Source organism: Pygocentrus nattereri, chromosome 5 (assembly GCF_015220715.1).
Source record: "Pygocentrus nattereri isolate fPygNat1 chromosome 5, fPygNat1.pri, whole genome shotgun sequence".
NCBI lineage: Eukaryota > Metazoa > Chordata > Actinopteri > Characiformes > Serrasalmidae > Pygocentrus > Pygocentrus nattereri.
Window position 1 is genome coordinate 8,482,342 of NC_051215.1, and position 144,179 is coordinate 8,626,520.

At 39.4% G+C, this 144,179-nt stretch overlaps 3 protein-coding genes across 5 annotated transcripts; 2 read left to right on the forward strand and 1 right to left on the reverse strand.

The window, feature by feature from the left end:
- Positions 1 to 25,708: 25,708 nt before the first annotated feature.
- On the reverse strand, positions 25,709 to 96,341 carry smoc2 (SPARC related modular calcium binding 2). Of its 2 annotated transcripts, none has more exons than XM_017695368.2 (13): positions 95,825 to 96,341; positions 80,490 to 80,652; positions 71,225 to 71,331; positions 69,024 to 69,123; positions 64,082 to 64,126; positions 56,578 to 56,661; positions 54,797 to 54,868; positions 49,220 to 49,406; positions 45,583 to 45,665; positions 30,668 to 30,767; positions 27,870 to 28,117; positions 27,701 to 27,741; positions 25,709 to 26,352 (listed from the first exon to the last, which is right to left on the reverse strand). In XM_017695368.2, the coding sequence occupies exons 1-13, from the start codon at positions 95,903 to 95,905 to the stop codon at positions 26,329 to 26,331; spliced, it is 1,335 nt and encodes a 444-aa protein (XP_017550857.1). In that variant the 5' UTR covers positions 95,906 to 96,341; the 3' UTR covers positions 25,709 to 26,328. The 2 variants fall into 2 exon arrangements, with proteins under 2 accessions (XP_017550857.1, XP_017550858.1); XM_017695369.2 differs by having other exon boundaries at positions 56,578 to 56,628; positions 95,825 to 96,334.
- Positions 96,342 to 99,929: 3,588 nt separating this feature from the next.
- On the forward strand, positions 99,930 to 106,333 carry eif3s6ip (eukaryotic translation initiation factor 3, subunit 6 interacting protein). 2 transcript variants are annotated; one of them, XM_017695452.2, is made up of 15 exons: positions 99,930 to 100,081; positions 100,945 to 100,987; positions 101,137 to 101,350; positions 101,469 to 101,548; positions 101,842 to 101,903; positions 102,025 to 102,094; positions 102,222 to 102,295; positions 102,487 to 102,658; positions 103,281 to 103,435; positions 103,566 to 103,736; positions 104,051 to 104,184; positions 104,325 to 104,498; positions 104,768 to 104,957; positions 105,111 to 105,191; positions 105,858 to 106,333. In XM_017695452.2, exons 1-15 carry the CDS (start codon positions 100,055 to 100,057, stop codon positions 105,930 to 105,932), a joined length of 1,722 nt encoding a protein of 573 aa, XP_017550941.1. In that variant the 5' UTR covers positions 99,930 to 100,054; the 3' UTR covers positions 105,933 to 106,333. The 2 variants fall into 2 exon arrangements, with proteins under 2 accessions (XP_017550941.1, XP_037394840.1); XM_037538943.1 differs by lacking the exons at positions 99,930 to 100,081; positions 100,945 to 100,987; positions 101,469 to 101,548 and having other exon boundaries at positions 101,272 to 101,350.
- A 1,712-nt stretch (positions 106,334 to 108,045) lies between these two features.
- On the forward strand, positions 108,046 to 116,165 carry dact2 (dishevelled-binding antagonist of beta-catenin 2). The gene is made up of 4 exons (XM_017695451.2): positions 108,046 to 108,435; positions 111,609 to 111,741; positions 111,973 to 112,269; positions 113,318 to 116,165. The coding sequence occupies exons 1-4, from the start codon at positions 108,172 to 108,174 to the stop codon at positions 115,168 to 115,170; spliced, it is 2,547 nt and encodes an 848-aa protein (XP_017550940.1). The 5' UTR covers positions 108,046 to 108,171; the 3' UTR covers positions 115,171 to 116,165.
- Positions 116,166 to 144,179: the final 28,014 nt, after the last annotated feature.

The following is a 144,179-nucleotide window of genomic DNA, read 5'->3' on the forward strand; positions in this document are numbered from 1 at the left end:
TGTAGAGGATGGAGAACTTGCCGTGTGTGTGAAGTGTAATAGGTGGAGTGGATGGGTGGAGCTGGGTGGGATTCGTGAGGTGTAATTTTGCACACTGTTGACATTAAAAGCAAGTAAAAGTATCTCTCTCTCTCTCTCTCTCTCTCTCTCTCTCTCTCTCTCTCTCTTTCTCGCTTTCCTTTTTTTTCTCTCTTTTTCTCACTCAATATCTATCTATCTATCTATCTATCTATCTATCTATCTATCTATCTATCTATCTATCTATCTATCTGTATCTCACCATTTTCTCTCTACTCTTTCTACTCTTTATCTCTGTCTCTCATTCTCTGCTCTTTCTTTCTTCTCTCTCTCTCTGACTGTCTGTCTTAGCTTTAGCTTTCTCTTTCCGCTTTCTTTTTTGCTCTTACTCTGTGCTGTCTCTTTTCTTTCAACTCTCTCATTCCATCTCTCTATCTACCTCTCTCTCTCTCTCTCTCTCTCTCTCTCTCTCTCTCTCTCTCTCTCTCTCTCTCTCTCTCTCTCTCTCTGTATGTATGTTTATGGTTTAAAGGCAGTGAAAGCTCCTCCTCAGGGAGAGTGTGGCTCGTGTTGCTTTTTAACATCTGAAGAGAGGCCTAATGGGTAAGCAAACACACTCATTACCCACACTGCCCAGAGGAGGACAGCACGTGTGTGTGTGTGTGTATATATATATATATATATATATATGTGTGTATATGTGTGTGACTGTTTACATGCTTATGTCTACATGTAGGACATTAAGCTGTCTGTTTAAGGCCTGTGGTGTTCGGGGTTACACGCTGGCCTCATGCTCTAGGCTGGTCATAGAGCTGAGTTTCCAGGATTGCTAGCTCATGGTTTTAGTGTGAGACCCATGATTTTGGGTCTGTTCTCCAGTTCTCACACTGTGCAATGAAATCTCAAGCCAGCCTCACATTTTACTATTTTACATTTGTCCTCCGTGAGAACATCTGATTGGCTCATACTGAGAAGACACTGGCTGTTTCTTTTACGGCCCTTTTAATGTCACTATCGCATTCAGAGTACTTCACGTGCATCATGGAGAGAAGCTGAGTGGTGCTTTTTTTTCCCCAGAGCGAGGGGCAGCTTTAGTTCCCCAGCTCAGTGACTGACAATCAAATTCAAGTGCTTGTTTAACTTTGTTCTCTTTATCTGCTGCCAATAGTTTTGGGGATAGATATTCAGAAAAAAAATATCCTTTACAAATAACTTATTCTGTCAAACTCTTAGAACGTCCAGTGAGCTGTATGATAAAAGGCCCCTATTAATAGCAACATTAACATTACATAATGTTTTGCAATTATAATGAATGATTATGTAATTGTTAGTTGTGCATTAATAAGTAATACATTATTAATCATGTACATAGTAATGTTCAAATAATGAAATGCTTTTCATATAATATAATCTCTCTCTCTCTCTCTCTCTCTCTCTCTCTCTCTCTCTCTCATATATATATATATATATATATATATATATATATATATATATATATATATAATATACCATACTTGATTCTAAACTGTGATGGGACTGGGGCTGGAATTTGGATCAGGTTGAGAGTTGGGTTTAGGTTTTATGTTGAGGTTAAGGCGAGGAAGAAAATTATGGTCAATTTAGCAAATATTTTGTTGAATGTAACTTGAAAGTGGACTATCCAAATAGGGCCACTTTAAGTCAGTTGCTGCCATTCAAATAAATTTGCATGACAGAGCATTCATTAAAGCCTGAGCAAGTGCAAGTGGAAAATATGAGATCATGCACACCTAACTGTTTTACATCAGACAGCACTGACCTGAATGAAAGTAGGCAATCACTGCACACATCAGTGTCTAAAGAGATAAACAAAAAGCACATGGTGAAAATGTTTTGCTTTAAAATTAATAATAAAAAAAGCTTTTAGAAAACCATATATAACCTCATATTTCCAAAACAATAACTTCATGGGAAAAAGAAAAAAAAAGCATTATAAAGTTTCATTGTAAGGCCAAAGTGAAACATTCTATTCTAATTGATTCTTTGACATTTCTGATGTCCGAAGTGTCATGAAATTTCACAGTGTAAGTGGCACCTGATATTCAACAGTTATGGTAAAAAATATAGTGATATGCTGGGCAGACAAATCAGACACTTGTGGGTATAAAATAGTCCAGGAGGTTTATTGAAAAAAGGATTGATATGAAAAACAGGGTCACCACAAGACCAGTAGAGCCACACACAATATGGGAGCAGGCAAAACCATAGGTGTTAAACAAGTGAGGGTTGAAACCAAGAGATCTAACTAACAGGTTAACAAAGCCAACAGGGGAGAATCCAAATCCAAAATTCAGGTGACTCAGATCTGCTGGTTGACTGGTAAACATGACAAGCTGAGGGATCTTGGGAGTTGGAGTTTATAATGAAGTGAGAGTTAGACTGAGAACCAGGAAGCATGACATATTCATGTACATACGTTTTACAATGATATATAAAAAGAGCAAAGAATGAGGTCTGTGTGTGAAAAAATGCCCATAAAAAACATGAAATAAGAGCTTCTTCAATCAGAGAGGAGGCTTTCAGTGCCTGCTCTTTTGTTTTTCCTTTAAAGTATTTATTATTTATTTAAAAAGATCCAATACACGCCATTCTAGACCAGCCAATTCATCAACAGAACAAGGCAAGTTCTAATGTTCATTGTCAAGATTTCTTTATTTTATTTATTTTTATTTTGCATTTATTTTGCAATGTTATAAATTATTTTATTCATTCATTCATGAAATATCAAGCCCACTGTGGTCCTGGTGGCACAGTGTTTTGATTTGCTGGTCTAACTCACCAAGTAAAACCTAGTAGCTCAAAAAGCTGACTGAATAATAAGCTGACTCAGCCATCAGAGCATGAAACGTCATGTGACTTTTTACAACAGTCACTGTCTCAAAGCTGCATTCCAGAACTGAGGAACCAAGGCTCAGAAGAAAAGATATTAGGAAGAACCACTGAGAAGAACCGAGACTCAGAAGAAAAAAAACACAAGGAACCAGACATTTAGAGGAACAGAGGCTTCCTTGGGAACCTGAGGAAGAAGAGAGGAACTAAGACTCAAAATAAAAAACATAAGAAAGCTGAGAGGAACCGTGAATCAAAAGAGGAACCCATTCTTCTCTGGGCTGCAGTGCATAGTGGAGTTATGACTTCAGATGGGAGATTAAACAGAGATGCTCCATTGGACACATTGGAACACAGTGGAAAGATTCCTGAGATAAGCCAGTGACTAATATAACAAGTCTATCACAAAACTCTCAAAAGAAGATCTATTGGACTGACTGTGTTAGACATATACAGATCACCAAACTACACTACACTCTGTATCTGGGCTGCTCTTTCATTCTGACCTCAGTGTCTGAAAAGCTGTTGACTGATCTGTATGTTGGAGGTTTCCCACAAGCAAGCCTGGATAATCTTTCTTTCACTTACAATGTAATATAATTACACTAATAAATAATGTGAATAATTAGTCACAAATCAGTCACTTAATATTGAGGGCAAACATTTAAAAACACTCATGGAAACACACCTGTCATTTACCACTGGATGTTCAGCTCCAAATTTGACTAACACGGTGAGCACTGCAGTGGTTTTCTCTGGGTTCCTTATCAACCTCAACATTACATCTTTCTACAGTTCATCATTTTATATAACAGTGTTTTCCCTTGAGCACTGGTTGAAAACATCAAAGTAACTCAAAACAAAACCTGCCCCAATCTGACCTTTTCTCTTTTTTTTTAGTTCATTTCATTATACGCATTGCTGTAGACTTATAAGGGAATCCTGAATGGATTATTTGATCTCCTGCCCAGTGCCTGTCAAGGCATGCAGGTTTAAACTTGTGCAGAAAAGTGTTTGTTGGCCATTTATCTTCCATTTATCTCACTCCAACTGCTCGCTTGTTTATACAAAATGCTTCCAAATGCATAATTCCAAAATGTCATCAGAATTCCTGCCAGGCTTCCACTACAAAAGCAATACACTATGTTGTCCACCTCCTTAACTTCTAGCTTTATTTTAACTTCAGCTCTAATAGCCAATAGGTCAGATCATAAGAACCTCTGTATTATTTTAAGATGAATGTATGAATGGTATAAAATCGTTCCTTTCTGTCTTGCAATGCATTCAAGATACATAAATACACCTATGAGCACTGTATGAAACCTCAAAATTAAGAAAATTAAAATGAAGAACTAGAAGTGGGAAGTTTGTAAGCAAACTATGTTGGCTTGACAAAACTGTTGCTATGAAATCCCAGGTGGTTACTAATGTATTTCTTTATTATTTAAGGTGGTTGCTAAGACATTGATTTATTATTTTAAGTAGTCACTAAGGTATTGTTTAATAATTTAAAGTGATTTGCTAATGAATTGCTGGGCCACTGCTATAGAATCTCAGGTGGCTGGTAAGGAATTGTTATATTATTTAAGGTAGTTGCTAAAGTATTACTGATGTTCACAGACCTTTGCTATGGTATCCCAGGTTTTTGCTAAGGTGGTGCTGGGCCTTTGCTATGGTCTCAAGTTGCTGGTTGCTGAGATGTTGCTAGTACATTCTATGATGTCCCAGGTGGTTTCTAAGGTGTTGCTAGAGCTTGACTATGGTATCCTAGTTGGTTGCTTTGTCAAGCCAACATAATGATTTTCTTCATACTTTTTTGAACTCACCTTATTTGATCCAGAGCAATGGACAGTGCAAAAAAGAGGTGAAGAAGAGGGTGCAGGCAAGATGGAGTGGGTGGAGATGGATGTCAGGGCTGATGTGTGACAGAAGGATAGCAGCAAGAGTGAAAGGGAAGGTTTACAAGACAGTAGTGTGTCCTGCTATGATGTATGGTTTGGAGACTGTGGCTCTGTCTAAAAGACAGGAGGCTGAGCTGGAGGTGGCGGAGATGAAGATGCTGAGATTTTCGTTGGGAGAGACAAGGATGGACAAGATTAGAAATGAGCAGATCAGAGGGACAGTGAAGGTGGAGCAGTTTGGAGATAAAGCCAGAGAGGCCAGGTTGAGATGGTTTGGACATGTGTTGAGGAGGAATAGTGGATATATTGGGCAAAGAATGTTGGAGATGGAGCTGCCGGGTAGAAGGAGAAAAGGTAGACCTCAGAGAAGGTTTATGGATGTAGTGAAGGTGGACATGGAGATGGTTGGTGTAAAAGTAGAGGAGGCAGTGGATAGGGCAAGATGGAGGCAGATGATCCGCTGTGGTGACCCCTAAAGGGAGCAGCCGAAAGAAGAAGAAGAAGAAGGAGAAGAAGCCCTTATTTGATTATGAATTCAATGTGAATATATGACAAATTGAGCATTTAAGTTCACACATTTGCTGTTGAGTATGTTAGGAGTATCAGATAAGCCTTTGCCAGGGCACTGTGAGACTTTTGATGTCTCTTTAAGGCCTCCAGTACACAGAACATTCCAACAGGTGGGATTAAGATGAGTCAGAGAAAAAAGAGGGTGGAAAAAAATGTTGAAAGTGGCTGCTGAAACAAATACTGTATGATTTCTATTCAAAGAAACTTTTCCTCCCTCTCATATATTACTTTCAGCAGAGAGGGGAAGGTGCCGAGAGCAAAACTAGATGTGTTTAGACTGCAAAATTTCCCAGGGGAATGTTTTGTGAGTCGTTTTAAGAAGACAGAATGACAGAACTGAAGTTTCACACTGTAACAGTGATATGGGCAAATAACGCAGTCAAGAAAAATGCTGTTGGGAAGACTCTGACATTGAGTGATAGATGTACTAATGATTATAGCATGGCTGAATATTTGAAAAAGCGTCATCTATTTTATTTTTAGCAATTTACTTTTTTTTTATTTGGTAGAGAAGTGTTTCTGTGTGTATCATCTAGTGACCACCTTTTATATTTTTGCCACGTTTGTGATTTTACAGGATACTGACAGAAACCGAAATGGTTAGCAGTGAAGATTCAAACCTGACAATACAGAATGTATGTTGAAAGCAAATGTCATTCTTAATTAATTATGTCACTTATGTAATGTAATTATGTAATTACATTGAAAGAACAATGCAAACAATGCAATCATAACCAGACTTCTAAGAGTTTCTAAAAAAATCATTGCAAGATCAGAAGACAGAGGAACAGTGAATGCAAACAGCTTCACTCAGCCAATGAACTGACCAGTCATAATATGGAATTATTAAAGCTTTCATATTTGAGAGAACGGAGAACATCAAGCTCTGCACTTGCTTCAGATCTGGAAAAAATCCATGTGTTTCTGTCCATCCTTCCACTGTAACAAGACTCAAGCTATGAGTCTAAAAGGATGTGTAGCTATCAAGAATCCCTCACTGAGAAAAGGAAATATGCAAAAAAAAAATTGCAAATCAAACAAAGAATTTGACGGTGTTTTCAGAACAATGGACTGACCAGCCTAGAGTCCAGACCTCAAAATCATTGAATGTGTCTGTTTTGTGATAAGCATAAAATCCAACTAACTTCTAAGACTAAACTTGGAAAGTGTGGGAAAAAAAACAAAAACAAGTTTTTTAAAACAGAAGCTATAGTAACAGTGAAGAGAGGGCACAGTAGTTCTATTTAATGGCAATTTTGTTTGGAAATGATAAAAAGTGGTCTTTGATTTATGCACAGTACTCTATACACTGACTACACTATTTGAATTTGTCTTAGAAACAAATTTCAGCAGTTAAGCTTAAGCCTGTATATTAAAATGTCTTTAAGTTTTATGAAACATTCAGCCAATTCATGTCCAAACATTTGGCTGGCTCTGTACCACGAAACAAGTGCTGTCTTTGAAATGTTTTCTCACTTCTATCTGTTTTTCTCTCCTTTCACTCTCTGAGTGCTGAGTTTGCTCCCCATTCCTGCAGACTATCCCACTCCCGAGCTCTCACTCAGGCCTGACCCCTCTGAGCTGGAATGAACAATATTTGCTTTCATTGGGGAATTTTTGTGAGGATTAAAATTTTCAGACTTTTTTTTTGGAGAGGAAAATGGGGAGGTGTGTGGGGGGGTACCCTTTAATCTGGTTCACACAATGTCTACCTTTGGTGTAGCTGTAGACCATTAGAGGCTGCTCTGAGTGGAAGAGACCAGGGGACAGATGGCTGGACGGATGGAGAGAATGGGAGAGTGCGAGTGAGAGAGAGATTGGAGGGGTGCTTGCAAGGCATTCTACCCTTCAGGGATTAACAGGGTGACTTCTCTTCTGGAATGTTCTGACAGGAGCAACAGCCCGCCCCTCAGTAGCTGCCCATCGTACACAGGTGCAAACCGAATGGGAGAGAAGGAAAGAGAAAGAAAGAGAAGAAAGAAATGGTGACGCACAAACAACAGATCCAACCATGATGCTGCTCCTTGTTGTAAGGCTCACTGGCTACTTTATCAATGAAATCTACATCTTGTCCATCATGCTGAAGTAGAAGGGTTTGACAGAATTCAAGATTTTATGTTGTCTTCATCAATTTTTTTGCACTACATTAGTTAGAATGCATCACCCAGTCATTTGGAATCCCTGTGGTGTCAACCAGTCCTGACCAAGAGCCTAACCACTCAGCTAAAGGCAATTGCACTGTTTGCTATCTGGTGTCGACCAGAGGAGGATGGGTTCCCCTTCTGAGTCTTGGTTCCTCTCAAGGTTTCTTCCTCCTGTTCTTAGGGAGTTTTTCCTTGCAACTTTCACCATTGGTGACTCTCATGGGGGCTTGGATTTTTCTGATAAGCTGCTTTGTCACAACACCTGTGGTAAAAAGTGCCATATAAATAAACTTTGTTTGCTTGATAATTATTACAACCAATCTGACGTTAGAGTAAAAACACCCTTTAATTTATTCATGTCTCCATATGACAGGTCTCACAAGAACATTTTTGACCATATATGTAGCATGAAATTCAAAATCTATTCAGTGTAACAGTCTGCAGTGGAGAGAAGTCCAAACCCAACCCATACCCGCAACTTTGCAATGCAACCTCAACAGGCCTGACTGGTGCTGCAAAATTTTTAACCCAAACACAACCCTAACTTTCTCACACGCATTAACAGAGATGGATTATTATAGACACAGTTTTACAGTGCTTTGCTTTGTTACAAAGCTCTGCAGCTGATCAACAGAAATGTCATAGTAGGACAAACTGGCATTTTACTCACCTGTAATACACTAAAAGCTTTAATATGCCGTATATTTTTGTTGAATTTCCAGTTGTACTGGAGAAATGCTTAATGCAAGGGAGAGTGCATGAAATTATGTGGCATTTTGTCTTAAATGAGAAATCTTTCATTAAAACACACCCTATCCCAATCCAATGTTGTATGAGAAGAATTTGAATTCATCGCAAAACAGGTTATTTTGTTCTGCCTGAGTGAAGTAGCATAGATCTTTGGCACACTGCTCAAAAACTGAAAGTTTGACCAAGGTAATGGTGGATAGCGATGGTTGTTAAGGAGTGACTGAGCTAAGAAAACAAGGCAGAGTTTGGATGTGATGCGGGAGCATCAAGATTTGGATTGGCCAATGACAAATCCCAAAGAATACAAATGTGTACATCTTAAATGATCAGCCTTAGTGATTAAAAATGTTAAACTTGAAAGTTTTGTTCATATTGTAAGCAATTAATTGTCTTCTCTTTTCTCTATACAGCAGGCCTGGATGTGTGGGGGTGTGGGACTTGGAGACCGTGTAGAACTACAGTCAGCTTCTTGTGACCGTGGCAAATATGGTTAGATTTGGCCTCAAAAAACTGCCAAAATCCAAGTTTCACTTGCATAAGTTTACTGAAGGCTTTATTGCTTTTCCTTTGCTGGGAAATATTTTTCATTTTGTCCAGTTGGAGATCAATTTATTTTTATGGCATATGTTTAATCCACATGGTGTTTTTTTAGGATACCTATTGCTGTAGAAATCACTCTATAAATCTCCAACTATGCTCAGAACAGACACTGATGTAGTTCAGTGAGGACACGGCCGTTATATTAACAGACCCCTAGAGAAGAGGGCATTTGTCTGACCGTAATTTATGAGGGGGAATGTACTAGAGCTTGTCTCTACTTGTGAGCGACGTTCATGCGTTACTCGGCAAATGGATTGGGTTCTAATGTCTCGGCTCTGAACAAGTGGCCTAATGATATTTTCACAGATGTTTCCAAAGCCATTTAAATGAACCAAAAAGTATTTAAATGTAGAACTGAAGTTCTTTTCTTTTGAAGCTAGTGGTGCTCCTCTTAAGTAAGATATCAGATTGTTTTCCTGAGATGTCTGATTGATAAAGGACTTGCAAAATGGGACCCTTTTCACTTCTTTTCTTTCATGTGAACAGTGCTGTTACCCCTTCGCTTGGGAAAGGGGAGGGGTCCTGATGGATATTGACTTCTATTAGCTTGATGCTATCATATTCGCTGGAAGGCCATGGTATTGAAGTCAGGCAGAGAGCAATGCGATTGCAAACACTGGATTACAATGAAAGGACAGATTTTAGAGTAGATCAGGTAAAGATGCCCCCAGGCACTATTTTGTAGTGGGCGAACAGCCAGAGGCTGTATCTCAGCATCTCTCAGAGAGCTCTGTTATCTATTCCAGTGTGATCTTGATCTGATCAATGTTTTCATTCAGAGCCTTGAGGCACAGCCCATCCTCATCAATCACCTTGTTGTGCTCTGCATAGGCTGGTGAATAGAACAGTCGCCTTGAGCTATTTGGTTTTCAAATTGAAGGTTAGTAATGAACATTCCCACCTCTTTTTTCATGCTAATTGATGTACACAGGATCTCTGGTTGGATGTGATCTAAAACCTTTTTGCTCAAGGTTCCTAAGTTAGTGGCTTCAACATACAATTTGAAGGAAACTCTGAGTGAAATGTGCCTTTCTAGAAAAACCTACCTAGTCAAAATTGTTTGGTTTGACAGGAACTAGATGTCCAAAGAGTGTAATGGCTTTGAAAGCTACCATAAGGTTATAACATGAAACGGTATAAATACACCATGCAATGCCTGAGACATCGTTTTACGACAGCTTTGAGAAGATTTTGGTCTAATTATTTTGATTGATTTTCTGATTTACCACTATTTTGCCATTATCAGGATTATACATTGAAAGTCTGAAGCCACACATGATGAATTCACTGGTAGTTTTGGATAGTAAATAAAATGACTTAGTTCTACACAAGTTTCATTTACAGGCATCATTTTTGAAGGAACTATCCATTAAGAACACAGAAAGGTGCTTCTTGTGTTTGATCACTTCAAAAAACACTTCTTAGTTTTAAGCTTCTAATCCATCTTCACTCTCATAATGAACTCCGTATTCACCATGTTCTCACATTTAACGTTCTGAACCCTCATTTACCTGCTCTGTGAATGTGTCGTACTTATGCCACAACCTCTTCATACGGTGTGGCCCAGAGGAGGATGGGTTCTCCTTTCAGTTTTGGTTCTCCCTCATGCTCCTGGGATTTTTACATTCTAAGGCTTATTATCAGTAACTACAGGCACGTCAATGCAAACTGGTTGAGCTGTTCGTAAGTTATAGAAGTGTGTTATAAAATTTGGGGCCTGCTTGTGGGCCCTGGTCATTTAAGAGGTTAAGGTTTTTCCTGATACTCTCCTTTGCTCAAAAGGGATGTTTACCTTAATTTCGGTAGTCTGTTCTGGGTCAAAATCTGTAGGAATACAAATGTGGTTGAATAATTTAAGCAATAGAACATGATTCTTCACAATAATACATTAACTTGAGTGTTCTATTGCTTTTATACAACAGCTCTGCAAAAATAAAGAAAACAAATTGAAGGAAAAAAGCACAAAAAATTGTACCAAATGTGCTTAATATTGGCTATTCCTTTTTGTGTTGTGGACAAAGCCATAAAACTATTGCAGTGTTTTCAGGTTTAGAGGTTTATTTTGCAATATTTGCAAGATTAATCCCTTAGCAAGCTGTAGGCCTGCCGGCAGGCCAATGTTTAATTACACACCTCTAGAACCAAAGAATAGCTCCAGTAGTTTGCACTGAAGTCTGTGTAGTTATTACATAATAAGTCTTTGTATAAAATGAACCTGGAATGTCAAGGGGTTCATGTAAATCTGTTTGCTGAATTGTTTTCTGGCTTATTGCAGTTTGTTAATTTGTTTCGCTAACAGAGTGACCAAATGAAGAGCTTGCTCAGGGGCACCAACAGGCTTGGAATTTGTAGTCCTGTGGTCACACTCTTCTCCAGAGTCTGACCAAATGACCTGCAGATCAAATATTATGTCCCCATTTTATGTTTTTGTATGCGCTACAGTAGAAAATTAGTAACAGTCAGCTGCAGCGTAGAGCGAACAGCTATTTAACAACCCATGCTCAGCAGAATGATACAGTTATTGTGAAAAAAACCTCACAAATAATCACAAACAGCACGGCCAGAACACTTCTTAGCAAGTCATATTGAGCAGAACTAACTTTTGAATAATAAAATAATAAGACCAAACACAATATTTTGGGATGGTTCTATGTGAGCTGATTGGTTCCTATGAGATTAAAAAAAAAAGTTAATGATGGGAAAATTGTTTAAAAAATAAAAAGGCATCATTCACCATAAGCTTGGCATGGCATCCCGTTGAAGGACCAAGTTAAAGTTGAATCATCATACTTTGTGCCAACCCTTTACTCCTGTACCACGGTGGACTACAGGCAGGTGTGTGTTATTGGAGATCCCATGCATTCTGGGATTGCTGTGTTTTGGGTGGGATCAGGCCACATGCCTTAGGACCACCATGCTTGACTTTGTTCCTTCCCTGGAAACGCTTCTCTCCTCTAATTACTCTGCATCACTATCCTGCAGCTCCAAAACAGGGGCAAAGAGATACGTCTGTCTGACAAATTCTTCTTGAGAAATGCATTGTCTGTAACCATGAATGAATGAATGCTTGGGAGGTGGGTGATTTCAAAGGGTTAGCTGTGCACTGCTGGATCATTTGATTACCAAAACAGTTCTCTGTTTACATGACTCATGGCCACACAGAGCTTTTATGTTATTTCATTCTATAATTGATCCTAACACCAGCTCAGTCTTTCCCAATGTCATGCATCTCCTGACCCAGAGAACCAGTGAGTTCCTGGCCTTCCTGTTGTTAGGCCAATGGAATATCTGTTTGTAGGCTGCTAAGTCAATGTAACGAATTGAATGATAAATTATTAATAACTTGATTTGGAAAAAAAAGACAAAACACTACATCTCACAGAACGGAATAAACCCAATTGAATGGAAATGAATTCCATCCTGTTCTGGGCTGGTTCATGCTGCTGATTTAGCTAGTAACCCACCATGGTAATGCTGGTTGACCAGCATCCAAAATGCAGCACATGCTGGTTTTAGTAGTCATCAGCAATGCTGATCTATACCGTTGTCATATCACTTTTTCATTTGATCACATTTTTTCAGAGTGATAACACATTTTTAATATATAAAGTGCACAGAAACTACATGTAAAGCTCAGCTGACTTCACTGTAAGGGTCTAGCACAGCCTGAGTCACCAAATTGTTATGCTAGTACAGCGCTGACAAAATGTTAGGCCAGCACAGCCAAGTAGCTACCTAAGTGTTATACTAGCAGAGTACATCTTTCTTAACCGTTATGCTAGCAACTAGATATCTATCTGTCACAGATTTAACAGTGTAAGAGTGACCACACACACCCCCGCATGGATTTGACTTTGCTTTCATGTTGACATGTACATTCTACACTCTGCCTATGTCACTTTCTTGCTTCCACTAATCTTTCATTTTGAAATATATAGAAATATCACCACCCTACATAAGGGTTACACTAGCACAGCACTGGCTACCTACATATTGCACTAGCAATGCAGTAGCTACCTAACTGTAATGCTAGCACAGTACTAGATATCTGAGTATTTTGCTAGTACAGGAGCTATCTAAATGTTATGCTAACACAGCATCAGTTACCAATACGTTATGCTAGCACATTAGCCATCTAAGTGGTATGCTAGCAAAGTAGCTACCTAAATGTTACGCTAGTACAGTGCTAACTACTTGGGTGTTGTTTGTTAATCTCTCAACATCCAGCATACAAGTGAAATTTTATAGGATTAGTTTCCCATCTTGCAAGTTACTGAGATTTTTAAGGAATATTTTTAAGAAAATGTAACTTGCAATTACAGACAACAACAGTGTGGTTAGGTAGTTAACCATGGAATGTAGGTGGAAGGAAGGCCAGGGGGAAAGACTACACAAGGAAGGTAAAATAATTAGGAACCAAAGGAAAAGTTGAGCTTTCCCCAAAAATATTACATTGACCACCAAATACTTATGAAATAAATCTGACATCTCACTTAATTTTATTGGAACAACACAGCATATTTTTTCACTTGCATGCATGCAGTAGTGAATATCAATGAGAGAAATGAAGCAATTTCATTATTTTGAGTTTGGAAAATACAGTCACTGGCTTACAAACCTCGGTTTACTTCATGGGATTAATGGGTTTGGATAAACTTCAAGTTGGAATCTTTTACTCCAAGGTGCAATGAAAATCAAACATTTCTCCTCTATACCTCCCTCTGATCGTTGCTCTCAAGCCTCTATTATGTGCCCTTCTTTCTTTCATTGTCAAATTAGATGATTGGATGGATTATGATATCAGACAATGTGAATTACAGAGGAATTACAGTGGCACTGCTGAGCCGAGGGGCGCAGTGGCCACCCTAATCCCTGCTGAAAGACGCTGAAAGGCCTTCTTGTTATGGCCTCCTGTCCCGTGTCCTTACAAACCTTAGAAGTTAGCATCTGGCTGTGTCTCTCTCTCTCTGTCTCTTGGTCTGCTTGAATGGTATTAGGTTTGAATATCTGCATTAAAGGTGACTGATCTGGTGAAAAGTGCCGCATTGCAGCCACAAGCCTTTGATTCTCTGGCAGCTGGTGCACTGTTTTACAAACATAGGAGAACAGAAGTCTGATAGGTCCAACTTGGAAAACGTGTGGTTGAGGAAGACCATCAAACCAAGAATCACAACCAAAAACTACAGATTTCTTCTCCAAAGGCCTTAGAATCTGTCCTAAGCTTTGACCCCTTAAGTGGCAGCTCCAGACTTACATTACACACTTTTATAACTGAACTTATTTTCACAGTAACCATAAAATAGAATTTCTACCTAAGTTGGTCTTTCAGTTTTTGCCCAATGCATTTTTAAATAAAAAAAAATGATAAAAAAACTTTAATAATATTGATGGACAGTATTTCCATGGAACATTTATTGTGTTTATTCCTTTAAAATCTCAGGCTTATTAGAGTCTAAGGCTTATTATCCAGTAACTACAGGCACTTCAATGCAAACTGGCTGAGCTATTCCTAGGATATAGAAGTGTATAATAAAACTTAGGGCCTCCCTGGCCATTAAACTAGAGATTGAGTGTTTTATGTCAACATGTTCATCTTTGTGGGGAGGTGTGAACTATTTTCACAGCTGGAGGTTCTCACCCCCCCACCACTTTCTGCCCTCATTGCTCACTAGCAGTTCAACACTGAGCTGCAACATTTCACACACAGACAGCCAAAGCGTTATGGAGAAAATATTTTATCACTAAACATGTGGAATGACCACTAGGGGTCCTGTAGAAAAAACGTTAATGACCAGTTTGCATTGTTGTCAATGTAGGTACTAAATATTAAGCCTTAGGTTGTAATAAAACTGAGATTTTAAGGAGGTGCCCCGATGAACTGTAGGCCTGTTATTCAGTTACATATCTTAAAACATATCAGCATTGTGTCACAAGAGCAAAGAGCTTACTTTCGTTTTTGCTGCACTGCTACAACAGGACTTTCTACCAATCCTGAGAATGAACTGACCAATAAGTTGGGAAAACTGAAAGCTTTTAAAATTGTTCTTCCCATGTATAAAACAGCAGGACTTTGATTATTTTTTCATATAATCATGAGCTCCGACCAGCTACACGTTTGATTGCATGGTTTTTAATAAAGAAGCATTCACATGATAGTGGTTTCCCGCTGCTCGTTCAAAAACAAGAACTAATAATAAATAAATAAATAAATAAAAACAACCAATCTTATGATTCTTATTCTAGTTCTAGTCCACTGTAACTGCTTATAATAACCACAATTAATGATTTAATGGACTTTTTGGTCATTTTGTATCAGCTCAAAGCATCAAATTGAACAAATTATCTTGCTTCCCAGTTAGTTTACCTTATTGGAGAAGATCGATATGAAACAACGTACTGCCCTGTTCTGCATATGCACTCACACAAAGGTGTACATTTGCACAGAATCATGTGTAGAATCCAGCAATGCTTCAATTCTTTTATGTCATGGGTGAACCTATGAGCAATAAACATTCATTCTGTGGCTGCTAGCATTAATTCTAATAGCTTATTATGGCTCATTTCGCCTTATGTTAAACTACTACAAAGTAATAGTTTTAAAAGCAGCAATCAACACATCAACATTCTATTTTATTAGTGTACATTCTAATGCACTTATTGGTTGTGTGGTAGGTAGTGCTTTGCAATACCACACAACCAATAAGTGCATGATCTGGAAGTGTAAAGGATTTGCTAAATTGTTATTGGCCTTAGTTGCAAGTACTACCAAAGGCAGAGGATCCCACAGAGGATAATACTACTTATAGCAGCTCTACCTGCTTTTGAAAGCTGGAAAATAGGGAAAAAATGATCCATTACATGCTTAAGAATTTTTTCCCATTGCATTCTTTTTTTCACGATTTTACCACTACTGGCAATGTCTTGTTTGTTATGTTTGTTTAGTGTCTCATTTATGAGAGCGAGAAAGTGAAGTATGGCCCCTTCATTTCACTTCACTATGTCCCACATACAGGCCCTAACAATTTAAGAAGTCAAAAGCAGCTGCTGATTTGCTCTGCTGCCTCAGAAAAACCCCTTCAAACACCCACCGCACCCCCCATCTATTCTTATCAAAGGCTTGGCTCGAAGTGCAGTCAAAGAGAACAGAAGTGCGAATTGAAAAGAAAGAAATGAAAAGGATAAAAACATGGACAGTCAGTGAAGTGTAAGGGGACAAAGAATAGCAATGAGGGGAGTACTGGGCAGCTGCGTCCAGTTCACAGAGAGCACGGATAAAGGAAAAAGATGTAGAAATGGGGTGTAAAATGAATCTAAAAGTTTTGATTCAACTATGTCAATGTTAGATGGAATTGAATGCAATTCAGAATCAATTATCATCAATAATAATTATAATAATAATATTCTATATAACATTTGCTCTTTTAAGTCCCCAGAGAGATGTTCATACTATATAGCACTGGATATCAGATAATTGTCATTACAGTTATCTTTGTAGAAATTGTTATACTAATAGTGTCTGGGGCTGAAAACACAAGTAATGTGATGGCGATTTATTCTATGGCTTAATATTATGTATGCATGCTGAATGCTAAAGCCCTGAGTGCACTAAGCACACTAAATAATCTGATCATAATCAGATTTCTGCAGTTATCTGATTATTCAAAAGGACATTTAACAGCATGCTCGAATTTATTAGATCGCAGTAAGGTCTAGAAATCTGATTAAGAAATCTGATAAAGAGGCTGGATTTTAGCTCCATAGCTCAGTCCATATATACTCCATATAAATTTCTTAGTCTGCACATGTGCGAAAACACATGGTGGTACCGGAAATCAGCAAGCAGTGTCGTCACAAGACGCAGCAAAACACTTTTGGAGCAATGCTGAAACTAACGACATGCTTTACTTTACCTTTATGTCACATCTTCTTCTGTGAGTTTATTGGCCGGTTGTATAGCAGAAATCTGATTACTGCCTGATTCATGTAGACCCGGAGTTTCCCCATTATCTGATTACTCAAGGACATGTAAACCCATTGATCAGATTACTAACATTTCTGCAGTTATCGGATTATTACCTGCATGTACTCACTGATAGCCAGGACAACAGGCCTTGGAATGCTTTGGTTAATATTTATGTTTTGAATAAAGTTTTTGAACTGAATTTTTGTTAACATGGATATTTCCTATTAGCTATTTACAACACGGGCAGCATGGTGGTGCGGTGGTAGCGCTGTCGCCTCACAGAAAGAAAGGCCTGGGTTTGATTCACTGGCCGGGTAACCAGGGTCCTTTCTGTGTAGAGTTTGTATGTTCTTCCCGTGTCTGTGTGGGTGTCCTCTGGGTACTCCAGTTTCCTCCTACAGTCTAAAGACCTGCATTTAGGCTAATTGGACATGCTAAATTGCCCCTTGGTGTGAGTGTGGGTGAATGTGTATGTCTGTCTGTCTGCCCTGTGATGGACTGGCAACCTGTCCAGGATGTATCCTGCCTTCCAGCAACCCTGAGGGCGAAATGGCATGGAAAATGTGTATGTGTGTATTTACAACACTTAAATTGTTGGGGATTTGGAGACCTCTCTGGTGGAGAAGTGTAACATTCCGTGACATGCTTGTGACCTCTTCCCTGAGTGGATGAATCTTACGATTTGTGAGTGTGTTGAAAGAGACTTCAAAGACACCTGAGTCAAAACTTGGTGAATGATGTGAGAGAATTAATTACATTTTTTGGACACCTAAATATCAAAAATAATCTTGAATGACATGGTCTAAAAGGTTCAAGGAGAATCAGACTCCATGCATCTGACTCATATTTCAGGCTTTACAGGATAACTCGCAGCAGCACATGCACACTATATTTTAGCAGGTTTTTTTTCCTGACTCAGTCATGCTACTTCTTTTTAATTTTAAAGAAAAAAATCTTACGTAGTACAGCTTTAAAATAAAAAAATAAATAAGAATGAATAAACCTTCCTATTATTTATTATTGTGTGAAATATTATTATTCATTATTTGTTTATATGATCTCTCTGAGCATATTGGCTTGGGTCACTCGCCACACTCGCCCAGATATACGATGCAAAGTACTGGACCACAATTTATGCAAGATGTGATGTGTGTGTGAGAGAGAAAGAGAAAGAGAGAGAGAGCAGAAGAATTTTGGTGATGACCAGGTGATGCACCTGAGAGTAACCCGATCCTGCAGTGATGACAGCCTGGTTGCCACTGGTGATGACACAGTGGCGTCATGATGCTGGCTGATGACGGAGGCTGTACACTGGTGATACAGCGTGTCACAACAAACAGTGGAGCTGTGGAGTGGACACAGGTGTGTGTAAGCCCCCACCCCCCATCTCCGTTTCCACCGCTCACCTATCTACACAACTCACATGCCTGCCATGCCAGAGACGTCCTGCAACCAACAGCCACAGCTCTACAGCCAACAGTCAATCGCTGTTTATCTGATGGGGTTTTGGTGATCTACCAGGTCTTGCATGGTTGTTAGGTGTCCCATTTACCCCGATTTTCAACTGGAAATTAAACAAATGAAAGGTGATCTGTAATGCTTGCACAACTCTATAGGTTTATAGCAACGCTTTGGTCAGGAATTGACCATTGATGAAGGGCTAGGGGATGGCTGACACTTTTATAAAGTTGGTGCTACTAATAAAGTGGAGGGTGATGGTAAATCTTTATATTTTTTCTTTAGACTTTAGAAAGGTACTTTATCTCAAACCTTCACAGTAGAGCAAAATTCTAACGGATCTCTGTTTAATGTTTACTGATTAATATCCATCCATATGGCTAAACACTATAAGATCTTTATCAGAATCAAGCCAAGTTTCCTCACTGTACTTTAGCCATGCATGGAGAAGCACAGTGCACCAAAAGCTCCATCAATAGGAGCTTTGTAAGAGTCAGGCTTCACACTTAACGCCGTGTGTTTGCTTTCCTGTCCCTCTCTGGGCTCTCTCGCACCTCTTAACCCCGTTAATCTGCTCCAGAAGCATCCTGAGCTGTTCACATATCTGACCTGAAGCCTCGACATCCAGTTGCATATCTGTTTCTACACAGTTTATTCAGTTGCTGTACATTCATTTAAATCTGTCTTGTTATAATGCAGACTGTTCTACAAGTATTTACAATACCATGATATACTGGGGAATTTCTTAATAAAGAGTAAAGAGTAAATTTCTTATAAAAGAGTAAAGGACTGTCAAGTGATTAATTGTTCCTTCAAATCAAAGCAAGTCAAAGAAATGACTGACAACAAACACTGAGTAACAAATTATTTGACATTTTATAAAATCAGCAGAAATGCTAAAGGTCAAAAAAGATGATGAAAAATCGACAACAAGAAAAAGAAAAAAATGTAGACACTAAGAAGAATTAATGAAGAGGAATATATATTCTGAATTAAAACAAGACAAGCATAAGAATAAAGGAGAGGGAGGAAGAAGAGATGAGGATAAAGGAAAAATAAGGAGTAGGAGGAGAAGAAGATAATGATGATGATGATGAATAAGGAGATGAAAAAGCAAAAAGAACACTTAAATGATGGAGCAGGAGAAGAAGAATTAGATGATGAAGAAGAAGAAGAAGATGAATTAGTTGAAGATGAGTAAGAATAATGAGGAGAAGAATTATAAGAAGAATTATATGATGACGAAGAACAAGAAGAAGAAGAAGATCACTAAGAGGAACAACAAGAAGAAGAGGAGCAAGAAGAAGAAGGAGGAGAAGGAGAAGAAGAAGTCCCCAGGTCCCTGGTGTCCTCCTAGCAGTATTTACTCAGGGTGCACTGCTTCCAGTAGCCAAGCCAGCAGTCATTAAAATGCATGATGGACTTTGACAGCAATTTCTCCACACAGCATGCCAGAACTGAGATCATTAAACACACACACACACACACACACACACACACACACACACATGCATACACACACACACACACACACACACACACACATGCATACATACCTAAACACACACACACATAAACACCCACACAAACTCCCACACACGCATACACACACACACACACACGCACACACACCTAAACACACACACATATAGCTAAACATACACACACACATACAGATACACATACAGATACACACACACACACACACACACAGTCACACATACATACACACATGCACACACATAAACACCCACACAAACTCCCACACACATACACACACACCCACACTCCTAAACACACACATGCACCCACACACACACACACACCAACTTGGGCTTGGGGAACATTAAACACACACACCATGCCCAAAGAACATAATATCAATACTATCTCTGGGTAGTATTTGTGTGTGTGTGTGTGTGTGTGTGTGTGTCTGCGTGTCTGTGTGTCTGTGTGTTTTACTTTTAGACTTTTATACTGCTGTTTTCAATTAATCATACCATAAATGTTTTAATTCATCTCTGTGATATTAATGACACAGATGTTAAGCATGTTTGCTATGTTTTAGCCTGTTAGCTAGCTGTCCTAGTTAAGAACTTAAGTTGCCAGCCCCTCAGTTTAGATAAAAATGGGTTCTTACTTCATGAGTGCACTTAGTGATCCATTAAGATTAAGAGACCCTTATTATTCCCACAACGGGGAAATTTCCTTTCCACAGTCTAACCCATCCCTGCAGTGAAACACCACATACACACATAGTGGAGACACACACTAGGGGCCAGTAAGCACACTTGCCCAGGGCAGTGGGCAGCCCTATCCACAGCGCCCAGGGAGCAGTTGGAGGTTAGGTGCCTTGCTTAGGGGCACCTCAGTCATGTACTGTCAGCTTCATGGGAACTGGCGACCTTCTAGTCGCATGTCTGGTTCCTTAACCTCCAGCCCACGACTACTCCCAGAAAATGACATGTGAGCAACATGGGAGTCAAAGATTATTCAATAACAGCAGAGTTTTTTCATGGTGTATTGTAGTAAAATACACTTCAGATGTTGTGAGTTCGTCATAGATATGTGCATTTTGTGGATTTTACAATGGCTCCTAAGAGTATTCTCTTTATTCAGGCCGTGACTTGTGTGCTATCGTGTATAGCCATCCTATACGAATGGTTCACTTCACTATTAATCCCCTGAGTCTGTAAGTCTCTGACTCACCTCCTGTCCAGCAAGAAACACCAACTACATTTGAAAGAATAACGTGAGTCAGTGGATCTCTCCTTACTATCTTGTGCTGTCAAAATAACTGCATTACTTTTCTTGTTATTTCTAAGACGACATAAACGCACTGCAGATCAGGTGTGAGCTTCAATAAGAAGCACATGGGAACTTTATCATGGGCGTGTGCATACACATTATTCAGAATGACTGGAGTGAGGCTTGGCACATTTTCAAGCTCTCCGCTGAGCTTGATTATTGTTTGGGCACAATATAACGGAATTTCCCTGAAGGTGACTTTGTGTTCTGTTTCTGAAGTCTGTTCCTTTCCTGGTATCTGCATCTAATTTTGAGCTGTTTAGGCAGCTGAAACCACGTCCAGTGACTCATTACATTTTACAGTCATTTGTTGTTCTGACCACCCCAAACGGCTGGCGTAGAAGCTAAAACAATGGCTAAGGACACATGCATTTGATAATCTGTGTACATTATTTTCGCTCATTTTAGCCCTTCAGAGTCTAGAGTTATTGTTGTTTTGCTACCCCTACCAACATAATTACAGGATCGTGCGATCAATTATATAATCAGTCGATTTACATACGATTCAACAGGTTTCGGTCTGCAGGTCGAACATTTTTCTGTTTGTTTTGATTGCAGAGAAATGACTAAAACAAGGCAACGGATGTTTTTCTTACTGCAAAACAAAAGTGTGTGTATATAAATAACTTTTCCTCAAATTCAAATCATAATAAAATTGCTGTTCTTTTACTTACAACCACAAATGTGGGATGAATTATAAGGCCTAGAATCTGCATTTTCAACAGAATTGTTCTGTTTGTTTAAATGAGTTGAATAGTTCAACAAAATATAAGAAGATCTGGGGCGGGGCTCTAGATAGGTTAAATGGTGAACCAGGGGACAGCAGGACGCAGACGCACATAGAATGAGATGTAACAGATTTCTTTATGTAGTTAAACAGGTTCAGGTACAGTGTGTTAAGTTCTCCCCTGATGACTGTAATAAAGCACCATTTCATAGCAATTAATTTACAGTACATTGAGAGCTAGCTAAGCTAATGTACAGCCTCCTCATTGGGGGGTTAATTTTAGCTCATTGTTATTATTCTTCTATGCAAACTACATATAAATTCCATATAATTTCAAAATGTTTTTTTTTTTTTTGTTTTTATGTACAGATTCAAAACAAGTACTTTTAGTTTTTTTATATATGCCCTGTGCATATGTACAAATCAAATTTCCACACATTATGTCTGTTGAGTTTTTACACAAGAGTATAAACAAAAGTTATTATTTTTGCCTTGCATAATTGCTAGAAAAGAGAATTGGCAGCTCTTTACATCACTACATTCGACGCTTTGCATTGCGCTTGGGGATGTAAGGCTTGGATGCAGCTTCTCGGCCTTGGAAACGGCCTTGAGTGAGTACTTTTCGAAATATAGTGTATCTCACAGATTAATTATAAGGAAGGTAAGTACAGAATATAAATAAAAATAATGTGTGGCCACAGCTTATTACTGTGTGGGAACGAGATCCTAATGTGTGACCCCAACTTAGTAAGGCATAGGAATGAGATAATTTAGTTGTGGCCACGTGGGAAGGAATGGGGTCAAGATAATGCCTCAATAAGTCATGGGCATGCATTCAATCTCGTTACCTTACTAAGTTGTGGCCATGCAATTTTTCTGTTTATACAGGATGTCACCAGCAGGGCTCCGTAAGTAACAGAGAGGCCAGCAGTCAGTCAAAAAGTCTTTCAGGGTGAGCTGAAAGCAGCAGGAACAACATGCACAGAGAACAACAAGATATGAACTGCACCATAATCATCCCCATTCCTCCCCACACAAACATAAGCATTTGGACAAATTAGAACTCTTTTAGAACAATATACTCTGGTCACACGAAAGAAAACAGAACTCTTAGGCTACAACTTAGTTCAACATGTTTGGAGAAAGAATGGTTGCATGTGTGATGTAGAGAACACCCACAGTGAAGCATGAAGGTGGGAGTATCATGATATGGGGCTGTGTCTCTGCAGACAGTAGTGAGGTATTACATGTCATTAAATGAGTGGAAAGATGTGCAGGGATATATTAGAACTTAATCTCATTCAGCAGGAACCTAAATGTTTGGAGGAGATAGATGTTTCTACAAGACAATGATCCAAAACATAAAGCAGTCAAAATTGATTTCTAAAAAAAGATGAAGTTGTTAAAATGGCCTAGTGAATCTCCTGTTTTAAATTCCATCCATCCATCCATTTTCTAAGCCGCTTCTCCGTCAGGGTCGCGGGGGGTGCTGGAGCCTATCCCAGCAGTCTTCGGGCGAAAGGCAGGACACACCCTGGACAGGTCGCCAGTCCATCGCAGGGCATGTTTTAAATTCCATAAGGCCTAATCAATCTCCTGGTTTAAATTCCATAAGAAACCTTCGGGGCTTGAGGAAATGTTTTTCCAAGAGGAATAGACTAAAATTGCACCATAATCCCACAAAGGGCTAATCACTTCTTACTGGAGACATTTCAAGGTTAGAATGGCCAATAACAACTTTGCAACAAAGAACTGGTATTTACTTGTGGTGTCTGAATTCCCAGTTTATTTTTTTTGTAAGCATATCTTTGTTCCTACTTATAAATACACACATTTTTTTTTCGTATTTATAAGTCGAAAGTCAAAAAGATATGCATGTAAATTTGATGGATATATGCACTGTAAGTATATAAAATTACGAAAATGAAAGTGTAAGTGAATTTTCAGTTTCTTGCACTGAAGACGTCGCAAATATTTTGTGTTTGTTCATTTTTTTCTTTTTCCTTTTTTGTTGCTGTTTTTTTAGCGGTTTCTTCCTCTACAATCAAAAAAATTTCTGATGCATATTTTTTATCCGTGGTTGGATAGTGTAGTGGGTAACACCTCTGCCTTCTATGCTGTAGACTGGGGTTCAATCCCCCACCAGGGCAGCACCCTACACTATACCAATAAGAGTCCTTGGGCAAGACTCCTAACACTACCTTGGCCTACCTGTGTAAAAAAAACTGATCAAATTGTAAGTCACTCTGGATAAGAGCATCAGCCAAATGCCGTAAATATTTTTTAATGTATTTAGTCTGGAAAGCTCCTTTAAAAATGTACTGAATTAGTTGTGTTTACATCAGTTACCAGACTTTTCAGGTGAACGTTACAACTAGCCCCTCAGTGTATGGGTAAGTTGTAACATTTGAACTCGCTTCAGTTTCAGTCGAATTGTTCATTAACTGGACGCGCTGGAAACAAAGTCGACATTTTCACTGGTAGGAGAAATGTGTAGGGAACTTGCATTAATCATAAAAAAAGATTGATCTTAAATATTTTGCATTATTTAGCAAAAATTAAAATGTTAGTTTGTGTCCTACTCTGTCCTACAGCCCTGTCCTACTCATGTCCTATTGTCCTACTCATATCTCTCTGTCTATGAGGGAGTGAAGCTGGGGGGTCCTTAGAGGCCTTAATTTGACCTCTTTAAGCTGTCAATGGCTAATCTTCCCTTCATGTTCGGCGGGGGTGATAAAGCCAGGCCGATTGCTGGCTAATCTCACCACTGCCTGCTAATCGCCAATCACACACCAAGCGTAAGGGCCGGGGTCAGTGTCAGGTCAACAGTGAGAGAGTGAAGGTGACCAGAAGATAAAGAAATTAAAAGTCGAGTTACGGCATTCTGTAGCCAGATATATATAATCTACAAAACAATTTACAAGCCTTATAAATCCTCCATCTGCATTATATTGTAGCAACTGTTGCTAGTTTGGACAAAATGTTTTACAAAATGTTGGCAGAACTCCTATTTAATCTACACCAATCAAGCATAACATTATGACCAGCACTGCTGTGCCTGATCCCCTCGTACCAGCACAACACACACTAACACACCACCACCACGTCAGCGTTACTGCAGTGCCGATAATGATCCACTACCCAAATAGTACCTGCTCTGCGAGGGTCCATGGGGGTCCTAACCACTGAAGAACAGGGTAAAAGGGGGCTAACATAGTATGTATAATATGTAGAGAAACAGGTGGACTACAGTCTGTAACTTTAGAACTACAAAGTGCACCTATTTAGTAAGTGGAGCTGCTAGCTTTGCATTGAAGTCTTTGTATTTACTGAATAATAAGCCTTAGTATGTAATATGCCTGAGATGTTAAGGGGTTAAGAAATGTTACTTACAGTAGATAGAAGCCCACTGCAGTCAGTTCTGTTATGTAGCATGTCAGTGTAGATGTCATTTAGAAAATGCTTGTCAATTCTGATTATTTGAATTTTTGTGTTTGTTCATAGCTTAGTTTAGTTATTAACATGTTAACAAAGACAAAATATACACAAATCAATTTTGATAGATTGAGGATTTATCTCCTGTCTCTATGTGCAGCTCTGGAGGGGATCTTAAACACACTTTAGGCGCTGTTTTACTCATATAACCATCACTAAAGATTTGTCCTTATTACACATCCCTAGGGTCATCTCAACCCTGACATCTGACCTTCCAAAGACAGCCCTGAAGCTGATGGAAACCTGTCTTAACTAGAGTTAACCACAGCCCTGATGGGGAAACAGGAATAAGCCTGACTGAATGAATTCTTTCAGTGGTAAATTGGCTGGTGGTTGATCTATTAGTTATAATCACAATGCATGGCATGGCAAAGTTTCCACTATGCAAGACTATTACCAGATTAGATTGGAGATTTAGTTAGAAGAGAGCTTTATTACAGGCACAAATCCTGTTTACCAAACATTTCACAGACAAGTCTTGATATATACAGTGTACTGGTATAAAATGTACAATAAAAGGTAAAAAAAAAAAAGACGTCTTTATTGCTAATTAACACAAAGCAGTCTTAACGAACTCCATTCTAAGACCATTTATTACAAGAGTAGGAGCGCTCTACTGAAGAGCCAGAGAGCGAAGCAGGGGTGTCTAATGCATTAATTCCTTTCAGCTAATTGATAAATCTGTCATCATGTATGAACAAAATACAACAAAGAACATAACAACACAAAAGCAACATGTAATACAACTTGTACAACTCAGAAAAAAAAGCATTTACTTTTTTTAGAACTCACAAAGGACACATACATTGTATGTGTTAAAGTATTAACGTTTTGTAAGGACATAAAAAAAGCTAACTAACACCATTCACATATTCAGCAGTCTGTTTAAATACCTTCCTTTTTTCTACAAAAAAGTGAATTTACATTGTTTTTTGTTTTTTTAAAGTACAAAGTGCAAATACTATGGGTTTTTTCCGTCGCTGCTGGGTGGGGGCAGAATCTCATTGTAGAATCTCAGCTGCTGCATCAGCCTTGCTTCTTCGAGGTGTTCTGAAAAGAGAAAGATGTTTATGGATTAAACTCATTTTCACTGTAATACGCTCCTAATAGCTGTCACTAATGACTCATTTCCATAGATCTTCTTACTCTGACTATGATAAGCCTCTAACAGTAGTTAGCAGTTATTAATGGCTATTTTAAAGACTTCTGTCCAATGAAAGGGGCTAGTTCTTTTTTTTTCTATATTCAATGTTGTATATTAGTTGTAAAATCTTATCTTCTGTTCATGTTGCTCTTGTGTTATTGTTTTGCTATCTTGTGTCCACCAGAGGAGGATAGCTTCCCTTTTGATTCACCTTTTGTGGTCCAGATTAGACATTTTACTATTTTCTTGGGTTTGTGTTACTTCATTGACGGTTTTTGATACTAAATAACATGTATTTTTTTCTGGTTCCTATCACTACCTAGAAAAAGGTGAAACTATGGAAGAATTCCCTTGATCTTTTGACCAAACATGCTAAAGATGCTATCAGTGACTGGAAAGATAGTAACTACAAATTTGCATGACGGCTGAAGGCTTATTCACTATCAACAACACTCGCTTTGCCTGAGTGAACTGTTTCTTTAATAAAGCATTTATAAGACATGTTTAAAGGTCTAGCTATGTATTTTTATGTGCTATGAATGTGTTTTAAGAGCGGTACGTAGTACCTTTAAAGACAGTGCAAGTCAGAAATCGTAGTGTGTTTTCCTTCCTTTCAGTAAGGAATATGGTATCATGGAGGGTCTCTGGGATAGATAGGTGAGGGTGGTAAGCAGAGCGAAGTGGAACTTTGGTATTATTGGTTATTTTCTCGCTGATACACAGTCATTACTGTGTAATCAAAAAGCAAAAGATGTTTTAAGTAGGAAAAAAGTCATTAGAGTTTGATGAAACAAGAATTTTGTCTTTTAAATGGTTCAATATGAAGAATCCTGCCTAGTATCACCAAGGATGTGAACTAGGACGTGAGTCAGATTTAGATTTCTGGTTGATTTAAAAAATGTTTCAATTTGTCAAATAAATTGTTATTTATTTTCTTCTATGGTAACATGTAAAAGCAGCTATTCTTCAATACTAGATAATACTGTCAATACTAGATACTGTACCTACTGTAAAACACTGCATTGGATATCGTCATATAGTAAGCAATCAAGATGTTGCTTTATTTTGGCATACAGTTACATTGTATCACAACCTTTGAACTTACATTTGCACTCTATGCCAGTATCATTAACTTTGTTTTCTATCTTTTCACTGTATTGCTTTTTTCTGCTCTCTTCAACTCTTTGTTGTAAGCTCCAAAGCTTCTAGAGAAAGTATGGAGAGAGCATAGCAGAAAAACAGTCCCTTACTCACCAGTCTACTGGAGGTCGTGCCTTCACCTTGTGTTTTTGCCCCTGAAGAGAAGATGAGGAATATTTTAAAACCAAGTTTCCCATCAAATCAAAGAAGAATACTGAGAAAATCACTAAAGTGTGACAATCACACATCAACTAAAGCTTTTTTTGTCCCCTGGGGGACCTACCCTCTTCCTTCGTGACCCCAAGGCAGCCCATGAGCTCCTGCAGGGAGAGCGCTTTGTCGTTGCTGATATCGCAGTACTCCACAAACTTCTTCACGCACTTCTTTGGTTTGGACTTCTTGCGCAGCAAACGCTTGAAAGGCTTGATCTCTTTCTTGCCAATGTCACCGCTGGAGTTCTTGTCCAGCTGACTGAAGTACCAGTGCACCACTCTCTCCTCCAGAGTGTGGCTGGGGTCTGGCTCCTGCATTCTGGAAGAAGACATCACGGCAATTAGTTTAACAGTGATTCCCACACTGACTGACCAAAGCAAACTCATCCAAGCAAGCTTAACATGTACTCGAAAGTAGTCTTGGGGCACTCTCTGAATACACTTTTCATCTGGCTTATTTATTACATTCATAGAGTCAATATACTTTGCTATATAGTTCTGCTGTTGATGGAAGAAAACTGAAACATTTCAGTGAAATATACTTGGGTTTTATTGGAATGAAATTCTCTTTCAATTTTCATTCACTGAAATGTTTGTGAGTCAAGCAACTCTGATAGTTATTTTTTTGAATGTGTATCTTTCAGACTGTTAATGGAATTTATAGTCAGGTCTGTTGAAGATCTTCACCTTGAATGTTGAACATTGGATTAGGGTCCCATCATTTGTTGTAAAGTTAAATAGGGGGTTAGGTGAAAGTTTTCTAGCATGCTGTTGCTCAGTTGGACGCTGAATATGGTAAAGCACAATGTCCACAATGCATTAACAAATATTATTATAACCAATGATATCATATTTCACTGCCTACTTCCTCCGCTCCCACCTACCATGGAGAGAAAATGCTCAGCTTGTTTATCTGATAATGCATTTCACTTAGAAATACACCACCATACAGAAGGAAAATGTTTTAGGCTTTCTGATTTATATTAATTTCACAGGCAATCTTGCTCCTAGACTGGGCTTAGATGGGCAGCACAATGACCAATTCCCATTTTGAAGCAGAGCAACAAAATATAGCTGAACTTGGCTTTTACTTTCATAGTTAATACATATTTCATGACAGTTGCTGAATGATTCCTAGATAGGTAATAATCATTAGTAATTAAAAAAAGTTAGTAATCATTTAAAAGATTATAATTTAAGGAGTTAAAGTATTGGTTATGTCTACTTTAGTGTATAGTCAGCTTTTAAATTTTATATGAGTAGCTTTTGGGTATCTCCAAGTCCAACACTACTGTTAAACTCATAATGCACTTTTACTCAGATTGTAATCTTCCTATTAAACATGATAAAACCTTTTGGCCTCCTAATGGTTCTTTAGTGCTCTTTGCAATGTGAAGAACCAGGCCAACTCAGAAATGATCTGAATAACATAAAGACCATTGGACATTGTGGCATTAGATGTGGTTGTGGTGTACTGGTGGATTTCCACAAAAGTGTCTGTTTCTTGTTTCGGAACCAACACCACAATTGCCCAATATCTCTCGTTTCTGAAAGGAAGGGATGGAAATGCTCACATACTGTAGGGTCCAAAGGCCTGAGCCTGTTACCAAGGACTGCTTTTATTTTCCACATTTATCAAAAACTAATAAAACTTTCATTCACTGATAATTCTTCTTTGACTCAAGTTGATACTTGAAGTAATTCGAGAAGTACTTCAACCCGAGACAAATATTTTCTTGGTAACTAAAGGCTATTGACTGGCATCTTTGGGAAAGCATGAAAAGGGGAAAAATGAAACATGCTAAGCCATTTCAACACATCCTGTAAGCTCTGAAAGGCAGCGGGAATATTGTGGATTCTCATCTTCTGCAGAATTGTAACGTTAATGACACTGTATGATCAAAAAATAATAACCCGGTTGCCTTAAAACTGAATTGAACTTGAAACAATAAGTTGACAGAATACAAAACACAGATTAAAACATTGTTAACTTACTATTAGAAGTTCTATGAACTTGAAATTATGTTATTAGTTATTTAATCCACTTTTTCTCCTCCGACAATGAGATCTCAGAAAGCTAAAAGTGTATCAGGAGAAGAGTTACCTGCTACCATTCTGAACATGCAAACACAAGCACTTCAGTCACATTTTATAATTTCTCTGATGAAACAAATCAATAATAAGTGTTTCCATAATGATGCGAATTCTTATTGTGGGTTGCTCACAACCTATCAACAAAGGCAGCGTGAAGCTGCTTTTACACTGTGATAGACAACACAGTAGCACACAGAGAGCATGAGTGAGCATTCACACACATTCACAATGCAATTCAGATTGATACAGACTTGAATGAAACAGTAAAAGGTGACTGAAGTATGAAATACATGCAGTCATGCGCAAAGGTTTGAGCCCGTCTGTCAAATTACATGTTTTGTTGACTTTCTAAGTGAAAATAAATTAACACGCCCTCAACAGAGAGCATACTTCTGCACATTTTAATGCATAATTAAAATTACTTTCAGAATTTAACATATTGAGGAAAACATAAAATGTGGCCTGTCTGAAAGTTATAGCACGAATTTTAATTTATGTTTTTTTTTCCCTGAAACTTTTTAAAACTTTATCTATCTATCTATCTATCTATCTATCTATCTATCTATCTATCTATCTATCTATCTATCTATCTATCATATATATATCTATCATATATATATAAGGTTGCTCTCTGTTGAGGATGTGTTAACTTATTTTACTTAAAACATGTCATTTGACTTGGGCTGTTTAAACTTTTGCACTCGTGCTTTTTGTTACATAGTTGTTAGATCATGTTAAGTACTTCACATAAGCAAGTGAACAGGTGCTTGTTTACCTTCCAGCAGTGGCTGGATCTGTGACTGCATGCACCATGTCTGTAGACAGTGCGTCCAAGACACTCGTCAGAAACTCCCTTTTCTTGGCTCCAGGACATCCTGCAACATACAGAGGTGCTCTGATTAAGCGTGCAATATAAATCCATTTTAAATCAATTTTAAGTAACAGCAAGCACATGGTGTCATTTTATAATCATTATTTCTCCTTCGAAGCTCATTGGAACAAGTAGAAAAAAGGTGTTTATTACATGTGTTGATTCCAAACTCTCAGTCAGTACCATGTTTATATCTGTCAGCAGAAGATATTTCATTATTTCTTCAGTTTGATGAAGTTATAGCTATTGATTGGTGGAAGGAATGTTTTTTTACATTCTTGTTGATTTTCTCATGTTTTCAGTTCTGAAACAAATGGATAAAAGTCAAAAGAGCAGAAACAAATCTGCTAGTAACAGGATTTGTATGAATGTAATTTATTACATAATTGTAATTATGTAATTACTATGCAGTAATGCTGCTTGATATGCTGTTCTTGAGCTGGTCTGAAGGCCACCTGAAGTTTGGAGGTCTGTAGTGATTGACCTCTGCACACTATGCGCTTCCATGACTGGACCTGTTGCACAGGTGGCATCCTGTCATGGTACAATGCTGGAATTCACTGAGCTCCTGAGAGCGACCCATTCTTTCACTAATGTCTGTAGAAGCAGTCTGCAGGCCTAGGTACTTGGCTTTATACATCTGTGGCCATGGAAGCGATTGGAGCACCTGAATTCAATGAAGTGGATGGGTGAGTGAATACTTTTGGCAATACAGTGTATGTGAAGAAAAAGGAAACATAAACCATTCCTTGTCATGGTGGCCCAATAAGCTGTATGTGAGGGTGTAAAAATAAAAGCCAGCGTGCAGTTTTAACAGCATTAAAACATAAAGCTGGAAGAAAGACTTAGAATCATTCACACCTTTCCATTATAAGAAGGGAAGAAAACACCTGCCAATCATTCTGAGCATTTTATTGGCATAGGTAACAACAGCCTAGCATGACTGGGAAAATCAGCAAACAAAGCTAACATATACAGCACTGGGCAAAACCGTCATTCATTTCATTTCCAGTCAAAACAGCCAAGTTGTTCATTTTTCAGTGTCAGGAAAAAAAGCAGAAATATATATTTAACAGACAATAATACAGAAACCTCAAAACCTGAATATAGTATCTTTTTTCAGTGTGTGGTGTGTCCACTCTGCCTTTTTTATAGCCTTTATTCTTTCTGGAGACTTGCTTTCAGTTTTTAAAGAAATCTGCAGGGATTTTTTTCCACACCTCCAAAGTTTAGTCTTAGATGTTGGTTAAATTTTTTGCTTCTCACAACCTGAACAATCATCAAGGTCTGGACTCTGAGCTGGTCAGTCAGTCCATTGTTCCAAAAACACCAGCAGCTTTGTTGTTTGATTTGTAGATGATTATCTTTCTTGTCTGGTTTAAAGTTTAGTTCCAAAATTGTTTTAAAATTATCTTATTATAAGAAACACATTCACTAGAGAAATACATTTTGGTGTGTATGTGTGTGTGTGTGTATATATATATATATATATATATATAAACACTATACTCTCTCTCTCTCTCTCTCTCTCTCTCTCTCTCTCTATATATATATATATATATATATATATATATATATATATATATATATATATATATATCCATCCATCCATCCATCATCTTCCGCTTCTCTGGGGATATGTATATATAGTGTGTAAGGACTACATTTTATACTTTTATTTTGTACCTTCTTGGAAATACCTCAATGGTATCTTGCTGGTATGCTGCTGTTTGGTTCATGTTTCAACATTAATATTTTTGTTTGTAGGCATGGTTATAACTAGGCATCAAGAAAAATTCCACATTTTTCCAAATGTTAGGAACTTAGATTGGATTGACGTAGAATGCTCCATTCCAGAGAAACCCAGTCAAATTGTTCACAATGGTGGTGACAGGAACCAGACGTTTCAAGAGTTTAATGCATCTAAAAGTTACCTCACAAAGAATATTAAGAATTAAGAATATTTTGTCTGAGGTTTTGTTATAAGACAGCTTTAAGACAAGGTTTCACCCTAAAACATTTCTTAACACATTCATGGCAGATATATACTGCATGTGTGCTGTGAGGCTAAATGGTACCCCAGAGGAAACCTTTTTTTCTGATTCACTGCTACTTTTTCCATTATTAACACTACATACCAAAACTCAGAAGACAGGCGTAGGCTCAGTGGTCATTTTGAATAATAAATCAATTCTGTATTTGTGTTGTAGACATCGTAACCGCTGGTTTCTATCATCACCACTGTGAGAAAAGTCAGTAAGTTTCTCTAGAATGTAAAATTTCACATCTACAGTCATCATCATCAACAAGTTATTGCAAAACCAGCAAAGAAAACATTCTCATTTATTAAACAGATTGTAAAACGCTAGGTGTCCCCAAACTTTGGGCATGGAGTGCAGTCTTTATGGCTTTTCAGAGAGCAGCTGGACCCAAGGCTATCAACCCAGTGCTTTCATTTACCATTACCAGCAGCCTGCCAGGGAAAACATCATCAATAAACAAACCATAGGGTGAAGAAACTCCAACTGGAACAACCCTAATGATAGTAATGGAGTGGATGGCTGTTTAATTGCAGCTAGGAGGCTGAGGGTGGGGGGTGTGGATTTCCAAAGGGGGGGGGGATTTCTCCCTGAAGCTTTTTCTTGTTCTCACACTCATCGTTTTGCCTTTCCAACTCTTTATACCATCCCAGTCAAAAGTTTGGACACTCTTTACACATGGCTTTTCCATATTTTCACCATTTTTATGGCATCAGTAGAGATACTGAAACTATATAATAGCATATCATCGCTATTGTGACAAAACCCTGCGCCTCTAAAATGGTAACTTCACAGAAGGAAACATGTTTTTAACTTTGAATGGAAGTTGATGGAACAAGATTTATTTTAAAGTAATTTTGGAGCATTCACTCATCATGACACCTTAACAAATGGCAATAATCTATCTGTAATCTGAATACTGTCTTTTTCTGTAACTATAACAGAATCTAGTCATCTCTTTTTTGAATCCCAACATGTATTCCATTACTGCCCTGTCTGCTTTAAGTTCTCTTAAGGGGCTTTATTAGCAGCCACCTGGAATACTTTTTCAACAGGCTTAAAGAAAATACACATATGCTACTGGCTATGTGTTCGGAGGGGGTGGGGTTTACTAAACAATTCAGTTTAAAAATGCTTTGAAAATTCAGACTAGGCATCAACTTCACCGCATACATTTGTCTCAAATGTACACTAAGGTAATACATTTTCACATGGAAAAAAAAACATAATGGTCTTAGGCTTTTTTCCCAACTAGGTCATTTGCTAAAGTCGGAACCAGAGTTTGGCTTTTTTCTGATATTGTATCTTTTTCATTGGGCTTGGATGATTTCAGAATGCAATGGCTAAAGTGAACCAGGTCAAACATGTGGGTGCTTGTTTATTGGTCAAATTTTCCAGGCATGCAAGCACACGGTTACACTCACAAATTGCCACCATTTGAGTTAAAAAGCCATTTAAGCAGTAACACGATGTTTTTATGTATCTCAATCAAAGCAATAATACTAAACCATGCTTGACATCTGCTTCTTTATGATAGCTTTGTCATTTTGAACTTAACCGGTTGCAGGTGTAACATGTTTTGAGATTTTTGCCGAACCGTCCACTATTTATTTGCGTGGTAAAGACGTGAGTATGGGTGGAGTATTCACACTTCAACCAACCAAACTAAAAAAGTTTAACAGGTCTACACCAAATAAAGTGGGTGTGAAAGCGCCATTAGACACAAACTGATCTATCAATGCACCACCCACTAAATTTCTTTCATAGCAATTGTTGCTGGGTTAGAAAAGCCTGACAGAATTTTGGCAGAAATCCCATTCAATGAGAGATTTTTTTGTCAAAACCCCTAAATTCAGAGTGTTATTAAATATATCATTAAATAAATATTCAAAAATATTTCTTTTGTATGCGTCTGAATTTTGTCACTCTGGTAAGGTAGATCTGTAACTGAGTTAACGAGGCATGGAGGTAAAAGTAAATGTCCTAAATCTAAACATCTGGTTTAGATTAACTACAACAACACAGCCCTGCTTCGAAATCTCAATGTCATGTAGCCACTCTAAACTCCAACCTACATTCCATTTGAAGGCAAAGCATGAACAGGTCAAGAATTTAAGCACAAGCCTTTTAATCAGAATGTCTTTAAGATTATCAAAGACGTGTCTAAAGACTTGTCAAAGGCATGCCTAAAAATATTCAGACAGCCCTACTTTTAGGTGCACCTATTGATGACACAGGTGTTCAAGTGGGCAGGCACAGTAATAATCTGCATAGAGAGCATTGCTAGAATGGGAAGCTCTAACCTCAACTCAATGCCAAGTGTCAGCTAAAGGGGAGCTAAAAGCTCTGGAGCAGTGGAATTGCATTTTCTACAGTGATCAAGCTCCATCCTGTCCCTTTGGGATGAGCTGGAGTGGCCTTTGGTATCCAGAACACATGAAACATCAGTATCTGACCTCACTAATGCTCTTGTGGCTGAATGCAATCAAATTCCAACACCCAGTGTATCCACTGCAGAACAATAGAGACTGTTTCTGCAGCAAAGATGCAAAAACTCCCCATTAACACCCTTGCTTTCAGAAAAAAAAAACATTGGATTAGCAGATGTCTATAGACTATTGGATGCATACTGTACAATCAGATGCATCCAAACTAACTGGTATTGCACATCCATCACTTGGTGGTCCTAGATGACATAATGTGCGTGGGGGTGGTGGGTGAAGGCTGAAGTGTTTACAGCTAGACCCCAAGGCTAGATTCTCTGGTGTTGGAGATAATTGTATGGTACAGGCTTCTCCAACAGGTGTGTGAGGCAGATGGAGGCAGATCCTTCAGTAAACACACATCTCCTAGACCCATGCGCAGATACGTAGAAGGTAGAAAGGTTTAATAGAGTAGGTCAGTGGAGGCCTCACGTATTTTGAGCTGTTCAAGAAATGCTGCGAGGCTTTATGGGGCCGGAGCTTCAGTCGTAGTCTGTTCTCACGGGCCGAGGTCCAATAAAAGATCTCACCCACCTGTTCATGTGGGAGTTAGGCTACATTCTTACTTCTCTGCTTTAAAAAGAATGTCTAGCCACTCCCTCACAATGAAAACCATCCCCTCTCATAGTCAGTGCTTTATGGTGCCTTCAACCTTGAGTTCTGGTTAGTAAATCTTACACAGAACAAGTTTGGGTTGGACAAGGAAAGTTCAGATGAGGTAGTGCTTAAAATGCAGAAGTCCAGATTTAATATATTTACTTTTATGCCATTTGGAAGATACTCTTATCCAGAGTGTCTTATAATTTTACATTATACACAGGGAGGCGAAGGTGGTGTTAGGAGTCTTGCCCAAGGACTCTCATTGGTAAAGTGCAGTGTGCTTGCCCAGGCAGGGGACTGAACCCCAGTGTTGAAGGTAAAGGTGTTACCCACTACACTATACCAAATACTTTTAGTTAAGGTCCCTTATTAGAATTTATTAGAATTTACAACCATTTGTCACTGTGTTTTCACACTGTGAAATTAGACCTCTTCATTTAACCCATCCGTGCAGTGAAACACCCACATACATGCACACTAGTGAACACACACACTAGGGGGCAGTGAGCACACTTGCCCGGACCAGTGGGCAGCCCTATCCACGGCACCCAGGGAGCAATTGGGGGTTAGGTGCCTTGCTCAAGGGCACTTCAGTCATGGACTGTCAGCCAAGGGGATCGAACCGGCAACCTTCCTGTCACAGGACTGGTTCCGTAACGTCCTTATCTTAATTGACATAAGCTATTCATAAATACTCATAGCAGTATTCATTTTGGAACACTATTTAATGATTATGTATGTCATAAAGTCCCTAAGTAGGTGGTCTTTAAATAAAGTGAGGACTTTTTTCTTTCTGCGAAATTTAAGTTGGCTGGACAAAGTTGTTGCTATGAATCCCCAGGTGGTTGTTAAATTGTTGCTAGGCCACTACAATGATATCACAGGTGGTTGCTAAGGTGTTGCTAAGCCATTACAATGGTATGACTGGTGGTTGCTAAGGTGTTGCTAAGCATTGCTATGGTATCCTCAGTGGTAGCTAAGGTGTTGATAGGCCAGTCCTTTGGTATCCTACACTGCTAATGACTGTTAAGCTGTTACCATGTTTTCCCAGGTGGTTGCTAATATGTGTGCATATATATGTATACGCATAAGTGTCAGTGTGAAAGATGTTCTTTGTGATGTCATTCACAGCATTCCATTTGAATTTTCTCAACATTCTGCCATTTATATCGTATAGAAAAAAAATATATGTTTACCAATTGTTGTGTAAAAACTGTAGGTGTGATCAAAAGCACAAGTGCACTATTATCATATAGGCTCTATAATATTTCAAAGGTTCTAGCTCTACTTTGATCCATGAAAATGGTACAAAAAAGTGTAAAATGAGAAAATGAAGCACAGTAAGATGACTTTGTCAAGCCAATTTCAATACATCATGCTTTTGTTATGTCTGGCAATAATTGTAATTTCTAGGATTTAAAAAAATAAACAACAGATTTTTTGTGTCAACTTTGTACTCTTCATTATGGAATAGAATGTGCCTGGGTGCACAACAGTATGTGAACTGTGTGTGTGTTTGTATGTACGTGTGTTTAAAATCCATAATAATTCCACCAGTTAAAGTGTAATTCCACCAGTACAAGGCCATGCCAGCAATCAGAAAGCAAAAGCTAAACCTTCTTCCCCTGGTCTGCTCTTTGTGTCCCTCGGGACAACACTGGGCAAACACCCCTCCACACACTGCAGCTGAGCTTTCAACACCACTGCCCCCGTTCTCCCTCTGCACCCCATAAAGCTCTCATCACCATCCTCTCAGCAGCACATGCACTGGACTGTGAGAAGCACATTTATTACCTATCATTCACAAACAGTGCGTCCAGCCTGTGGCACAGAACATGTTCATTGGCAGAATGTTCTGATGAGCTGGTGTGTTTTGTATGTGGCCAGGTGTGTGCATGCCTTCTCTGTAGGAAGACTTTGCTGTCCCAAACCTTAATTTAGTCATAGTCAATTCACACTCATTAGCTAGGTCTCCACCATATCACACAAAGCTACCAAGCTGGGAGAGTGAGGCCTAGCGTGTGATTCATTTGCCAGCACAGGGACATATATTTTAATAAACGCTCATCATTGGTTGGTGGTTAACCAGCAAGACTAAAATCAGAGATGCAACCCATCAGAATATCAGTTATTCCGGTCCTGAAATCTGATTGGCTGTGCCATGTTCAAAGCCATCATAAAATACTTTATATATGCACACCTGTCAAGTGAATTCTGTATTAATACAAAAAGTGATCCATGCATGGACTGTGGAACAAATAACTGATTTATGTGGCCAGGCATAAGCATGGATATGAAGAAAACGGCCCAAAACCATATTAAATATGCAACTGTTTGCTTAAGAACTTTTTTTAAACTAAGGAGCTGACAACTACATTTTTTAAATCTGTTAATAAAAAAGAACAAATGTCTAGCAGTATTGAAGTCATAGAGAGAAAAGGTTAATTAACAATTATTAATTGAATAAAAAAGTAACAGCCATTAAAATTAATGCATATGTTTGTATATATTCCGAACAATTACACTTTTTAGGGGCCCAGGCTAAAAGCTACTGTTACCCCAAGAGACTGGCTGTTCTTTCCATTTAATATTCTCTGTAATGTTTGCTCCATAGATAGCACACGTTTTGCGTGGTTGGCACATTGTGTTTTCTAAGCTCATTTGTTTCGTCGTTAATACCAACTGGTATAGAACCCACCTTTTTCAATAACAAAATGATCATTTTTACTACTGCTTCTCTGAAATGTGAAACAATAATAAAGCATGACATGTTTTAAAATCCCTGGCTTATTATTCAGTAACTACAGTGACTTCAATGCAAATTGGCTGAGCTAGTCTTTGTTTCTAGAATTATGTAACAAAACATTGGGCCCACTGGTGGGCACTGGCCATTTAAGGGTTAATGTCCACCTACTGCTGTGCTTATGTACTCATTCAGAGCTGTATGCATGGCAGAAATTGCTTCATGGTATCAGTATTCTTTTAATCCATTTCAAACATGTTTCTCAGTTTGATAAACCCAGCAATTCAATTAGAAACCTTTCTTTAATGGAAATGAAGTAAAACAACTGTTTTTTGTTTTTTTTTAACCAATACCATCGGCTGATCAAATGTTTCTTTTTCAGGTAACGGTTAATCAATCAATCATTTACATGCCCAAGCTAGCCATCACATTTTTTTCAAATTGATTTGCAGAATGAGAAGCAAATGCAACATCGACGAACAGCTCAACAAACTTGGAGGAGAACATTAATTCCCAATTTTGATCATCTAAGATTTCTGCATTGGCTGGTATCACTCTGGGTCCATCACCCAAAAAAAGCGAGGACAATTATGCATTGACGATAGAGGCCATGCATTCAGGAATCCGGGGCGATCCTTGCAATGCAATAATGCTAATTGTTGAGACGTAAGCTTCCATTACTTATAAGCTACATTAGGTTCATGGCATAAGTGCGAAACTAAAGAAGCAAACTTTTGACACCAAACATGTCTGGGTGCATTTCAGGTCAGGGGAAAATTGTTGTCAAAGTTTTCCCTTAAGAGTTCATTTACTGCAGACCTGAAGCTGCCAAAAGGAGACAGCGCCAAGGCTAGTGTGGAATTCTGCTAGTTAAGTCTGGATGTGCAGCTGCTGGCACCCACTGGCCCCCAGTTGCCTTCAGCAGCCTCCATGCCCCGTGATCAACCAGCCATGACCATTAGATCTGCTCTGTGCACGGCACCTGCGGAAAAGCTACTGGCAAGAGAGACGGGTGCATAAACACACACGCACACACATACGTGTACAGGGAACAGAGAGAGCTCTGTTCATTAACACTCTCCGTTAATGACATGTTTGCGAAGGCGTACGGCAGAAAACTAGTAAAACAGAGTGGGGAAAGCCCAGGGCCAAGCTAAGACATTAGCAAGCCAAAGTACAACACAGAGATCCAGAGGCTAACAGCCTTTTCTTTCCATCCCAGCATCTGTGGAAGGCACAGTGAAACGCTCTACTGGCTGATTTGTAGTGACTGTCAACTAATCATTCCCTAATAAATAAAGAACCTCAGAAAACACTTGACTATAGATCTTAGTTAACTAGTTTGCACATTTTTTGGAACTTTTAATTTTGCTATATATGTTATTGAGAATGTTTTTATCACATTCGTCAAGCATGGCTGACTACAATTTAGCACGGCAATGCCTCAATAAGCTTTTTTACATGTGACAATACTTAGTATAAGTACTACTTTGTACTGCAACATACAGTGTTACTGAAAATTATTTTTAGCATGAAATGCCTCATACTTATGTTTATATTACCGTACTTATGTTACATTATGATACTAGTTTGTATGTTACATGAAACTTTGAATTTTCCTATAGATGCTATTAAACCCATTTCCATAACACCATTTAATGCTGGCAAGTTGCAGTTTAGCATAAAACACCTCACATAATTATGTTTTTTGTGTACATGATAAAAAATGCTACCGGGAACAAATGTGGCCAGCTACAGTTTAAGATGACAATGACTCACACACTTCCATTTTTATGTTTATATTACAATACTTACTCACAGTACGTTATTTTACAATACTAGTTTGTATGAAAACATAAATTTAGTCATAAAAGTTCCCAAACCTGTTTCTATTACAATGGTCAGTTACAATTTAACATAACACCACTGCTTTTTATATGCATATGTTACTATACACTGTCAACAAATTTGTAGCTTATTTAGATACTTTCATTTTGCTATGTATGCTATCAAGGCCATTTTTATTACACTTTTTACATATGGTCAGCTACAATTTAGCATGAGAATGGCTCATGGAGGACGCAGTATCAACGATTTTCAAAAAGAATTCAATTTTTGATTTTCAGACAACAGAACCCTTTTTCCACTTCCCCTTAGTCCATCTTAAATGAGCTTGGGCCCAAAGAAGGCAGCAGTGTTTCTAGATCCTGTTTATATATGGTTCCTTCTTTGCATGGTTAGTTTGACCTTGTTGTGCTTGTGGATGGAGAAACAGACTGTATTTACAGACCATGGTTTTCAGAATTGTTCCTGAGCCCATCCAGTGATTTCCACTACAGAATCATGCCTGTTTTTAAAGATCATGGTCAGCAAATACTGGTTTTTGGTCTGGTGTCTTACATACACATTTATGTGGATTCTCTAACTCTTTTAATGATAGGATATAATGTAGATGATAGATGATTTTACATTGAGAAATGTTTTTCTTGAATTGTTGCACAATTTGCCCATGCAGTCTGTCAGAAAATGATGAACACCTCCCTATCTTTACTCCTGAAAGACTTTCCTTCTTTTATACTCAATCATGTTATTGACCTGTTGCCAGTTAACTACCAGGTGTTATTTTTTTAGCATGACACAACTTTACCAGCCTTTTGAAACATGCTGCTGGAATCAAAATCAAAACGGGAATGTTTTTCATAAAAAAACAATACAATGTTTCAGTTTTTAACATCTGATATTTGGACTTTGTACTGTTTTCAATCAAATACATGGTGTAAATGAGTTGCATATATATATATATATATATATATATATATATATATATATATATATATATATATATATATATATATATATATATATACATATATATACACACACCCACACACACACACATATATATATTAACAGCCACCTGGAATACCATAGCAGTTACGTTACAACACCTTACAAATCACCTTCTTTACATATCATATTGAAAGTTATATTGTGTGAGTAAAACACTATTTGAAGAGTTTACATTCCAACATTCCAACATCTTAGAATCATCTTTACACATTTTGCAGGATTTGTTCTCCATTTTTTCCTTGGTCTTTAGTGCTCTTCACTCTTACTCAACACAAGCTTGTCTTTCATTGTGCTTCTATGTTGATCTAATACATTTTAGTCATGTGAACATGATGTACTCATTTGAATGAAGTAAATCCCATGCGTCGTTTCTTTCAGTAACTGATTAGCTGAGTATTTGACCCAGAGGGGCTCCCTCACACTCACAAGGTGTGAAAAAGCAAGACACGGCATTTTAGTGAAGATGAAATCTGTTTTAATTGGCTGCCCCAAACTGAAGCTGAGCAAGATTAAGCAGCTTTACTCTTTCGCCTTCAACTCTGCAAAGTGCTTGAAATGTCACAGTATTCACACGGCTGATGAAGAGCACATGAATCATGATTATCCATATACACGCACACACACACACACACACACACACACACACACACACACACACACACACACACACACACACACACACACACTCTTTATAATAGTCCTAAAGCCTGTCTTATACCCTTAACACATTTAAGCATGGTGTAGTTAATCCCATTAGCATGTGAGAAACATTAAAACATTAAAGGCTGCTTTTGTTTGGTGGGTAATTTTGGGATTTGTGGAGGGATGAACATGCAATTTTTTTAAAAAGTGAAAAAATACTTTTCATGCTCAATCAATCTCAGCAGAAGAAGCATTAGATGTCTGTTTTCTCTTCATTCTTTCTCTGCCTACCCTATTTTTGCCCCTCTGGTGCATTTTTCCTCTTCATTCTGACCCTGATACCCATCCATCCACCCTCCTCCTCCCTTCTTCACATTATCTTCTCTAATCTCTCCTATCACTCATCTGCACGGCGGCCTAATCTGCTCACATTTGCCACTTGCCCAGTGAAGGGTCGCGGGAACTTTTCAGGAAAGAAGAGCATACACATATATTACAAGCTAAAAATAAGTAAGCAGCCAAAATGTAAAATTACTTTAAAGCTAAGTGAACTGACCAAGACATGCCAACAAATGTGACCTTAGCAAATGTTGTGAGGCTGGACTCCATAAGTTCCATTATCTCTTAGCAAATCGCTTACATAAGTATTGCATTGGAGTCCCTGTAGTTACTGAATAATAAGCCTTAGTATGTAATAACCTTGGGATTTTAAGGACTTAACAAATGCAGTACTAACCTATCTTTTAATTACTATACTTTTTAAAGTAACAGTTTAAAATGTAATAATATACAATTAATAACAAACAAATCAGAAATTCAGATGTGACTAATAGAGAACGTATATGAAAATATTTACAAAACACAACCTCAATAAACACTTATATAAGCTAGAATAGAAGATATTAGTCCATGAATATCCTCAATAATTACTCCTCTACACTTGAGTAGAAATGAATAGTCCATAAAATCCTCAATAAATGTTCATATAGACTAGAATAGGAGATATAAGTCTATAAACAGCCTCAATAAATGCTCATACACACAAGAATAGGCAATATTATTCTATGAATGACATCAATAAATGTTCCTATATGCTAGAATAGGAGATATAAGTTCAAAAAACTTAAATAAAAACTCCTATCCACTAGAACAGAAGATATGAGTCCAATAACAACCTGAAAAAGCACATCTACAAAGCTAGAATAGGATATATTAGTCCATAAACAACCTCAATAATTACTCTCATACACTAGAATAGAAACTATTGGTCCATAAAACACCTTGGTAAAAACTCATACTGGTTAGAACAGGAGATATTAGCCCATACACTACCTTAATAACTGTTCTGATAGGCTAGGAGATATTAGTCAATAAAAAACTTAAATAAACACTCTTAGAGTAGACTAGATACTATTAGTCCATAAAAAGCTCGGTAAATGCTCACACTTGCTAGAATAGGAGATATTAGTCCATAAATGACCTCAATAAACACACCTATCCATATTGCCTTGATATCTCTATTTGTGATTTACTACTGTAAAGCATGTAGATGTAAGTTGATCAAAAACTGCAAACAAAGGCAAACTGAAACGTGAGAGTTACATATAACAAAGACAAGAATAGAAAGCACCTGGGAAAGGAGGTCTAACAAACTACACACAGGTAGGAAGACTACTAATGAGGCAGGGCTACCTGCGAAAAGACAGAAGAGGCCAGAGCCAGGACCTTAACTTTAAGGTCATCACTTTAACATCACTTTAGATTAGTAGCTGCAAAAACAACTTAAGTCAGTTGTAAATCACTATCAAGTAATGGCTTCTATCTCAGAACTTAATATGTTAATTAATGACGCATAACCCTAAAGACTTCATTACTTCATGAATAGCAACTTTTGAATTAACATCTATGCGATGTCTCACAAAGTTTCATTATTATAGTGATAACAAAGTTTCATATATATTTTACAAAGCTAATATTGCTTCCAAACAGTTGGCCTGCAGTGTATGAATACACCCCACAGGCACACCTGGATGGCTGTTGGTAATGAGGTGATAAGCCTGCTGGTTCGCCTTTATTTCAGCAGGTTTTACATAATCTGTTTGTCAAAAACTCACCGCACAGGAGGCATTGCACCATTAACCATAATGAGGGCAGTGGCAAATACACACACATACACACAGGTACAAACACAGCTGTAAAAGTGCACAGGCATACCCATATCAGCACACACTGGAACCGGGCATCAGGGTGTGAAGTGCAGTGAAGCATTTGTAGCAGAAATATGAGAGAACAGGGCTGAGAACAGCGGAACACAACTGTTTTATATTATTCACAGATTATCACCCACAAATCACAATCATGCTACGCCAATGCGGCTGGTGCAGAGTTCGAGGCATGGAAACATACATACACACAGGGTTGTTGTTATACACAGCCAGCATGTGGAGTCATGGGTCCTGTATGTTTTATGTTAATGTATCTACCTACATCTATATGCAATAATATATATATATATATATATATATATATACACATACATATATATATATATATATGTTTCATTCTACAATGGCCTATAAGTATTACATATTACATCCATATGTATATAAGTGTGTGTATATATATATATATATATATATATATATATATATATATATACACCAAAGAGGAAATGACCATCGTGATGGTTACCAGTGTAAAGTTATAAAAGACAGGCTTTCTCACAGAATGAGGGTTTGTTAATGTCAATGGCATGTGCAACCTGCACATCTGTGAAAGCACCATTAATGATAAGGAGGCAGGATATGCTGCCATTTAGACAACAATACAATGTCAAGCCTTTTTTTCTAGCAATACCAACAATTTAATATCTGGATTGGCTCAATCATTAAATAAAAAATGATGGAAATTATTTGTGAAAACAAGAAAGTCTCATTACTTTTTACAGCACTGATGTTCTTTTGTATTCTATGTTATGTAATGTTTTTACTAGAAGGAAATGGTTTTAATCCATTTGCTTAGAAGCCTAATACAGCATAAATACATACATTTGTATGAAAAATGTGGGTACCCATGGCTAAATTGCATTTAATTGATTTTTCTAGGTGAAAATAAGTTAACACATCCTCTGCTGAGAACACACATCTACACATTTTAATACACAATTACTATTTATTTGCTACATTTGATATATTAGAAAAAGAAATAAAACAGAAAATGTGACCTGTGCAAAAGGCACATTTTCCAAAATTGCAAATTGTAAAGAATAATAATTTGTCCCATATATCATATTTAAATTAAGTAAGTACTTGTGCGTAACAGGAATGGTCAATGTTTAGCTCTAACCTTAACCTCAATAACCAAAGATAAATGGACCATTTTATTGGTTCTTGACATTAACCCTGTTATCCTACAAAGTCAGGACATACAAACACACACATATACACACAGACACACACTCACCCTGCAGATGTCTGTTCCTGTAATGATCTTTGGGTTTGTTGGGATGGGCCCTCGCATTGCCGTCACATTTTGGCTGCTCATATCTGTGAGGACAAAAGCACACAGAGCGTTATTGTTTTCCATGTACAACTGAATGAAGGAACATTATACTCAAAATCCACAGACAATGTTGAAATAAAATCCAGTGGTCTAAATCAGCTTAGAAATAACAAAGCATTGCAAACCTCAGGCTAAGTCTACGGCTTATTAAAACATTGAGATGCCACCCACTGACCTAAAAATCAGTTCCAGTTGCAACTTAGGCCTCAAGGAGACAATCGACTAAGCATGCTCTATTGGACTCTTGCTTTGTGATCGCATCACGTTGTGAAATGAAAAGCAAGAGGATCGAGAATTTCACAAAGCTTAAAGTGTGGGACATTTTTGTGTTTCCTGTTCAAATATTTCATTGTGATTGCAATGACACAGCAAAATAGTATAGTGGGCTAGCATATAAACAAATGGGCACATTTACAAAAATTCATAAAATACAATCCGTTTTTGGGGTAAAAAGGAAAGGACATTAGATCCAGTATTTTCTAGGGTTTTTAATGTGGTACAACACCAACTTAGTGCTATTTTTCTTTTTATTCAATGCAATTTTTGGACTATTTTCACAGGTCACAGTTTTTAAGCAACCTGGAATACCTTAGCAATGGCTTAGCAACACATGAGCAACCTCCTAGGATAACATAACAAAGAGCCTCATTCTTAAGAACCTCTTCTTGTCTTAAAACCCACTTTTTCAGTTTTTCACGAATATTCTGACATTCTGAATACTGACATTCACCAGTATTCTCTTATTTGGAATTTGTTCTTAGGTAAGAACACAATACAGAGCACAAAGGTGCGAACAATTCTGCATTCTTGCAAGAAAACATCATGAATCTGATGTAGACTTTTTCTTAGGACCTTTCACAAGAACAAATTTAAGAAAAAACATGCCCTAGCAACAACTTAGCAACCACTTGGGATACCGTAGCAATGCCCTAGCAACACCTTAGCAACCACTTGGGGCGCAATAGCAATGCCCGAGCAGCACCTTGGCAACCACCTGGGATACCATAGCAGTCATCTGGCAACACCTTGGCAACCACCTGTGATACCATAGCAATGTCCTAGCAACACCTGAACAACCACCAGTGTACCATAGCAATGCCCTAGCAACACCTGAGCAACCACCTGGGATACCAAAGCAATGCCCTAGCAATACCTAAGCAACCACCTGGGATACCATAGCAATGCCCTAGCAACATCTTAGCTACCATCTGGGATACCATAGCTATGCCCTTGCAAAACCTGAGTAAGCACATTGAAATACCACAGCTATGCCCTTGCAATACCCGAGTAAGCACTTGGAATACCATAGCAATGGTCTAGCAACATCTGAGAAACCTGTTGTTTGATTTTATTTGCAAACTTTCCCCCATATAGTTAACATGTGATATCCTAATGACAACCATTGCAATTCTTTATTGTATAGGAGAGTGAATGAGAGAACAAGCATTCAATTAACTGCACAACACAGTGGTGATCACATACATGCACAGGTGTGTGCTGGTGTTCAGAGAGAAACAGATCTGGCCAAAGAAACAGAAAAAAAAATTGAAAGAACATGAAAGAAAGAAAGAAGGTCTGACAGAAAGCAAGAGAGCATAAGCAGTACAAGTAAAAGAGGACGTATGAGACACAGAGAAGTATTCATGATTCTGCTTGGAAAATGAACAAGTTCCAATTGCTGATGGGGGACCTGGCCAAGTCAGACCCAGAAGAGGGGAACGAGAAAGAACAGAGATGGATAGATAGAGAAGGAGAGAGTGAGAGAGTGAGAGAGAGAGAGAGAGAGAGAGAGAGAGAGAGAGAGAGAGAGAAAAGCAGAACTCATAGGTGCACTAATGTGCAGTCTGGCACTCTGCCTGGGGCTTTGTTAACTCAATACTGCAGTGAGCAGAGTTCCACAATTCACAGCATTACTCCACAACTCTCCCATGCCTCATTAAAGGAGGACCTGCTAAGCACACTCTCAGCTATCCTCCCTGCTAAGCTAGAGTCACTGACCTTGACACATACATAAACTCATACACACATACATAGCAGCATTACCATAATAAGGAGTCATATTTGCACCACTCAACTCAAAAACACAACATGATTTGCCTGTGTAGCACTCAAAGTGCAACAACTCTGATTCTAGCTTGAATCTATTCTATCAAGGACTAAAAAGCTGTTCCTAGTGTTTTCTGATTGGCATAAAAGTGAAAAAATACTAAATCAGACAGGGCCAAGTGTAGAGCCCTGAGGGACCCCATAGACTTTGATTTTGGACCACACCGCAAGCTGAATAATAGGCCGTGCCCCGGGAGTATATTAGATGTACTGTAAGTGAAGAGGTTGACTTGCACCTAGCATTTTAAAAGGCAGGAAGGGGGTTTCCTCTTTCAACACTCAAGAAGTGCTTCTTAAGGATGCCAAAAGGTTAATGTATTGTAGGTCTGTTCACAATAATGGTAGGCAACATGACTGATATGTGAATTGTTTGCCTTGGAAGTGTTATTTGAGAGATTTGTGAAAGTCAAGTATGGCCATGACTAATAATAATATTACCAAAATTTTTGTAGTAGTCATAAATTGTCCAAAAACAGCAAAACTAACTCATTGGAGGAAATCAGCTTAGCAGAGTCCGTTCCAGTAGCTGTGTAGGCCTTCCTGTAAAAGTGTACCTTAAGTTCTCATTAAAAATCTCAAAGGACTGGGCAGGTATGAGGTTTGACGAAGTGGTCTGGTAGCAAAGGTTATAAGGGGACAAAGGACAAGCTCACATTGTGAAGGTTTTCATTCAATGAATATGCAGAAATTGCTTTTGAATGGATAATACATTTCATGCCAGCTACATTCTAGAACATCATTAGAACCTAAGAGTAGTGTGAGCTGTCTGTCTGGTTCTGCTCTCCATGTACAGGTACAGTACAAGGTATTTTTGAGTGGGATGTAAAAGTGCATAAGTAAAAATGTATGACTTACTTGTCAGTAACAGGGTTTCCAATGACTATGTTATCGATCTGATTGATAACTGACTGAAACTAAGCTCCAGTTTTTGAAATGAAAATGTTGTCCTGAGGAAGATGTAGGTTTCCCAGGGTGCTTGATATCATGCCTACTGTTAATGTTGGTGTAAGAAATAGCATGTAAATTGAAAACAGAATGGGGACCACAATTTACCCCTGTGGAACCCCTTCAGGCAACTGGGGACAACCTAGATCTGGAAGCTCTAGACATAGTGAAATTAAGTGCTCTCTCTTAGAGAGGTAAGATAAAAACCATGTGAGGATCTCATGTAGCCTGGACATCCAAAAGTCTTGAGGTTTCCATGGTTCAGTGTATCAAAAGCAGCATGACAAACGAGAGCAGAGGGAGATCCAGTGTTGGCAGTTGAAGAGGGGATTATGATCTGTTTTTAGTACCTCCACTATGTTAAGATTTGTAACCATGTATCTCTGCCTAGCTGTAGTGTTATTGCATCTGTGTAAGTTTGGCAAGGGGTTTACAGGCTCCAGGTTTTTCAAAGGGATTGAGGCATTGGACTGGAGCTTTTACTCACCTGGTGGAGGTGCCAGGTATGGGCCGCCCGGTATCTACTAGAACACACCAGCAGTAGCCTGTAGAAGGATGACACTGGACTGGCTTATACAGGCCACCTTGAGCACACTCTGGAACAAACACCGCCTCATTCTTATGCTGTCTTGCCTCTTCTTGGGCTGTTAGCTGCTCTTGATCACAAGAAGAAGCTATAAGATGGACAGAGAGAAAAAGAGTCTTCTTTACCTTTTGGTTTTTGAACAGACTGAATGCATTTTGTGTTTAAAAATGAGGCAGAAGAATGAGCAGGGAGGAGCGCAAACCCGAAATGGGAGAGCATTGAGAAGTGACGGTATAAATTCACTACAAGATGAATGATGTTTAACAGTTCCCTGCTGTGAGAAGAGGCCAAGTGTCTGTGTTTGCTCTGGAGAAAGAAAGCAACTGAGAAAGAGAGAGAGAGACAGAGAGCGTGACTAAGAGTAAAATGGTCACTTTACACTAGCCTTGTAATAAAATATAAGTTACATTTTATGAGGCTTCATTAGTGGTGTAACTAGGATCTTATGAGCCCCAGTGCAAAAATAATTAATGTCCCCCCAACATCACCCCACCATACAAAAAAGTATATTAAATTAAAAGAAAAATTACCATAAGATTTGCATGTTTGTTTATTATTGTTACGTCTCAATGAGTTGGTACTCTCAAGGCACATCACTCCACCCGCTAGCATCTAATGCATTCGTATGCTATATGCCATTGGAATAAATTTCAGGCTGAGAGATTTGTTTTTTTCAATTGGTGTGGCTGCACTGTGTTCTAGTTTAGTTGATCTTTCAATCTAAAGGTCTGGATGGTCGAACTGAAAGGTCAGGCTAAAATTTCCTGCTACTTCCTATGGGCAGTCCATGCCCTGTGGGGCCCAATAAAAGGAAAAACTGGAGGCCAGTTACCATGGGCCCCAATGCAACTGCCCACCCTGCCACCCTAGTTATTGGGCTTCTTTTCACTTTCAGCCGGGTATTGAGAATTGTTGTACTTTTCTGCCTTTTGGCTTAAAATGAGCTACAAAATATGTTATTTTTCATGTTACACAGAACTCTGTAGTGCAACATTACATCCCTCAGCCTCATCTGTTAGACAGAATTGATGATTTTATATCATGTTCATGTTTTCGTCCTCTCACTACAACACCCAACACCCTTTGGGAATCCCTGTGGTGCCAACCTAGCCAGAGTGCTAAACCGGCCACTGAATAATAAGATAAAAACATACAAAACTGAGCATCAATTTAATTCTTACCTCAGTTACAAAAACAAAATTGTCAAAGAAAACATTGATTGCATCTTTATTCATCACAAAATAGACATTTTTGACCTTTTCAACTGGAGAAAAAAAATCCAAACTGAGGTGAGGTATTTAGTTAGCCAGCTAACTTTAGCTTTTGGCTTGTTTGCCTCCTCATTTCTATAGTTTGAGTAACTCATTCTCTTCAGTGTAATAATGATTTAAGGACAAGCTACCGCAGTTATATGTTTAAGATCTGTAGCTTCTTAGCAGTAACATTAGCTGTCTGATTTCTTTCTGCATTAGCCAGGTAGCAACAAAAAAGCTATTTTTAAATGCCACAACTGCCATGTTAGAGCATGAGTGGCTGTATTTCAGCCATTTTTGACCAAACAGCATGTTTTGATGAGCTACAGGACAGCAAGGTTTGTTATGAGACTAACTGAATGACAGCTGAAATCTTCATGTTACCAGACTACAACTTCTATCTCTCACATACACATACAAATATACATATCCATAGACACATGACAGAGTATGGTGGTCTGAGAGAAGCAATAAAGATAGACAATGGACAAAAGAAGCAGAATAGGGGGCAGTATTGTTGGATAGTGCGAGTCAGAGACAGTAAAAGGAGAGAAAGAGAGAAAGAGCACACTCCCAGCCCCTAACCAACATCAATATTTACATAGAAATGTGGGTACATGTGCATGTGAAATGTTTTGGCCTGAGCGAAACCACTCGTATTAGGCAGTTAAAGGAAAAAATCCAACTTACACAGCTTACAAAGGCAAGAAATCAACCTTACAGTTTTTCTTCTTTCCCTAAACATTGTCAGTCAGCCAAGAAGTGAAAGCTTATACTACACCTAGTAGCCTCAAAAGAATTGATCTTACAATTGCTTCAATGAGTACAGTTGTTAATCTCAAACAGACTTGGTTATATGGTTTGAAACACTGTACTGTTAGCTATAAATATATATTTCCCTCCAGTATATCATACAATATCAGAAACCATATAATAAGGTCTATTTAGTCATGCGGTTTGCACTAATTAGTAAGTATATCTAGTGATAACATTTCAATATAAGGGGACATTATAATGCCCTTGTAATATGCTTATTAAACCTTAACAAGCAAGGATTCTGCTTATTCCAACATAATCACGCAAACAAAGGGTGAAATAAGCATTTTCAAGACCACTTTTATTTATTTATTATGCATCAATAATCTTACACCATTATAGCCTTGAGCTATTATAAAGCCAATAATTGGTATCTGGCTCCTTATTACTAAATTATTAAGCAGTAACTAGAGTGAAATAAGACTTCAACACCATAAATTAATGGTTTCAGTCTTGTCTCAAGGTAAGGAGGGCTTTCCTTGAGACTTGTCAAGTGCAAGGCCTCCTTCGTTTATTGCATTTGAAAATAAAGTGTTAAGCTATAATATTAATAAGAGCACTTCAAGTGCTCTGGAAAATGCTTAATTCAACCTAATTGCAAGTTAAGAATACAGTAATAAGCAGCCTATTAATTACCAACTATTGGCTTATAAATGGCTTAATAAGAGCACTCAATGTGTTCTGGAAAATGCCTAATACACTGTAGTTACAGGTTAAGTAAGTAGTAATAAGCAGCTTATTAATAATAAACGACTGTCTTGTAAAGGCTTAATAAGACTACTCAGTGCTCTGAAAATGCTTAATTCACCCTAGTTACAAGGTAGTTGTAATAAGCTGCATATTCATTATCAACTACTGTCTTGTAAAGGCTTAATAAGAGCACTCAAAATGTTCTGGTAAATGTTTAATACGTTCTAGTTACAGGTTAAGGAAGTAGTAATAAGCAGCCTATTCCTTACCAACTACTGGCTTATAAATGGCTTTATAAGAGCACTTAAAGTGTTCTGGAACATGGTTAATTCACTTAAGAAAGTAGTAATAAGCGGCCTATTAATTATAAACTACTGTCTTGTAAAGGCCTAATAAGACTACTCAGTGCGCTGAAAATGCTTAATTCACCCTAGTTACAAGGAAGTTGTAATAAGCAGCATATTCACTTCTCATACTGTCTTGTAATGGTTTAATAAGAGCACTTAAAGTGCTCCGGAACATGGTTAATTTACTCTAGTTACATGTTAAGGATGTAGTAATAAGCAGCCTATTAATGACCAACTGCTGGCTTGTTAGGGTTATTAAATGCCTTACAGGCATTTGTCCCCCTATAATGAAGTGGCATTCGTCCCCCCCTATAGTGAAGTGTTATCTAACTAGCCATATTTACTTGTTAGCTACACTGGCCTCATAGCTTCAGTGCAAAACTAAAGATGCAAACTTTGGACACCAAACATGTCTTTGTTGAATGACTGCATTTGGTGTAAAGGAAGCTTTATGTAAAATAGATTTTTCACTATACTATTCCTTAACTACACTACCCTGGCTTATACATGCTCATACTCACTTCTATTCAGCCTTAAACAAGATACGTTCAAATCTGAAGTGTGCACCGCTGCAGCCTCGAATGCGTAAACGGCCCATATGGAGAACGACTTTGGACTTGAAAAGATTAGATTTCGCTACGACTGCTGCATCAGGATTCAATCATGCTCTTCTGTGTGGAAGGCTCATGCCATACCGCACTGCTCTCCAGCAACGTTTTACACCATCTCATCTGACGCCAACACACAAAAAAGAATAAACGAATTTAAAAAAGAAAAAGATGAGAGAGACTGACAGACAGACTGCTTTCCCACTCCTTCCTTCGAAATAGGGGGAGAATAAACTTCTTTCTCGTTTGTTTACTTTTATTTTGGTTTCACACATAGAAGCCAAAATTACAGGCCTCACCCTGTCTGTCTTCTCTTTTCTCTGATTCTTCATTTTTCTATCAATAACTGCTTCCTCTCTTATCCTCTTTTGCTCTCTCCCACACCGCCCTCGTTGTGATAGAAGTAATCAGTGCTAACCCACAGAGCAACTGACTAATCAAAACCATCAACACCACTTTCACAGGCTTTTTATTGGTCGTAAATCAATAAGACGTCACGATCCAACTATTCGCACACACGCAAGCACTTATGCTCACGCACACCGCGGGCATGTGTAATGTAAACATTGTGCCATAAGTAAGTATAAGCTGTATGCAATCATTTTTTCCGAATAAGATTCAATAAAGGTTTTAATGCATGCAATTAGATCAACATGTCAGAAAGCTAGTTAAGTAGAGCGTGTGGGCACTGCTGTCTGGACTATACAGAGATATTCTAAGAGCATTAGTGGCCAGTTTAGAGGAATCGGTGCGTCTCTGTCCAAACAACTAGAACGTTTATGGAGAAACAATCTGTCTTCAGGTCTATTTCATTGAAGCTGGTGGATTAACTGGAACAATATGTGAAATGTGCTTATTCATATTTTACCTTTATTTTTATTTGCAGCTGGAGAAAATAATGAATTAATGATATTTAACAACAAATGTTACAATTAATACACTTATTAGGCAAATGGCAGTGGTGTCTATTCACTCTTAGCCACATTCATAAGTTTGGTCACTCCTTTATAGACCCTCTGCATGGAAAAACGTGCTTTTTAAATGATTAGCTTTTCTTGGACGGCTTATTATGACTGGTATTTACATCAAATGTGTTGACTTAGAGCAAAGTTCATATTTTTCTATTGTCAGGCTTACATTTGAAATGTGGGTCCAATGTACTGAAAATGCTAATTAGAGGATTACAACAGGATGTGTTGACTCAAAACGACTTTTTTTGTGTTTCGAGGCGTTAATTATGCTAATGTTGTTCCATTATTCTGTCCTTGGTAACATCTGAGACTAGCATTAGCTTAGCAAGCAGACTAAAGCTGTTTCATACACCACAACCCAGGTTTAATATCTGCAGGTTCAGAGGATAAAGGCTAAAATCTGAATGAGTGGCTGGTGTTGATGTTTGGATGGGAGCTGGTTGACATAAAACCATCTAAATGCACATGTATCTTATATATTTGAAATATTACACATAAAAATGTATCATACAAACAAAAAGTATGGAAATGTATTTATTAAACAAATTCAGTAACACCTAATGTATCTGCTGGATGGGAACACTAATCCTCTGATTGACTACTATTCAGGAATAAAGTATCCTTTGTTGACTGTAGACTTCTCACTGCTGTAATCTAAATGGCAATACAGGCAATATAGAGGTCTCTCCTTGGTCTACACAAAGGTATCGTGCTGTAAAGTGCGATGTTTTGTGAATATGTGAGCAGCAAAGTGTCTGGAAAGCTGGCAATACAGCAAGAATCTACAACTCACACTGTGTCCTGGTTCTGTTCTGTCTGCTGCGCACCTGCTCTGTCCACAGAGTGGGGTACTGCGAGATGAACTCTATAGAAACAAGGCAAACACTGATGTCAGAGTGACTTTAGTGCAGCTGCTGACTTGCACTTACTCACACATGAACAGTATTAGTCAATAATGTGTACATAACTGGATGAGAATAACAGAAAACATCAAAACTAGGAAATATGAGTTTTGCTTTAAGCAAAAGGTTTTCATTTCTTTAAAGAATGTTTTCAAGCTTCTTTCCGCAGTCTTGGAATTCCCTCAAGCAGCTTCATGAGGATTGCCCTGAAAGTCCCCTGAGCAGGAGCCTTGCTGAGAACCACTTGTTGATGGAACATTTAAATATATTGCTGCTGTCAGAACAAGACCTCTTATCTTCATTTTTGCTGGTTTTCAGTTTTTGACATGAGTTGAAAGCACCCATAGTCCTATAAATTCCGTATAAATTTCATGTTGAATGGACCAAATGAAATGACCTAAAATTACTTGGAAAAATGTCTGGTTTGATTGACTTACATTAAAAGTAGAGTGAGTTTTTTCCTTCTCCTGTAAAGTTAGCGTTTTGGAGAAGCTTTTGATCCAACAACAGCGACAAATATACTTGTAAAAAAATGTAAAATGTTGGATCTGGAAAAAGCCTCACACACCAGCTTATTTGTGTTGTTGTCTTTATAATTCATTTCAAGCATTTAAACAAAACCACATTCTGTAAGGTTGAGTCGTATGTAAAAGTTTGAGCACCTTCAGTCAAATTATGTATGCAATAATTGTATGATTTTCAAAGTAAACACATCCTCTATGGGGAACAAAAAAGAAAGGCTTTTTTTTGAAAGGCACTTTTTACTGAACTAAACATAAAATATGTGTCATTGCTTTTCCACAGGCCACATTTTATTTTCCCCCAATATGTTAAATATATACATATTTCATAAATATATGCATAGTTCATATATAATCATACTTTAAACGTGTGATGTTCTCCGGTAGATGATGTTAAGTTATTTTTCACTTAGAACATCAACAAAATGTCATTTGACCAGGGGAGCACTAACTGTTGCATGTGACTGTATGTCCAAACTTTTGACTGGAACTGTAAAAGTACATGTACATATGAGGGTCAGATCAATATTCAAATGTTGTGCCCCACACTGATACTAATTTTAGAGGGGTAAAAAATCTGATAACCTACATCATTTCAGATTTTAGATTTTTGTTTTATAAAATGTAGTTTTATATTTACTGTTTTCTTCTTAAATAAACAATTGAATCCACTTAATCCTCCTCGTAACTCAGGATGTAAGTCACGTAAAATCTCGCAATAAGATGGAATGGAAAGGGCAGAGCCTACAGATTCAAGAAATGAACCATATTTTTTGCGCTGTATTATTGCAAAGAAAGAGAAACACATATAAAGATATTAAATTTGATGTGCAGGCATGTGGAACCCAAAGAGTGTGTCGCAAGCAAAACAGCTGCTAACTGGCAGCGAATTTTTAGCTTGTTGTTAATGCCAATACAAGCATAAGTCGTCAATATCAGTCAGGCTTTAGTACAAGTGTCAGACTCCAGTCCTTGCAGGCCACAGCACTACAGGCTCCATAAACATTCCCAGATTCAGCTCATAAGCTAATGAACAAGGCCTTCACAAATTGAATTCAGAGAGTTAGAGGAGGGAAAATGCTCATTTCTGTAGTGCTGTGAACTGAGTAGAGTAGCCAAGTAGACGAGCCTAACTGCCAAACGCCACTCACCTTCCTCCTCGGCTGGCGGCTGGGGGTCCATGACAAGTCCAGGAGATTCATCTGCGTTTAGAATGGAGAAGATTTGCAAGGAAACTACAATTACGAGAGTAAGCTAGACGTTCACGACATCGTTCAATAACTATTTGCACATTGCCCGGCCAAGAGAGAACAAGGAGTGTTTGTAGTGGACAGAATGCTAGAAAAACTAAAGGAAAGAGGCTGGAGGATGAAGACATTAGGAAAGAAATAAGAGAAGAAGGAGGGAAGACAATAGTGGTCATAGTCATGTGATCTCCTGGCTGAAAATCTCAAGGAACATTCCAATCATCGTTAACAGAGTAAAACACGCAATGTATGCTGTGCCCCAATTCTAGCACTAATTTGAACCAACTTTTTCAATATATGCTTACATGCTTATGGTATTATCATATAGTATACTGAAGTGCCAAATTTGAGAATAATCAAAAACTAATGTGTACTAAAGTCAGTTATTATGTATCCTGCTAATAGTCACTATTTTCCCACTGATGTGCTTTACGTCAGTGTTTTGTACAGTAAATCAATATACAAAGATTAGTCATATTATTTCTATAGTTTTTGTGTTTAGTGTAAATTTGGGACACAGCAGTTCTTTGCAAAAGTCTCCAAAACATACAGAAGGTTGATTAGTGTTTTACACCGACTTTTACAAATTCCTGTATAATTCGGTTGCTGAGAAAGCAAAGTTGTTCAGAATGTTTTGAAATAGTTCACTTTAGAGAAACTTACCACTCAGATTTCTTTACAGTGGTGGTGATAGGAACCAGGGCCTACAATGTCTACAGTGCAAATATAGCCATTGTATTTGCAACCAAAAAAGAGCAAGTGAACCAACATGTGTGTTTATATGTGTTGCTGATGACAAAACAGCAGTAAATCCAAAAAAAAAATGTTTTCTTTGGGGACTATTTTGCCTGTCACCACCCTGCATGTAATTATCTGCCATAAAAATAAAATTTAGGCCAAAAACCTTTCATAAAACCACCATTACACAATGTCTCAGGCATCACACAATGCATTCACATTCACACCATTTGGTGTAATAGCACTCTGTGAACTTTTATAGGCATTAAACTCTTCAGATGTCTGGTTCCTATCACCACCACTGTGAACGATTCTGAGCCAGTAAGCTTGTCCAGAGCACCACATTTCACAATAAAAAGCAATCTGAATGACCTTGTTTTGATCTTAATAGATGAATTAGGCTAAATAAAGGGGATTTCCACCAAATATAGGTGGAATTCTTTAATCCACTTTAAGGGAATCATATCTGAAAGCTGTGTAAGACTCAAAATACTTTCTGACCCAAATGGCTCAAAAAGCAACCTGAATTTCAAGTCCCCCCCTCTCACCCTGTTTGTTTCTTCTTGGGTAACTGTTTGCCAGCCCTCAGCTATACACGGAAAGGGCAGAAATTGCAAAATCCTGACCATTGTCATGAAATAAAGTTATTACTGTTGGTCTGGATGGTCTTAGTGGAATTCTTTGATGAGTAACCTTCTCATCCTCACACTGTATTCATTATTACCATCTTGCACTGCTTTACATAAAAACCAGCTGACTGCTATTTGAAGGGTATGAATTTGTGACGACACTTCTTTTAACAAGCCCGGCTGTTTAGTCGAACCTTCTGTGGATGGATATTTATTCCTCTAAGGCACACAATGGTGTGCCAGTTTATTAGGTACCCATCTTGCACCTACACTCAGTGATGGCCAGAGTTAGACTTATGGTGGTCCTTTCCATTGATTTGTGGGGTAGAGGGGGGCTGATATATTGTGCAACATCAGATGGGCTACAGTCTGTAAATGTAAACCTATTAAGTGCACATGTATCATAGGTGTTCCATATAAACTGGGAACTCAGGGTTAGACGTGCTTAAAATGAATGGTGTAGCCACCCAAAAGAAGAAGACTGCAGCTTATCACACAAGCTGTGCAGAACCGCGCCCACTAACTGCTCGCTCAAGCCTGTTTGAAAGGCACAGTGAAATAATTTATTATTTATATTAGCAATATTGAAGCTGTATTACATCAGATTTGCACACAACATGTGTGAGTGAATTACCTACTGGTATTATCAGTATCATCAGTATGATGTTGAACATCAAGCTGGACCTTCTTTTTGGGCCAATGCATGACATGGTCTGAAAAACTCACAAAATCTGACCCAACACCTCTGACCTCTAAATTTATATTTTTACTGGCTTACATGGACACTATATTTTTTCAGTGACTCAGTAATGCTACATTTTTCAATAGTGTAATATACTTTCAATGAACCTCTTTCATAGTGCAGCTTGAATTTTTTTGCACATTCTACAGGGCTATCATTTTATTCCAGGCTGAGAAAGTAAGAAACATGGACAGTGAGCCATACTGCAGCCACATCGCTGCTTATTTTGCACAGGGCCTTCTCACGTACTGCATTTAAATCTGGTTCTGACAGTTTAAACAGTGTTATTCTGTTATTCTGACGCCAGTGTTCTTTCAGCACGTTTTCAAGGCTCTATGTCACTGTTAAAGGACGTCTCTCACATGTTTTCACTCATTTTTTGAGACCCTAACACAAATTTACACTGGGTTATAAAAAGCAGACTAAAAAAAATACATAAATGGTGGCCACAAGTTGCTCAAACTTTGATCAACTGAGTGGAATATGTAATCCAGCCACTGCATGAGTCAGGCCCTCAGCATATGTTGTCTATTTTATATATTAATTCATTTTGCTGAAATGTATCTTAACACTTCCTTGTTTACCATTCACTTGGGCAATAAATTGATTCGGATTCTGACTGGATAAAGCAGATAATCGCTAACGCTAATGAGTTTCCTAGTGGAGGCAAAGTTTAGATTTGTGCATTTGGAAAAGAGACAAGGTTATAAAAGTCATAAACACCACATAACAGTCTGCAGTACGGCTAAAATAAACCATCTGTCCCACTGTGTAGGAAGGAGACTAAAATACAGAAGAAATGAAAATCCAAAAGAGGTTGATGCAGGCACCCCTATGGAAAAAAATGAGTTATTGTTGTCAGTATATTCCAAAATGTAATGAGAATACACTGTAATAAAGTCAGAGACCGCCTCATTCTTTCATTTCCAGTCAAAACAGCCATTAAGGAGCAGTTACTTATTTTACAGCGTCCCTTAAAAACACAGAAAGCACAAATCTATCAGAAAGTTACACAAAAGCCTAAAAAGCTAAATATAATATACAACCCCAATTCCAATGAAGTTGGAACGTTGTGTAAAACATAAATAAAAACAGAATACGATGATTTACAAATCCTTTTCAAACCATATTCAATTGAATACACTACAAAGGTACACGACAAGATATTTAATGTTCAAACGTATAAACTTTATTGTTTTTTGCAAATATTCACTCATTTTGAATTTGATGCCTGCAACATGTTCGAAAGAAGGCCCACTGTGTTACATCACCTTTCCTTTCAACAGCACTCAATAAGCCTTTGGGAACTGAGGACAGTAATTGTTGAAGCTTTGTAGGTGGAATTCTTTCCCATTCTTGCTTGATGTACAACTTCAGTTGCTCAACTGTCCGGGGTCTCTGTTGTCGTATTTTGCGCTTCATAATGCGCCACACATTTTCAATGGGAGACAGGTCTGGACTGCAGGCAGGTCAGTCTAGTACCCTCACTTTTTACTACGAAGCCACGCTGTTGTAACACCTGCAGAATGTTGCTTGGCATTGTCTTGCTGAAATAAGCAGGATGTCCCTGAAAAAGACGTTGCTTGGATGGCAGCATATGTTGCTCCAAAACCTGCATGTACCTTCCAGCATTAATGGTGCCTTCACAGACGTGCAAGTTACCCATGCCATGGGCACTAACACACCCCCACACCATCAGAGATGCTGGCTTTTGAACTTTGCGCTGATAACAATCCAGACAGTCCTTTTCCTCTTTGGCCCGTAGGACACGACGTCCATGATTTCCAAAAACAGTTTGAAATATGGACTCGTCAGACCACAGGACACTTTTCCACTTTGCGTCAGTCCATCTCAGATGAGCTCGGGCCCAGAGAAGCCGGCGGTGTTTCTGGGTGTTGTTGATATCTGGCTTTTGCTTTGCATGGCAGAGTTTTAACTTGCACTTGTAGATGGAGTGACGAATTGTGTTCACTGACAGTGGTTTTCTGAAGTGTTCCTGAGCCCATGTGGTAACATCCATTACAGAACGATGTCGGTTTTTAATGCAGTGCCACCAGAGGGATCGAAGGTCACAGGCATTCAATGTTGGTTTTCTGCCTTGCTGCTTACTTGCAGAGATTTCTCCAGATTCTCTGAATCTTTTGATGATATTATGGACTGTAGATGATGAAATCCCTAAATTCCTTACAATTGCACATTGAGAAACGTTGTTCTTAAACTGTTGGACTATTTGCTCATGCAGTTGTTTGCAAAGTGGTGAACGTCGGCCTGTCCTTGCTTGTGAACCTTTCAGGGATGCTCCCTTTATACCCAATCATGACACTCACCTGTTTCCAATTAACCTGTTCACCTGTGGAATGTTCCAAACAGGTGTTTTTTGAACATTCCTCAACTTTCCCAGTCTTTTGTTGCCCCTGTCCCAACTTCTTTGGAATGTGTTGCAGGCATCAAATTCAAAATGAGTGAATATTTGCAAAAAACAATAAAATTTATCCATTTGAACATTAAATATCTTGTCTTTGTAGTGTATTCAATTGAATATAGGTTGAAAAGGATTTGCAAATCATCATATTCTGTTTTTATTTATGTTTTACACAACGTCCCAACTTCATTGGAATTGGGATTGTAATAAAAGTCATCCTTTGCTTTTATTACAGCTTCCATTCTTCTCGTCAGACTTGCTTTCACCTTTTCAAAGTTCAGTCTTAAAAGCTGTTTGCACTTTCTGCTTCATATGATCCAAGTTATCCCAAACACATTCAGTGATGAGGGGATCTGGACTCTGGCGAGGTCAGTCCACTGTTCTGAGAACACCAGCAGTTTATTTGTTTGATTTGCAAATTTTCCTCTTCTCCTTGAGAGCTGCACATCCTTTCAGACTCATTGCAAAGGTTCTTCTCACAGTGGAAGGGTGGACAGAAGCGAGAGTGGAGCTTGACTTTCTCCTCTCTTTCAAAGATGAAAGCTGTCTCATTTTCTCTGAATCTTTTCATCATTTTTAAACTAATCTTTTTTTTTTAAATTTTGAAAATTTAAAAATTTTCAATTTTTAAAGTTTTGGAAATGCCCAATTTTTTAAAATTGTGATTTTCAATTGCCTTTTTAATTGTGGAGGAGGGGGCATGGCCGGAGCATCAGACACAGGATGGAGAGCCAGTCAAGCTGAACCAGCGGGCTAAGTAGCTGATGACATTCACTTGTGCCTTGATTCTGCCAGCCTACTTATAGCCATCTCTTTCCTCTGTAGGTGGCAGAGTCTGAAGAGAAGGAGGCCATCCGAGACGCGAGAGCAGAGCTAAGCTGATCAAAAGGACAGCCGAGACTGAAAAATACTGGCAAATGTGTTTCAGTTTGTATGTGGGCTGGAAAGCTGAGTGATTTTGTGTTAAGTACAGTAAAAGAAAAGCTCTCTATCTCCTCACCTGCCTCCAGTGTCCTCACTCCTCCCACCCCTCAAAAGGAAGTCACTTTTGCAAGTGGATCATCTTACTCTCATTTCCTCTGAAATATCTCCTAAACAACTCTACTTATTGGGTCAAATTCACCAGCATCTTCCTTTAAGTTTTTTTTTTTTTTGTTCGGTAACACTTTCTATGAACATCACGTTTGTAATCACCTATAAATACATTTGTAACATGTTAAAATGCATTCATAAATATTATATTATAAATACGGTTATAAATATTTATTAAAAATGAATTACACTAAATTACACTTTATAACCATGTTTATTATACATTATGAATTGTTAGTATAATGCATTATAAGTAGTGTTAATAACATACTGTCAGTGCCATAGAAGTCAGTCTCAGCTTGGAGAGCATAAAGCAAAGACAAATACAGATTTTATTTACGGCTTGAGATTTCCAGTATTCTATTTGTCACTGCTGGTGCTGTTGGGGCTGCATATTCAGGGCTTCAGTTCTGAATATTCAGATGCTCCAAACAGGCTGTCCAGCCTTGAATTATTGCTACAATGCAGTTTTCTTACTCAGCATTGTAACTTTAAATGTTACATTACATCACAGCAAACCAAGTACCCATGAGCCCCTACCCTGAACCCCCTCTGAACCCCCTCTGATCACATTGAGTGTGACGTTACTTTGGAGTGCTAGCATCCTATTGGATATGCAGTGTTAAGTTAGTGCCAAGCTAACGGTGGTGTACATTAACAGTGGTTTACATTAACTTTCCCATATTGGGTAAAACACTGATGGCAGCACTAGTTTAAAATCTGACATTTGAAGCCTGTAATGAGCTTTATTGTGTATGTTTTAGTGTTTCAGTAAATCCTTCAGTAAATACTTCAACTCAAAGTCTACAGCTTTAGTACAATACGCTTCACTTTACTTAGGGCAGAGAAATACAATTCTTATCACTTGTTATGAACAGTATTTATAATGCATTATGTTAACAATTCTTAATGCATAATAATAAGCATGCCTTTAAGGCGTAATGCATTTGTATGAATATTTATAGCCATGTTTATAATGTCTTATGAATGTTATGAATGTGTTTATAGATGCTTACAATGGTGACATTCATAGAAAGTGTTACCATTTGTTCTTGATAAAATTCCCAAGAAAATTTCGATATTGAATTCATGATGTTCTTCAACCACAGAACTGTTCTCACCTTTGTGCTCTTGAGTGTGTGTTGGTTCTGTTCTTAACTAAGAACAAATCCCAAATAAGAAAAGTGGTGAGTGTCAGCATCGTCGTAAAAACTGTGTAAGTAGGTTTTAAGAAGAAATTTCTTCTTAAGAATAGCTGGTGAATGAGGCCCAATGTCCGTTCTGACTGGAAATTAAATAAATGAGAAGTGATCTCTGCACAGAACTGTATATTATTCAACATATTGCTTCTTTCGATCAGGCAGCTGCTGCTCTGTCTTAAAAGGACCTAAAATAAAGCCAGTTCAGTTGACAAAGTTGACGTCCACCTGGAAAGAAAAGTGACAGCATTAGACTGACCCAGTTAGCGTCCACTACTGCCTTGAAGCCTTTCTATTTCACTTACTGTAAGAAAAGATGGATTATTAGAAAGACTTTCATTCTGATGACTTTAACATGCAGGTTTGTTCACAGAACCATCACTGGACAAATATTGGACTGGGAAGCTCCATTACAGCAGAGATGTGTATGCATATCCACACAGTGCCAAGAGCAATGTGAGAGTCATGATGAGGGAAAAAGATTTTAAGAATCACATCTGCATGAATAAACACAGATAGACACACACTGCCAAAAGTAAAGCGTGAATCACTTTAGAATGAAAAGTGCTTCTCTATGGGTATGTACCTGTTTTTCCTGGCTCTCTGGGAGGCACCTTCTCTTGCTTCGAGCCTGAAAAAAGCATGTGAACCACAAGTTACTTACTGGCATCATATTGGTTCTTTGCTAAACTGCATGGAGGATTTAAAGTTATTCTTCAGTGAAAAAACACATTTCCATAACCGTAACCTCAAAATGCATTCCATTAGCCAACACATGTTTGGTGTTTGAACTTTGCTTCAGGTTTGAACTGGAGTTACAAGGCTAATGTAGCTAATACATAAAGGAAGCCTATGCCTGACCAATTAGCAGTGTGTAAAGTGCATGCCTAAATCATGACATACTTGCTCCAAACTACAATGACTTTTTAAGTAATGTCAACTAGACTTGCATCTGTGGTTTCTGACACTGTATGATAAACTGTTAGCTATAAAAATGGACAAAAGTAAAATGGACATGGCTACAAACAGTAGTAATAGCCATCTTGAAGCCTTAGTTTTGTACATGCCTGACATATTTTGCTGATTTTCTATGTGAAAATAAGTTAAAACGTCATTTACACAGAACAAACGTAAATATGCAAATTTCAGGGCATTATTTATTCATTTGCTGAGTTTAACATATTGGAAACTAATAAAATATAAAACACAAGATACGCCATAACTTGTGCACAGGCCACAATTTATGTTTTTTTTTTATTATTATTTATTTCCATCGAGTTTGCTGAAGCTACAGAGCTAATGTAGCTCACAGGCAATGGAAGCTTATCGGTGTTGTCGGAAGAAAACCTCATCTCCAAACTGGTAACTTTACAGGAGAAGGAGAAAACTTACTTTACTTTTAATGCAAGTCAATGGAACCAGACATTTTTCCAAGTCTTTTTAGGCCATTTCTTTTGGCCCATTCTTTGTGAAATTTACAAACAATGTAAAGGGCAACAGGCATTTTCAAATTATGGCAAAAAATGAAAAATGGAAAAAATGGAGATATGAGGCTTTCTTCCGCCAGCAGTGATATACATTAGCAATCAGCATCATAATAGCTGTACGCCTAAATCACACACTTAATGATCTTATATATTTTCTGACTCTGTATGAAGTACAGCTATCTACATTAGGGACCGAAATACGCTGCATAGCTGAAAACAATAACAGCAATGTTCAACAGCCGGAATTTGTTCTGTTCGTTTGTCCATTTGTTGGCTAGCAGTAGATAATCCAGTGTCAGGATAAACAAGTCTATTTTAGATTTCTGAACAGCTCAACATGGTTTGAGGTGAGTGTGTGATGATTTACAGTTTGCTAACACAATGCTAATGTACTGCGATGTTAATAAGTAGCTTATAAACGCAAAGCTAATGGATGCCTAAGAGTTTCATAGACTTGTTAGCTACATTAGCCTTATATCTCCAGTTTCAAACTAAAGGTGACACCAAATATGACTTGGCTGACTGACTACATATGGAGTAAACTGTGTAAATTAGATTTTTGTCAGCTATAGAAATAGCAAAAAGGCCATATGTAAGAACATTGTACACCAAAGAACAATGAAAAGCAAGCATTGCTGCTTCATGTGCGAATCCCCTTCATGTGCCAGTGTCTAATTACATCTCAAACCTCTACAGGGCACATGTATGTGTGCTCTGTATACTGCAGAAAAACATATGACACCATGCTGGCGCAAAACGTGCACCGTGTTGGAAAGTGGCCTGAATGCACAGCTGTTTCCCGATGCTCGTCCATGCTGTATTGATTAAGTCCTCACATGTGCAATTAAAATAGCTATCTAATTGGCCCCTTTTACTGAGACTGCCGCAGTCGCGCAAAGTCGAGCGCGCAAATCATGCTCTGGGCACGCAAGCCTCATGGTGACAGTCTTTGGGGTATTATCGCTCCGTCCCTGTCTGAAGTTGCCCCTGGGGCAGGAGGCTGAGAGGGGGGCAGGTGGCTTTGGTTATGTGAGAGTTTTGGCAGGCCTTCTTACACTAGCCCTCTGGAGGATTAAGCGTTTTGCTCTTGCTCAACACTCCTGCTGGGCTCCATACCGGGGCTGCTTGCTCCTAACGGCTTGAATAAGGGTTCCAAAAGGCTCGTATTCTTCCTCCCTAGTGTACAGGTCCAAGGTACTTTTTGTTTTTTTGCTAAGAGGGGTATAAGGAGAGGCCCGCTTACTCTTTGGGAAAGTTAAAGGAATAGTTGTAGCGATTTCCCCCTTCCTTTTAGTGTCTGCTACCAGTTTCTCTTTCAGTTTGTCACTGTTGCTATGAGATTAATATGCAATAATGTACCAAATCTGTGTCCACTCTTCATTACATTTCCACTCAAATTGCCATTAAAGTACAAAATCAGAAAGCATCAGACATATATTTAGATACACACTCACTAGCCACTTTACTAGGTACAATTAGGTTCAATTGCTTGTTAACACAAATAGCTGATCAGCCAATCACATGGCTGCAACTCTGTCCATTTAGGCATGTAGAGGTGGTCAAGACAACTTGCTCAGCATCAGAACGGGGAAGAAAGGGGATTTAAGTGGCTTTGAACGTGGCGTGATTGTTGGTGCCAGACGGGCTGCTCTGAGTATTTCAGAAACTGCTGATCTACTGGGATTTTCACGCACAACCATCTCTAGGGTTTACAGAGAATGGTCCGAAAAAGAGGAAATATCCAGTGAGCAGCAGTTGTGTGGACGAAAATGCCTTGTTGATGTGAGAGGTCAGAGGAGAATGGGCAGACTTGTTTGAGAGCAACAGTAACTCAAATAACCAACCAAAATCTCTGAGGAATGTTTCCAACAGGGTGTACCTAATAAAGTGGCTGGTGAGTGTGTGACAGAAAATTACACAACTCCCCAACAGCAACAACTTTTCCACACCTCCAAAGTTCAGTCTTAGAAGTTGGTTGCATTTTCTGCTTCTAACAATCTAAGAAGTCCCAAACAAATTTAATGATGTAGAGGTCTGGACTCTTTGGTGGTCAGTCTATTGTTCTGAGAACACCAGCACCGTCTTTGTTTGATTGATAGTGAGGGCTTCTTGACAGCTACACATCCTTGCAGCCCCATAGCATTGAGATGTCTTCTCACAGTGGAAGGATGGACCTGTGGAGGTTTTCAGATCTGAAGCAGCTTGATTTCCTCCTCTCTCTCAAAGACGAAAGCTTTAAGTTCTGTTTATCTGATGGGGACAGTTTTGGTGGTCTCGCAGGTAGTTGTTTCCAATTTCACCACTGTTTTTATCTGTTTTTTTTCTTTTCAAATGGGCTTTTAGGTTTAATCTCATCAACAATGTTTATGATAAAATGTTTATGATAAACTTGTACTTACTGACCATTTTGGGTGGAAATTAGATAAAGGGCTTTTGTGCAGCACTGCAGCTAACAAGAAATGTGTGGTGTTTAGGTGTTTATATAAGTGAGTGGTTATTCAGGCAGGTAGTTCGCACATTTATTGTTAGCCTTCATTAGCTTCCAGTGCAGAATTTAAAGCCAGATACTCCCATTTATTTAATTAATTCCCACTCAAAATGGCCATTAAGTGCAAGTTATTAACATCTCAGCATCAGGAAAAGACAAAAGACATATTTAACAGAGAATTACAAAGATGTTTCAACTCCAGAATAAGAGACTGGAGAAAATCAAGTTCCAATCTTGCTTCAGATCCGGAAAAATCCACAGGTGTTTTTGTCCATTCTTCCAATGTGAGAAGAGTAACTCAACAATATGAGTTTTAAAGGATGTGTAGCTGTAGATAAAGAGCTAAACAGAAACTAGACCTCTGAGACTTTTTGAAAGTTAATGGAACTCAGTATGTACATCACTGAAGAAGTGAAAGACTCGTTGAACCAGGTCTGCAACCATCAGCCAAACACTGTGGTGGATCTGTTTGGGAATGTACAGCAACATCTGGAATTGGTGATTTGGTTTTAATCGAAGACATTATTAATGCTGATAAGTTTAAACAAATATTAACATGTTATGCAACTCTTTTTCTGGAAATTATTTGATTTGGAAGAAAACCATTCTACAGCAAGATAAAGAATCCAAGCACACTGCTAAGAAGATCAGACATATAAAACAAAGAAGCTGCTGGTGATCTCTGAACAATGGACTGGCCACCCCAGAGTCCAGTCCTCAACAGCTTTATATGTGGTTTATTCAGATTCTGAAAAACAGTAAATGCAACTAACTTCTATGACTGAACTTTGGAAGTGTAGAAGAATATCTCTGCAGATTTCTTGAAAAAAATTAAAGCAAGTGTCCTTAAAAGACTGGAGTGTGGACACACTAAATACTGACAAATATGATATTATATGTAGCTGTTAGGACTTCTCTGTAACGTCCTGTTAAATACTATTATTAATACTATGTTTCCTGTTTATTTTCTAACTCTGATATATGAATAACCTGTCCTTAATGGCCATTTTGATTGGAAATGAAACAAAACGTTCCTTTAAATACCCATAATATTGTCTTCTGGCCCGTTTTTGAGATCATTACAGTGTCACTCAATAATGTTTCCCACCACAAACATAATCCACAGATTTAAAACCCATTAAAAATAAAGTTTGAGAGGCCACAGACACAGGTTTTAGGCTACCGTTCAGTTGGCAGATCTGCCATGTGTCTCATGCATGTTGGGTACATAGAGTTCATCTGAGTGCATAATATAATCTCCAGCGAGTTTCCAAGGCAATCACGATACCAGCTGCGCTGCTACTGGGCAACTTGTTTCTTATAATAACAGACTGAGGTGAGGTCAGTGGACACAATACAACTGAGCAGACACATGAGCACTTTATTTACTCATGAAAAAAGAGTCGATGGGCAGCGAGAGTCATACTCTCTACATTATAAGCATATGAAACTCCATAAACCCCAGTACATACCCTACTTTGCCTCTAAGCTACTTTAATGCGGAGTCTCTTGTGAGCATTAAACAAATGGGCACCTCAAATGAAGAATCTTACCCTGACACCGAGGCTTCTTATTGGCTACAGCTGAGCCGCTGATGGGTCTGCCATTGGGTGTCACACACCAGCAATAACCGGTGTAGCTGTGGCATTGTACCTGTGTAAAAGAGAGAGAGGTCCAGAGGAAGAGAGAGATATGTTATTAAATGTTGTCATTAAAATGTATAACCTGGACCATAAAGGCAAAGACAGATGCAGTAGTCACAGTTAGGGATGTTCCAATCCTTTTTTGCTGCCCAATCAGATCTTAATGTTGAGTACTGCCCAATACTAGTCCGATATTTATATTTTTTAGATGATACAAACCACTGATTTGGGTAAAATCCCTTCATTTTTAGTATAAATGTGACATTGTGGATTAGCACGTTTTGTTTATTATTTATTGGATAAAGAAATATATATTTTGTGTCTATTCTTGATTTATAGTCTAATCTTTTAGTTTTAATGAATTTAAATGTAATTAACACAATCAAATGCTCCGTTTATTTCTCTGGTTAACTACGACACTAACCACTTTTATAAATCTTGACTTGTTCACCTGCACAAACGAAAATCCAGTTTGCTTTCTGTTCAGCAAATCAAAGACTTTCCATCAAAATACACTATTTGGACAAATGTATCAGGACAAATACACATTACACCTGCAGGAGCTTTTATGACATCCCATTCTTAATCCATATTCAATAACATGGAGTTGTCCCCCCCCCCCTTTGCAGCTATATCAGCTTCCACTGTTCTGAGAAGCTTTCTTCAACATGTTCAAGTGTGTCTGTGGGAATTTTTGCTCATTCATCCAGAAGAGCATTTGTGTGGTCAGTGATGTTAAATGAGAGGGTCTGGCTCACAGTCTCCGTTCTAGTGCATCCCAAAGGTGTTCAATGGGGTTGAGGTCAGGGCTCTGTGCGGGCCTGTCAAGTTGTTTCACACTAAACTCACCCAGCCATGCCTTTAGGAACTGTGCTTTGTGCACAGGGGCTCAGTCATGCTGGAACAGAGAAGGGTCTTCCCCAAACTGTTCTTACAATGTTGGAAGGATAGAATTTTCCAAAATGTCTTGTTATACAGAACTATTAAGATTTCCCTTCACTGGAAATAAGGGACCCGTGAAAAACAACCCCATAGCATTATGCCTCCTCCACCAAACTTTACAGCTGGCACAATGTAATCAGGCAGGTAATGTTCTCCTTGCATTCCCGAAACACAGACTCATCCATTAGACTGCCAGATGCTAGCTGCTCAGTCATGGAAACCCAATTTCGTGAAGCTCCTGATGCACAGTTTTTTGCTGATGTTGCTTCCAGACGCAACTTGGAACTCGAGTCATTTAACTGAAGTTAGCACTCTCTCCTAGGTGCTTCAAGCTGTTGTTTCTCTTAGATACTTCTATTTTACAATAATATCACTTAGACTTGACAGGGGCAGCTGTAAGTGCCACTTTCGAAAGTGGTTAAACATGCTAACAGTCATTTTAAAAATCTGCACGTTTACAAGCAATACAGTTTAATTTTAAACCCAGCTGAGAATCACAAGAGCAAACCACTGTGGGAGTGTATTTTGTACAGGTTTCAGAGAAAACCAACAAAAATATACAAAGCTTCTGAACAGCAATGTAGCCAATACCTGAACCATTCAAATATTCTTAGTTCAACTCTGGGACTTGTCACAATAGCCTAACCACAATTAAGCATTGTTTGTTACAATATAATTATGGGTCAGAGAATGTCTGAATGGTCCATTGCATCACTCCAAAACTCTTTTGACAGTGTAATTTAGAACCAGACATCAACTGCATCCCCAAAGCCAGTCGTTTGACTGTTAAATTAGTCTGTTAGTATTTTAAAGTGATGGTGAAATGACAAAAGTACACAAATGTCTCCTCTTACCAAATGTAGTTGGTTCTTCAAGATATATTTGGCATCTACTGTTTGCTTCTTCAATTTTGCACTGAAGCTACAAGTTATGAAAGTCTATAAAATGCATGAAATAAATATATACATATATATATATATATATATGTCATACAGTGCCAGAAACCACATAAGCAAGTCTGTCTTAGATTAATTGACAACTCAGCACAGTTTAAAGCAAGATTTCTTGGCCAATTGACTCTTTTTGAAGTTGTATATATTTGATTTGTTTGGCAAAAAATGATTGCTTTCATGTTTGTTATTCTTCTGGGTCTTCTTTGGCTCCCTCACCTCACTGTAAGTGCCGTCTGGGTTGCAGACAGGTACAAAGACTTGTGGGAACAGTTTCTTGGCCTGCTGCTCCGTATACTTCTTCTCAGCAACACACCTGGACGTATCTAAAGTGGACACACAGTTGACATACAATCAGAAACAACAAATAACAGCATGGTCATTCCTTTGGAGAAGGTGTCAAGCTGCTGTCCTCACTCGCAGAAGCAAACCAACAAGAAACATTAGCATCAGGTAAAGTACTGCTGAACATCTTCAGTTTCATTCATGTGATGCAAATGCAGTAAGTTAGATGGGTCATATTTAACCCTTTACTGCAGGAATAAACATTTTTATGACTAAATGGAATAATTAATAGAAACATCAAACATTTTTTTTTTTAAAGTATTTTGGGGGGCTTTGTATTTTGTTACCACATGGCAACAGTAGGTGTCAGTGGAATGGCAATCTGCAATCCATACTGTCATCCAGGCATGATCATATATGCATGAATGTTTTACGAAAGGAATATGAAAAAAATATTAATGTATTTATAAAAATATCAAATTGGACTGTAGCAAAATATGAACATCACTGTATCTAGTGTGTTGATTTACTCCCTTTGTATGCATTTCAGATTGCAGTTTCGTAGTGCAACAATTGTATATAAAACCCATCGCAACTAAACTAGTTGCTAATATGAGAAAGACACTTTAATTCCTACAGATTGTGTTTCAATTTTTCAATTGTTGGCGTATATAAATATATAGTGCATTATATAATTATATTTGAAGTATATGATCAGAAAAAAGCATTTCATTTTCACATAAAGCCTTCAGTTTCTCAAGGTAAAAGCTGTATATTTTAATCAAGAAAGGGAAAAAAAGGAAGAAAGTAGTTGATGCCAAATTGTTGCTATATGCAGAAAAGAGTTAATAGAAACATAGCAAAACAAGTTATGGTATGCTAATGTAGAGATTTTAGGTGCAAATGTTGGCTTTTTGCATAAAGCTTTTGGCATAAAATGTGGCCAGTTTATACCAATTTCTTTCTTAGAAACCATTGTTTAAGTGAACTTCCACCCTGCTCGATGTAAACGTGTTAAACTCATTTTTTCCTTTTTCAAGCATTAGTGAAATGTGAACTCTAGGATGGCTGAACTTCATTGGTGGTTGGCTTTCAACACGTCTGGTCTGCTATAGGACGTTGACTTTGTGACAGCTGTGACGATCAGGCTCAGGTTGGGCTTTTCATTTTTTTGGAAGGAATGTGCCTACAAAGGGAAAAAACTCACCAAGAGGACCTGTTGGCTCACTGTTAAGCTATATAAGCAATTTTACTCTTTCATATCTCATAATAAATAAACATAACTGCACTGTAATTATTGTCTGTCTGTTCAAGTACTGCAGATGAGTAAAATATCACTTTATTCCAGCATCTAAAATCATGCATATCGTGCATATCACGCATATCGTAATAACTGTGCATATTGTGATAATCTCCAAGTTTGATTTTCAAATTTAACAGGACCAGTTGGGCCTGGATAAGGTTGGGTTTCTAAGTTGTGGGTTCAGTTAGCATTTGGGCTTCAACATTGTCCAGATTGGTATCCTGGCCACGTTTTGGACTCTACCAACAGCATTTACTGCACAATGTCCACTTCAATCACCATCAATCACCTAAATTCCTAGCCTGCAAATCATATTAGGCTGAGCCCTTCAACAGCAATCAGGCACAGAGAAAATAGCAAATTTAAGTAGATGGGCAGATTGTCTTGGGTTTGCCGTGTGACTGATGTGGCACAGGCCTTTTTTTCCAGAGGGAAAAGCAAACTGTGGAAATGAATTCAGGAAAAAGAAAGCCTCCAGTTCTTATTTGGTAATGTCTGAATGCGTGTGTAAACGTGTGTGTGAGAAAGAGAAAAACAGAGTGAGGAGAAAACTCAAGATGTTTCGGAAGTTGTCAATATATGTGTGGCTGGGAAGAGCACCAACAGCCTTCTCTCATTAGAGCCACATACACACACACACTCATACACACACACACTCATACACACACTCTTCAGTCCACCCCGAACCCCTAAAGTTAACTCTTGGCAGTTCAGTTGTTGCCATCAATTGTTATGATCGATGCAATAATGTTTTATGTTATGATATTTAACTAAAGTACATAACACATTACTTAATTTGATCATTTATATAAATGTTTCATGTTACCATTACCAGTAGCAGTTGGTGGTACAGCCAAAACTGCATGTCACAATATAATATAACACAATTCCTGATGCTTATATACTGTATTAGAGTATATTAATGCAACCATTAGATGCTTCAGTAAATCTATTTTTGTAGGTGGCCCATGACTCTGGACTGTCCTTTCCTTTACTAGAAGCATTTTTAACAACCAAAGTAAATGTGAATGTTTTATCATGCAAAACAGTCAAAAACAAAACTGAACAATGTATAGAAACCTGTATTAATACTGCTTTCTAACACTAGGCCTGCCAGGCCCAACAAAAACAGCGTTACATGTGGTTCTAAAAGGCTGAAGCTATTGTTTGAATTTTCCATTCCACCTTAAATGAAGCGATTTGAAAGTAACAGCTGCACAATTTAAGGTGGAACAGAAACTTCAAATAAGAAGCCAATCTCAGCTTCGTCAAAATTTGTACCTTGATGAAGGAAAAATGTACCTACAGAGTACCTTTATATCTAACAGTGTAGACTGGCTTTTCCTTTATGTCTACTGCCTTGAAAACTAAATAGAATATTTCAGATGGACTAGACAGCAGGAGAGAGCGCCATTCAGCCAAATGGGATAATGTTGGCGTGGTTTGCACTGCTTGTGCCTTTTGTGGTGTATCGGTATAACAGTTATGGCAAAACTCAAAACTGAGGACATATTTCAACCAGTATACAGTTCTGTACTGGTGTACTGCCCATTATTAACCACCAGTAATTATCATGATAGATGCCATAATGAATTAATTTAATGACATGATAGATTATGTTACAAGATAGATGTCGCATCGAGGAACGTTGTTCTTAACGTGTTGGATTATTTGCTGATATGTTTTGTGGCAAAGTGCTTTTGCAAAAACATTGGAAAATTCTGGTTGGAAGGTTTTTCCAACCAGAAGCACTCACAATCACTTCCAATGAACATTGATGAAAGAAATTCATAGAATTTATTTGGAGTTAATTTATTTATATAAAACAATAACTTTAGACTTGTGAAGGCTAAAGCGGCCCTCTGAGAGAGTTGACCAGAGCTATGTCCAGACAAGAGCAGACAACCTCTGAGGTAAGGGGGAGTTGGATGTTGAGAGTTGGTTCTGGCTGGGGCGTGCAAAGCCGCAGAATGAAGCTCCACCAGCCTGCTTCAAAATTCAATTTCAGCAATGACACACACTCATTTTCTCCACTGAGCAAATAGTGTAATACACCCTGCGACTGTAATGCACCCTGAGAGCGGTGAGCGTAGTGGTGAGGTGGCACCTCTTCTGTGGGATACACTGCCCAGTCTGCTAAAACTCACAGAAAGAGAAAGACATATGGGGAAAGAACGATGGAAACGAAGAAGGAGATGGAGAAATAAAGGCAAAAATAGCAATGCTTGGAGAGAGAATGCGAGGGAAAGAGAGAGAGAGTAAAGAGCAGATGATCAGGCTGATGAGGAGTGACAGAGAGAAAAGACAGACAGAGAGAAAGAGAGTGGAAAGAGAGAAGAATGGGGAGGAGAGAGAGAGAGCGAGAGAGAGAGCGAGAGAGAGAGAGAGAGAGAGAAAGAGAGAGAGAGAGAGAGAGAGAGAGAGAGATTTAAATAATGAAGGAAAGAAAGAACAAAAACTTAAATAAAAAATAAATAAAAGAAGAAAGACAGAGGGGGAAGAAAGAGGAATAAAGATGAAAAGAGAATATGAGAGAGGAAGAGAGAGAGAGAGAAAGAGAGAGAGGGAAAGGAAAGAAATGGAGTGATAGAGAGGAAACAAAGAGAGCCATGAGAGGAAATACCAAGAGGAGGGACAGAAAGAAAAGAAAGAGAGGAAAAAGGGAGGAAAGAAAGAGAAGGAGAAGGGAAGAAAGAAAGAGCAAAAATGAAAAGAGCAAAAAAAGAGAAAAGTGAGACAGAGATAAAGGGAAGAAGGAAAGAGAGATATGAGAAGAAAAGAGAGCAAGAAGTAGAGAAAGGAAAGAAAGGGGGAGAGAAGAAAGAAAAGAGAGAGAGAGAGAGAGAGAGAGAGAGAGAGAGAGAGAGAAAGGTAGAGGGAGAGAAAAGAAACAGTGCAAAGAAGCAAAGAGAGGGAGAGGGAGAAGAAGGAAAGAGAGAAAGACAGAGAGAAGAAGAAAAGAAAGGGGCAGAGAGAGAGAGAGCGAGAGAGAGAAAGATAGAGGGAGAGAAAAGAAACAGTGCAAAGAAGCAAAGAGAGGGAGAGGGAGAAGAAGGAAAGAGAAAGACAGAGAAGAAAAGAAAGAGGAAGAGAAAGAGAAGGAGAGAGACAGAGAAAGAAAGTGGGAAGGAAAGAGAGAGAGAGAGAGAGAGAGAGAGAGAAAGAAAGTGGGAAGAAGAGAGAGAGAGAGACAGAGAAAGAAAGTGGGAAGTAAAGAGAGAGAGAGAGAGAGAGAGAGAGAGAGAGAAAGAAAGTGGGGAGGAGAGAGAGACAGAGAGACAGAGAAAGAAAGTGGGAAGGAAAGAGAGAGAGAGAGAGAGAGAGAGAGAGAGAGAGAGAGAGAGAGAGAGAGAGAAAGAAAGTATGTAAAAAGGCAAACACAATGTATAATTTGGGGCACCCGTGGGCTGGAGGTTAGGGAACTGGCCCTGTGAGCGGAAGGTTGCCACTTCGATCGCCAGTACATGACCGAGGTGTCCTTGAGTAAGACACCCAACCCCCAACTGCTCCCTGGGTGCCGTGGATAGGGCTGCCCACCGTTCTGGGCAAGTGTGCTCACCGGCCCCTTGTGTGCGTGCGTGCTCACTAGTGTGTATGTGGTGTTCCACTTTACTTCACAGAGGTGAAATTTCCCCATTGTGGGACTTAAAAACCTACAATATATTGTGAAAAAAAGAAATCAAAAGTGTTTGTAAAAGGTTCTGTAAAGAAATGCTGAAATACTGAAACCCTAACGAAAAACAAAGATGCAATCACTGCTGCACAAAACAAAGATATCAGAGAAGAAGTCACCTAATATGTATCAACAAAATACACATACAGTTATCATTCAAAGAGAGAGAGAGACAGAGAGAGAGAGAGAGAGAGAGAGAGAGGGAGGGAGGCAAATGTATAGATGAGTGAAAGCGGCTGAGAGCAGAGCGAGCTGTTTTATTTCAGCCGGCTGAGCGTGAGAGGACGCTGGCCTGTGGAAGGTTCCGGGTGGATGGGCGGATGAGACAGAGGGACTTTGGAAAAGGATGATGATGACGAGAAGAAAAGAAAGAGGCTCCAAAGTTAGCCTGTGTGGAAAAACGCAAGCAAAGCGTCCAGCGAGAAGTAGAGACGACTGGAAAGAGTGACGGGGCCTGAATCACCTCCACTGAGCTCAGGAGATACCAGCAGAAGTTTGGACACATTTCAGTGAATGAAGAGGCTTTTCATACTTTTTGAACAAGTCATTTTCAGCAGCAAGGGCTCAACAGATGTGGATCTCTTTCAGACTTAATTGAAAAGCATCTCAGGATCTCAAGCATCTCAAGAGTAGGTAAAGCAGCATTTTAGCAAAAGGGGTAGGAGAACCTGGAATAGAAGTTTTGATTTGTTTAACACTTTTTTGGTCTCTGTATAATATTCCATATGCATCTTTTCACAGTTTTGGTGGCTTCTTTATTTATCAAGAATGCACTGTAAAAACAAGGTTTGGCCATTGATATAGGTGATATAAGCAGTTTAGCATTTAGTATCATTGCATAAGAAAGCACAGCGGGTGAGAATTTCAAAAATTTCTCTTCGCAAAAATGAATTAGTACTAAGTATTTATACTTGGTCCGTTCTTGCATAGAAAATAACATTACTCAGATGGGAGGTGTGGGATCCCCCAAATAAGATGTCGCCTTTAAAAACTCAAAAACATAGCTTGTAATGGCAAAGGGTAAAAGGTCTCTCTACACTTTGATGGTTCTTAAGTATACATCCTGAGAAGTATGTTCTAATTATGTTCTGAAATTATGATTACCAGACCTCTCAGCCAATTACAGTCATCTCTAGGTGCTACTTCTTCCATCTTGTGAAGGAAAAACTCTGGTAGGCCTCCTCAAAACAAACCTCCAGTGAAAACGATGGTGGTAGTCTTGATGATTATACTAAGAAATGTTAGAAAGGAATGTGTAATGGTTGACTCATGCTGTCTTAATAATAATAATTTTTTATTCGTTTTATTTAATTTCAGAAGCCGGAAACATTTTATATTAAACTATATGGAAAACCACACTTACAGTGTCAAAACTGCTGACAGGAAGATTTATACTGACTCTAGGGTAAGCTAAACTTTTCTGAGTTACTGTACTTGACTATACTTGATACAAATTATTTTACTATGATGTCTAACAATAAGTGTTACGTAAATGTTATGTAAAATTTGCTGAAAGTTTGTTAGCGTAAAAAACAAGCTACTGTTTGCTTTGGCATGAGCTTATCTGAAGAGGTGGCTTTCGCTGACAAGATCTCCTCATTATACATGAAAACCTGCCACTTTAATATTGAGCGACTAAACAATTTCTTTGTAAATGTGTTTTTGTTTTCATCTTCAAATTGGCCAATTTTGCAAATTCTAAAGCATTCTAGCAGTTTGTAAATACATTCTCAGAAACCTGCAATACCTCAGCTGCTACCTGGGATACATGGCCTAATAACACTGTAGCAACCACCTGGGATACCATAGCAACAGCGTAGCAACAACTCAGGAAACCACCTAACAACCACCAAGCTAGAATATGGAATAAGGGATACCACAGCAACAGTATAGCAATATCATAGCAACTACCCACAGTTACTAGATACGCCACATTAAGGTATCGAAAACAATCAACAGTTTTCAGCAGCTGCTTTAACTTCTGAAGCGTTATTATTTGTCAAGCCAACTCATTTGTTTTTCAGGCCAACTCAACTTTTTCTTTCTATTTATTATTAAGCTACTTGCTATTGTCTAGAGATATTTAAATACCATTGACTTTAAAATATGAATATTTTAACAGGAAAAATGAAGCTGAAATTCAACTTTTCCAAAAATGTATAGTGTATAATCTTTAGTGAATCTATGACTCGATGTCTGAGTCAGCCCAGTACTTTTTGCTGAGGAAAAAATAGGAAAAAAAGGAGAAACTGCTTCTGAAATTTCAACTGCTACTGTAGAAATGACCTTTGATTGCCCCCAGGCACACTCAAGCTCCCCCTCTCGAACCCTGCCCTCTGTCCACCTCCCTTATAGGAGCTCTCTCCTCCCTCTGCTCAGAGCAGAGGAGCGCGAGACTGTCTCACAAGTACAATACCACTGTTATTAGCTTTCACGCATTGCACAGAAATCGCTCTTTTTTTCTCATCTGGCTTTCTCTTCGTCACTCGCGCTTCCAGCAGCTGGGGCAGTGCTGGTACCATGACATCTCACTACCTGACTGAACTCATGACAAACTTTCTGTTTGCCTCTTTTCACAAAACAACCGATAGAGTCACCAGGAAGAGAAGAGAAGAGAAGAGAAGAGAAGAGAAGAGAAGAGAAGAGAAGAGAAGAGAAGAGAAGAGAAGACAATGGACTGAAGAAAGAGAGACGAAGACAGAAAAGGAGTGGAGAAGAGAAAAAACTAGAGGAAAGACAGAAGAGAAAGTGGTCTTTGAGAGGAAGGGAGAAGAGGTGGACAACAAAGTAAATGACGAGAACCTTCCAATACAATGAAGGAATCTGTGGCTCATTTGACCTTTGGCCTTACTCAGTAGTGACGGCCACTTGTAGTTTCCTTTGTCTTCCTATCTCTTCCTGAGGCTGTTTTTTATGAATGTCAATGAACCTATCAGTGCTGCACAGCAAAGGAGCATCACTGAGAGATCAAGATTTTTAACCCGAATCTAGAGCTAACATGGAAATCCAGTTTCTTAACATGGACAAATCCCTTATATAACAAAGCTACAATGTACATTTGTAGAAATTCATTTTGCACATAGATCAGTTTTTTGTATCAAACATCTCTGTTGATTGATGATATAGACACACTTAGAATCCACTAGGTTATTTATAGACTAACATCTCCTATTATAGTGAATAATAGTGTGAATCCAAGGACAAATAAGACTTGATATTACTGTCAAAAATGACACTGTGGTGCAAAACCCAAAAGTTTGCAAAAGCAAAGGCATTCTGGCCTAAAACTAGCATTTAATGCGTTATTTGATTAATTTGAGGTTTACTCTACACTCTCAGAAAAAAAGGTACGACACTGTAACTGGGGCAGTACCCCTCTTGTCACTGTGGTGGTACCCTCAGGGGTACATCCCAGTACCTTTAGTCATGGAACATAACTGTACCAGAATCCATTAAAATGATACTTTCTAAGCTGTACTGACTCCACACCTCCTGTCTCGCCTCCAGAACTTTTATTTTAGTGTTCTGATTTAAAACATTTGGTTATGAAAAGGTACAAATATCTACTTTTCCACTGGGAAAAACTCATGTAAGGTACACCATTGGACCTTAAAACTACTGTTGTACCTTTCAGGGTACACTTACATTGTTTGTACCTTGATGAATGAATCATGTACCTGCATAGTATTTTTATTTCTAGGTGTACTTGCAAAATGTAGCCCAACTACTACTAGTAGTAGTAAACTACTGCAGCACTGCTGTAAGAGGTGAGTAGGCTTGCTTATAAGAGATGCTGCAATGATAACATTTTTTTTTCATTTTGGCGAAAGTGCCCCTCAGAAATAGGCCTGACACTGTAAAGTAATTAAAAAATAACATTAAACATAAAAAAAACAGAAATTAGAATGAATGCCAAATACTAAAATAAGGACATGGGTGTGAGGTGATCTCTCTGCCCAGATATCAATATTTTATGACAATATTTAGTTTATGTTTCTTTGTTCCGTCATTAAGTTCTAACTGTCTTCACAAAGACACATGAAGCTTCATTAATGCACTCAAAGTGCAAAGTCAGGTGAGAGATTGCACTTTAATTCCTCTCAAACATGGACAGTCTGTCCACCTCTTATTGCCATCCCAGAGCCCAGGGGATCAATTATCCAGAGATGAATTTAAACGCTGACCCTACTAAGGTCACAGAGTGACCTCAGCACAATGCTAACCTTTGCACGGTCCTCGGATGACCTCCAGCTGGGGGTCGCGACACTTGGCTCGCTGGAACTCGCAACGCGAGGAGAAGGTCCGGCCATCGGATGCACACAGAGGCTTCCGCTGAGCCCCGGAACAATCCATGTTACACTCCTTGTCCTGCTCGACCCGTAAGAACTAGAGAGAGCGAGAGAGAGCGAGAGAGAGAGAGAGAGAGGAGAGAGAGAGAGAGAGAGAGAGATTTAAATAATGAAAAGGATGCATTCTACTGTTTTAACTCCTAGACATGACGTTTTGGTGCATATGTTAGATCAGATCATTCTCCATTTTTGTCATTTTCCAGTTGTTGACATTTGACATAATTTGAAAATGCCTTGTGTCCTTTACATTGTGTGTAAGTTTCATGATGAATGGATCAAAATAAGCAATGACTTTGAAAAAGTCTGGTTCAATTGACTTACACTAAAAGTAAAGTGTGTTTTTCCTTCTCCTGTAAAGTTATCATTTTGGAGATACGAGGTTTTGTTCCAACAACAGTGATACATACCAAATTCTGGACAGTTAACGACACAAAATACACTGGACTTTACTTTTAATGGCTGGTAAATTAAGGGGGTATTTTGGAAACAAAAGGTTTTATTCATTTCCTTTTCTTAATGCTGACAGTCTTAATTTAATCAGTTTTGTTCATGTTATTTCTCAGGCTGAAATGAAGTCTTGAAGGGAAATTCCACCAATTTACAATTTCCCCATAATTAAGAATCTAAGATCTAAACAAAGCTATTCAGTGTGGTTTGATGTGAATCGTTCACTTCTAGTGAAACGTACCGAGCCAGAGTAGTTCAAAGTGGTGGTGACAGGAACCAGAAGCATTTACAAACTACAGAAAGCTACAATCCAGAAAGCTTTCACATGAAATGGTCATGAATAGGCTGCCTGATGCCAGAGGCATTGTTTTATGATAGTTTTAAGACAGTCTTTTAGTCTCAAGCTTATGTTTTTTCAGCGATTAATGGTGGGGTGGTACATACAGGGCAAAATGGTTCCCTAAGAAAATTTATTTTCCTAGTTTACAAGTGTTTCACCATAATTAACTTTAAACAAAAACTCAGAAGACACATGTAGATTCTCTGGTGGTTTTGGGTAGTGAATAGAACAGCTTTATTTGTGTTGTATACATCATGACCCCTGGTTTCTATCACCGCCACTGTGAAGAAAACTGAGTCTGTAAGTTTCTCTACAATGAGCTTTTTCACATCAAAACACTCTGAATAGCTTTGTTTACATCTCAACAACTGAATTATGCAGAAATTTTGAAAAATCAGTGGAATTTCCCTTCAAGTCGAGTCACAAGCCACTGACTCAAGTCCCCATCTTTGCCACACCATCATTAATGCACACAAAGGATCCATGCATCCGTGGGTGTGGGTGTGTGTGTGTGTGTGTGTGCGTGTGTGTGTGTGCGTGCGTGTGTGTGTGCTGTAGATGATTCCCTTCCGCTTCATAGAAAACATCAGATCAAAATTTGACAGCTGCAACAATAAAGTGAAAACGCAGGTGGTTTTTGACTGCTGTTCAGTGATTTCCATGGTATGACTTCAATAGCATTCAAAGCATGCCCTCTCATTCACTTACAAATTTACATTCATTTCCTGAATAAATCCACCCACGCAGAGTTCTTAAACACACACACACTCTGCTGTCAGGGCCGTATCTGCCTTGTCTTGTCTGGGAAGTGAAGCTAAAGAGGTTGGCAGGGTCGCGTCTGACGTCTCTTCATGCTTTTGTCTGTCTGTCACTCTCACACCTGTGAACCACCCTGTGCACACTGACACAAAGGGCTGTTGACTTAGTGGCTGAATGCTGAGGATCGTCTATGTCAGCAATTCTCTGTCTCTCTCTCACACACACTTTTATATCTATTCATCTATCTATCCTATCTATCTGCCCCCTTTCTCTCTATTTCACATGCACACAGGCATAAGCACACATTTGTTTTTATACAGTGTCAGGATGTGGGGTCCCATTTTATTAACACATAAAGGTACTTACATATTTATAAAATGACTCTTGTCTGAACAAAACCGCGTATCTCCAAAATGGAAACTTTACAGGAGAAGAAAAAACATACTTCACTTTTAATGTAAGTCAATGGAACCAGACTTTTTTCCAAATCATTTTGGGCCATTTCTTTTGGTTGGTTTATCATGAAACTTACATACAATGTAAAGGACAACAGGCATTTTCAAATTATGTCAAAAACTGAAAAATGTCAAAAAACTGAGATTCCAACAGCAGCGATATACAACATGCGTTATATTTATCACCCGTGTCAGAGTAAAACCTGTAAAACCAGAGTAAAAATATACAAGTAACTTTACAGAAGAAGCAAAAACTTTCCAAACTTTCAATCTAACGTAATGGAGCAATATTTTATTCTAAGTCTTTTTGGACTATTTCTGATAGTCTGTTCATCATAAAATGCCGACACAAGGTAACCAGCTACTAGTATTTTCAAATTATGCAAAAAGAAAGGGGCAAAAATAGAAATACAAGGTTTTGCGGCAACAGTGACAAGAAGTAACCATGTATAGGCTATATGATAATATGTATATGTGTGTGTGTGTGTGTGTGTGTGTGTGTGTGTGTGTATATATATATATATATATATATATATATATATATATATATATATATGCAAATATTTAGCCATCCTTGACCAAATTACAAGTTCTGTTGATTTTCGAAGTAAAAAGCCAACTGCAACAAAGATTCTTCTGCAAATGGTAATCCCCGATTACTTTAAATTGGTGGTGTCAGAACAAAACCTCATATCTCCGAAATGGTGACTTTACGCAAGGAAAAAACATACTTTCCTTTCAATGTAAGTCAAAGGAACCAGACTTTTTTCAAGTCATTTTAGGCTGTTTCTTTTGGTCCATTCATCGTGAAAATTACACATGAAGTAAAGTTCAACAGGCATTTTCAAATTATGTGAAACACTGAAAAATATCAAAAATGGTGATACAAGGTTTTGTTCTCACAGCAGGGAAATGTAATTAACTTACAAGACGGGAAAAATGGTCACACTATAAATAAAATGTTTTTTAAACATTAATTTGAGTTTAAGGCCCAGACACACTGCCAAGACGGCCACTATGTTAAGAGTCTTTCTTAAAGGACTGTACCTATATTATTTAAAGACATATATTTGGATACCTATTTATACAGTATATTATATTTGCCCCATATGTATTATATTTGTGAGTACCTATTAAATGTGGCCCAAATGTATTCAATATATGTAAGTATTTATATTCTTTATACATACATAATAATGGCCCGTATGTATAAGTAAATACATGTATGCAATGTTTTCTAAGATTAAGCCTAAGCCTGACTTTAACCTTGCACAACTGAGCTTTTCAATATCTTGTTGTTTTTTTAAAAAGGACACACTAATTTGTTAATTCCTACCCACAAAGCCTCAGTACAGAAGCTTAGGAGCTTTGCCACAAGGGCCAGATTTACCTGAGTCATAAATCAGAGCTGAGGAAAAGAGACACTTCATATCCACATAGTGAGTAAATCATTATAGGCCCAGAGCGTCAGCTATACATGACAGCTTACAAATGATTTTGTATGTTTCTGTAAGTGTATTTGCACCTGGCAGAGGGGTGTGGGAGGGGGTTCGGGGAACAGGCTGTCTGTCACCCCTGGCGATGGGCGCCGGCCCTCCTGTCATCGCCGTCTATAAATCTCAGGTGGGTTTTGTGTAAGAGAAGCGTGTATGAGTATGCATGTAGGCTTTGTATGCACATGCAGCAGAGTTAGAACCCAGGGGGCTGCAGTAATGTTGACAACATTGTTCCCTCAGTATGAGGCTATTTACAGGGAAATATAATTAATCAACAGAAAAGGCTACAATATATTTTGAGTGCAGTGCTGGGTCACGTTCATTTGAGCTTGGTCTATCTCTGTCTTCAGGAAATTCTCCACTATTGTTTGCAACACTTGAATCCAAAGCTATTGAGAAACATCAGATATGTGAAAAAATGTATTTCATTCTTTATTCTTCCTGCTGAGGATAAAGTCACCAGGCACTTTTACATGAGCACCAGAATGGAAACTAGACTATGTCGATGCTATTTTTACCATTATCACTTTGTAAAGAGTCTGCGGAGGTAAAACGTGCTAGTTAGGCAGCTAATGCTCATGCATTTATGCTACCACTGTTCCACTTCTTTATCCTTCAGTTGTGAATTACTGGTTACAACATTGATGTGCAGGTACAAAATAAGACAGGTTCAAAGCCATTAGCAGCAAAGCCAAGTGTTTCTGCCCTTCATTTGCTTTTGAGCTGACAAACTGCACTTGTTTGATGAGACGAAAGGAAGAAGAGTGAAGAACACGGACAAGAACATGCTAATTTTGGCTTTGGGTGAGTAAGTGACCCACTGTGTATGTGGAAGTCATCCGTTATCTCAATGGACTTCTTTTCCTCTCTGCTTTTTTCCACTCTATCTGAATATAAACTAGGCAATAAAAGAACAATAGGCCTTCTCAATTCAAGCTCCCTCTTTCACCCCAACGCCCCCTCTCTTGCCTTTTTTTTTCGAGCTTTATTTCAGAACGAATGAATATTAACTTGCGAATGAAAGCGTCTCCTTTCCAAGTGCATTGGGGGTCTATCTGTTTGGAGCTCTGTGTTGGAACTCCTGACTGACAGTGTCCCACTGTCTGGGGTCAGCAAGGCCCCTGCCCCTACCCCCCCTCTCTCTTGCTCGATCTCTCGCTCTCTCCCTCATCCTCCCCCCTCTCTTCTTCTCTGCAGCTGTGCCCTCGCGCCCTCTCCACTCAGTCTTTCGCGGCTCTACTGTCAGAGACCTCGGCAGGAGGTGAGAATGAGTTGTCAGGACGAAACCAGGCCGGGATCAGCTCCAGTAAAGAGTGACAGCCCTGCCACTGCCAGTGCTGACACCAAATCAAGCTCATCCACTCAGACCGTGGTCGAGTCCCAGTTATTCAACACTTGGCATCCAGAGTTCTTGCTTTTATCAAGTGATCTGCACACATTATCCCTATTTGTTCAGCTCCACTGGTTGTCAGCATCCTGTCATGTAAGTTACCAGTATCATCTAAGCACTAAGCATGGGGTAAGGTGTCATATATCCTCTCAAATAAGGTACAAACTTCTACTTCTAACATTTAAAGCCCTTGCAAGGTCTCACTGTTGCAAAAGTCTACTGAACTCCTTCATCGTCACAGTCTCTTTCAGTTTCTTGCAACCCTAGATGTTCTAGCACTGGACTTCTTGCAGTACCTTATGCAAGACTTTCATCAATGAGTGGAAGGTTTTTAAACCCCAACTCTGGAACTCACTGCTGCAATCTCTCTGGAACTGCTCCAATCTCCAGATTCATTAAATCTCAAGCGTAGACCTTCCTCTGTGCTTTCATTAATCTTTTATCTCTGCATCATGTTTTTTTTCTTTCTGTCCTGATTTGAAAGCCAACAATTTATTGCAGGGGGGATAGTGGCCAGAGCAAACCACAGTGTTTCCACAAAAGCAATAATGGTGCCCACAGAGTCGGACACCGAGCCATGGCCACTGCGGAGCTCAACCGGTCAGGGACCGTCAAGCCAGACCCAAAGTGGAGAGCAAACCCAGACTCAAAGCTACGATGTGCCCATTCACAAACTCAGAGGGATTCCTGAGCCACCCACCATGACTGTCAGGCATGATCTTTTTTACAGCTTCAACAGCTGGTCCCAGACATCCCAAAAGAAAAGATGAATGGACAGCTGATCCTGCCACCCAACATGGACAAACTGGTGCATCACAGCAGACAGGCCATTGAGAAAAGGATGACAAGAATAACTAAGATAACACAAAACTAGTCCAGAGAAAGGAAAGAAGACACTATGGATGAGTTAGGGTTAGTTCAGCTTCTCTGAAAGACTTCTCTGTAGGACAATCGCATGGCTTTCACTGACAAAGAGTCCACAGGAAGGGCAGATGAATGGAACATTTAACTGAATGAGATGTCAAGGTTTCCTTTATTCTATATGTGGTTAAGACTCTTCAAACACAACATACTGCCGTTGAATAGGCATGAAAAGCCTTTTGCCTTTTTTTGGCCTTTTGAGTGCAAGTTAACCCGTGATGTTCTTACGCTCGGGTGATGAATGTCTTAGGAAACAAGGGTAAACAGCCTCTATCATGACATCCCACTAAGAGCTCATAGCTAAAGTGTGTGTGTGTGTGTGTGTGTGCAACAGAGGGCTGGGGAACGGTCTTGCTGGCATTGATCTATCACCACCGGCAACTTCACATGCCTCCTTCATGACTTATGGCCGTTCCCTCCTGCATACAGCCGCAGAAGCAGGACAGCCAGAACAAAGTGCGAGAAAAAGAATCATGTGTCATGAATTCGGAGCTTTTTCAAGTCCTCCCCAGCTGCCTTGGCCTCTGTGTTTTCCTTTCTTGCTTTGTTTCTTTCTTTGATTTCTCCGTTCCTCCTACTCACTAAAGCTAAAGCACTCCAGAACTCAGCCATAAGGCTAAAATGAAAGGGGGGGTAGGCGATCCCAGAGAAGTGTGGGAGAGAATTAGGGCCACAAGTGGGACAGAAAGAGACAATTTTTGACATATTTCTTTGTCAGGGACCCACCAGCACACAAACCCCAAATCTTATTACCCCCTCCAGGCAGGGAAGCATTGTAGGCCTGAAAGCTGAGATCTGGAGGCTGACCCCCAGTGGAGAGAGTATTGTGCAGGATTATGGGCTGGGTAGGAACAGGGGGCCCTGGGGCCTGCCCCCTTCCCCTCTTCTCCTACTCCAGAGGGGCCCCTAACACCCCCCAAACACACCAGCCGTGAGGGGTCAACGGGGACCCTTACAGAAAGCAAGAGAGAGCTGGTGCGGATGTGTGAATGTGTGGGATGTCCTGGTGGGGGTTTCCTGGGATTCAGCTGGGAACCATTAGTCTCCAGTTTGGTGGAAAGGGACGAAAGTGACAGGCTTTAACCAAGCTATCAACTCGGTCAAAAAGGATGGTGTTTAATTGGTGTGAAAAGATTCAAGAAAAAGATGGATAAGGGATGAGAAGAGGAGGGGAAAAAAGCGATAAAACTCTGCCGGCAGCCATGTGAAATGAAAGGAGATGGTCTTCATTTGCCAGCACAGGTGCAGGTCTCACGGCCTGAATTAGCCATGCCTGGATTTTGTCAGATATGCATAAAAGGGAAGAGGTGTTTGAAGAGGTTAAAAATGGAAAATCACACATGGGTGAAAGAAGAAACTTTATAAGTTTCCGCCAAAGTAAGAAGACAGCCGTGAGCTAGTCAAATACCAACAATGGGATTGAAACAATACCACACGTTGCCTCTTGCACAGACAGATTGCCACAAAACACAACAGAATCCATCAGGCTTTTCTTAGAATTTGGAGGCTTTCTGACCAGAATAACCCTAATATGTCTTTCTTCAGCTTACAGAAATATAGAGACATTCTTCCCAAACTTGAGTCATACTGCAGAAAATATTTGTTGAATGTGGAACTGTGGTGAAATATGTGGTCTCAGCCTTTAACAGTAGAATTTTTTTGCAATAATACCACTTGTAGCACGAAGCAGAGACAATTTTACACCTTGGACAAGGCATACTGTGCAAAGTATGATGTACTGTTTTCTATAAAAATAGAGGGATGCATGAATAAAAGTCAGGCTTGAAAAATGGCTGCTTCTATGGGTGGGAAGCCTGAAAAAATATGGTGTTATCATCATACTATACAATACAATACGACTCTTTTGCATCATTTAAATATATAATATATTGCTATACACACACACACACACACACACACACACACACACACACACACACACACACACACACAGATCTTCGAAGCTGCTTATCCTTCTGGGTTGCAGGGGGAGCTGGAGCCTATCCCAGCAGTCATTGGGTGGAAGGCTATATTACAATAAATTGTGATTTATTACTTTTGACTGGAAATGATTCCTAAAAATGTTCTTATATATTACATTATTTTGTTGATCAAGACAAAAAGGAAATAAAATATCAATACCTGGGTTTCCATGTGGAGATGCTATTTTTAAAGCCAAAATATCACTATATTGTACTCAAATGTTCTCTCTGCTATTATTGTTTTCAATTATGCAATGTGGTATTGTCCATTTTTTAGACAATAGTATGTCACACAGTGTAATAAACATAAGCAACTCCATTTGAAATGACTTAGCAACCTGTGATTTGAGGCAGCTTTGTACAATTTGCATGATGCTCACTGGTGGGTTCCCATTACTTAATTACTCAGTCTTATAGCTCCAGTGCAAATCTAAAAAAGCCAGCATCAGACCACTTGACTGTCTACATTTGAAATAAAGGGAAAATAGTATAAAGTTGACCTTCATAGGCAGCAATTAGCAGAGCAGCAATGCACCCCACAGGTCTGAGTCCCAGCAGAGCCACTTGCTCACAGTGCCCAGCTGTGTAAGAGAATGCATCTGCCCAAACTATCATTGGAACCTAGAGGTCAACTCTATCCTTGTGCATGTCCTTGCTGAGCTAAGAATGGCCACCACCCAGATAACATCTGGTCAGAGTTGGTCCCTCTGTGGTTCTATTCCATTGATAGGTGGGTTAAAGGCTAATAGATAAAAAAGATGGGCTAAAGTCAGTAACTGTAACCCTACAAGCTGTGTTTCTAATACACCTCAGTGCACATTAGTGATTCAAATCATTCATATCAGCATAAGCACAGCGAGAAATAAATCAGAGCTGAGAGATGCGCTAAGTCACTGATAACTAGAGTTTATTTGGCAGAATCTGTGTGAATGTGTGCATGCGTAGGTATGAGTGCGCGCAAAAATACAGATGTGCGTCTGTACAATGCAACACTGCCTCCCACATTCCTAGCTGCCTGCCTGTAAGCAGGGAGTGAGTCTGGCTGACCCTTCACCCGCAGCTTAACTACCCATGGCTATTTGTTAACGTTCCGTTCTGAGGCATCCCCTGCGTGCCCGAGAAATAATGACGGTGGGGTCAGCAGTCGGAGTGCTGGCCTCTAAATCACACCACTCAGAGGCTGACACCATGCATACCTCTGCACTCTCATCCTGCACTGTGTTAACAGATCACAGACACATCTTATGCCTAAATTTTCACACCGATTCTAAATAGCAGAGATGATTTGAGAGCTGTTATCAGGTACCACAATGAGGCCAGTACTAGTAGAAAATGTTGGGTTGGATATCGGTAGACATCCTGTAACAAAACTAGCTTGAAATATGACACACTCCACTGTGTGATGTCATGATGTTAACTGTGTATCTCCTACTTTGACTAAATGGGTAGGGCTCAGCGATATGCTGCCTATGCCAGTGTACATTTATATTGACATACTCTGGAACTGCATTTTAGGTGTCAGCGATGTATTTGATCGAGATACACGAGAAATAGCATTATATAGTGTGCATTTTATATAGCATGACATAATACACACAAAATAGTGCTCTTGCCAAGTGATGGACCCTTTGGATTGTTCTGAATAATTCAAAATCGATAGAAACTAATTCCAATACTCTGAGGCTCTACTTGGTGTCATTTAAAGAGAAGAAAACAGAATAAACAGCCCAATTCAAACAAACTGTGTCAGGTTTGTAACGTCTGTAGCACAGAGTATCTGCATTCAAAAAGAACGAGTTCATTAACTTTATTAATGCAAATTAAGTAGCATCAAGTACCGTGATACAGTGATATGCAGTCTTCGGACAATATCATTATCCTGAATTATAAGAGTATCACCTAAACCTAGGTAACAGAGTGTTTAAGTAGTTGGAACAGGGTAGACTACTTTTAGATGTCCATTTTAAACTTTTAAACACCCAGAAACCACCCGTGCGCCCAAAGTGTTATTACACACATCTATAACCTAAGAATAGCTCAACCAGTTTGCACTGAAGTCACTGTCGTTACTGAACAATAAGCCTTAGTATGTAATAAGCTTACGATTTTAAGTGAAGTGCTTCAAAATAGCTCATGTAGTTTGCTAGTATACTGATACTATCCCAGTACTGCTATCAGTTTTTGGAAAAGATGTCTCGCAATTATCTTGACTATCAAAGAACAGTATGATGAGTCAGCTTCTCTGATAACATTAAAAAGCAAGCTACAAAATTGCGTCAGAGGTCTGTTGTGGCATTCTGTCTCTCCTCAATTTTCCCTCCAATTTTCAAATGCCGACTATGTCCCTGGATAAATGTAGGCCTTTTTTTAACCCAATTTACTCATGTCCAATTCCACCCACTAGCTCTGAACTTTATATGACATCATTGGACAGCTCAACATGCTTGAAGGAGAACATAAATGGCCAATTCTGATACATCAGCTAATAGACACCTGCACTGGCTAGCGTCACAGTGAGTGATGGTGGAGGGGGACCAGAATTTTGCTCTCTTGAACTGGCTGTGGCATTGACATCGATCAAACTTGATCAGCCAACTATAGGGCCCATGCTTAGATAGTTAAGCGACTACAGAATCCCAAGTATTCTTATTATTAGGGCAGTCATGGGCTGGAGGTTAGGGAACTGGCACTGTGACCGGAAGGTCGCCGGTTCAATCCCCAGGACTGACAGTTCATGACTGAGGTGTCCTTGAGCAAGACACCTAACCCCTAATTGCTCCCTGGGTGCTGTGTATAGGGCTGCCCACCACTCCAGGCAAATGTGCTCACTGCCCCCTAGTGTGTGAGGGTGTCTGCTCACTAGTGTGTGTATGTGGTGTTTCACTTCAAGGATGGGTTAAATGTGGAGGTGAAATTTCCCCATTTGTGGGACTAATAAGGGTCACTTAACCTTATAGTGGCATTCCTACAAAGGAACAATGGGTTTATCCCTTTTTTGTTCGATTTTACTGAAGGCCATGAAATTAGTGTCATATTCTATTTGTACTTCTAATGTAATGAGTCTTTCCAGTAAGCACTGTATAGGTGGATCAAGATGGAAGCTTTTTAATCCAAACAGCTGTCACCAGTTTGGTCTGTTGGAGGATCAGCAGTGTTGAAACAGGGAACTCAAGAAAGTAACTCTCCTCATTACTGTAAAATTGGGATTCCCTGGCACAGGCATGTGGCCAAGGAACCTGCGGGAATTCGGTTTACCTTCACTCGTTCCTGACCATGTCCCGGGCCGATTTGTACTTTCGGCCCAGCAAATAACGGCTTCTCCTATGCGTGGCCCCACGGGTGCCCTCGAGGCCACGCCGTTATAGGCCCTCATTCACGGCTGCGCTGCATAGCTGGCAGCGGGTGCCAAGTGGAGAAACATTGACAGCCACTGTATCTCTGGCCATGGTGCTAACAAGTCCCATCAGCACCGGTCAGACGCGCCAGGCGAGAGCCCCATGGGCCTGTCCCGCTAGCCGCACTGCCCCCGACCCCTCCCCTCGCGCCCCCGAGAGACAAAACCGCAGCAGAGCGCTGCCCGGCCCAGAGAAAAAGAGCTCTTCAGGCATTCCATTAGAACAGTCAACACACAGCTGGTCTGCCAGGACTGACAGAATCAGACTCAGCTCCACACATTCAGTTAAGCTGTAGAGGGAAAGCACAGACAACACAGGCAAAAAATAAACAAACCCCAAGATTGCGTTCACCCACTTTGCAACCTGTGCAAATACAACCGGCTAGAGATCTCTGAAAAGGAAACAATCTCAGCTTTAATGTAAGCTAATGTAACATGATTTTATTCCAACTCATTTCGGATTTCTCATTTCTCTTGGCCTAGTCTTCATAAAGTATTCACACAATAAAAACGCACAGCTACTGTTTTCAAATGGCATTAAATCAGTTAAAAAAAAACTGAAAGCCACAAGTTTTTGATATGACAGCAGTAAGACGTGGGAAAAAAATGCACCAAAGCCTGCAATACACAATAAATCAGATTATTAAAAGACTGAATATACAGTACTGTGCAAAAGTCAGAGAATGGCTTTAGCGCTTTTATATATAAGAAAAGGAAAAAGTCAAATGGAAATAAGAGAAAAAAACAGGACTTTCCAAAACTGAGGTTCAAAAAATGATTAAAAGCTACAGATAAAACTGGACTTCTATCAACCGTGCAAGACCTGGTAGAACCAAAAGTCCCCATCATAAAAAAAAGCTCTGCAAGCTTTCATCTTCAAGACAGAGGAGAAAATCAAGCCACTTCAGATCTGAAAAAATCCACAGATGTTTCTGTCCATCCTTCCACTGTGAGAAGACCACTCAACACTATGAGTCTGAAAAGATGTGTAGCTGTCAAAAAGATCTTACTACCAAAAAAAGATTTGCAGATCAAACAAAGAAGCTGCTGGTGTTCTCAGGACAATGAACTGACCACTCCATAGTCCACCATTCTGATGCTGTTTGGGATTTTTTTGGATTGTGAGAAGCAGAAAATGTAACCAACTTCTATGACTGAACTTTGGAGGTGCTGAGAAATATCCCTGTAGGTTCCTTTGAAAAGCTGAAAGCCTCCTAAAAAGAACAGAAGCTATAATAAAGGCAAATACTTGCTGTTATAAAAAATACATACATACATTTATTCACTATTATACTTGTTGGTTTGGTTATTTATATATTAATTTTTAAATATATTTTATGCTTTTTTGTGATTTTGGAAAAAAAAAACAACAACTTAAAGGCTGTTTTTGACTGAAAATGAAGCAAACCAAAGTTTGGTCTCTCCAACTATCTTTTGCAGATTTTTGTGATCGAAAAGCTGGGGATCTAGTCATTCTGTAACGTGTTACTGAATGAAACACAAAAATGTGCTTTCCCATTACTAGGAGACACTTTTTGCATTTTCAATTTCACAATCAAGAGTTAATGATGGAGACAGATTTGAGACACTGACCAGCATGCGCTAGTTTACAGATACCAGTCAACACTTTCATTCATTTTGTCCTGAAACTGAATCAGGAGGCAAGAAATCAGAGCCCCCTCCTCCTTTTTCTTAGCAAACCGCCCACTCTGATGGCCCCAAACGACATGGGTAGAACTGGTGTAGCGTAACCCTGGAAGCTGAGACTTATTACTCTGTTCATCACATACAACTCATTATAAGATACCACCCCTCCTACCTACAAACACAAGTGTGGTATGGATTGAAAGTTTGGAACCCCAACTTTCAATAGAATTTCTTGTTTCGCTCTGCTTTCTCACAAGCGAGAAACAATTCATACCGACACACTTTTGTTATCACTAGAGACAACTGCAAGTTTATATCATGAGCAAGATACATAGAATAACACATCAGCTTCCTGTTGGGATGCCTAACAAGCACAAATATTGACCATTTGCAAGCATTTATGGATTATAAAGTGGACCATTTCCTTTTCCTCTATTGACACATTTAAAAACTTGCTGGCGTGCAGAGAGGATGGGATTTGGTTTTCCAGAAGTGGCCAGGCGGACTTCTCCACAAAAGCCCGCTCTGTTAGCTCGGTCCATGCTGACTGGCCTGTCTCTGGTGGCTTTATCCCAGCAGGCCAGGCCAGAGGCACTAGCTTCAGGCTAATGAGGAGCGGCTTCCCGCAGCCATCGAGTTTAGGCCTGTGTACACGGGCTGAAGTCCACGCCGAGATTACCCGCAGGAGCAAGTTACATATTTGGCAACACTGTGAATCTCACGCTGTTCCCTACCCCCGAGCAGGTATGCCAGTCAAAACCGAAAGGGGGTTTGTACTGACAGTGCACCTGTGATTCAGTATATGCATATGCGTCACCCTTTCACAGAGAAAGTTCTCAACCTAAGTTCTATGCTTGACTGTTTTCACTCACTGTTCAGTTCTGGTGATCTGAAGAACTGCTCAGTTTGAGAGTTTTTACAGGCCAAACTTTAGTGTTTGCAGACTTTTCCCTGTCTTTCACAGGCCAATGACAAGCCAAATGAACCTGACTTTCAGCACCTACATAACAACTTGGCAGGCAAATTGGTTCTCAACGTTTCTGCCAGATTCAGTAGCCTAAAAATAACATTCTTACAACAACATGAGCCTGCCGAAGTGTATAGCCAAGGTTACACAATGTTCGTTCCTCAAGAACACTGTGAAACAGGGTGCGACTCTACGGCCCTCTGCAGCTCCAGCAAAGTTCACTCTCTCACAGCAGCAGATGCCAAGGCAAGCAAAACAGGTGTTGGGTAAAAATAGGTTAGAGTTTTAGGCTGCTGAGCCACTTTATGCTAGTTTGCTGCAAAGTCTTGATTGAATACAGTCTTCATTGCCATCAGCAGCAGCAGCATAAGAAATAGTAAATAAGCAGATTTTGAGCTAGTTCCAACTCTATATAGCTCTATATAGAGCTCACTGCATGCTTGAATGGTTCTTTGCATGGTGAAACTGTTCTTTGGATTGATGAAGAATTTGTTGTATGTGATTCTATAGGGCCCCTTTTTGGAAATGTTCTAGATAACTCTATATAGAGCTCACTGCATGCTTGAATGGTTCTTTGCATGGTGAAACTGTTCTTTGGATTGATGAAGAATTTGTTGTATGTGATTCTATAGGGCCCCTTTTTGGAAATGTTCTAGATAACTCTATATAGAGCTCATTGCATGCTTGAATGGTTCGTTGCATGGTGAAACTGTTCTTTGGATTGATGAAGAATTTGTTGTATGTGATTCTATAGGGACCCTTTTTGGAAATGTTCTAGATAACTCTATATAGAGCTCATTGCAACTTGAATGGTTCTTTGCATGGTGAAACTGTTCTTTGGATTGATGAAGAATTTGTTGTATGTGATTCTATAGGGCCCCTTTTTGGAAATGTTCTAGATAACTCTATATAGAGCTCATTGCATGCTTGAATGGTTCTTTGCATGGTGAAACTGTTCTTCAGAATGATGGAGAAGGTGTTGCTTTTTGAAAATGGTTGCATATAGCACCAAAATGGGTTCTTCCATTGTTACAAGCTTAACATTGTAACAGTAATAGAACCCATTTTGATGCTATAAAGAATTATTCAAAAAGGTTCTATATAGAACCTATGAAGAAGAATCATAGACATAACCATATCTCTGTCTAAAGAACCGATTCTATGATGATTTGGTTTTCAATCTCTAGTAAGACAACAACAACAACAACAACAACAACAACAGCAACAGCAGCAGGTTCAACAACACCATTCACACTGGTAAATATGGGCTTCATGAAAAAAAGAGCAGAGCAAAAAAATCGAAATAAAAAAGTTCATGCACAAAGACATTATTAACCTGCACTATGTAATATTATTATTATTATTATTATACAGCCTAATAACAATGTTATAAAGTTTTCCGTATACGCACCGTGAGCGCGGAGAACTTGTGCGCGCGCCCCGCGTGCAGCAGCAGGCAGAGCAGCGCGAGCAGGGAGACGCGCGCGCGCATCCTCACCGCTCCTCTCAGGTTTTAGCCGCAGCTAAGAGCCGGTTTCGTCCGCAGGGAAGAGCGCGTTCCTCCACACTTTTCTCCTTCGCCCTGAGGTTTTTCTTTACAAATCCTCCCTTTACTCTTTTATCACTGTCGCTGTCGTTCGGTGAAGGCGCTGGTTTTATCCGTGGCTCGACAGTTTCTCTGTAGTTCAGTCTACTGGTAGCTTCTGCTCTGAGAGGTGCTAACGCTAACGGTAAGTCTCCTCAGCAGGCTGGTGAGATTCCCCACTGGAGTGTCCTGACCCTGTTCCCTCCTCAGCGCCTTCGGTCGGACTCTTGTCTTTTTCTCTTTCTTTCTCTCTCTCTCTCTATCCCTCCCTCTCTATATCCCTCTCTCCCCCTCCCCTCCCCTCGTTTGTCAGCGCTGATGTCTTATCGGATGCAGGCAGAGCCTTCAGCCCTCGGGGAGGCGGGGTGGTAAGTTTGGAAGGAATCTCTCAGATGCTGGTAGCTAAAGCAAACACCGCCGGCTAACGCTTTCCAAATGTCTCTCTCTCTCCCTCTCTCTCTCTCTCTCTCTCTCTCTCTCTCTCTCTTTCTCTCTCTCTCTCTCTCTCTCTCTCTCTCTCTCTCTCTCTCTCTCTCTCTCTCATCTTTGCTTTCCTGTTCCTTTCATCAAAAGACCTAACTATCTTGTTCCTCTCTTTTATTAGCCAGCTCGCAACTGCATACACCGATCAGCCATAACATTAAACCTCCTCCTCGTTTCTACACACACTGTCCACTTTATCAGCTCCACTTACTGTATGGGTGCACTTTGTAGTTCCACAGTTACAGACTGTAGTCCATCTGTTTCTCTGTATGATTTGTTAGCCCCCTTTCACCCTATTTCTTCAGTGGTCAGGAGCCCCAGAGGACCACCACAGAGCAGGTACTATTTGGGTGGTGGATCATTCTCAGCACTGCAGTGAAGCTGACCTAGCCTGTGTTGGTGTGTGTCGCACTGGTACGAGTAGCTTGGACCCAGTAGTGCTGCTGGTCCTATGGGGGTCCTGACCATTGAAGAACAGGGGAAAGGTGGTTTAACAAGTTATGCAGAGGAACAGGTCATTGTAGACAAAGTGCATCTATATAGTAAGTGGAGCTGGCAAAATGGACAGTGAGTGTAGGAACAAGGAGGTGGTCTTAATGTTATGGCTGATCGGTGTGTACGATGTATGATGCTTTGACTTCACAGCGAGTCTCAAACCGTTCCCTAATAGACATACAGTGCACTTTCCTAGAACAGAAGCCGTTATTTCACTACTTTACCAATGCAGTGCATTATGTAGGGAGCTGTCTGAGCGCCAAGACCACATTAAGCAGATGGGGCAGTATCTGGAGGCAGAAGTCATTATGTCACCTACACGGTTCACTATCTTGGACTTGTGGTGGACTATTTGGGTCTAAAAGCCTTTATATAACTTCGGTGCTGCAGCCATTTGAAGTCCAGATGTCTCCTAATGAATGTAAAGTGCACATTGGGATGCAGACGTCATTGTTTCACCTACATACTGCGCTATTTAGGTGTCAGAGTCATTATTTTACCTTGGTGGTGCAGCCATCTGAATCCCTGATTATACCTATATATAAGTGCACTGTTTGTATGCTGAAGTCATTATTTCACAATGCAATGCACTATATTGGACATAAATATGTATATATACCATTATTTTACCTACACTGTACATCAAAAGGAGTAAAATGCTCTTCTGGGAAGGCTTTTACACTAGATCTTGTAACACTGCTGTGAGGATTTGATTGCATTCAGCCACAAGAGCATTAGTGAGGTCAGATACGGGTGTTGAATGATTACTTCTGGCTCACAAGCTCCATTCCATTTATTCCACAGATATTGGGCTGATCTCTTCAGAGAACGTAGTTCCACTGCTCCAATATTCCACGGCTTTGTGCCCCTTTAGCAGGTGCTTAACATAAGGCATTGGACATGGTGACCCTAGGCTCATGTGCAGCTGCTCCAGTGCTTCCCATTATTCTGGCAGTGCTGTGTGCTGAAGGCCCATGTTAGCAATAGGAGCATGTTAAAGTAGCTGAGTATACATGTTAAAGTAGCTGAGTATACATGTTAAAGTAGCTGAGTATACTCATTGTAAGGTGAGTCTGGATACATTTGGAGCCGTGTAAGTAACTGCACTGTGTGAATGTAGAAGCTAGTATTTCACTGATGTACAGTGCTGTAGGGTGATTGAGATTTGGCTTTGTTCAAGCATGTTTGGGCCACATTATTCCTTCTTTTATGATTCCTATGAGACTGAAAGCCTTGGTGGTAGACCAGCAACCGTCGTCTTCATCACCACAGTCTTCTGTGTGTACCTGCACACAAATAGTTTAGGCTTCAAATTCAAAATCACGTGAAACTGTACTCTGGGATGTTTTTGACGATCAGAGTAACATATGACATTGGTTAAAGAGATTAAAGCAAGACACAGTCTGGGGCTCATGGCTTGAGAAGCACTTAGCTTTAAGCCTCCATCTGGACTTTTTGCTGTTTTGTCCCATGAATTCGAAAGTGGAAATGAATTCAGGGTCTACTGAAGCATTACTTTCCATTTTAATAATACAATTCAGTGATAAAAATGAAAGTAAGCTTAGGAGAAAACAGAGCTTATTCACATGCAGAGGTGGGCAGTACGTAGTTGCAAGTAAAATTCTGAAGGATTTCTGCTTTCGCAAGTATTTTCAATGTATAAAACTTTTATTTATTCACTTCGTGTTCACATACAGTATTCGCGTGTGGAATTTCTTTTAGTTACATTTCGTGGTCACTTCTGTTACGTCTGAGGTTTACCGTGTTAATTTAGACTAATAGTGCATTGCAAATAGAAGAGCAGAGCATAGCAAACTTCAGGTCTTAAGCTGATAGTTTCAAGATTGACAGCAGTTCGCAGTACTTAAATATATTTCATTAGCCTGGCACTTTTGTACTTGTACTTCTTTTTGGAAAGGCATTGTTAGAACGTGAAGTATTGAATTAAATTTTTTCTGTGAATTTTCCCTGTCCTGAGTATAAATGATAATATTTTTACTTAATCTGAAGTATTTTTGAGTAAAGTCATCTGTATGTTCCACTTCAGTCCACAGGTACCTCTCTGTTTTTTTGGGTGGTGGTAGTGGTTGGTGAGCTACAGCACCTGGACTGCTTTGTTGTTGCCCACAATTCTCACATTCAAGCTTTATTATTTCATTTTAGATGAAAAAAAACAATAGTGCCTAACATCATTTGCTTAGAGATGTTAAATGTCCACTGCAATTCCATAGGGAACTTTTTTGTATCTGATTTTTTGGGTTTTTATAGCTACGGTTTTTCAATGTAATTATTATTTTATCTATAACAAAACTACCTGAACTTCTACTTGAAGACCAACTGCAACTTGGTTAAGGACGCTGCTCACTACGTTCCCCCTAATATCCAATATGGGCAAATGCCGCCCTCTGCTAGAAGAACTTTAGCACTGCAGTTTTGAAAATGTGTCATTCAGTTAAAACAGTTTCCCTTAAGAAACTTAAAGTTATATGAGAATAAATAAATGAACCTTTTGGCACAAATCTCTAAAGTGACCTCTCCTGGCCAATAATTATTAGTAATGCTCTTAACGTTCATAAAGTTATAGTTAAAGTTAAAGTTATAATAATTATTGTTCTTATATGTATTATTATCATCATCATCGTTGTTGATGATGATGGTGATACTGAAACAATCCTTAATTTTAAAACACTTATTTATTAACGGTTATTTTGTGTAAAAACAAACAATAGATAGTTTGTAGGTTTTGGGGGTGGGGGGGCTTGAAATATATGTTCAAGTCAAGCAAAACAGATTAATTATATAAATCGTATGACATACACGTTTTAAGACCTGTGCCGCTTCCACTTCATTTTACCCCATCGGGTGTAATATTTAAATATTAAAACATTAAAAGTATACAATAATATCCTGCCCGAATTTCTGAGAGCTTTTATCGTAGATCTTCTCCTCCAAACCGGAAGGTTCACTGAGTCCGTTTCCTCTCCGTCTCTGCGCGGCGCCGGTGACTCGTGGCTGCGCTCATCGCGGCTTAAAAACGCCGATTTTAACCAGAAAAACCACAAACTCACCCCCTTCACCATGTCTTACCAAAACGAAGAAGAAGAAGTAAGATTTTGTAGCTGTGTGTGGCTTTAGGATCTTCCGTATCCCATATAAAATACTCGTTTGTATCGTGCCGTGCTAGTGAGCTAACTAGCGTGCGGTTAGCTTAGCGGAGCGGGCCGCCGTGAGGCGGCAGCTCAGAATGAAGAGGGCGGAGGTTTGTTAGGAGAAAATTGTGGTTATCGAGGCTCTTTATAGCAGATTGTAAAGACATCATGTGGCAGGTTTCTTAACCACGCTGGCTGAATGACCGTTTCAGCGCTGCCGTTTGTGTGCAGCGCAGTTCAGCGGGATCCGCCAGCTGCTTGATCGAATATTCCTGGTCCTCCTTAAACGGTATAGCAGTTGCATTATAGCAGCTGAGGCCAGAATGAACGTGCTGTGCCATTTAAGGTGGAACGGGAAAATTCGAGTAAGAAGCTAGTATCAGCTTCGTTTAACATTGATGTGTTAACTAAACGAAAAATGAAACGAAGCTTCATACGAATTGATTTCCGTTGACATTAGAGCACAGTTTGTGTGATAAGGTTCAGTAGAGATAAGAAACGTTTGAGACACGGATATATTATTTTGTCTGATGGCGTAAATAGTAAATAGCTAACCTTCCTGGCGTCGGTTGCGATGGTTAATAATAGACGTATTTAATGCCTAAAGGGTGCAAAGCTACAAGTGAATGCTTTATCTCGTTATTGTTCTGATGTTTGTTAGTATCAGCGTCATCATACACATCACTTGTAATGTAAGCTATATTGCTACGGTTGTTTTTGTCCTGCTAGTAGACGTGCAACTAAAGTTAGCTCAGATTATTATGGTGCATTGTTCGGTTTGTTGTGGTGTCAGTAATATTGTGTTTTTCTTTCTACCAGTATGATCCCTACAATTACCCCAATGACTACGATTTTCACACTGGTGAGTAGTGTGTACACACTGTAATGGCACTTTGTCAACTGACAGCTAAAATACTAGTTTCATGAATGACTGCACGTTGATTTGGTTAATAATGCAGTTATCGGGTATTATATGTCCAGACGAGACCTAAAAAGTTATCATCTCCACAGGCGATCCTAAAGCAGATCTGGCTTACGAGCGGCAGTATGAGCACCAGCAGACGTATCACGTGATCCCTGAAGTGATAAAAAACTTCCTGCAGTACTTCCATAAGACCATCTCAGACCTGATCGACCAGAAGGTCTATGAGCTGCAGGCCAACCGTGTCTCCAGCGAGAGCATCGAACAGAAGATCTATGAAATCCAGGATGTCTATGAGAACAGGTACAGATGTGCATGAATAGACATGGATTGGAGGAAAATCTGTTCATTAAAACTATGTGGTGTTTCGTACATACCATTATTGACTGTCTTATTTTTCCTTACTCAAAAAATAACTCAGCTGGAACAAGTTAACTGATCGTTTCTTCAAGACCTCACCATGGCCAGAGGCAGAGGCCATTGCCTCACTGGTAGGAAATGGTAAGTTAATTGTTTGAGTCTGTAATCGATGAAGTTTGCTGTGCTGATGCTGTGTTCTCTATAGGTTAGCTGATCATAGTTACAAATAATGGGTTTCCTGGGCAATAGGAGTTCACAAAGCAGTGGATCAACAGATAGTGATGTTTAAATGTGGCAGTTTATAGACAGACATGTGAGGCAAAATTCTATTCATTTGTTTTTTTTAATTTCTGTGAATCATTTGTCATCTTGGTCTAAGATGATCAGTGATGATATTTTACCACCTGACTCTATACTTTGCTTCCAACTTGCAGATGCAGTTTTCTTGATCCTTTACAAGGAGCTGTACTACCGGCACATTTATGCAAAAGTCAGCGTAAGTATTTAAGCAATCACTTTGATGTGTTGTGGATTTAATTTATTCCCCTGTAGTGCAAATTAAGTGCTTTTAAAGAATATGGTAATATAAAATCCTACTTGTGTGTGAAACATTACAGGGGGGCCCAACACTTGACCAGAGGTTTGAGTCCTACTACAATTACTGCAATCTCTTCAATTACATCCTCAGTAAGTCATTTTACTTGTGAACAGCCAAGAAAGGACAATCTTCTTTGTACAGTGTACATTTAGTAAAACAGTTCATTTATTTAGGAAGCTTGGATAGCAGATAATGATGCTACGTTATTCTTATTAGATGCTGATGGCCCTGCACCTTTAGAGCTTCCCAACCAGTGGCTCTGGGACATCATCGATGAATTCATTTACCAGGTAAATCTAAACAAGCCATGAAGCAGTTATCTTTGTAAACCTCTAGAAGGTGCTACAGGTAGTCTTCAGTAAAGTGCGACCAGAGTAATATTTGCAGAAATGTAACAGGTGTATAAAAAGTGGACAAACTGTTCTTGGCCCAGAACAGGAACAGGATTGTCATTCTTTATTTTTCTTTGCCTTTGTTCAAGTTCCAGTCTTTCAGTCAGTACCGCTGTAAGACAGCCAAGAAGTCTGAGGAGGAGATCGAGTTCCTGAGGAACAACCCAAAGATTTGGAATGTGCACAGTGTCCTCAACGTGCTGCATTCTCTGGTGGACAAGAGTAACATTAACCGCCAGCTGGAGGTCTACACCAGTGGAGGTAAAAGGGCAGGCAGTGAGTGGGAGAAAGTAGTTGTTATTCAGGTGTACATTGGTACAGTATTGGCCTCAGGGCTTTGTTTTTTATTTATATAGACACTTTCCTAAGCCCCACCCCTTAGTTACTGTTGATATGTTTGATAAGTTTTCATGTCTATTAAATTACAACTGTTGAATTGTCAATGTCATGTTTTGGCAACTTGTCTCCTAAAATGCTATGTATTTTTGGTGCAACACATCAAGTTGACAAATAGGTCTCCGTTATACATTTGAGGGCTACATCATGATCTCTTGGGACCCCAGTAGTGCTAAAAGGACAAAAGCTTACAGATCACAAAAAAATAGCCTAGGGGTCATAACCTAACAGAATGGGTGTAAAATAGCAGCATTGTTGTAAAATCTTAGAATATTATTAGGTACATAAAATACCACATGCTTGGCAAAGGTGCAGGGCCTGTTCTCAGTTACTAATCTGATTGGATAGCACGTTTTTAGGGTCAGATGTGGGTTTGGGTGTCCTGAATAGTGTCAGAGAGAGTTTTAAGTAAAGCAAGCCAGTTTTTGTACATCTGTTTGTATTTTATGAATTTTCAATGAGAGATGTGCATTACTGTGTGTTGTAGGAGACCCAGAAAGTGTGGCTGGAGAATATGGCCGTCACTCGCTATATAAGATGCTGGGCTACTTCAGCTTGGTGGGTTTGCTGAGGCTGCACTCTCTGCTGGGGGATTACTACCAAGCTATCAAAGTACTGGAGAACATTGAACTCAACAAGAAGGTAAATTATCTATTTTTAATAGTTATTTGCTGGCAATAATTGGCACGTGAATTGCACTCTTCCTTTGTGTTGTTTGGATGTTTTTATCACAGATATTTAACTGTCTTTGCTTCTCTCTTTTTAAATTCAGAGCATGTACTCACGTGTGCCTGAGTGCCAGATCACCACCTATTACTATGTGGGTTTTGCCTACCTGATGATGAGGCGTTACCAGGATGCCATTCGCGTTTTCGCCAACATTCTGCTTTACATTCAGAGGACAAGGAACATGTTCCAGAGGTCTACCTACAAATATGAGATGGTCAGTGTAGTCCCCTTAACAGAGCCTTTATCTCTGGTATATTTTAATATTAGATGAAATATATTTAGTTATACGTGTCTGAGAAATTTGACAACTACACTTAGGAAATATTAGTGACTGGTTTTGGTGGTAGGATGTTTGAATGTGTCAGTCCAAAGTGCTACAGCTAAAGAAAGGTTATGTTAAGAGGCTTCTGTGCATGTATAGACAAGAATTTTCTAGTGTAGGATGCTTAGTAATGTTATTAACAACAGACCTTAGTTTAAAAATGTATTGTTTAACTTTGCTCTTTGATGGACTTTTGTTTTTTCCAGATTAACAAGCAGAATGAACAGATGCATGGGCTGCTGGCCATCGCTCTGACCATGTACCCTATGCGCATTGATGAGAGCATCCACACACAGCTCCGAGAGAAATACGGAGACAAGATGCTGCGTATGCAGAAAGGGTGAGTCATGCAGATTTCACACATCCTGTACACATGACTAAAGACATCTTCTTTGGATTAGCGTGGGCATTATATATATCCTAATTGCAAACATTTAAACCATGTATTCATTTGCTTCTTTGTGCATCTCTTTGTGACAGAGATCTGCAGGTGTTTGAGGAGCTGTTCAGCTTTGCTTGTCCTAAGTTTCTTTCCCCTGTTGTGCCCAACTATGACAATGTTCACCCCAACTACCACAAAGAACCATTCCAGCAGCAGCTCAAAGTGTTCGCCGAGGAGGTACAGCAGCAGGCACAGCTCTCCACTATCCGCAGGTGTGTTGCGCTTTTTTATTTTATTCTGGGGGGAAAATTGAACTTTGGATTTTGGAGAAATATGGTGTAGTTTAATGCCTTTTGCTTCCAGGTAATGGCAGAGTCTGGGTGCCAGATGTTTCTGTTATTTTTCTTTCATGTTTTTGCTGTTATTTGAAAACATAATGGTGTATTTTTCTAGTATTTTGTCCAGTAGATGTCCACTAGGACAAAACTCTAAACTGGCACAAAAGCATGTTTCTCATAATCTGTTTGTCACTGTCCTGCAGTTTTCTGAAGCTCTACACCACCATGCCCGTGGCTAAGCTTGCTGGCTTTTTGGACATGTCTGAGCAGGAGTTCCGGATTCAGCTGCTTGTTTTCAAACACAAGATGAAGAACCTGGTCTGGACCAGTGGCATCTCGGCCCTGGATGGAGAGTTCCAGTCTGCCTCTGAAGTTGACTTTTATATTGACAAGGTGTGTGGATGGATGAATGGATGGTTATGAAAGAATATACTGCAGTCATTTCCAGTTGATATTTTACACTATAGATATAGGTTCAGTGCTTATAGATGGATAAATGTTTTGGTCAGTGGTGCAGTTAGGGCTTATACTCCCATCTCTCTGCAGGACATGATTCACATCGCAGACACCAAGGTCGCACGTCGTTATGGAGACTTCTTTATCCGACAGATCCACAAGTTTGAAGAGGTAAGGCTTTTTTTTTTATTATTTTTAAGAAGCATTCTTTGACTTTTCATGTGCCTGCATTGAAAATTGTGACGTTGTCATACTCTTCATTCAGTGAGAAATTTTGCTTAACTCTAGAGTAGATGTAGTATTGCCTGGGCATGTTGCAGCAATGGCTTGGAACTGTTCTGTGCAGAGACTCATTTTACATACACAAGCAGCCATTTACGTGTCATTTACACTCCGCTTCATTTTTTGCCAAGATTGGGCAGGAATATTAGATACGCCTCATAGCAACAGCCGCAGTCATGAAAAACAGAACATGGCAGCATTTTTATCTTAATTCATGCCCCAGGCCATATCATAACTCATCATATAATTTAAGACAGAAGTATTATTTTTCTGATTTTCCTTTAAAATGTGATGACATTTGCCAACCCTTTTGCTACAGAAAAGATTAACTTGCCTCCAATTATCATTGACGTAAAAAAAAAAAACTGAGGTAGTTCATAGACCCTCCCTGTCACCATGTTTCATTTAAAAGAACATTACCACATAGAAGAAAAATGCATCACGCTTTCTGATTCACGACCCTTAACTGCTGTCTGGCAAGGCTTTTAGCGTTCATGAGAATTGATTAGAGTAGAGAAAATAGTTTGACTCACTCATCTGTCTTTGTCATTCAAGCTGAACCGCACCCTGAAGAAGATGACCGTAACTAGCTCATCTGGCTCCAGCAGCAGTACATCACGGGCCACATAAAGCCAATCACCTCATCAACAGCACCTCTGATACTCCACCAGCCATCTGGACTTGGTTTCCTGAAGCATCGTAGCATAGTAGGGATCATCATTATGGTGGCGGGTGACTCTTTGAACGCTCTTACCATTGAATGATGATCAGTACACTGCAAAGTTTTGTGGGAAAGAGACCAGAGGGTGCAGTGGTCCAACTCTGACACTTACTAACTGATCAAGAGCGAACCCTTTTCTCAACGATGAAGCAGATGTGGTCTCTTCCCAAATCTTATTACACCAGTCAGAGGCCAGTCTGATCCAATTTGTGTGGTTTGTCACTGACCTCTCTAGTCATAAACCAAAAAGGGCCAATTAAATTCTTTTTGTAGGTTAAAGATTCATTAAAGTTGATGTGGTGAAAATGTAGTTGGTTTTTTTTTTCCCCCTTCATGATTTAATCTTGCCTTCCACCCAATGACCGCTGGGATAGGCTCCAACACCCCCCTTGACCCAGAAGGAGAAGTGGCTTAGAAGATGTGTGTGTAAATGTGATTTAATCTAAGATTTGAAAGATTAAATGTCAGATTGACAAACACTAACTTTGATATCCCTAAGTACAGTGTATTTAAACTGTCAATGAATTTGGAAACCAGAATTAGTTTTTTGTACCAGTAGTGTGCGAAGTTTGGCGATATTTATTATCATAATGAATTACATCAGTATATTTACACCTCATGCTTCATATCAAAGAGCATAATCAATCCAGTTTAATTGCATACACTGTGGCTTGGTATATAAAGGGTTGAATCAAACAAATCACTGTGTACATAGTTACTGATTGTATTTTTTAATATAGCACTGATGGTGTTTTTTTTTTTTTTTTTGTTTCAACTTATCAAAACTAAGAAAAACAAAATGGAGATGCATGTGTATTGTGAAATTGTGTCAAGGTATTGCGATATATTTTTGTCATATGCCCACTTCTAGTACTAAACTTATAGTCTGTGCTATAGCATGAAAGATTATCCGTATGGGGGGGAAAAAGCAAGGATTTCCTTAAGTTGCCAGTTTTCTAGTTTAGAGCAATGGTTCATCATCTGGTCCAGAACCTTTGGTTTTGGGATGCCAGGGATATTTAAATAGAACTGAAAAACTAAAAGCCTGTACTGCAGCAGTGCAGTGTGAGAACATGTTTAGGGAGACAGTTCTGGCCCCATAAAGGAGGTAGGTTTGATGAACCAAGTCATTGGCATTTCACAATCTGTGGCTTCATTGTTCGAACACTAGAGGTCGCTAGTTGTGTACATTTCCAGTGGTCAACTAATAAACATGTATGAAATACTCAGAGCCAGTGTGTTTTCAGCAGCGATTGGAGCTGAAATATTGATTCGCACCTTCATTTGGATAGTTTACAATTAGACGTTGGAGAAATTCAGTTTCTGCAGCCCACTTATTTTATTACTTAGTAATAAATGGTATTAGGACAGGTGATGTTTTCCTCAGTAGGAGACTCTTTGGTCTTTACTCCCTTTGGAAGCAATGGCACATTCAGCACGATGTGTATATACAACAGCTAAGATGAAGTATATTGAGTTTGAGATATACAAAACCACAGTAGTATTGCATGTTTACATAAGGCACTATACAGATGTTACTTATTACTATTTAGCAGTTCATTTGAGTAGGCAAGCCATTAGGAGCACTACATACTTAATAAATATTAATATAAAGGATTAACAATGTTGCTACATAAAGAAATACCAATTTAAGATTATATAATAAACATATAGGGGTTAATTAATTACATAGCCTATAGAAAACAAAACTTCAGCAGATGCTAGTTTCCTGTAGGTTTTAAGGAATCCAAGGGAATCCAGTTCCTTCAGGAATAAACTGGTTTATTGGATATTTCAAAATTTGTAATTTGGCTGTAATTGTTAAAAAAAATAACGAAATATTTCCCTCTTGCTCCCAATAATTGTTCCAAATTTTATGGCAGTAACAAACGTGGCCTGCAACTGTTCGCTGCCAATGGCACATCCCGTATTACCATATTAAGTGTGGGTGGGGCTTACAGCCACTCCTAACCAATGGCTCTCCCGTATGACCGTCCTGGTTTAAATGTGGGCGGGGTTTACACCTTCCCCGCTCACTCATAATGAAATCAGTGTCATTCACGCCATACAGTGACTGCCTTAACCTCCGTGAGACTCGCTGGATCTATCGCGTATTCTCTGAATAATGTCTTCACCTCTTGTGCCAAAATGCTGAGTAGAAAAGTAGCCAGGACGGAGCTGCTGAGCGCGGGTGTGGACCGCGGGCGGGTCGGGGAGAGGCTGCAGGCGGCGCTGGCCGGGCTGCAGGAGTTGCACTTTCTGAGGGAGAAACAGAGCGACATGGTCCGCTGGGCACTTCGGATGGACAAAGAGAAACCAGTCAGCTTTTCTCATGTAAATAACAGAGAGTCGGACACCAACACCGAGGAGCAGCGGCTGGAGGCGACGCTCACTGCCCTTAAACAACAACTGGTGAGGAAAAGCACTTTTTGGGGGGTCTTGGCTCACAGTTTGGGGTAATATATGTTAGAAAAGTGCAGCCTTTTAGTGAACGTTGGCAGTTCTGGGGAGAGGCCCATAAAGACTAGTCATATTCACACGAGGTTGAGGTTGGCTTCCTAGCTTCTTGTTGGAATTTTTCCGTTCCACCTTAAGTGGTGCAGCAGTTACGTTCTGTCGCCTGAGACCAGCGGTGGCAGAATGGAGCTGCTGCACCATTTAAGGTGGAACGGGGAAATTCCAACAAGACGTGTTGTTTTGTTAGGAAATAAATATTGTTTTTAAATCAGTCAGTGTAGACCTTCTCATTCAGTTCCTTGGCTCCTGGTGACAGAACCTGAAGCACTGTTCACGTTCCTCAGATCTCACGTTAAATTTTAGACCAGAAGTGGCTCCTGACCAGCTTCAGTTCCTGATAGATGCTGGATGTAGTGACATGTTTTAAAGCTAGAGGGACTTAAGGAGGTTTTGGATTTGCATACATCTCTTTACTCCTACTTTTGATAGCTGGAGATGGTCAGGGCTCGTAAATCACGTTGGTCCACTGCAGGAGGGTTGGGGGGATGGGCCAGGTGGGGGGTGTTTCCGTCTCTGATGATTAACCCAGTTTAATGAGAGTGGCCACAGAATGTTGACCCGCTTGGCCGCACGGTGTTTGACCCTGCGATGCCCCTTAGTGGACGCTTGACCCTTTGTGAACTCTGGTCATGAAGAGGAAGCCTATCAGCTAATTCAGTAAAAAAAAAAATTTTGCATAGCACTTTTTCAGTAGACAGTGTTTCAAAGTAGCTTTCCAGAAATGTGTGTCCAGACCTCTGGAGGGGCAAAGCAAGGGCAGGGACGATGTGTGTTGCACTGATAGAAGTGGATCAGACACAGCAGTGCTGCTGGAGTGGAGAGTGAGTCCACTCACTGGCACTGAGGTGTTTAAAAACTCCAGCAGCGCTGCTCTTTTTTATCTACTCGTGCTAGAACAACACACTAATACCAACAACACCACCATGTCAGTGTTACTGCAATGCTGAGAATGATCCACCAATTTTAATTATAGGCATTTTTTAACAATGTTGTCTTATTTGGGGAACAGTACCATAATATCAGAGCTTGTAATCTGTGTTTGGATGAGTCGGACCATTCAGAAGCATCCAAACAATTATATACTGTGATGTTACAAACATAACTAACTGGCAGTCGGACATGTTTAGTGATCGGTGGCCTGGACTTGCTATTATTTTTTCCCCAAATCATTCAGCACTAATCTGTGATGGTCCTGTCGGCATCCTGACCATTGAAGAACAGAATGAAAGGGGGCTTACAAAGCATGAAGTGCAACAGGTTGACTGCAGTCTGTAATTGTAGAAGTACAAATGCACCTATATGGTATTTGGAGCTTGTAACATGGACAGTTATTACAGAAACATCAAGGTGGTTTTAATGTTATGGCTGACTAATGTAAATCTGTAAACCAGTTGGGTTTTGTTGCATCAGAAAAATTAATTCAAATTAGGTTATTTTTGCATTAGTTTGCAAATATAGTCTGTACAGACTGGAGTGGCTGCTCCATGTTGAAACCTTCAACATTTCCATGTCCTTTAAGGTGTAAAAGCCACTGTTTCATGACCTATGTAAAGCACTAGGTAGCTAGGTTGAGTTCTTCCAGAAGGCACGTTTCCTTTCGATGAATGAGAGGTTTTATGCAACAGTGGTCCCTGTTAAAGGGCTTTGCACTGCTTTGTGGTAACATGCAAGTCACCAGTCATGCAGGGGAGTGGTTGATTAAAAAATCCAGTTGGTGTCAAGGCAGGTCCACCAAGGGCAAAACTGAAATCAGTGGATATTCCAGGCCAAGGCCGGCAACATGGACATAAAGATATCAGAAAGTTGCATGGAAGCACTTTCTGCTTTTAATTGGCTTTTAAATGCCTAGTTTGGATCATTAATTCACTAAAATGCTAGGTTATTTGTTAAATTAACAAATGTACTGATGTAAATTAGTTTAAATGAAAATAAATTATGAAATCTACATCCAGATTCTAGGCTAATTCGGCCGATGTCCTGATCATTAGGAATTAATGCGATGAACTGAAGTTCAGCAATTTCGTCCAAAAACAAGACTCTGTACTCAGTATTTGGCTTGTAAGGATAAGTCAGATCACTCTAGTTCAGTATTTGGCTTGGTCTTGTATTGCTTTGTGTTTGAGTACACAATGGCCTGTGGTTCTCTGCAGGGGAGACTGAACCTACAGCATTGCACCCCCAGGCCATCCGTTGTCCTTGCTCGGTTAATGGTCAACTACACTCCCTCTTTATTCGTTCTTTCTTTCCTTCCCCCGAACGTCGTATAACCACAGGAGACTTGTCATTCATTAAAGATCTTCAAGTGTCTGGTTCCATTGTTTCCTCCTTCGGTCAAAAGCTTAGTTATTTAGGCCTAGATATGCAGTACTGGTTGTTTTGTGTCATTCAAGATTCACTTTAGTTGCAAGACCAGGGGTCATCAGTTCCAATCCTGGAAGGCTGTAATCCAGCACAGCTGCTCTAACACACCGACTAAACCTGGTAATTAACTGCTGGGTTGAGTCAGATGTGCTTAAGCAGGAAAACCACCAAATTCTGCTGGAGTTTATGAGCTCTGGGTTAGACTTTGTTTAGCGTGCTGGTCTTATTAAGCTTCCTTTTCTCAACTGTTGTAGAGGTATGGATATTTATACACTTATGATTTTTAAAACACTGGAAGCAAAAAGAATGGAAGCTGTAGTAAAGGCAGAGTGGACACACTAAATACTGAAAAAGTGATATGTAGTTCTGTGTGATGTTTTATGTAGTTTTATCTTCTTTATTAAATATTTTCTGCTTTTTTCTGACACTAAAAAAATTTACTTTAAATGAAAAAAAATCTCATATGAAGGGGGCTCTCTAACTTTTGCACAGGGCTGTACGTATTTATGCAGGGTCTGTTTTATTGATTATGTAATCCTGCATTGGTCTCGCCCAAAGATGATATATGGGCAGCATGTGTTGTATGAGATGGACAGACCCAATAACACTTTACTCCATCCAGAGTTGTGACATCCATGCTGAATAGCAGTGATAGGAAACAAGCCAGTGTCTCTGTGCTGACCAGCTATTGTGTTTGTTGTCTGTAGACACGTTTACGCAGGCAGGATGTTGGGCTGAAGACACACCTGCAGCAATTGGATCAGCAGATCAGCGAGCTCAAACTGGACGTGTGTAAAGCTTCTGCTGAACACCTTGAGAGTGACAGCAGACCCAGCTCAGGTGAACAAATGAATACAAATGCTACCTGCAAACCAAAATCAGAGAGCGAGGAAATGCTCACCTTTTTAACTCTTAAGTGCCTACTGTATAGTATAGTGTTCATTTCTTCAACCTTCAGTTTCAGAGTAGTCACTGAATAAGAGGTCTTAATATAAACAAGCCTAGGGTCAAGAGGTTAAATGCCGAAATTGTTTATTCACTGTGTCTAATAATGGTAATTTCTTCTTTTAGGTTTCTATGAGCTCAGTGACGGTGGTTTGGGCTCTCTGTCCAACTCCTGTACATCTGTCTACAGTGAGTGCCTTTCATCTTCGTCCCAAGCCAGCCTGCTCCCGCTCTCCTCAGGTCCCTCATTTCCCCACGGCCATAGCACCACTGGGCAGCCTGATGTGTCCCGTCGACGATCCGCAGATGAGTCTACAGCTCAGTCGGATGCTCCACGAGGGCTAGGAGTGCGACTGGGAAGCAGCGGAATACGTACAACTTCTGTTAGCTCAGAAAGAGCCAGACAGAGACCTGTGTCAACAGGTGAGCGTGAACATGGATAGTGTTTACATGTACTGTGTGCTTGTACATGAAACTTAAGAGGATGATATTTCAGTGTTTCTTAATCCAGTATTCTGGTATAGGGATGCAAGTTTTGGCAGATTCTTTAGACCAGTAACCAAATGTCATTGATCAGTAATTAATCATCAAGAAATGTGACCTATTAGAATATCAATCAAATATCGATTGTTCCTGTCATAAAACATTGTTGGCTGAGCTACTTTCAAAGCTATTGTAAAGTACATAAAATATGCATGCTTATGAGCACACAGAACAGTTAAGTTCCATATTAATGCACTGAAATATTAAATTGCTCCTTGTGTGGACCCCAGAACATTATTAGAAACAGTATATTCTTCATTATATGACCGTAAACTTAAAGGTTGATTAAACGTGTGCATGCGCGTGTGCGTGCGTGTGTGTGTGTATAATATATATCCACATACATACACACACACATACACTTTCTAAGCTACTCCTGGGGGCATAAAACGCTGGGGTATGTATATATGCTGAAATATATTATGATGGGCTACCAAAAGTTATATATTCCTTCTGTTCTGAAGTAATTGTCACTCATTGCTAGCCCAGGTTCAAACGAATATGTCATGATCGGGCTCACTTTGGCTCAATGTACCTCACCACCACATCACACTTTCTTTGGAGAATTGGATAAAATGGCTGTCTTATTGCTTGGATGTTTGCTTTAGATCTGGTACATCACTTTAGTTGTGCTGCAAACTAAGTGGTTCCCCTATTTTTAGTTGCATATTTATTTTTTTATTCTGTCTTTCTGTTGCCTGTTGTGCCTTCATGCAAACAATTCAAACATTTTCCTCAACTTGAATAATTAAACATTCCTAATTCCCGTTCTTAAGAGCTGGATTGGAATGGCATGTACTACAATTATAGATTAAAAAAGCAAACAGACAATAAATTTAGGCAATTGCTTTGAGATTCTAAAACGTGTAACGATTGATCTTCCAAGTTCATATGTCTTAAGTTTATTTCTAATCTTTTTTTTGTCCAGGTGATCTTGACAGAGTGATCAGCCCTGGTTTTGGCTACTGTAAGCCTGATAATGGGAAGACCTCCAAACTTTGCGGTAACCTCTGCAATCCCACCTTGGACCCCAAATATCAAAGCAACCTTGTATCCCGCAATGGCACGGAAGTATACCGCTACCCTAGCCCCTTACACGCAGTGGCCCTACAGAGTCCCATTTTCACTCTTGGTGAAGATCAGGCCTTTGAGACCCAAGAGAATAAGACGCAAATGGGACTTGCTGAGGACACTCTTCCCAAGCACGAGCTATCTGGTTCTACACCTGTAGGTTACATTGTTAAACTGGTTGAACGTAGCTCCAGTAAGATGAACCTACAGAGTGAGATCCCTGTGTCTGATAGTGACACCCATGGACTAATTGGTTCCAAAGCTCAAGAAGTGAACTATGGACATGTGAGAGTTGCTGAAGTGCTGGGTACCCGACAACAGAAAACACTGGTTTTAGAAAATAATTTAGGGGCTGGAAAGAATTCAGCACCAAGAAACATTTGTCAGGAGCAAGTGAACCTGTCTAGCTATAGATTAGAAGAATCCAACCAGATGTGCTATGTTCAGTATCCTCCAAATACCATTGATTACAAAGCCACTGTAGAGATATGCCCCATGACCAAAGTCAGAGAGAAAACTGAGGACAATAAGCAAAGCATTCAGTTTCATCATAAAAATAAAGATGACTTTAAGGGTGCATCACTGGTCTCAAAACCTCCAGAACAAATCTTGATCTCCAGCAATGAGGAGAACAAAAGCAGCAATGGAGGTCACACTTGTACACAATCTGAATTTGTATGTGCCCAGTTTGTACCCGCAGGGTCGCAGAGGATGAAGGTGCATCAGGTGGACAAGAAGACAAAGGCATTGAGACTTCGTAAAAGGAATAATGAGAAACCTCTAGGTAAGAAGCACCAGCAGAAGCACTCCTTTCGAGAGCAGGAGAAGGACAGAGGGTACAGTGTTAAGACACATGGAGATAGGGATACAAAGCAGACCAATGCAGAAAAAGAGAGGATGGATGGTCACCTTCGGGAGGCTCGCGTTCGATCTTGCTCAGAGTCCAGTCTACTGGGATCTGGTAGTGCTCACCTTCAGTCTCAGCCCCAGCAGAAGTCCACCAGGTCCCGCAAGGCCCAGTTACAGGACCTGGCTAACCCTTCCCTTTGCCAACCGAGAAAGAAGCAGAGCTCTCGAAAGTGGCCTTCTGCCTCAGAGATTCAGCTCCCCCCTGGTGTCTCGACCCACTACCAAAGATCCAAAGAGGTACCTTCCCAAAGACTTATGCAAAAGCCAGGCATGGTGAGAAATGTTAACATGAGACCCCGCTCGGGTCACTGGGGTGGTGTTTCTCATCCACTCCAACCCTCTCTGTCGTCTTCTTCCTACTTTAGTGACATGAACCTCAGGTACCCACCTGCACCTCCTTGCACCCGCTACCCACCAAGGTGCGAGTCAGAGTTCTCAGAGTACTCGGCAGAGTGTGCCTCCCTCTTCCACTCCACCATTGCAGAGAGCAGTGAGGGAGAGCTGAGTGACTACACAACCAACCGTTTTGGAGACAGCGAGTCCAGTCTGGAGTCCCGGACTGCCTCTGACTCAGATAGCAGCCTGTCGCTGGATGATGACTATGTTTTAGAGGAGGAGGAGGAAGATGAAGGGGATCTGGTGTGGGCCGAGGCAGCAGTTGGGCCAACGGCAGCTGGGCAGTCCCTGCAGCAACATCCACGACCAGAGCCGGTGGCATGCCGTATCAAAGCCTCCAGAGCGCTGAAGAAGAAAATTCGTCGCTTTCAGCCAGCCTCGCTTAAAGTCATGACTCTGGTGTAGTCCTCCAGTCCACTTTGAATCAACTGTTCTCAGTATTCTCACAGACTCTTTAAAAGCCAACAGTAGTCCAAGACCATGATTAGGAGACTTGTAATTCATGAAGTTCTTGGAAAAGTGACTGCTGAAGTTCACTCATGTTAAGTATACATTTACCTTTGTTTAGCCAGCGTAAAGTGTGTTTTAGTTGCTATCTACACCTCAGCTGAGACCAAGAATGGGCCGCTACTCTTATACCTTACCACCCAAAGACTACTTTCATTGCCTATTAAAGAAAAAAGGATGACACATAAACGGAAATGTATATGGTACTGTGCAAAATTTGGAGACCTTCTGTTCGTTTTTAATTTTCAGATAAAGCGAGTCAATAAGTACAAGTTATTCATTTTCAGGAGACCTTTTTGAGGAAATTGGACATAAGATAATCCACTTGCATAAGGAAGAGGAAAGCCAAAGGAAAATAACTGAAAGCAGAATCACTAAAATCAGAGAAACTCCAAAGTCTGAACTTTGTAGGGGCACAAAAAAGTATCCCTTCCCTGCGAACTTATGACAGAAAAATCTTGAAAGCAATTAAAAAGAATGGAAGCTGTAATAAAGACAAAGGGGGAACCCAGTGCATACTGAAAAATCTGATATTATGCTTTGTTGTTGAGGTGGTGTAATTGTCAGTTTTGTTTTGTTTTTGTTTTTTTTCTTCCTGACGCTGAAAAATGACTAGCATGTACATAACGGGAATAGCTGTTATGGACTGGAAATGAAATTGAATGGTCTCTGATTTTTGCATAGGAAATATACATGCAGAATGTACATTGTAAATATGTTTTTCCAAAAGCACCAAAAAGCAATCTTGTAAAAACATTTCACTTTTAATAGACAGCGATACCTTCTTGTATTTTGTTCCTCGAAAATCGCTCTTTTGTGTAATTGTTTTGCACATTGATTTCTTGCTATGCATCTTATTCTTTTTGCAAAATAAATGCTATTTAATGCTTAAATGAGTTTTTTTGTTTTTGATCTGTGTATTTCCATACTCCCTAAGTCTGTTTGCACACCTGAAAACTAATGAAATATAATTACAGGCATCTTTATACAGCACCTGAGGGATAAAACTGTGCAAGGGTGTATCTAGCAGACAGTTAACCCACAGAATATGAGCATTTGATGAGTTTTCTAAGGCCATTCACACTGAATGACCTTATGTGCAGATACTTTGTGTGCGAGAACAGCAATAAACCACACAACACCAATATGTGAGGGAGGTGTGAGCAAACCAGACTTTAGACCAATGTAGGTATTTCTGCATACAGTGGTGCTTGAATATTTGAGAACCCTTTAGAATGGTCTATTTCTGTATAAACATGACCTAAACCTAATCACATTTTCACATGACTCATGAAAGTAGATAAAGAGAACCTGATTAAGCGGATGAGCCAATAATGGTATACTTGCTCATTTATGTATTGAGGAAAACGATCCAATATTATTTATTAAGATTAAAATGATCCAAAAATATGTGAACCTTTGCTTTCAGTATCTGGTGTGACCCCTTCATGAAGCGTCAGGTTCTTTCATAACATTTCTATATGACTAAGGTCAGGACTTTGACTTGGTCAATCCAAAACATTGACCTTATTCTTTAATCAGTCTTTGCTAGAGCAACTTGTGTGCCTTCTGTCGTCTTGATGCACGACCAACATTCTCTTGAAATTCAGTTCACAGACGTTTGTCCTGATGTTTTCCTTTTGAGTTCTCTTAAATTATTCAGAATTCATTGTTTCATCAATGATGGAAAGCCTTCATAGCTCAGATGCAGCAACCCAGGCCTAAAACAAGATACTGCCACCACCATGTTTCACAAAAATGGATAAGGTGCAGTGTTTTTCTTTCTTCAGACATAATCAATTTCATTTAAAAAAGTTCTATTTTGGTCTTATCTGCCCAAACATTTGCCTGTACTCTTCTGTCTTGTCCACCTGATCCTTAGCAAACTGGAGATGAGCAGCAACGTTCTTTTTGGAGAGCAGCGTCTTTCTCCTTGCAACCCTGCCATGCACACTATTGTTGTTCAGTGCTCTCTGATGGTGGACACATGAACATTAACATTAGCCACCGTGAGAGAGGCCTTTACTTGCATAGAAGTTACCTTGGGTTCCTTGTGACCTCGACTCCTTGGTCTTAGTGTGATCTTTATTGGTTGATCGCTCCTGGGGAGGGTAACGATGGTCTTCAATTTCTTCCATTTGTGCACAATCTGACTGACTGGATTGGTGGAGTCCAAGCTCTGTAGAGATGGTTTTGTAACCTTTTCCAGCCTGATGAGCATCAACAACTTATTTCTGAGGTCCTCAGAAGTCTTCCTTGTTAATTCCCTGATACACTTCCACAAACGTGTTATGAAGATCAAATTGATAGATTGCTGTTCTTTATATACACAACAGGGTGGCCACTCATCATCCCATTGATTGGAAACAAATCCATTGCCTTCAAATGAACTGCTAATCCTAAGTATCCTCACATACTTGTGCCACTCACAAATACTGGATCATTTTCTACAACGAATAAATGACCAGCTATAATATTTGTTTAACTGAGTTCTCTTTATCAACTTTTCGTGAAAATCTGAATATGGTTTAGGTCATATTTATGCGGACATAGAACATTTTAGGGGTTACAAACTTCCACGTCCCACTGTAGGTGTCAAAGGTATTTTTTTGAAAAGTGGCATCAGGAATCGTGGCGAGAGAAATTGGATGAACGTAAGTTCCACCACTGAGCTGTACTACAGAATGAAATGGGTGCACTCACAAATCTATTGTGGATACTTCTATTAAAATTCCTGTGGTGTCACGGAGGTTGGATTGGGGTTTAAGCACTGTTTTTGAGCAACAGAGCTTTTTAGACACACAGGTGGAGACCACATGATCTCTAAGGTTTCCTTTAATCTCAGTCAGACAGGGTTTTAAGGGGCTTAGGTATATGACACAGTGTCTCAGGATTTCATCAACTTTTACTTACAGGCTGTGGCTCTGCATGATTCAGTCCACATGAATATAGGCAGTGCAGTATAATCTGTGCTCTGTTTTTAAAGGATTATGTAACACTTTACTGTAGGGCAGTGTTCATCAGGCTACATGACACCTACATAAGCTTGTCATGAAGTGAAGCTCACTCCAGTAGGCCTCATCTGTCATAAAGGCTTCTTTTGTCAACTATGATGTCAATATAGGCGACATTGATTTTTCCAGACATCGGGGTGTATTAATGCCACTTCTTTGGGTGAAATGACACATTAAATCACCTAAATGTTCAGCTTAGTGTGCATCATACTGACATAACGCGGATTATGCAGTAACATTTTATTTAAAGGGTACCTACATACAGACTTTATAGCATGCATCAAACTATATCTCAGGCATCATGTGTATTCAGGACCATGTCATGTGGTAACTTTCTCTAATGTAGCTTTTAGAGAGGCATGAAATGCCAAGAATCTAGGGGTGATTTTTGACTCAGAGCTCAAACTTGATGAACAGGTATCAGCAGTGGTTCGAGGAAGCCTTTTCCATCTTACGAATGTTCATAACATTTTAAAAAATGAGATTTATGAGAAGTAAAAGTTCAATTCATCACAGTTTGAATATCGGGTCACACTTTGTAGCTTGTATTCATAAACACGTGTAAATGTGCTTATAACTTAGTAACAGTGCTTTGTAAGCATACTTATAGACTTGGAAAATGCTTCATAAGGCTGTAATAAAGTGCTATAATTAATTCTTTAATGATTTATAAACATGTTATGATAGAAGTGTTGCTATCCAATATAATGTACATCATCTTATCTATAATGCTAATTATATTATATAAATTATATATTATATTATATAAAAATATTAGGAATATTTCAAATGGCATCACTGAGCGCTTCAAGTAAAATGATAAAAATGTTATGTTTTCCACATTTGAATAATAAACGTGTACATCAGAGTATGTTCTGTAATATGCTGCATACATTTTATTATTAAATAATCACCTGTGAGAGCTTCTTGCCCTGCAAGGTTAATTAGGCTTTACCTATGTATCCTGGCCATATTTGAAGAGATCAGTACAAATAAATGTACAAAATTGTTTATTATAGTCTTTTTAGAGCTTAATCAATTTTCTTACTTTAGAACTTAATTAATACGAATTCAAGTTTTCAAATTGCAACTAGAAAAGTGCATTTCCTGGAGCAGCTTAAGCAGTTCCCAGATGGTTGCTAGGGTTTTGTGAAACAGTTAATATGGCATATGCAATGGTGTTGATAAGTGGTTGCTATGATATCCCAGGTGGTTGCTAGGGTGTTGCTAGATGGTGCTTCACATGGTTAATAGTGTTACTGATGGACTTATGTGTATATTTATATTTTATATATCTATATATATATATTATATATCTATCATGTGTATATATCATGCAGTCTGTTAAGAAACTGCATTTCCCAACATTCTTTTCTCTTTGTGTGGTTTTCATCCAGTGGTTTCCATTCAGCCTTTGGGGAAAAATTGACTGTTCAGTTGACATTGAAGTATAACTGATATATTGCCAATCTGTAAAGAGAGGGGGCGAGTTTGGAGAGAGGGAGAGAAGAGAGGAGGCAGGAGGCAGGAGGGAGAGACAAGTGCAGATGCAGCTCATCTCCTTTCCAGAGAGATTTCTCAGTTATTTTTCCTTACTTTCTGCTCCAAGTTGTTGTTTGGAGACTTAATATACCGAGTACACTGGAACATACTTCGCTTGTTCCTCGCTTTAAGCATTTCGTTCGTGTGAACGTGTTAGGGTAACGTTAACCAAAGGCAAAAGACTGTGTATCCTAGCCCCCGAGCATACAAGCCTCAGTGTGAAGCCTTCCAAGTAAGTCATTAAGACTGTTAACGAAAGCTGAAACCAGGTTAAACAGTTGTGACTGAACTGATGTTACGCACTTTACATGCTGAGCTTTAAAAACCTTCGTGAATCGCTTTGCCCTGTACATTCAGACTGTGTGCTTCAGTGATCAGATAAGATACGATAAGATAGTCCTTTATTAGTCCCAATTCTCAGTGTTACAGCAGCAAAGGAACAGCCACGAAACTTAGATGAGAAGTAACAAGAAGAGAATTAACAAGCAAGTGATTAACTTTAAGTACTTAACAAGTTTTTTTTACAGTTTGTTACTTGTTACTACATATACAATAGATATTAAAACTAAACATAAAAGATAAGATAAAAATATAAAATATAAACTCTATCCTTCACAAAGAATAACAAAATGAAGAAGTATAAATAAATAAAAAAGCTAAGCTATTTCCATTGTAAGGATTCACATGGAGTTTTGCACATGAGGTGCTGTTTTTATATTACACATGGGATGGTGAGGAGTTAACAGTATAAAAAATTATAAACAGAAAGCTCAGAGTATTTACACTATAGAGATATTTAACAGTATATGTCACATGGAGGGTTGATTATATTGCGCAGAGGAAACAGGTGATAATATAAATAAACAGTATGTTCTGTAGGGGCTCTGTAGGTGTGTGAGGTCCAGTGGGGTATTTGCTAGGAATTACCATGAGGGCTGCTGCTCCAGCCAACGCACTTGTGCTTTGTGAATTGAGAGGATACGTGAGTTCTCTGCCAGGGACTCTACACTGTTGCTCTGTGTGCTTTGTAGAACTGTGAGGATCGAATCATTTGAATCAGTGCTTCACTTAACGGCTACGCCTGGGACCTACAAATGTGCACCAACGAAACGGGCCCCACCCAGTCACCCAATCACAGCGCTGGTCAACTACTATACTGTTTAGATATTGGACACTCTCGAGTTACCTCCGAGACATTTTGTTTGCGAAATACTTTTACCCAGTTAAGTGTTTATGAGTAAACTCGTATGGGTTGACAAAACCAATTAACTGTTCTTTTAATTATTAATTGATTTTCCTTTAATGTGTAAGTCCACATAAGTAATTTAAATTCTTTTATGTATAATTCTTTTTTCCCCAAATGTAAGGTTAATTTAAATAATGCGGATGTTTTTTTGTTTTTGTTTTTTTTCTTTTCTTTGGTTTTTAATCCTTGTTTCTACTTTATGTATTCTCATTTTTACTCAAACAGGTTGGGTGTTCAAGATAAACTGTCTCATTGTTGAGCTTTCCTAAAGTGTTGATTTCACTGAGTATACCTCGGACAGCTTGTCGAGAGAGGAATCAATGCATAAAATAAGTATTAGACATTTTCGGAGGCACTGCGCTAATAACAATTGTGTATCTGCAGATTTGCATGTCACTACTGAAATATACGCCCCCTAAATTTCATCAGGCACCTTTAGGGAGGGGTTACACTTATATCAACAAGACATAAACTGGGTGCACAAGCTTTTGCAGCACACTCATTCCTACGGGGAAAAAACATCATTTAACAATAATTGTATAAAAACCATATGTACCAGTAGAAAGAAGACAAACAATATACTGTCAGATGACAGTAGTACTGCGCATTAGGTTTATAGGTTTATAGTAACATATTATATATTTATTATATAATAAACTGTCGATTATGTGAAGCGCTCAGTGATGGTATTTTAAATGCTTTATTATGTTAATATGTGTTATAACTGTCCTGCATAGGACAGTATCCATTTAAAAGACATTATAAGGAATAGTGACCGTTGTGATACATGTTTATGACGCTTTAGAGCTTATAAATATGCTACCAAAGCATTGATACCAAGTTACAAAGCATTATAAGTGCTTTATTTATAAAAAATATGAATACAGGCTTCATAGAAATTATTATTGTGGTTTGTTGGTTTGTTATATGCTGGAGTGAGCCAGTCATCCTTGTCATGTCTGCAGCTGGTGCAGAATGCTGAGGCTCGAGTTCTTGTGAATAAGAGGGAACATATTACCCCGATCTTAGCTGCATTATATTGGTCAACGGTTAATTTTAGAATCCAATGCAAAGTTTTATTATTTAAAGCTCTTAAACTGTTGGGTCCAAGATATATTTCAGATTTGCTTTGTCCATGTTCTGCTCCCAGTTTCATGAGGTCATCATCAGAGCAGCTTCTGACTGACTGGCTTAAGTTGAAGGGAAATTGTGCTTTTGCAGTTGCTGATCCAACTGTGGAACAGGCTACCAACGGAGACCCGAGGTGCCTCTTCTAAAGGCAATTTTAAAACAGGTTTTTTTATGTATTAGCATTCAAAAAGTGATGACATGGATAGGCAAATGAAGTAAGTTAGTGTGTTTGGTATGTTGTGTCTGTCCTTTCATCTGATTTTTAATGATTTGTGTACCTTGTGTAATGCTAACTGGCCCTGCCTGCTGGGTACCATTAGTCTGGTGCCGTTAGTCATTTGCGTTCAATAGTACACTTTTGCCTGGATGGACAGTAGAATTGCTACAGAATCTGTGAAGAATGCGTTTTTCAAATATATGTCAGTTTTTTATTCCAGCCAGTCAGAAAATTGTAATTTTATGAGGAGGCGGGGTCAACCAATCACAGCAGCAATACCCAGCTCCACAGTGGAACTGCTCTGGATCCAGATGCCGTTACTAAACCTGCTTGTCAGGACTAATATCCTATAGTCACTATAGCTTCTGAACAACAGAGCAAACTCCTGTCGTGCCTCAGTGGATACAATTACTAAACTTTACAGGCGTCTTTCATGCATTTGCTCTGCAAAGTGGCATGCTGTTTTGGACTGGTCATACGGGGTTTCTGTTGTGACTCGGCCATGTCTGGCTATGGCGACCTTTTGCCCCAATGAGGAATGGGATTAAGTCTTGATAGAAACAGACAGAACCTACAGAAAGAAAAGAAATGGGCTTGGAGGGGAAAGGGGAAAGAGGGAGGGGGACGGGGGTCCAGCTGTGCTTCTTTGAAGCTTGGTTAAGGCCAATAGGCTTGACCTTGGGCTTGTGTTCACCTCTGCCAGCTGTCTCGCTGGATCATCTCACACATCCCTTCACAATGGAACAAATTACCAGCTCACTGCACAAGATCACCACTATGTGTTCCTCAAAGGGCCCATAACAACTGACCGACTTTTTTCCTCAAAATGTCACTGTAAAATTACAGTAAATTACTACCTACTTGTTGCATTACTTTCATAGTAATTTAGTGAAATATATTAGCAGTAATTAACAGCAAAATAGCAAGTTTGTCCATTAGTGATCTGCATATCCAAAACATTATGCTCAGTGAAATTTAACGAATATATTTGGCTTTAGATTATACTGTAGTGTCTTTCAGGAGTAAGACAATGTAGGTCTGGTCATTTTTGGGCATTTATTTCATGAGAAATTGAGGAGAGGAGGTCAAATATCTGACATCATTTTCTGTTTTTGTGTGGTAAATGGTAAGGTGGTTTGGTAAATTTGGTTAGCTGTAAAGCTGTTGTTATGTAGCAACCAGTGATCTGCGGAATGACACAATTGTTGTGAAAAAAAGTGCTGTTATTTGTGATAATGCTAGAGCACTTAGCCACAATCAGATTGGGCCTCTGAAACTAACTGATGAATAAATTGGCATTATTCTACAACTTGTCTGAATCGTTGGGCACTTAAGCTGTGCTGAAAATGTTGAGGCAGTATGTCACACTCTGGGAAACCTGCAGCAGAAACAGTAGAAAATTTGCACTAACTTAATAAAATGGCCCAGCAATAATCCATCAGTTTCAACAGTGGAAGCTTTGTGTGAATTATTCAGACAACAGTAAATTATTTTGAGCATGTGCATAACTAATGGCATCTTACACGCCAATAGAGATTTTTCAAATGGCAAAAATGGAACATTATTTTTTTTGGCGTCTGAGTTTTGCAACTTTCACCAGCTCACTGTCCAATCACAGCAGTGTCTGCATTGGCATGGCAACAACCATGACTGTGTCCCAGCAAATGGAACATTTTCAAAGGATCAGAATTTCCAAAAGCAGTTCAAACGGGGCTTGGTCTCATCTAGTGTCAGTACTACTTTGATTTTTTGAAATTGGAGAGCAGCCCAGTGCCACCATTTGCCCATTCTGTGAGGAGCCATGTATTTGCATTTGAAGATGTTCAGCCCTTGAGCCACGTGTGGAGCTGCATCTCCAAAATCAGCTCAAAATATGTTATGGAGCTCCAGGCTGAGTGAAGGAGTTCATAATATTTAAGCTCCTGAATGAGGCAGAGAAAGTGGAAAACATCCAGTACAAAATCATTTGTGTGTTTGCCCATTTGTGGGAAGTAAAGAACTTTTGATAGATAATTTACGGGTTTTTTTTAGTGGTGCACATCCAGTGCATACAGTGTTGAAGTAAAAAAGTCACATCTGTATATTTTGCATTATTGTGTTGTTTATTTAGTACTGCAATGGACTGGCAACATGTCTAGGGTGTGCCCTGCCTCTACCCAAGGACTGCTGGGAGAAGTTCCTGCTCCCCTCCTCAAACCCAAAAGGATAAGCGGCTTAGGCTTATGTTTGTGCGTGTGTGTGTGTTGTTTCTTCATATCAAGTTCAGTGTGTGATTTAAACATTACATGCACATTTTACCAAATATTAATTAGCAAACTGTTTAAAATTCTACTTTCTTTTCCAGTCGTCACTTGATTACTTCTCAATCATGGTCAACATCCAGTTATGCTGCCCTATCACATGAGCCTAACGTCAGTATCAGAAAAATGCTACCTCCACATTCAACCTTTGGCTAACTTTGTAGTAGTGAATTTAAGAGTGGATGGATCAAAGCTGGACATGAACTTGACTCAGTTTCAGTGAAGCTTAAGGCAGCTCTAAGCTCTAACCTATGTAACTTTACACATTTAATGAGGGACTCTAATGAATGCTAACGCTCTGCTATGGTGCCCATTCATGATGGAAACTCTAGTGGTGCAGGGAGACGTGGAGGGAGGAGTGAGAAGGCATTGGGGTGCACCTGCAAGGCCAAATTAGTTCATCTGAGCTCAGAGACAGAGTGGTAGAGAGAGAGAGAGTGAGAGAGAGAGAGAGGATCAGAGCAGTGAATTTCTTAAGATCCACAGGAGGCCCATCATACTAGAAGATTACCACAACCATAAGTGATCTCATTACATCGATTATGGCTTTAGGTTTTCATCACACATACTAGAACTAACGACCCGCCCAGTCTCAGCTGACCTGTACGAGGAGCTTTAAGTATTATTCACATGAGTGATTCATTGATTTGCTTTCATGACTCTGAAGTGATTCCTAGCAGTGATTCTGTGAGTGCTGGTGGACAGAGTAGAATGAAAATAACCAGTTTGAAAATAAATCAGGAGCGCATGATCTGATATAAAATCAATCAGTAAAAGACAGAATAGGAAAATCACCCTCAGGTAGACTATACTCGTGTCGCTCTGAACGCATTTGGCCACTTTAGTACAGCACCTAAATGGTTACTATGGGGGCTTGACAGTTTAAAAACATGCACCAGTAAGAAAAATGAAAGGAAATTCAAATGAATGAAGATGACGTTGCTTCATTTTGGAGCTCCTACTATGAGGCTCAAACTAGTCTATGCTTAAGAATCTTGGATTGAATCTCATTGAATCTCAGGGACAGGAGAAGGCATTTTAATTTAGGGGAGCTGAAATTGTAAGCAGCATAGATGTGACATGCACAGTGACGTCTAAAGGGCGTCAGAACTAGCATACAACTGCAAATATTCTCACTCTGCACTTTAGAAATAAAGGTTCTGTGCAGGTACATTTTTCGTTCATCAAGGTACAGACCATGTAGATAGATAGATAGATAGATTCAACTTTATTGTCATTACTCAGTACAAGTACATGGCAACGAAATGCAGTTAGCATCTACCAGAAGTGCAAATAGTAGCAAATAGTGCAAAAAGAGACTGTGCAAGTGTGCAATAAATAGGCATAGTGCAACATTACAGTATATAGAATAAATTACTTATAGATATGCAAAAAAATAGATTATAGGTGTGTAGATATATACATGAACATGTTGGAGATGTACACTGTATAGAATAACTGTTGCGATGTGTTATTTACATGGCAGTAGAATGTTAAATTTGTGCGATGGTAATAATAATGAATAAAACAACAGCTCTGATTGGTGAGTGTAGTATGAAAGGCAGTGTTCATAGTCCACTGTGTGCAGTATGAGTGGTAGTGTTATCAGCGAGGTGTGGAGTTCAGCAGAGTGATTGTGGAGGGAAAGAAGCTGGACCTGAGCCGACTGGTTCTGGCCCGGATGCTCTTGTATCTCCTCCCGGATGGACGTAGGTTGAACAGTTTGTGGTTGGGGTGGGAGGGGTCCTTAATGATGCTGTGTGCTCTGCGCACACAGCACTGGTGGTGAATGTCTTTGATGGCAGGGAGCTGCATGCCTGTGATGCGCTGAGCAGTCCTTACTACCCTCTGCAGGGATTTCCTCTCCGCCACAGTGGAGCTACTGTACCACACGGTCACACAGTTGGTCAGTATGCTCTCGATGGTGCATCTGTAAAAATTTGTGAGGATCTGAGGAGACAGCCGGTCTTGTTTTAGTCTCCTCAGGAAGTAAAGACGCTGCTGTGCCTTCTTGATGAGATGGGAGGTGTTGAAGGACCATGAAAGGTCTGCCGAGATGTGGATTCCCAGGAACCTAAAGCTGGACACACGTTCTACCTCTGCTCCGTTGATGTAGACAGGAGAGTGTGTGCAGCCCTTGGTTTCCGATAGTCCACGATGAGTTCTTTGGTTTTGCCTGTGTTCAGGATTATTTACATGTAAATGTACCTCAAAGGTACAACAGTGGGTTTTAAGGTCCAAACCTACCATTAATAAGTTTTCAAGGTGATAAGTATGTATATGCGCCTTTTCATAACCTAATGTTTTAAAACAGAACAATAAAATAAGAAGCCTGGAGACGAGACGGGGTGTGGGTCAGTACAATTTGGAAAATCTCATTTCAACGGATTATGGTACAGTTATGTTCCCTGACTAAAGGTAATGAGATGTACTCTTGAGGGGACCACCCCAGTGACAAGAGGGTTAATGTCCCTGTGACAGTTTACTATGTTTATTTCTAAGAGTCTGGATACCTAAATCCGCATGTGCTCACTTCGCTGTAATGAAAATGCAGTACTAACTAAGCTGTGCATGGCTGCAAATTAAAAAAATATATAAAATAAACCACTTTTGTTACTTTTAGTAGTAGCGCTTTATTTTAAGGGTCACAAATGAAGGATTATGTCATAAAAAGTCATGACTATTTGTATATGAATGAAGTGTTCATTAAGCATTAGTTATTACTTAGTAACTGATTGACTACTCAGAAATTAGTATTTGACTACACTGTTAACTGATTCAGTTCATTAGTTTATAGCTTAATTACTATATTAGCTGCTGTTTATTACACTGATAATGAACTGGCGTGTTTCCTCATATAAAGAAGTAGCATGAGACATACTAGCACTTATGAGTTTGTGCTGTTAATTGTCTGTTAAATGATCTTCTGACTTATCACTACACAAATACACAGCAACACACAGTTATTAGCAGTCATCACACAAAGGTTTCAGGGTTTATGTGATGTAGAAGTGCTATGTAGTATGTATGTTTAGTCTTCACAACACTTTACCAAGCCACAGAAATTCAAACTGAGGATGCAGGGCATGCTTTTGCACCCTCAGAGAACCACCCTGGTGAAGTGTTTGACCTCAGTTCATATGCTAGAAAGCAGGTGGGAATGCCAGTGGACAACAGCTTTGGCCAGAGAAACTCTAACAGGGGATAACAAGGTTTTGAATGTGTAACGCATGCTGCCACTGGACTCTGGAGCAGTGGAAACATATTCTGTGGAATAACAAATGCTTTTCTGTCCGGCGGTCTGATGGATGAGTCTGAGGCCTAGCAAGTCAGGCCCTCTGGTCCGACATCAGTGTCTGACCTCACAAATGCTCTTTTGGATGAATGCACAAAAATTCCCACAGACACACTCCAAAATTTTGTAGAAAGCTTCCCAGAAGAGGAAGGGAAGCTGTTATAGCTCCCATGGGGGGGCTGACTCCATGCTAAAATCTATGGATTAAGAATGGGATGTCATGTGAGCTGTAGGTGTCCCAATACGTTTGTCCATATAATGTATATGTCGTGCTAATTGAATTAACATCCTAACTTGGGTAACCAAAAAGAAGTGATTAGATCTTTCAATAAAAAAAAAAACAAACAAATTTAGCCAAAAAAAACATCTTACAAACACATCTTTCATAACTCTAAGCTTGTCTTTATCCTGTCACAGGCATTTGGGCTGATTTTAAATGAACATTTCACTGCTAAAATCATGACGCATTCGTTATCACTGACCCTGGTTTGCATACATAGTTAAATTTATCCTCAACTAGGTCCACCTCTGATATGTTTGCAGTGAATCCAGCCAGATCTCCTTTCTGCAGTAATTAATCATACAGTGTTAGCGTGTCTAAAGGGAGCAGGGAGAGGCCTGGAGTAACAATGGCTCCCCAGCAGACTGGTGCTAATTGAAAGCCAGGGAAGGTGAGGTCACAGCACTACAGAAAAGGAGTGAAGGAGAGAGGGATGGGGGAGGAAGGAAAAGCTCTAGGGTTTCCATTTAAAATGAGGTAATCCCTGTCCTGGGCCTAGCCCAAACAAATGGTCTCCCAATGTAGCTGTGTCACAAATCACTAAGTGACCCCTGCAGCATACACGGCTTCCTGTTTCTAGCTACTCTCACTGTGTCACTCTGCGTGTCGCTTTCTTGACCTCTTCTTCCATTTCCATTCACTGTCAGCCTTGTTTCTGATCACATCTCTATGGTGAAGCCTACATGCTTAGTGCTTGATTAATTAGTCTGGGGTTCCACACAAGAGTTTTCCAGCAAGCATGTCATCCTAGTCCTTGTCTGGCAGGCAGAGATTTTTATCTTTAACCAATATTATCTTTAACAGTGTACTAAGCCCAGTGTGGACAGGATTAGCTTTCCATGGGAAGGTGAGGTAATGCCAGTTGACCTCAGGACGTTTATGACCAATTCGCACCGGATAAGGAATCTCGGTATAACAGAAATGGGAGTGGATACTCGATTTATGCCCTGCTTTCACCCTGAAAAAGAGTAAAAAACATGTTAAAACATTTCATTTAGCCACTTTACCATTTACCCTAACCGTTTACCTTCCTGTCTTAAAGTGAATACAGAGTCATTAGCATAGCCATTAGCTTGGGAATCCACAGCAAGTGAAGTGAAGTCAATTGTACCCCATAAAATCAAACTTTTTTCTGTAACTTTTAAGTGTTCTGTAAGTTTAACAAGTGAAATAGAAGAGTTTACAGAAGAGTTTTTAGCCACAAAGAATGCAAATAAATACTTCTTCATACATACATTATAAGCTGTGTTTCCACAGGATATGATGGCATTTTATTGAATAATTGAGATTATTATATCCTGAGGTAAAAGGCAAAGGATTATTTTATTGAAATGGGGTCAGGCAGATGGTAAAAATGACTGAGGCGGCACATTTGAACAGGGCTAAAATCACAGAGAAAGGCTACTAAAATTGACCTTACTCCTTCTTCTAGAGTAAAACTAATTCCTTCCAAATAGGGTTTTAAAAGTACAAGCTGCTAAGTGTGCATGTGTGAAGGGAGTGAGATGCAGGTTTAATGTGATGGAGAGTAAAAGCTCAGGGAACTCATTGACACCCTGATGTGAAAAGCTTTAGACACTCTAAAAAAACAAGGCTATAAACATGCACACACACACACACACACACATACACACACACACACACACACACACACACACACACACACACACACACACACACACACACACACAAGCATTTTGTCATCTTTTCTAATAACCACTCATCTGATGTAATTTATTTTGTGAATAAACAGAGAAATTACACATGCAGATGTGTGGGAATCCCTGTCAACTTACATGTTTTGTTGAAAGCATGCTTAAATATATAATTTCCTGCACATTTTAGTGCATAATTTCTATTTATTCAATGAGTTTAACATATTGAAAAAGATCCAAGCTTGTTTCAACATAACAACACCAAGAAACATTCTGCAGGTGTTTCAACAGCATAGCTGCATAAATAGAGAGTGTGAGAACCAGACTGGCCTACCTGTCTTCTATTGAAAACTTGTGATGCATTATGAATGGCAAAATATGACAGGCCTTGTATGGTTGCACAGCTGATGACCTGTATAATGGAAGAATGGCAAAAATGTTCCTATTAAAAACTGGCGTCTTCAGTCCCTAAAAGTTTATTCTGTTAAAAGGAAAGGTAATGTATCACAGAAGTAAACATACTCCTGTCCCAAATTTACTGAAAGGTGATGCAGGCATCAAGTTTGGAACATGTATATATTTACAGAAAAATAAAAGTAAATAAGGTAAAACATTTGTGCACCGTATTTGATGTAATATAAAGAGCATGAAGAACAAGTTTCAGTGGACACGGGACGCTGTGGAGTAAGAAAATTTTAGCAAAGATTTAGTGACTAAGCATCACTGTGAAGATTCCATGTTCTCTGAACTTCTGCCCTTTATGTGCAGTGTGTGGTGGTTTGGGGGGGGGGGGGGGGGGGTTTACATAGTAATGTTTAAGGCCTGAAGCCCATCACCCATCTCAGTACACATCCTGCCTGCTGGTGTCTTAATCCCTTTCACCCTCTGTTTACACCACATTGTCTACACAGCCTCTCCTCACTGTGCTTAGGGTTAACTAAGTACACAGGGAGAACACACACACACACACACACACACACACACACACACTAGGGAGTAAAACAGCATTGATTGTGAAATGTTAGAAAGCAATTATAATTACTTAAAAAAAAGAAAAAAGAAGAGGCCATGAGGGGCACCAGGGCAAGGAGCGAGTCCTGAGGCTGCTTCACTACACCTCACGTTCGCCCCGGGCGGCCGAGCTGCCAGCTGGGAGTGACGAGGAGGCGGAGCAGCGAGCTCTGGTTCTCTCTCCGCTTGGGGATCTGGCTGGAGCGTGAGCGCCTTTTGAAAAGAGCAGGGAGAGAAAGAAAGAGAGAGAGAGAGAGAGAGAGAGAGAGGGAGAGAGAGAAAGAGAGAGAGAGAGAGAGAGAGAGGGAGAGAGAGAGAGAGAGGGAGAGAGAGAAAGAGAGAGAGAGAGAGAGAGAGAGAGGGAGAGAGAGAGAGAGAGAGAGAGGGAGAGAGAGAAAGAGAGAGAGAGAGAGAGAGAGGGAGAGAGAGAGAGGGAGAGAGAGAAAGAGAGAGAGAGAGAGAGGGAGAGAGAGAGAGAGAGAGGGAGAGAGAGAAAGAGAGAAAGAGAGAGAGAGAGAGAGAGAGAGAGAGAGAGAGAGAGGGACGAGCAGCAGCAACAGAGACTGACTGAAGAGCTGAAAAGCTTGAGTAAGAAAAAGACAGAAGTTTAGCGATTGAAAGCCAAGCATAGTTGGTTTTGTGGAGTTTATTTTGTGTGAGTTTGAAGCAAATATTAAAGGAATGGCTGCTGCATACGTTTTTCCTGCCTCCAGCGTCCTCCTTGAGCCCAGGGTAGCGCATGACATGCTACAAATAATTATTAATATTATTAATTATTAATATAATTAATTGATTATAGTCTTCAACAATCCAGATATCTTACACAATTAACATTATTATACATCTCAGACGCCGCTATCTTGCTGAAGTACTTACGGCTTGTATTTCCGCCTTTGGTGATGAACAGTTTTCTGCATAGACGGCATGTAACACTGGTAACATCTAACGGTTCTCCGTGTTCGTCTGGTTGCCAAACGGGCGCAGTAACACCCTTCTTCTGTACAAGCTCATCCATTTTCCGCTGTCTAGGGAGAAGGTCACATGTAGCAGAAGGTTTTATTTGCATATACCTGGCATTCTTTGCCAGGCTGAACCACTACATTCTAATCTTATCAAGTGGCATTTTAAAAACCTATATTTGTAGTTAATAAGTTGTTTGCATGGTCTGTACTTAGCATAGCATAGCATAGATTGGAAAGCTTGTACAAAGTCAATGATTAAATACAAAGAACGACCAAAAAAAGTCACATGGCAAGGTTACATGATAAAAAATTATTATTTACTTCATATCATCACTGGTTGAAATTATCACGGTAGTAAATAGTATCCTTTATCGCCCCAAGGCTAGTCCAGACCTCACTGAATATGTTAAGGAATCTTAGATCATGAGAAGCAAAAAATGCAGTCAAATTTTAAGGCTGACCTTGTGTGGAATAATGTTCTTTGAACAACCAGGTGGCAGGTATTGTGTTTACTTGTTGAGGTTTCTGTATAATTTTCTAATATAATATAATATAATCCAGCATCCCCCCTCGACCCTGACGGAGAAGCGGCTTAGAGGATGGATGGATGGATGGATGGATGGATGGATATATGTATTTCCTACTTTTTTCTTGACACTGAAAAATGAAAAACTTGTTCTTAATGACTGGAATTAGAATAAAAGAAGAGTAGTTTGGGGTCACTACTGTGTATACATACATAATCTAAATAATTTAAATAATCCTAAATCCAAAACAGTCAAACTGATTGATGGTGAAATAATATATCGATGCCCTGAATTGTTTTTAAAAGACACAACACCAGACTGTGAGGTCAGAGATCTACACCCCATATACACATTGACGGGGTCCTTTTCTATCACTATGCTTGGCTACATGCATCCAGCAGGAAAACACGTCAGATGACCACCTCTATCATACACTGATTCAGCCTCATGGCAAATAAGCATATGCTGCTTGCTGATAGCCTCAACACACAAATCTAATTAGGTTAAGAAGAAAAACCAGTTGCTGCATTCCAACACCGTCTCCTGTGACATTTCAGCATCAATGTGTGTGTTTCCGTTAGTGGATAAACAGTACGCTCACATTCGCAGGTGCATGGGAATGTGCGCATGCCCTGGACATATGCTTCTTTAAGGCTAGCATCTGGTTTGTCACTGAAGCACATGTGTGACTTCCACCAAGGCCTAAAGTTCAGGAGGGGTTTCTTTAGGCCCTGAAAGTCCTTAGTGCTGGACAGGAAGCCTTGAATGACCAGCAGATGTTCCTCTGTGCTTCAGTCCTACTCCTCAGTCAATCACACAGGAAATGGATTAAGCAACCTGTTGGTTTCTCATGCCAGTGATGAGCTTAAAGAAAGGATTACTGATTAGCTACAGGCCCCACCATAATCTCTCTTAAATCTGTAGCTGTTTTGTTTGGTGAAAACATGCAATGCTGGATAGGTTTAATCTTAAACAGTGCTATTAGCCACAAATATGTTCCAGACGATTTAAGAGTAAATTTCTGAAGTTCTACACAATGCTAAAGCTAAATAAAATACTTAATATATAATGTTCAAAGGATATATTGCATCTAGTAATCTTCAAATGTAGGCTACAAGACTAAGCATTAGGCTTGCTGCTAGCAAGTGGACAGAAAATTGCTCAAATGGATATACAACCTGAAGATACAGGGCAGTTCCTGGTCTTCAAATATACATGTTGAGTCAAAAGTCACAGGACACCGTTTTATTTTATTACATTTTTTATGCTGTCACAAGCCTCCACGATGCGGTGCTGAAGATGGTGTTTGTTGCAGATTTTCTCAGCATACACAATTTGTTTGACCCCAGAGATAAAAGTCGATAATAAAATAAAAAATAAAAATAGAAATGTGCCTTTCCTGAAGAAAACGCAGGACAGTTGCGCAGCAGATACCATGGAAGTCTATGCGAGAAATGAGGGATGGAATAAAAGAGTGAATTCGTGCTTGGGGGCTGCCCTGATGTGGTGTATGCGAAACAGTGTTGTTTGGGCAAGCAGAAATACAGTAGATTATCATGCAATTTTTCAACCCATTCACTGTCAGCGTAAACTCAGTGCTACTTTAAAAGAAGTTATACCGTAAAATTCAGTGTTACCTAAGTACAGTTCCACCTTAAAAGCAGTTCCACCTTAAAAATCACTATGTGTGCTGGTAAGGCTGAGTATATTAGGCTGGGAGCAGGTGAGACATTGAGCTCCGTGCGTGAGTTTGTATGTGTTGTGTGAGAGAGGGGGCCATTGTGACATCATGCCTGGCAAGCTGCCAACAGTCTCCCCATTCATTTTTAATGGGACAAAAATTCCCAGATTTTCGGCTGTAATTCGGGAATCCCTGCATCCAATCAAAAACCTGTAGGTTATAAAAGCATACATCACACAATCAGGCCGGACAATCTGGAGTTGGAACGGTGTCTATATTTTGAAAACTGCGGGACTAGTTACACAGCAAAGAAACGGCAGAAAAATAATAATAATAATAAGAAGAAGAATATAAATTGGATAACATTATAGTTGCGCATTGCTTTAGTTAGTTAGTTGCACACCTGTCCTGTGACTTTTGACTCACCCCGTATAGACTAGACTCTGACAACCAACCTATTGCTAGCATGCATAGAATCTGTAGAATCTGTATTTTGATTAGTTTCTCAGCATCAAATCATATTGATATAAAGCCTAAACGTTAATATGTTATGATACTCAAATATAGAAACTAAACATTGACAGCTAATTGCTAGTATGGACATAAAATCTATGTTATTAAAAATTTCTCAGCATCAGCTTAAATAAAACCTAATAGTAAAATGATAAATAAAATCTTCTAACATATTGCTGTTGTCGGAACAAATCCTCATGTCTCCAAAATGGGAACTTTACAGATGAAGGAAAAACATACTTTACTTTTAATGTAAATCAATGGAACCAGATTTTTTCCCATGCAATTTCCAAGCCATTTCTTTGATCCATTCATGATGAAATTTACACACAATTTAAAGGGCAGCACACATTTTCAGATTTTGTCAAAAATTTTGACTAATATTGCCCTCTAGCTTATTAATAGCGTGGACATGAAATCACGATAGCTCATTTGAAGTAAACAAGATAGCCACTCCTCTTTAAATATACAAGCTAAGTACTAAACTAATCTCTTGCTAGAATATGGATATGACATTTACATTTTGACCAGTTTTCAGCGTCATTTCAAAAGGACATGAAACCTAAAGGTATTATTATAGCCGGTGATCTTCAAACATACAAGCTGAACATTGTCAGCTAGCTCATTGTTAGCATGGACATGAAATCGGTGTTGTGAACGGTTTCCCAATATCAACTCAAATACAACCTAAAGGTTCCTGTTAGAAAAAACAGCACAGGCCAGCATGCTCTAGTCACCAGCATTTGTGTTTTGGATGCCAGTGTGCTGGTCAATGGAAGTTAATGTGATGTTGACCACCAAAACCAGCTAATGATTTTCAATTCAATTATACTTTAGCTGGAGCTCCTGCACTTCAGACTGCAAGTAACTAATGGTCCACTGTCCATTTGGTTTTGCAACAGTGGTCCAGAAACCACCAAGGAAAATCCTTCAGGATGTCCGGAGGACGTATACCAGGATGTCCATCCAGTACAAATGTGGCTGCTTTGAGGGACAAGGAAGTTTGATGGGACTCCTATAATGAGGTAAGCCAGGAAAACATGCTCAGATGTTTCAGCAGAATGTGTGAAGTTAACGTGATGTTGACCACCAAAACCAAATACTGTTGTGTTTTAGATGCTAGTATGATGGTCAAGCAGCCCAACAATGCTGGTGATCCAGCTAAACCAACATTGGAGCAGTGCATGACTAGCACAAAACAGCTTAAACCAGCTTGGTCTGTGCTGTTTTTATCAGCAGGGGTAAACAAGGGGGCTCAAGTTGGTACTTCAGTTATACAAGCTATGACAGCTACTCTCTTGCTATCATTTGAACTGAAATTTACATTTAGAATTTTCAGCATCAGCTGAAATGAATGTGCAAACTAAAGGTGACAAGCCTCGACAGGTAACTCTAAAATGTTAGCTGGTGATGGTCAAATACACTGATCAGGCTTAACATTATGACCACCCTCAGGTACCAGGTACTATTTGAGTGGTGAATCATTCTCAGCACTGCAGTAACACTGATGTGTTGGAAGTGGTGTTTTTGTGTGTGTTGTGCTGGTGGATCAGACACAGCAGTGCTGCTGGAGTTTTTAAACACTGTGTCCACTCACTGTCCACTCTATAAGACACTCCTACCTTGTCAATCCACCTTGTAGATGTAAAGTCAGTGACGATAGCTCATCAGTTTGTGTTGGTCATCCTCTAGTCCTTCATCAGTGGTCACAGGACACTGTTGGCTGGATGTTTTTGGTTGGTGGACTATTCTCAGTCCAGCAGTGACACTGAGGTGTCCAGCAGAACTTCTGTGTCTGATCCACTCAGACCAGCACAACACACTAACACACCACCATCACATGAGTGTTACTGCAGTGCTGAGAATGATCCACCATCCAAATAGTGCCTGTGTGAGGGTCCATGGGGGTGCTGACCACTGAAGAACATAATAAATGGAGGCTAACAAAGTATCAGAGAAACAGATGGACTACAGTCTGTAATTGTAGAACTACAAAGTGCACAAATGTGAACATAACTTCAAAACAGGTTCTGAACATCAGCGATTGGTAACATGGATGGAATGGCACAATCCATTGGTTAGGTTTTATTGAAGTTTAAAGAATGTGGCCCTGCTGTTCCTTCTGGGAGTAGATAAGAGCCAGTTCCTCTGGAGGTCACAGAGTGTTAGTTTAGAGGTGGTCACATCAAAGGCTGTGCTGAGGAACAGATGGTTCATCCTCTCCAAAAAAACCCAGAAGGGTTTTAAGATAACAGCTAAGTGGACAACAGAGCATCAGGATCTGCTGGAGCTCCTACCCTTCCAACACCAAGTCACTAATAGTCCATTGTCCATTTGGTTTTGCAACAGTGGTCCAGAAGCCACCAAGGAAGATCATTCAGGATATCCTCAGGATATTCATCCAGTACAAATAGCAAGTCTTGTTGATGTTGTTCCAATGAAGTACACTGTGGCTGCTTTGAGGGCCAGGAAAGTCAGTTGAGACTCGTGTAATTAGATAAGCCAAGAAAACATGCTCAGAGATTTCAGCAGGATGTCTGAAATTTAATATTAGACTTAACATGAAAGGCCCACAGTGTTACTCAGGTAACATAATTGTGCATGCAAGAAGAAGATTTTACTCAGATAACACCAATACCCTGAAGAAATCAGAGCTCCCTCTTAATAAATAGTAAATGACCGAGCTTCTGACCAACACAGTGCTTTGGTTAGGCTTATTTTGCCCCAGAGCTGATATGGTGTCTCTTCTGAGTGCAAATTTTTATTACTTTGAAGTTTTAGCACTGGTCACTTCCTAGGGCAACCTTCCATTTATTGAAGTTTCAACACTTAAGGTTGCATCCACAACACCACCCCAGCCAGCATCCTCGGCCTCAGCAGGGGGTGTCTTTTTATCTTACCAGAGCAAACCTCCCCAATAAGACACCTCTTTCCCCTCCCTTTCTTTATCACCCCATTTGCATGCGTGCACTTTCGCTCAAATAAACGGCTATAAAGTCATCGGAGATGCAGTTACAGCGACTACGTCAGAGACGCCCCTAGTCTTAATGGACTCTGTAGAATGTTCCAGATGGTTCCAAAAGAATATGTATTGGTATCAAAAGTATCACCTAAAGTATATATTTCTTCAAATAAATAGTTCGGCAAAATAATAATAATAATAATAATAATAACAATAATAAGAGGTTTCTCTTTCCCTCATATGAAGAGACTGATGTCTGGTGTTTGCTTCTGTAGTCTTGGACCTGCACTGGACCTACCAGGCTAACTTTGTTAAGTAATGAAATATACACCTACAAGTGGCAGATAGTGGTCAGATTTGGTTATTAATGGGGAAATTTGTAATAATTCTTTTGTTGAGTTGTAAAAAAAGTTGGGTTCAGGTTGGATTTCTTAACAGTGCTGGTTTTAGGAACCAGGGGCTGCAATGTCTGCAACACAAATGTAGCCATATTATTTATCACCTGAACCTACAGTTCAGTGTTTCTATATTTTATAGTCTACCACTAGGTGACTGGGCTATTGTTGCTACTAGACGCCTCTCTTTCACAGCAATAGCACTTGCAGTTGACTAGGACAGATCTAGCAGGGCAGGAATGTCATGAACAGATGTGTGGCAAATGTGGTTTCTATAATAATGTGATGCTTTAAGTTATTGAGATCTTCAGTGTGACCTATTCTACTACCAGTGTTTGTTGTGGAGATTTCATGGCTGATTTTATACATCTTTTATCAATGGGTGTGGCTGAAACACCTGAACGCAATAATTAGAAACAGCCTTCTAATACTTTTGGCCATAAAGTGTATCTCTGCATGCTTTATGCAGTTATTTATTTATTTTTTAACAGCAGGGTATGCTGTTATAGATCATGGGAAAAACTATATTATTCGGGGCCTACTGACTTCAAATATAGAGAAAGACAGTGAAAGCATTATGGATGAAATATAATTGAAGAAGTATATCGCTGCTGTCAGAAGAAATCCTTTATTTTGTGGTTTTTCAGTTTTTGACATAATTTGAAAATGCCAGGGGCGGCACGGTGGCGTGGTGGGTAGCGCTGTCGCCTCACAGCGAGGAGGGCCTGGGTTTGATTCCCTGGCCGGGCGACCAGGGTCCTCTCTGTGTGGAGTTTGCATGTTCTCCCCGTGTCTGCGTGGGTTTCCTCCGGGTTCTCCGGTTTCCTCCCACAGTCCAAAGACATGCAGTCAGGCCAATTGGACGTTCTAAATTGCCCCTAGGTGTGAGTGACTGTCTGTGTCTGTCTGTCTGCCCTGCGATGGACTGGCGACCCATCCAGGGTGTATCCTGCCTTCCGCCCGAAGACTGCTGGGATAGGCTCCAGCACCGCCCCGCGACCCTGACGGAGAAGCGGCTTAGAAAATGGATGGATGGATGGATGGATGGATGGATGAAAATGCCAGTTGTCCTGTACATTGTGTGCAAATTGTCATGACAAATGGACCAAAAGAAATTGCCCAAAATAGCTTGGGGAAAAGTCTGGTTAAATTGACTTACATAAAAAGTAAAATCAGTTTTTTCCTTTTCCGGTAAAGTTACCATTTTGGATATACGAGGTTTTCTTCTAACAACAGAGATATGAAGCGGTGCCTAATTAGCTTAAATGGTCGAGCCACCTCTGATATCCAATGATTTGCAACTGCAAAGTTGTTAAGGTGGTACGTAATCTAAAATACTTATGTAGTTTTAGACACATATTACTTGTAAAAATGGACAAAGTTTAAAGCACAAAATAGCTGCTACAGTTTTTGCCATTCTAAGTACTTTTATCCATGTTTGTATGGAGCATGTTGTCCCACACCACTTAAGTGAATCTTTTTGAGATTACTTCACAACTCAACCCAGTTCGAAGCAAATGTGATGATTTAGGCGTGTTTAATATGAATCAGTGCTTCCACTACTTGCCAGCTACATTGTAGCCTCACAGCTGCAGCCCAAAGCTAAAGAAGCAAGCTTCAGACACCAAACATGTCTTGGCTGGTCGGCTACATTTGAGGTAAGGAAAAAACTGTGTCAAATTTTAGTTTTTGGCTGAACTATCTTCATGTGCTGTGATGGGGAAACATGACAGGGTCATTCAAGGTCAACTTGTCCCTTTTTGAAATGCCCTGCTCTCCAAAAGCGCAGCCCTTTGTCAAAAACACTGGGGGATACCCAATTAAATCTTCATCAAGAGAAGTGCTACGTAAGCAGGGCTTGTTATAATGGAACGGATCGTAGTCCTTGGGGCCGCAAGTGTCTTTGCAGCACTGATGAGTCTCAAAGGAGGCGCTCGCGGTTTCCTTCCACCTCCTTTTGCAAAACTAGGGCAGGTCCCAACTCGCATATGAGAGACCACTTTCCTGAGCAAAAATCTACTTCTTCAAAACAATACTACTGGTGACAAGGAGATAGTAAGGGAAAAAGGAGAGGGGGAGAGACAGAGAGAGAGAGAGAGAGAGAGAGGAAGAGAGAGAGACAAAGAGGATTAGAAGGAGATTGAGACAGGGGGAGAGGGTGGGTGGGCTAACTGAATGAATTGAAAGCAACGGAAACACGTTGAAAAGCAATACTGGGGAAGAGTATTTCATTTTGAATAAGGGATAAAATGGGTTTATCTGTAAATGCCAGACATTTCCTTTTGAGAAAGTTAGCCTTACATAAGAAATGATATCAAGAGTTTTATTTTATGGGTCATTTCAATATATTTGCTTTAATGGATGAGCATGTACAACCAAATAAATAAATAAATAAATAAAACTTTAAAACGTGTTATAATGACTATAAATGTTATGTTAAATATATTTGCATGAATTGTCCTGCTTGTAAGTCATTTCATGTTGAACTGCATTCTAAATGGGAGTCCCTCTCGATGTATTCTGAGTTTAAATAAAGGCTGATTGAAATTTTACAATAATATTTTGATTGAGAGGCACATGTTGGACAGGACAGCTACATCTATAGCCTATGGTCCATTACCATGGACAATAATTGTAGGACAGTTCCTGGTACTTCAAAAAGAACAAAAGACTGTTGACTCAACAAAGACTTATAATAGAAGCCAGTGGGCAGTTATCAAATATATGCTATAAGTATACTGTTTCTTTCTGAGCACAGGGAAACCACTGACCATATGCTACAGATTAAGCACCTAGAGGTTAAGTCACATGTATCTTATGTAAAGCTTTTGTACCTTTGTACAAGTTATTTCTGCATCTGCTTATTGCTTGGGTCATTCCTTTTTTACAATACTTTTGCTTTTAGCATTACTTTAGGCTACTCTACCCATCTCTGTGTTCAATATTTAATTTGCCATGTCGTGTAATATTCAGTAGAGCAGCCTTGCATCCCACTGTCTCATTGATTTGATAGAATTCCCAAACTCATGCATCAGTGTTTTCTCACTACAATACCCAACATGCATTGAACAAGCACACCAAACAATCACTGAGAATCCTCTCCGATGGAAATCCACTGATGTATCACTGATGTAGTGGCTAATAAATACAGACGTGATATTTGGCTTCATTCAACATTTCAAACAGGCTTCCCTCCACTGTAACACCCCACCCCGCTACCCCCCCCGCCCACACACACACCTCAAAACACTTTTTTGTCTTTAGATGTTAAAATATAACAGATGTGGATGTGGCATCATTTTGGCAGGAGCGCCTCATCAGGTTGACATAATAGGTTAACAAATGCACAAATCATTCTACTGTTAACTTAATATTACGAGCTCTATGACCACACAAGTTCAAGGTAATGGATTTCCTTTTTTCGTTTAAAAGCTGCATCATTTTTATAGTGTAAAATTGTAGTTTCATTTCTGTTTTTCCAATTTGGTTAAAACAGCAGCTGGAGACCCAACTGTAACTGTACTGTTGGCGCAGACGGCTCCAACACTGGCGACAGGATACACCTCCCCTCACACGCTCACACACACTCACACCCTGTCGCTCTTCACAGTGAGCTGAAGCTGTGGTCAGCTGGAGAGGTCAAAAGTCCAAGAAGGGTCTTACAGGAGGCCTATGGGATTCTGAGACTGAGCAATACTTTAGTATCCACTATGTAACCCAATACAGAAGTGAGAGTTCTGAAGGGTACAGCCAACAGGTGATGAGCGACATTTAAGGTTATTTAAGGGTTACGGAGAGAATGTTTCCATCTGCTGATACACAAAGCAAAGGATTCTACACTGGGATAGAAAACATGGCAATAGGGGTCTCCAAAAGGGCTCCTTTGGCATCACAGAGCAACCAGTTTGGGGTGACTTGGTGGTTGGATAATTCTTTGAAGAACCTGTTTTGTGAATGAGAATTTCAAAGCAAGGTTATTTACCAATGAAACATACATTCGTGCCATTTATCAAAATAAATGATAGAACATTCTGTTTACTCACTGTCAAAACAATAATCATGGCTACAAAACTTTACCAAATGTTTTATTAGGGAAACATTTTAGCTCATTTTGTGTAGGAGTCAAAATCACTAGCGAGTACACGACCAGCAGACACCGCTTTGAACAGTCGTACACATATTAAACCATAATATGTTTTATTAAAATGCAAAAAAAGTTACTTAATTTTAGAAAATAAGTGTTTTGGTAGTGACAAGTCTTAATGTTTCACCCTGATTTCCAGACTTTGGGACACACTTCAAAACACTGGGATCTAACTGCTCACCATGTGGCCATGTGGGACAGGGATGCAGCCTCTCTTCCTTAAATGCAGGGGTGTGGCTAAAATAAGGCTCCGCCTATGGATTAAAACAGTTTCAGAAGTGAAATGAAAATATGAGACATTTATTTAAAGATCAAATTTATGATAAATCGAAATCTTCCACTTTAAAACAAGTTAAACAATTGTACGCCAAGACAGACACCGCCAAAGGGAAAGTTTCCATAAATGAAGGTTTAGTATATATTTATTTTATCAGTACCTCAATGTCTTGCCTTGAGTTGAAATACTGTAGATCATAACATAATCCAATAATCCTAGTAAAATATTCATATTTTCTCCCAAAACAGAACAAGTACAGAGAATAGTGTTTCAGTATTCAAACACTGGCACCTCGAACACTTAAGCAAATATCCAGGTTCCTGTTGTGATCAGGTTGAAAATAGCAGCCAATAGTCATTTGCGTTGGTACAGGGTGAAGAATATGCTTCATGTAAATAGATTCTGTTGCTTATGTTGAATATTGAGCTGCCACTACACATTATGTTTGTATTAGACATTGTATTACACATTATGTTTGTAAGTCATCTTGATTCATTTAATGATTGATTTGATTAATTGAGTAATCAGATGTTGTATAAAAGCCCCCAAAATAAGAATGGGCCTAATTAAACAATAATAAACCATGCACAGCTTTTCAAATATTCCTAACTTTGTTTAATTGTAAAGTGTAATTATTTACATAATTACAGTGTGTCAAAAGATCAACACAATATCTGCCAAAAGAAGCAAACTGAAAGACAACAATAGGCCCTTTTCACAAGAAACGGAGGTGATAAACACTGGATAAAACAGGTTTTGCTATTGCCTTATGGACAGTTATTAACCTCAAAAATACAGACCTTTGTATCACTTCAGCTCACCACAGAAAGGTGTGTCACTATATCTTTGTCATAGTGGCCAAGATTTGAATTCAAGGTTTTGTCTGGAGTTGTTGGAGAGCCAAACATGCACCAATGTGGGAGTCCAAACGAACTAAAGGTTATAAACACTTTGTGGAAAAATGAATTCACAGCTTTTAGAATACAATAACGTCACCCAACGTCTACAGAGTGATAAATCAATGGATAGATAAAACCAATAAACCAGCTTGCTAACAACCAGCGGGCAAAAAGGTAACATGCATACATGCCAGCAGGGAGTGCGACAGGTTGTCATGGTCTGTAGCCCCACTATAGACGTTTTTAACAAACACCGTCTCCAGTGAATGAACATTTACTCCCCGCTGAGGACTTGATCTCTGATACCGACAGCTTTTGAGGGAGATAATGAAAACTGTTTATCTGAAAGTGGCTGTAGCAGCAACTTTGAAGCGCAGCTGTTAGCAGTGATAAAATGCTGATACACGGGTTTTTTTCCTCTGTATGACAAAGTTTATTCCTTCTATGCTCCAGCAGCATTTGAAGTAAACTATACGGCCACATAAAACCATCAACAATATCAGCGATCACATTTGAAGACATATCTTTAGTGTCAGATTCACCTGTCGTTACTGCCTCATAAATTCTAACAGAGATAGCATTTTTCAGATACTTTGCTCTTGTCATAAATCCCATAAGGCATTGCCATTAGCCTGGTGTTGACATGAAGCATGTGATGCTGATGGAAGGGGCTTTAAAGCGTGACACAGAGCAACAGTTGGGCCGGTTGAGAGACGAGAGAAAGAGCTAAGGAGAAACCCGATCCTGCATATGCACCCTTAAAAGCAAAGGTGGTACAAGAAGAACCCTCAGTAGATCGTCCTTTAAAGAAGCAGTTTTGTAGAGTGTAATGTTTTCAATGTAAACTTTTAAAAAG

What these genes read in the sequence shown, in the direction of transcription:
- dact2 (XM_017695451.2), top strand. Translation starts at nt 108,172, where the DNA reads ATGCTGAGTAGAAAAGTAGCCAGGACGGAGCTGCTGAGCGCGGGTGTG. An exon ending in CTGCCCTTAAACAACAACTG is followed by an intron (nt 108,436 to 111,608) that starts GTGAGGAAAAGC and finishes TGTTGTCTGTAG; the next exon opens with ACACGTTTACGCAGGCAGGA. An exon ending in ACAGAGACCTGTGTCAACAG is followed by an intron (nt 112,270 to 113,317) that starts GTGAGCGTGAAC and finishes TTTTTTGTCCAG; the next exon opens with GTGATCTTGACAGAGTGATC.
- smoc2 (XM_017695368.2), bottom strand. Translation starts at nt 95,905, where the DNA reads ATGCGCGCGCGCGTCTCCCTGCTCGCGCTGCTCTGCCTGCTGCTGCAC. An exon ending in CAGAGAGCCAGGAAAAACAG is followed by an intron (nt 56,662 to 64,081) that starts GTACATACCCAT and finishes TCGTAATTGTAG; the next exon opens with TTTCCTTGCAAATCTTCTCC. An exon ending in TGGGGTCACGAAGGAAGAGG is followed by an intron (nt 27,742 to 27,869) that starts GTAGGTCCCCCA and finishes TCTTCTCTTCAG; the next exon opens with GGGCAAAAACACAAGGTGAA.
- eif3s6ip (XM_017695452.2), top strand. Translation starts at nt 100,055, where the DNA reads ATGTCTTACCAAAACGAAGAAGAAGAA. An exon ending in CAGGATGTCTATGAGAACAG is followed by an intron (nt 101,351 to 101,468) that starts GTACAGATGTGC and finishes AAAATAACTCAG; the next exon opens with CTGGAACAAGTTAACTGATC. An exon ending in CAGCTCTCCACTATCCGCAG is followed by an intron (nt 104,499 to 104,767) that starts GTGTGTTGCGCT and finishes ACTGTCCTGCAG; the next exon opens with TTTTCTGAAGCTCTACACCA.